The sequence below is a fragment of the Pteropus medius genome, unplaced genomic scaffold (assembly GCF_902729225.1).
Source record: "Pteropus medius unplaced genomic scaffold, Ma_sr-lr_union100, whole genome shotgun sequence".
Classification (NCBI taxonomy): Eukaryota; Metazoa; Chordata; class Mammalia; order Chiroptera; family Pteropodidae; genus Pteropus; species Pteropus medius.
This window is the reverse complement of record NW_024353409.1, coordinates 1-144179: the sequence shown is the minus strand read 5'-3', so window position 1 is coordinate 144179 and position 144179 is coordinate 1. Positions and strand designations below refer to the sequence as shown.

The following is a 144179-nucleotide window of genomic DNA, read 5'->3' as shown; positions in this document are numbered from 1 at the left end:
ACTCCGGGCACCTTGAAGAGGAGCCGGTTTCCTGTTTTGACCCTTCTATGGGACTATATAGGTGCCACTCTTCTCCTTGCGGAACTGTGAGCAACATGACCCTTCCTTCTGGCCTCCCCAATGTTACGGCTGCTTGGCCACTTGTGTCTAAAGTAATCTGAGCCTGTAGTTTTCCTAAAAGTTCTCATCCCATCAGTGCTATGGAGCAGTCGGGCAGATATAGGAATTTGTGGATGACTTCTCATCCTTCTAGGTTGCACTGGCGGGGCTGCAGGAACGGGTGACGAACTCATCGCTCGGTTGCTCCCATAATGGTAGCTTGTCTTTGAGTAAGGGGGCCCACTGGCTGAGTTACAACTGAGTGTTCAGCTCTGGCGTCAAGCATAAAGTCAATTGGTTGGCCCCACAACTATCATTTGGACCATAGGCTCCAGGGGGCCGAGCAGAATGGAGCCCGGTCTGGCCAGTCATCTCTGAACTCTCCCAGGGCAACAAGGCCAACAAAGTCATCTCTAGGAGAACCTGGTGATGGGTGAGTCAGCTGATAGCGGCCTTGTATGACTTGGCCATGTCTTTTGGGGGCCAGGAGCCACTGATGGCCCACCTGGTCATTGGGGACACTCATTTTTCCAGTGACCCCCACTGGTGGCAGTTTTCATGTTGGTCTCTCCCCAGTCTCATCTTCAGGGCAGGGGGTCTCTCCAGATGACCTCCCCACAGGTTTTGTCCCCGACCTCGTAGGGAACTTCTTCTAGGGGGCCCGGACTGCTCCACCAGCATGGCAGCAAGTGGATCAACTTTCTTCTTCATCTTTTGGTCAGCCTCTTGGTGGGCCTCTTGGTCACAATTGACAAAGACCTTGGTCGCAACTTCAAGGAGTTGGCTGATGTTCATGCCAGGGAAGCCTTCCAGTTTTTGCAGTTTGCACCAAATATCTCCTTGGGCCTGCCCAATAAAAGCCACATTGACCATCTTCTGGTTTTCAGATGCTTCTGGGTCAAAGATGGAAATGCCTCATAAAGCCTATCACAGAACTGGCTTGGACTCCCTTCTGGTCCTTGGAGGACCTCTGAAGTCTTGCTCATATTCACGGCCTTCTCATCACCCTCCTTCAGACCACCTAGGAGAGCCTCCTGGCATCATGCTAACATTTGAAGTCCCCTGTCCTCATTGGGGTCCCATTGAGGGTCTTCTTCAGGAAACTGATTCTGGGCATAGGTTTGCACGTTCAAGGTTCCTTCCAGGGCATGTTCCTCTAGCCACTTCAAGGCAGCCTAGGTGACACACTGGCACTCTTCAGTGTTGAAGTGGGTCAGGAGGAGTTGTTGACAATCAGCCCAAGTGGGTTTGTGAGTCTGGATAATCGATTGGAGGAGGTATAAAGGTATGCCGGCCTCCCTGAATCTGACCATCCTGATTGTAATAGATGGAGACCTCAGGTTTCCCGCAAGGGCAACTGAAGCGCTTACTCCCTGACTGGAGCCACCTTGGGCCAGGTTTCGGCGGAGCCATAGGGAGTCAAGACAGGAGGTGGTGGCAAATCAGTGGAGGCTGGCATGGACGGGGTCCCAAGAGAAGTTGAATGGTCTGGGGTGGATGGCTCAGAAGGAGAAGTCAGATGTTTGGGGGCCTTTGTAAGGGGTGGATAAATGTGTACATAAGGCATTGTAACCCCTTCCTCATCTTCTAGATCTGCAGACAACACAGGCTTCCTTTCCTTCAATTGACCTTGGGAGGGCACCAAGGCTTGGGCTAGGAGGACCCTACAGTTCTCCTTTAGTCAGACTCTCAACCAAGGGGGTTGGGTGCAAATTATTGCCTCCCAAGAACTGATATAAGGGAATTGGTCCAGGTGGCCAAGTTGACCGGTAATGATTTGAGAGACCTTTGCAATGACTTCCCTGTCGAGAGACTCCTCTGCTGGCCACCCAATACCAAAAGAGGGCCAGTTGATCTCATAAAAAGTGCGGAGTTTCTGTGAGGTGAGTTTAGCTCCATAATCTCCTAAATAACCCTTTTTGAAATTCTTAAGCATACAACCTAAAGGTATCTGTTTACTCTGTTTTCCACCGATCCTTTCACCCATGGTCGGTGTTGCACATGCACTCAGAGATTTGCTTCGCCAGTCTCCGGCCGCTCCCCTCATAGGGATCTTCTAGGCACCTCTTACCAATTGGGTCAGTATAAACCCCCAACTTGGATCACTGGAGTAAACTCCTCATGGAGGTCCAGCAACACAACCCTAAGCCATATGAGATTCACCATGAAACCACAGATAGGGGCTCAACTCTTGCTTTGTAGCAAGATCACATATCAATCACACAAAAACACACATTAAATACACTCCATCCTCCACTCTATGTACCTGAGAGGTCACGGTTTCCCTAACAAATGCAGAGTAGCTGGGTGACCCCAGGAGTTGATCAGACTCCCCTTCTGTCCTGTAGTGGACAGGCTGTTCCTGGGACCTGGGTCTTTACCACTCAGTCAGGTGGTGCTCTTGGGTTGGTTCCTGAGCCTCTCTGGGTTCTGTTGTGCTCTTGGAGCCACCTTTCCGATCCACTGGAAGAGTCATCCTCCCCAACAGACAATAGGTCCACTGGTGCACCAGGAGAAGTTTACTTCTCCCAGCGTCCCATAGGCCAGACCCTGAAGACAGGGAGGTGAAAAACTGCCATCTCTGAATCCCAGACAAGCCCTCAGAAATGTTAAGAAATTCTCAGAGAGACAGGACACCGAGGCTACAAGCAGAAAGCATCATTTATTGATGCCAGCACTGGCTCAGCAGATTCTTATCCAAAGGTTGTGCCCCGATTGTTACATGGTGGGCAGTTTTATACCATCTTGTACTTCCGCATTCCTACACAGCTATAGATATTCCATATAAGGAAGGAGAACATAAGAAGAACATTGATTGGCTGCCAAACTATAAGGAAACCTGCTTAATCATTTAAGCAGGTTTTCAGACTGCTGCATCAGCCAGAGTACTTGGGGGACAGGGGGCAGGGATGCAGTCAGGAACTAACTCATTCGAGCAGGAAATGATACAGCAGAGTCAGGCTGCCACAATAGTATTTGTGGTGGATAGTTTTTGCTTTCAGCTCTTTGAATTTTGTATTTGACACTCTTCTTCCTATAAGGCTTCCACTGAAAAACCCACTGATACTCTTAAAGGAGCTCTTTTGTACATAACAAGTAGCTTAAAAAATTTTTTTGTTACTTTCATGATTCACTTTTGTCTGTGATTCTTGACAGTTTGATCATAATGTGTCTGTGGTTTTATATCCATCCTACTTAAAGTTCAGTGAGCTGTTTGAATTCATATTCTGTTTCTTTATTCAAATGGGAGAATTTTAAGCCTTATGGGGTCTATGCATATTGGTCCACTTGTTGGTGTCCCATCAGTCCCTTATGCTGTTTTCTCTTTTCCACATTTTTTTTTGCTTCCCTAAATTGATAATTTAAAATGAACTGTGTTTGAGTTGTCTGAATCTTTTCTCTGCTTCACCAAGTCTATTATTGAAAATTCTAGTGTATTTTTATATTCAGGCATTATATTCTTCAGTTCCCAATTTCTGTTTTGGTTCTTTTTTATACTTTGTATCTTTGCATTTTTATTCTGGCCATGCATAGTTAGTTGTCCTGATCTTATTTAGTTGTTTTCTCTTTTCTATTGAGCATCTTTAAGGTGGTTATTTTGAATTCTTTGTCAGATAACTAATAGTTCTCCATTAAATTGGCAACAATTTCTTCAGGTTTATTTTGTTCCTCTGATTAAACCAAGCTTTTCTATTTCATTGTGTGCCTTGCAATTTATTGCTGAGGTTTGGAATAAGAACCAGTCACCATCCCAGGCTTTGTACACTTGCTTTGTACAGGAGAACAGAAATAACAGGCAGCTGTGCAAGAAGTTTTAAGGCCTGTCAGACTGAATCTGGGGATGTGTGCTCGTGTGTGTGTGTGTGTGTGTGTGTGTGTGTGTGTGTGTGTGTGTGTGTGTGTGTGTGTGTGTAAATTCCCATTAAAACGTTTTTGTTTCTTTTTGGGGCCCATCATATTTTTCTTTACCTCATGTCTGTCTTCAGTACTGCAGTCACCCTGGTGGTTAAACAGTCACCTTTTTTCTTAGCAGCCACCACAATGCATTCACACTGTAATGCTTATCTCTTAGTACTCTGGGTCATGCAAAAAAGAAACAAGCCCCTCAGGCAGCTGCATAAAACCCTAATCATTGAATCCACAGTTTACTCAGCTATTTCTCTTCTGAGAAAAAACTGGGAATTTGGGCTTTCTTACATTATTTCCATCGTGTGGCAGGAAGGGTGAGCAGCTATTGTCCACAAATGTATTTGGTGGGAAACTAACAGCACAAGTGCTCTGCTGAGAGATTAGCAAGAGTGACATCTGGTCACATGAGGGCAGAATGTGCTGGTGTCTTGTGGGCATGCATGAATGGGGAGAAAGGAGACGTGGGAGAGGTGTCCCACAAAGTCCTCAGGCCATGCTGTACTGGGGTGAGATGTCAAGGCACTAGATGAGAAAAGTGCTCAAAATGATAGGTGGCACTGTGTAGTGTCAAAAGTTAAACTGATGCATATTCAATTTTTCCTGAGTTAATTTGAGCTGCCTGTTCAAATCAGGCAGCACCAAACTAAAGGTGGTTAGGAGGCTCCACCTGCAGCAGCTAGGGGGAGGATTTTTTTTTAAATTTTTATTGGGGTAACATTAGTTAATACAATTATATAATTTTCAGGTGTACATTATTGTTTGACATCCGTACATTCTATTGTGTATTTACCACCCAAAGTCCAGTTTCCTTCAGTTGCCATATATTTGATCCACTTCACCCTCCACCTACCCTCTATATTTGATCCCCTTTAACTGTCTACCTACTCCCTCTTCCCCCATCCCCTACCCTCTGGTAACTACTAGTCTATAGTCCATGTCCATGAGTCTCTGTTTGTCCTGTTCCTTTGTTGCTTTTAGGTTTATAACCAACATATAAATGATATCATGTGATTTTCAACTTTTTCTGTTTGGCTTATTTAGCTTAGCATGATTATCTCGAGGTCCATTCATGTTGTCATAAATGGCAGTATTTCATCTCATAGCTGAGCAATATTCCTTTGTATGTATGTACCACAGATTCTTTAGCCAATTATCTATCGTAGGACACTTTGTTTGCTTCCATGTTCTGGCCACTGTGAATAATGCTGCTATGAATATCGGTGTGCAAATATCTTTTCAGATATGGGTTTTCAAGTCTTTGGGGTAAATATCTAGTAGAAGGATTGCTAGATCATATGGTAGATCAAATCTTACTTTTTTGAGGAACATCCATACTGTTTTCCATAGTAATTGTACCAATTTGCAGTGCCACCAGCAGTATATGCGGATTCCTTTTTTTCCGCATCCTCTCCAATGCTTGTTTTTACTTGTCCTGTTGATTATATCTATACTAAAAGATGTGAGATGGTATCTTATTGTGGTTTTGATTTGCATTTCCCTAATAGCTAGCGATGCCAAGCATCTGTTCAAATATTTGTTGGCTATTTGTATGTCCTCTAGGGAGAAGTGTCTGTTCAGGTCCTCTGCCCATTGTTTGATTGGATCGTTTGCTTTTTTGTTGTTATTGAGTCATATGAGTTCTTTATATATTTTGGATATTAAGAACTTATCAGAGGTGTTCCTTGCAAATATATTTTCCCATTCGGATGGTTGTCTCCTTACCTTGATGAAGATTTCTTTTGCTGAGCAGAAGCTTTTTTAGTTTGATGTAGTCCCATTCATTTAATTTTGCTTTTACTTCTCTTGCTTTTGAGGTCAAATTCATAAAATCCTCTTTAAGTCCAAGGTCCTTGAATTTAGTTCCTATGTTTTCTTCTATGAATTTTATAGTTTCAGATCTTATATTCAGGTTCTTAATCCATTTTGAGTTAATTTTGGTGTGTGGTGATAGACAACAGTCTAGTTTCATTCTTTTGCAGGTGGCTTTCCAGTTTTCCCAGCACCATTTATTGAAGAGGCTTTCCTTTCTCCACTGTATATTTTTGGCTTTTTTGTCAAAAATTATTTGCCCATATAAATATTAGTGTACTTCTGGACTCTCGAATCTGTTCCACTGGTTTGTGTGTCTGTTTTCATGCCAATACCATGCCGTTTTTATCACTGTCGCTTTGTACTATAATTTGAAATGAGGCAGAATGATGCCTCTGGCCTTGTTCTTTCTCAGGATGGTATTGGCATTTTGGGGTCTTTTGTGCTTCCATAAAAATCTGATGATTTTTTGTTCTATTTCTTTAAAAAATGCTGGTGCGATTTTGATGGAGATTGCATTAAATCTGTATAATGCTTTAGGTAACATGATCATTTTAACTATGTTAATTCTTCTAATCCAAGAACACGGAATGTCTTTCCATTTCTTTGTATCTTCTTTGATGTCTTTTCATAGGGTCTTATAGTTTTCATTATATAAGTCCTTCATATGTTTCATTAGATTTATTCCTAGGTATTTTATTCTTCTTGTTGCAATTGCAAAAGGAATCAGTTTTTCCACTTCTTTTTCTGACACTTCATTATTAGAGTATAGGAATGCTATGGAATTTTGAACATTGATTTTGTATCCAGAAACTACTGTATTTGCTTATTGTTTCTAGTAGCGTTCTTGTGGAGTCTTTAGGGTTTTCTATATAGAGAATCATGTCATCCGCAAATAGTGAAGTTTGACTTCTCTGTTTCCTATTTGGATGCCTTTTATGTCTTTCTCTTGTCTGACTGCACTTGCTATGACCTGCTGTGTTATATTGAATAACAGTCGCAATAGTGGACAGCTTCGACTTGTTCCTGATCTTAGAGGGTTGGGTGAGCCTTTATTATGTTAAGGTACTTTACCTCTATACTGATTTTGTGAAGTGTTTTCATCATAAATGGATGCTCTATCTTGTTGAAGGCTTTTTCTGCATCTGTTGATATGATCATATGATTCTTATTTTTTAATTTGTTTATGTAGTGTATCACATTAATTGATTTGTGTATGTGGAACCATCCTTGTCCCCCTGGGATGAAGCCCACTTGATTGTGGTGTATAATCTTTTTAATATATTGCTGTATTCCATTCACTGGTATCTTAATTAGGATTTTTGTATCTGTGTTCATGAGAGATATTAGTCTGTAGTTTTCTTTTTCTGTGATATTTTTACCAGGTTTTGGTATTAGAGTAATATTGGCCTGATAAAGTGAGTTGGGTAGTGTTGCCTCCTCTTTGAATTTTTGGAAGAGTTTGAAGAGAATAGGTATTAAATCTTTGAATGTTTGGTAGAATTCATTGATGAAGCCATCTGGTCCTGGACTTTTACTTTTGGGTAGGTTTTTGGTTATTGTTTCAATTTCCATACTGCTGATCGGTCTATTTAGATGTCCCAGTTCTTGATTCAGTCTAGGAAGGTTGTATTTTTCTAAGTACTGGCCCATTTCTTCTAGGTTATTAAATTTGGTGTTATATACTTTTTCATAGTAATCTTGTATGATCCTTTGTATTTCTGCAGTGTCTGTTGTAATTTCCCCTTTCATCCCTGATTTTATTTGTATCCTTTCTCTTTTTTCTTTAGTGAGTCTAGCCAGGGAATTGTCAATTTTATTAAGCTTCTCAGAGAACTAACTATTTGTTGCATTTTATCTATCTTTTTTTTTTGTTTTCCATTTCATTTATTTCTGCTCTAATTTTGATTATTTCTTTCCTTCTTCTGACTTTAGGCTTCATTTGTTCTTCTTTTGTAGTTTTTTAAGATGAAGCGTTAAGTTGTTTATTTGGGCTCGTTCTTGTTTTTGTAGATAGACCTGTAAGGATATGAACTTTCCTCTTATTACCACTTTTGCCATGTTCTAAATGTTTTGACATGTTGTACTATTCTTATCATTTGTTTCTATGTATCTCTTGAACTCTCTTTTTATTTCTTCTCTGATCCAATTATTCTTCAGTAATATGTTGTTTAATCTCCATGTATTTGTGGTTGTTCCCACATTCTTCTTACAGTTGATCTCTAGTTTCAAAGCATTATGATCAGAAAATATGGTTGATATGCTTTCTACCCTCTTATATTTGTTAAGGCTATCTCTGTGAACCAGTATGTGGTCAATCCTTAAGAATGTTCCATGTACAGTAGAGAAGAATGTATAAGCAGCTGTTTTGGGATGAAAGGTTCTGTAAATGTCAATTATGTCCAGTTGGTCTAATGAGTCATTTAAGAATGTTATTTCCTTATAGATTTTCTGTATGGATGATCTGTCCATATCCGACAGTGGGGTATTTAGGCCCCCTACTGTGATTGTGTTTTGGTCTGTTTCTTCCTTTAGACTTGATAGTAATTGCTTTATATATTTTGGGGCTTCCTGATTGGAAGCATATCTTAATAAGTCTTATGTCTTCTTGGTGCATGATTCCCTTTATCATTATGAAGTTTCCCTGAGTATCTTTCTTTACCTTTTTGATTCTGAAGTCTATTTCATCCAATATTAGTACTGCTACTCCCACGTTTCTCTGAATACCATTTGCTTGAAATATCACTTTCCGCCCTTTCACTTTGAGTCTATATTTGTCTTTGAAACTGAGATGTATCTCCTGGAGGCAGCATATGGTTGGGTTCTGTTTTTTGATCCAATCTGCAACTCTGTACCTTTTTATTGGTGAGTTGAGTCCATTTACATTTAGGGTGATTATTGAAAAATGAGGTCTTCTTATAGCCATTTTATCTTTTGCTTTCTGGTAGCTCAGTGTTTCCACTACTTCCTTGTCCTTGTGTTTCTGTTTTCTTTATTTTGGTTGGGTTTTATGGGTTTTCCCTCTGGTCTTTCTTGTTTTATATTATATACTTCGGTTCTAAATCTTTGGCCTGTGGTACCATTACGAATATGAAATGGATAGTTGTATGTATACAGTCGTCCTTTTTCTTCTGCATGTACCTTATCTCCATTCCCCTTTGTGAATTTGGATCTTCGAATCTTCCCCTTTTCAGTCATTGTCCTTATGTATGCTGAACGTTCATTACTACCTGGTTATAACAATTCTCTTATTATTATTTATGCTTATACTGCCTTGTTCTTAGTAAGGATTGCACTCTTCTGTTTCTATATGCCTGATGGTCACTTTTCTCCTAATTATGTAATTTTTTTGTCATTTTGTTTTAGGTAAGCTAACCCCTTTCAGTATTTCCTGTAGTGTAGGCCTCATCATGGAGAATTCCCTCAATTTTTGTATATATGGAAAGTCTTAATTTCTCCTTCATATCTAAAGAAGAGCTTAGCTGGATATATTATTCTAGGCTGGTAGTTCCTTTCACTTAATAGTTTAAATATTTGATTCCATTCCTTTTTGGCTTGTAAGGCTTCCACTGAGAAGTCCGAGGATAATCTAATGGGCTTTCCTCTATAAGTTACCAATTTCTTCTCTCTGGTTGCCCTGAGAATTCTGTCTTTATCATTAATTTTTTATAATTTTAATACAATGTGTCTTGGTGAAGATTTATTTGGGTTGAGATAAATGGGTGCTCTGTTGATTTTTAAATTCCAAGCTCCAGCTCATTCTTAGATTTGGGAAATTCTCCTCAAGTATTTGTCTGAAAATGCTTTGTAGTCCCTTGTTATTTTTCCTTGCCTTTGATAATGACCATTATCCTTGTTTCCTCTCCTGGTGATATCAGCTAGTTCTTGAATTTCTCTTTTATGATTTTTCAATTTTTGATTTCTCTCGTCTTCCTTCTGATATATTTCTAGATTTCTGTCTTCTATATCACTGATCCTTTCTTCCATTTGGTCCACTCTATTTCCCAAGCTTGCTATTTCATTTTTCAACTCTTGCAGTGTGTTCTTTATCTCCAGAAGGTCTATTTGGTTCTTTCTGAGGATTTCCATCTCCTTGCTAAAGAACTCATTCTGCTCATCTAGTTGTTTTGTCAGTTTCTGAAATTGTTGATATGATTCGTTTTGGATATCACTGAGTTTTTCAGAAAGTACCATCCTGAATTCTCTGTCATTTAAGTCACATATTTCTATGTCTGTAAGCTTCTTTTCTGGAGATTTTTCTCTTTTTTTTTTTCTGAGATGCTTTGTTGCTCATGGTGTTTAATGGACTATTTCTCTGCCTGGGCATTAATGAAAGCATATTCTGACTTTTTTTTCCTTCTTTTTCCAGAAACAAGATTATATCATGGTTCCTAGCCTATTGCAAAGAAAGTGTTTGTCTTTTGGTTTCCAGTAGGTGGCGTCTAAGCCTCTTGGATCTCTGCTTTATATAAAGTCTTCATAATGTCTTTTTCTCTTCTTCTAGATGTTTAATCATGCTCGTTACCCTCAGTCTCAGTTCCTGTCAGTGTTAGTGACAGTTTTGGTAGCGTTTGCTCGGATTCCCCTGGGGGTCCTCGGGGTTCCGTCTCGGAGGGTATGGGGGGAGGGTCCCTCTGTGTTGGGCGATGGGGGCTGTGGCTCAGCCCAAACTGAATTTTCTTTCTGGCGTCACCTCGGGGCACTTGCACTTCACTACAGGGACACAACCCTCTACCCCGAGTTTTTCTTTCCTTCCTTTCCTTTCCTTCCTTTCCTTCCTCTCTCTTCCTCTCTCTTTCTCTCTTTCTTTATCTCTCTCTCTCTCTCTCTTTCTTTCTTCCTTTTTCAATGACAGCATCTGACATTTATTGAACACTCACTATGAGCCAGGCGCCTCGCTAAACATTTTTCATGCATCTCTACCCTGAGTTTCTGAAATGAACATCCCACAAGCTATTACCTTTAAAGTCACAACCCTTACTATCGCGTGGTCAGTAAATCTTGGGGAAATTTGGTACCGCACATTAAAAATGATTCGCTCAAAGACATTTCCAGGATCTCTACTTTACTTCAAGACTGTTTTAATATTCACTGGCTCTTAACTTCTCCACTACAACCATTAATGAAATATAATCACATGAGTGCTTATGTTATAATAAGTTTTCCATTACAATGGCTGTTATTACTATTTATTGTTGCCACAGAATCGCTGTCTTATTCAAAACTCTATGTGCAATGAAACTGACAGTAATTTTTCTCAAGATTCCTGGCAGGATAAGTACATAAGTGACTGAACACAGTGAAAGGCAGGCATTCATATTTTTCAAACAAGATGAGGGAATTCTTTACTTCTTCCAGTGCGCAGAGAGGAGAACCTGGAGACATGATGGTCACGACTCAAGAGAACAAAGGGGCTGGCAGTTGGGAAACATGCGTTGATTAAAGCAGAGGTGTTCATCAGCCACCAAGTGGTCTCTGAAGAACAGGGAATAAAATGATACAAATGTGCTCACCAGGCAACGATGCTCTGGGTAGCTCTGATCTCAGGGGAAGGTCTGGAGGATACTTTGGTCCCATGAATGTGTTGGACCCGCTGCTTATGCCTGTACAGTATGGAAACCATGGTTCTGCTGGCCCAGGTCATGAGTCTCAAACACAAATCATCATGGGAGGATATCAATATTGTATATAGTAAGCCTGTGTCTTTGTCACGAAGTTTAGAAGTATAGTATCCAAAGTACATAGTTTTTGTGATGATTTGGTTGTTCCATTTGCCAGTTATATGCCCAGGAACCATACTATATAGCATTATGTTTAAAATCCAGCGGAGGATATGTGAGGGCCAATGTGCTTGGGAGCTCTCACTTTGACCTCTGCCCACCCGGAGTTCCAGGGACTGATGGCGATGGGCTGGAAGACACTCAGGAAGCAGGTGGTACCCATGGATACACCCCTGGCCACTCTGTGAACACAGAAAACAAGTTTGCATCCAAAATCATTGAGAAAATGTTTCAACCCAAATGCTGCCATTGTCTCTGGGGCTCCTCTTGAGAGAATAACCAAGGAGTTGGTTAAAGTCAGGTGCCTGAGAATCAAATCTGTTGACTTTGACCTGCATCCACTGAAGTAAAGGGATGTATAATGATACAAGATTGAGAAACTCCCTAGGATTCCAGTGAGCATCTGAACTAGAAAGATCATTGCAAATTTCAAATCCAGTGAGGCCATTCCGTTATTTTCCAGGGCTCAGCATCCACATTCACAAAAGGAGATTTCTTCATGAAAACGTGATTGTGGCCTAATTGTTCATGGACAATAAATTCAAAATTCTCACTTACCATTACCTTTACCTGAGATTTTCATTCAACTTTGCATGTATTCTTTTGTGAAAGATTTCCCAAGTTGAACGTGTTTCTTTATATAGTGCTTATTTAGTCATTGTTATTAATGCTCTGTCTATTGTAAATTCTTTAGTATTTACAAGAGTATGAGTTAGGACCTGATAGTATTCTCCCTTTACAGACGAGGAGAATTTAACTAAAATGAGATCATATGACTCAGTGAAACATAGGAATACCCAGAATTTGAACCTAGGTAGCCTGGTGGCAATAACATTGGTGTTTACCATTGTGCTATACGCTCCTAGCTACCTGGTTGTATCTTCCGATAATCCAGGTATTTGTACACATTGTCATATTTTAAATTCAATTTATGTTTATTGTTCCAATTTATCATTTTTCTTAAAGTATTTATTCTCTTGACCAATATCACTTGTGAATGAAGAAAAAAGCATCTTAATAAAATATAGATGCACCCAGTATGCTCATAAACATTGGATTTACTGACATAGATCAATGTTCGTATGGCAACAGAAATGTCCATATGACTTTTTGCCAGTGATACTGACAACAGAAATTATGAAATAATATTTCACTTTGCCCTAAACTATGGGATTTGTAATTTAAATAAGAGATAGAACATTAAGGGTAGGATCTAAATTATTTCTCATTGGAGAGCATGCAATTATCTGTTTATTATTTTAAAAAATAATTGAAACTATGTACAAAACTATGTACAAAACAAGTACGCAAAGTGAAATTTCAAGGCATAAAATCTTGGGCATCGAATAAGCTGAGACAGGAGAAACACAAGGATGAGCCTGAAAACGCTGTTAGAATTCTGGAAAACAGGCAAAATATCAAAAGATACATTTGAACCTGGAAAACCCTGAGGCTCTTAATTGCTCTGCTATCCGAATCCCAGGCAACGTCACATGTGATGGTACCTTTTTCTAAAATGTCTTCCTTTCCTAACTTCACAAGGACAGCTATCCCACTGTGAGCAACAGATTGCAAATACTTTTAGCAGAGACATAATTACCATCTCTATGAGACATATCGAGTCTAAATAAGAGAACAACAAATATAATTCAGCAAATGTCACCCATTCACATTATTTACGTTGAGATATGGACATTGCAATTAGCTCCATCAGACTTATCGTCACAGGCACAGAACTCTAAGATGATAACCATACTAATTATGTAAACTTCTCTGTGATTTTGTGAAGCACATTGACTAGAACATTAATTTCTGAGGTACAGATTTACTGGTTATGAAAATCAGAGTCTCTTACCACTTGGGACAGCCTCCAACCAGCTCTATTAGGAGGGAATATTAAAGAACATTAGGAGTGGCTAAAGGTGGGTGCAGGGTCTCAGACTTCTGGTCTCTCTCCATAAACTCAGCCCATGTCTCAGGAATTACGACTTCTTCCTGTGGAGCCCTGACACTCAACCAACACTTACTCCCAGGAGAATGCCTTTGTCAGGCATGAGGGCCAACTCACACACAGGTCCTGATACTCCTCATTTCCTCACAGATGGTGTCATTCAGACTGACACAGATTATACCCACCCCAGTCTTTCCTGCTGCCAGGTCAGGGTCTCGGTGTGATAGTAATGACACCCCCTGCTTGTGTACGAGTACAGCAGCCAGAGCCGAGATATGGCTCGAGATTCTGTGACCTCACCTCCTCACAGAAATGCAATTATCATTTCACCTATTGAGAGAATACTAAAAGTCATTAGGATCAAATATGCGGAGACAGAAAGAAATCTATTAGAGGTAAAAACACAATGTAAATACATACATACATACATACATATATATATATATATATGCAATATATATATATATGCAATATATATATATATATATATATATATATATATATATATATATATATATAGTTCTGTTAACACCTGAATACTGGATTTCGTTAACCAAATAAATAGATGAATAGATGAATAGATGAATGAAGAAAAGAGAGAAAAGGGAGAAGGAAAAGGGGAGAAGGAGAGGAAGAGAGGGAAGAAGTGGGGAGGGGAGGATGGAGAGAGAGGAAGGAAGAAGGAAGGAAAGGGAGAAAGAAGTGTGGAAAGGGAAGAGGAGAGAAACAGAGGCAAGAACCTTAGTAGAACAGAGAGAAGAAAGAAGAAAAGGGAAGAAGAGGAAGAGAAGAGGAAGAGAAGAGGAAGAGAAGAGGAAGAGAAGAGGAAGAGAAGAGAAGAGAAAAAGAAAAGAAAGAAAGGTCATTAGGAGCAGTTAGTGATGGGGTCAGAGTCTCAGACTTCTGGTCTCTCTCCATAAACTCAGCCCACGTCTCAGGAATTATGGCTTCCCCCAGGTCCATGCATGTCCCTGAGACTCCGCACAGCTCAGAGCTCCTCAAGCCACAGCTCCCAGCCTCAGTCCGCCTGGGCCCAGGACTTCCTATAACCCATACTTGCTTCACCTACAGCTCTGGGCTGGCACAGCTTATCCCTGCAACTCCCTGCAGCCTACTCTAACTACACCTTCCAGCCAGCCCGCCAAGCTGGCCCCGATGTAGATTGCCCTTGGGACTCCCCAAGGCTTGCACCCACTCTAGCTACAGTACCTCCCCAGTGTGTCTTGCCCCTGGGACTTCCCATGGCCTGAACTTGCTCGAACTACAGTCCCAGCAAGCCTGACAGACACCTGGCACACAAAGTCTACAAAGGGGAAGTCTATAAATGGAAGCTCCCATGCAAGGCCATTCCTTATAGGCGTGGGGTTGCTATTTTGAATAATTCATGAAAACAAATACAGAGAGACAGCAAGACCTGTGGTGGCTCTTATGCGCAGATCCCACACTCAGACGTGCTGGTGTACAGTTTAGGTGATTTTGTTGAGTTTTAGATGTTCAGCTTCTTGTTGTTTCAAGGGGAGAGATCTGGGGACGTCTCTCACTCCGCCAGGTTTCTGATGTCACTCCATACTATTTTTTTTTAATTAAGTTTATTGGGGTAACATTGGTTAATACAATTATGTAATTTTCAGGTGTACATTATAATTTGACATCTATATATTCTATTGTGTGATTACCACCCAGAGTCCAATTTTCTTTAGTTACCATATATTTGCTCCCCTTTACCCACTTCACCCTCCCCCTACTCCATACTACTTTTATAACTACTTAAAAACAGAGGGAAAAAGACACTCACTATTAACTAACGAAAGATATAAGTGATGTTAAGACACGAACCAAATGCGGGAAAAATTATACAAACTAGCACATAATTTTAATGACAATAGATATTTGGCTGGTTCATATTTGAATTAAACCCATCATTTTCTTAAGTGTAGTGGGTTGAAATCTGTCATTCACCTTCATAATATATACAAAACAAAAATGTAGTTAACTAAATTTGACGAGACTACAAAACAACAACAACAACAACAATTTGTTATGGAATTGGAAAGTGAGGTTTTTGCCTGTCTGGTATAGGGAAACGTAAGCGCAGCACGGGTCTGGGCCATTTGCAGCTGCTAGAAAGGAACAAATGCAGCACGGGTCTGGGCCCACTACTGCCACCAGCAGGCACAGGGGTTTACCTGTGGCTCCAACAACAGTGATGCAGGCAGGAGTCCTGGGCCCCCACTGCCACAGGGGGAACGACAGCACAGGTCTGGACCCATCGCTGCCCCAAATGTGCACAGGGATTACCTGCTGCTCCAAAGGAGAAAGACAGACAGAGACAGAGATATAGCAAAGAAGACTAGTTTTGCAGGGCAAAACTACCTTGGAGTCCCGCACTGTAGGGAACGCAGGCCACGGGATCCAGGGCAATCGGGGCTCACTGGCCCAGTGCTCAGTTCTAAGCGATTAAGGGCCATCTCTGAGATTGCTCCAGCATCCTGGAGCCAATCAAGAAATGAGGACAAGACAGACAGGATGAGTTAGGGGAGTTCAGCGGAGCTGTTACCGTGACCTCCAGTTTCTCCCCATTAGAGTTCCCGCTGGAGAGGGGAGGGAAGCAGGTAAAGGCTGAAGGGCTATGAGGAAGGAACAGTAGATTCCCATGGGGGCTTACCTGTCCTGTTATGGCTGAAAGATGCTATGCAGTCTTTTAATTTGGAGTTTGGATGGGGTCTCTCAGCAGGTCTTCTCTGCAATTTTAATGGTGACACCAAGTCAAGGAAGTTAGAGGAAGAAAAATAGGAAAAGTAGACAAGATCGGGGGGCTCATGCTCGGTTAGAGAACAAACTCTTTGAATTCTGTTGATTATTTTGTTGTACAGAGCTTTTAAATCTGATGTAGTTGCATCAGTTTTTGTTGCTGTTGTTGTTTCTTTGTTTGTGCTTTGGATGTGATGTCCAAATAATTTATTGCCAAGACCAGTGTTGGAGTTTCTTCCTTCTCTTCTAGGATTTTTTATGGTATGAGGTATTTTGTTCAAGTCTTTGATTCATTTGAGTTAAGCTTTTGAGAGTTGTATAAGATAAGGGTTTAATCTCTTTTTTCTTCACATGTTTTTCAGGTTTCCCAACACAAATTATTAAAGAGACTATCCTTTCCCCATGGTTGTTCTTGCCTCCCTACGGTCAAATATTAGTTGACTGTATATGTGGGCAATTAATTCTGAATTCTCTATTCTGTTCCATTTGTGTGTCTAGTTCGATGCCAGAACCATACTGTTTTGATTACTGTAGCTTTGTAGTAGAGTTTGAAATCAGGAAGTATTATGCCCCCAGCGTTGTTCTTTTTCAATATTGCATTGGCTATTTAGGTCTCTTATGGTCTCATACAAATTTTAGGACGTTTTCTTCTATTTCTGTGGAGACTACCATTGGATTTTTGATAAGCATTAAATTGAATCTATAGATGGCATTGGGTAGTAAGGACATGTAAACAATATTATTTTTCCAATCTGTGAATATAAGACGTCTTTCCATTTGTTTATGTCCTTTTCTTTTATCAAAGGATTGTATTATATACAGATTTTTCACCTCTTTGGTTAAATTTATTCCTATTTTATTGTTTTTGATGCTATTGTGAATGGGATAATTTTCTTTATTTTATTTTCAGATGTTTTGTTATGAGTCTATAAGACCAGTGTTGGATTTCTGTATGTTTATTTTATACCTCGACTTTATCTAATTTGTTGATTAGTTACAGCAGCTTTTTGGTTGAGTCCTTCAGATTTTCTATATTAAAAGTTATATTGCCTGTACATGATTGTTTTCCCTTTTCTGATTTGGGTAACTGTTAATTCTTTTTCTTGCCTCATTGCTTTAGCAAGTTATCTGATGATGGGGCAAAATGTCATGGCCACCATAACAAGAAGGTATCTTAAGATGAACAAATGAAGCAGGCAGCTTGATAGAATATAACAGAATTTATTATGGGGTAATTTGCTTATGAAAAAATTTTGTTGAAGCAGAACAACTCAAATATCCTGTGCAGATTATTCTTCATGAAAGATTCCAGTTACTGTACTGTTTTTATAATATAACAGGTACTAATGATTGACAAGACAAAGGAACAAAGAATGCAGTAGCACCAGGGATCATACATCCTAGTGGTTGGTACTGTCACATCTTGATATTCACTTTGGCCATCATCCTGGCCATTACTAACAAAAACATTGAGGTTATACTTAAGGAACAGAGATCATAGTAACTAGAAGGCTTTGCTGTACTAAGGGCAGTGAGGTGGGTCAAAGGTCGCAGAATTAAAGGACGCAAAGATGGAGATGATTTTGTTCACACTGAAGCCTGTACATTTCACCTCCAACATCTTGGTGGCCTACATGATCTTATCTGCCTATTGTCTATGGAGTCCCTGGGGCTAAATATCAGAAGGTGGCCTGTGTCAAAACAGCAATACCAGCAGCAACTAGAACAGAGGAAGCGACCAGCTGTAAGATAATGCCAACATGGCTGAGCCCCATTTCCCAGGAGGAGAAGCAAACCGACACCTAAATGAATCAGCAAAAGAATCCGACCACCTTTACCTGTAGTGTTTTCCATATAGGGTAGGAGATCAGCAATGTGAGAGTCATAAGAAGCAGTATAAGTGCCACATTCTTGTTTAGTGAGGGCACAGGTCCCGCCTTATACTGTAATAAGAATATTTGAAGCCATCTTATTTTGAGAAACCCCTTTTCCCACTGAAGCACTTTCTTGGTTCAGCAGAATAAATGCTCTGTCTGGAATCACTGAAGGCAGTTGCTGTGAACTTAGCCACAGCTTGGATTTCTAGCCTGGCACTGACCGGGCCCACTTGAGTGGGAAGATGGGACCAGGCCAATCCCACCAGATGGACTGTGAGTCTATCTGGACTTTGGAGCAGGTAAGTTGTGAGAGCTTCCTGGTAAGGTCTCATGAATTTCCCTTGCCAGGTAGGGAAGCCCAGTGCACAGCGGCCAATCCATCCACAAAGGAGACATGGCCAGATACCTTCTTTAGGGGCCAGCAAGGCGCCAATCCTTAAACATTTGTTCTCTGCCTGTCCAATCAGTGTCTGCGGGCTTCTGATTTATTTGACACGTAGTGGAGGGAGCTACGTCGTGTGTCTGTGCCCATGTTTGGTGTAGCCCGTCCACTCTGTAAATCAAAGCAAACACGGCCAGTCTCGGGCAGTCAGTACTCACCCATCCTAAGCCACCCCAAATGTGACAAGCAGTGGGCATCACAGAAGATGCCCTGTGATGTCATAGACATAGTTTTCGGTCAGTTCAAAATTGAAGGAGGAACCATTAGCTCTGGTCCGGGGGGTCAAATGTCCACAGTTCTCATGGGAAGATGGTTCCATCTACTGTTTCCCATCAGAGACACTGAAGGGCAGCCGTGACCAAGGCACTTCTTCCTTGTGGGGCCTGGGCCGCGAATGGAGACCCAACAGGCAGACTCATTCTGTGATTCTGCCTAAGTGGCAACCCGGAGAGGAAGGCGACCCGACACGGGTACGGGTTCTCAGAAGAAGTTACCTATGATGAGGGACACTGATGTTCAGTGCTCATTTGTTGGGGGACATTCTCCTGGAGTCACCACAAAGGCATGTGATTCATGCTTATTATTCAAACAATAGGCACCCCATGGATCTGGAAGGAAGTACATATCAGGCACGTGGCCATGAGGTGGGGGTGTATGTGCAGGGATGACATGCAATTTAAGAAGGGGACAACAAGGTCCTGGCCATTACAAAGCCTGCCTGCTTCCCTGCCTGACACCGCTAGGTTTCTATTATGTATTTAGTAGCCTGCCTGTCTCCCTGCCTCCCCACATATAGGTTATTTCTGAGTGGTTAGTACCCTGCCTGATGTCCCGGCACCAAGTGATTAACTGTTCAACCACCAGGGACTGAAGTAAGACATGAGGTAAAGGAAAATATAGGCTCCAAAAAAGAAACAAAAATGTTTTAATCTGGGAATTTACAAACACACACACACACACACACACACACACACACACTACACATCTCCAGAACTGGTCTGACAGGCCTTAGAACTTCCTGCATATCTGCTTGTTATTTCTGTTCTCCTGTACAAGGCAAGTGCACAAACCCTGGGATGGTAATTGTTTCTTATTCCAAACCTCAACAACAAATCGCAAGGCATACAATGAAATAAAAACTTGGTCCAATCAGAGGAACAAAATAAACCTGAAGAAACTGGCCCTAAATGAATGGAGATCTATTAGTTACCTGACAAATAATTCAAAATAACCATCTTAAAGATACTGAATAGAAAAAAAACAACTAAATAAGATCAAGACAACTATGCATGACCAGAATGAAAACACAAAGAGACAGAAAGTATAAAAAAGAACAAAATGGAAACTGAAGAATACAACGCCTGAATATAAAAATACACTAGAATCTTCAACAATACACCTAGTGAAGCAGAAGAAAGATTCAGACAACTCAAACACAGTTCATTTTAAAATATCAATTTAGAGAAGCAAAAAAATGTAAAGGGAAACAGCATAAGGGACTCATGGGACACCAATAAGTAGACCAACATACATATTAAATAGACCCCAAAGGAGAGGACTAATATGAAATAATATTGAATGTCAACAGTAATTGAAAAATAAAAATGCAAACAAAATTAGAAATAGAAAGTCATAGAATAGTAGATGTCAATATGCCAATTTCAACTAGATAAAAATAGAATAACAGGATCAGTAAAGAGAGGCTTCAACAACACTATACACTAATAGATATAACAGACATATACACTTACTGAACTAAAATGTACAGTCTTCTCAATCGCACATGAAACATTCACCATTAGAGACAACCTGTTAGTCCACAAAATAAGTCTTAACAAATTTAATAAGATAGAAATCATCCAGGTGTCATTTCTGTCCATATGGGAATAAAACCAAGAATCAATAGCAGATAGAAATTTCATAATTCCGTAAATATTTGGCTATTGAAAAACACAGTGTTGAATAACTAGTGGGTTAAAAAGGAATCAAAAGGAAATCAGAAAATACCTTGAGACAAATGAAATGAAACAGAATGTACCAACATTTCTAGGATTGGGAGAAAGTAGCACTAAGAGATAATTTTATAGAAATAAGCACATCAAAAATAAGAGATTTAAAATGACCAACATAACGTTACACCTTGAGAAAAAAGTAAAAGAAGAACAATCTAAGCCCAAAGAGATTGGAGTAAGAAAATTTAAAGGTTGAGCAGAAATAAACAAAATAAAGAATGGCAAAAATAGAATATTATCAATGAAAGGAAGGTTCATGTCTTTAAAAATGATCACCAGAATTGACACTTATCTAATTAAGAATTATAGAGAAGAAAATGAAAATCAGAAGTGAAAGCAGAGATATTATAAATAATTCCATAGAAAAATTATAAGAACAATTGTATGAACAATTATATGATAACAAATTGTAAACCTAGGAAAAATGCATTAATTTCAATAAATATATAACCTACTTAGACTTTACGAAAGAAATTTTTAAAAAAGTAGGTGACCTACAACTAGTAAGTAGATCATAATTGTAATAATTATTTAAAAACTCCCAACAAAGTATGCCCTGGACCAGATGAATTCACTGGATAATTCTAGCAACATTTGAAGAACATTGATACTAATTTTCTATGCAAATTTCTAAAGATTAAAGAGTTAAGAAATTATCAAAGCAATTTCTTTGAGGCCAGCATCATCCAATATCAAAACCAAACTAAGGCGCCACAAATAAAACTACAAACAAAAATCTGTGAGGAATACTGATATATGAGTTATCAATTAAACACAGCAACCTAGATTCAAAAGCACATTAAAAGAATTATAGACCAAGAACAAGTGGAATTCAAGGGTGTTTCAACATACGGAAATTAAAAAATGTAAGAGCACATTAACAGAATGAAGGTCATACAATACAATCATTATCAAATGCTGCAAAAACAAACAAACAAACAAAAAAACTAATGATAGTCAACACTCTTTCATGATAAAAACACCAAACTGAGAATCAAAGAAACTACTTGAATGTAATAAACATCATATATGAAAAGGACAGAGCTAACATCATGACCCATAGTGGAAGACTGAACTCTTTCCTCTATAATCAGGAAAAAGGCAAGAATGCCCACTCTTACCACTTTGATTTGACATTGTACTGGATGTCCTAGCAAGACTAATTAGGCAGGGAAAAAAAATACAAGGCATCTAAATCGAAAAGGAAGAAGTAAAATGAGTTCTGGTAATAAATTTAACCAGGGAGGTGAAAGGCCTCAATTCTGAAATCTATAAGAATAATGATGAAAGAAAATGAAGACGATACAGATAAATGGAAGGATATAGCATGTTCAGAGATGGGAAGATTTAATATTATTAAAATATTTAAACTACCCAAAGCAATTTAAAGTTCAATGTAATCCCCATTTTTCACAGAACAAGAGTTTACAATCCTAAAATTTGTATGGAAATACATTTAAAAAAAAAAAAAACAAATCGCCAAAGTTCTCTTGAGAAAGAAGTACAAAGTTGGAGGTGTCATGAGCTCTGACTTCAAACTATACTCTAAAGCTATAGTAAACAAAACAGTAGGGTCTGAAACAAACAAACAAAAAACATATACACCAATGGAGCAGAATAGACAGCCCAGAAATGAATCCACACTTATATGGTAAATAAATCTATGACAAAAGAGGCAAGACAATATAGTGTTCAAGGAGAGAAAAGACAGTATCTTAAATAAATGATATTGAATAAACTGTATGGATACATGCAAAAAAAAAATGAGGCTGGACCACTTTCTAACACCATATATAAAAATAAACTCAAAACAGATTAAAGACTCTAAGACCCCAAAATATAAAAACTCCTAGAAAAAACATAGGCAGTAAACTCTTTGACATGAATCTTAGCAATTATTTTTTTGGTATGACTCCTAAGGCAAGTACGACAAGAGTGAAAAACAAATGGGACCATCTCAAACTACAGCTTTTGCACACCAAAGGAAACCATCAACAACATAAAAAGACAACCTACTGAATGAGAGAAGATATCCCCAAATAATATATCCCGTAGGAGGTTAATACCCAAGTTATAGAAACAATGCATGCAATTCCACATCAAAAACACAAAAAATCGACTAAAAAATGGGTGGGTGACCTGAATAGATATCTCTGAAGCAGATTTTGGGATGATCAACAAACAAAGAGATGCTCAACATCATTCATCATCAGGGAAATGCAAATCAATACCACAATGAAATGTCACCTCACACCTGTCAGTATGGCTATTAACAAAAAGGCAACCAATAACAGGCATTGGTGAGGGTGCAGAGAAATGGGAACTCCCTCACATTGTTGGTGGGATTATAAAATAGGGTAGTCAAAAACAGGATGAAGTTTCCTCAAAAAATTACAAACAGAACTACCATATATCCCTGCAATTCCACTTTTGGGCACATCTAAAAAGTATGAAAACACTCATTAAAAACGATCTAGGCACTCCTACATCCACTGAAGCATTATTTACAATGGATAAGACATAGAGGCAATCTAGGTGTCCATCAATAGATCAATGGATTAAAAAATACGTGATAAATGTATAAAATGGAATAATATTCAGCCAGGAGAAAAAAGGAAATACTACCACTGGCAACAACATGCATGGACCTGGAGGGTTTTATGCTGAGTGAAATAAGATAGACAAAGATAGACAAATTTCATATGATTTCACTTATACGTAGAATCTAAAGAACAAAAACAAACAAATCAGAAAAATACTCATAGATAAAAAGAATGATTGTTACCAGAGTAGAGGGAATGGGGGAAAGAAGAAAAGGGTGACAGGGATTGAGAGGTATGAATGTCTAGTTAGAAAATGAATAAGAAACAGGGATGTAAGGTACAGCATGGGGAATATAGTCAATGATGTCGTGATAGCTTTGTAAGGTGACAGATGGTTACTCAGCTCAGTACAGTGATCATTTTGGAAGACCTATAAATGAAGAATAACAATGTTGTCGACCTGAAATTAATATAATATTGCATGCCAATGATATGTTGATAAGAGGAAATAAACGGTTCATCCCATATTTGATGAAAAAGAAAAGTTTGATAAATATTTCTATTGTTTCCATTTTTTGCTGTAATCATGTATTACTTTTATAATGCAAATTAACACCAAAATTATTTTTGGAAAAAAATCTTTATGATGGTGCTGCACAATTAGAAGTGAATTAAAAGATGTCAGTATGTCAACGTTAGTTGACATACAACGTTGTCAATAAAAAGTCATCCTCAGACCTGCTTCCCTGAAATCTTTGTTCTCTGGTCCATGTGTCTTTCCAGTAGTTTTTAAAGCACATCCAAGAAATGTTTGTATCCCCTATTCAAGAAAAGAAACATAATGAGATATCACCTCACACTATTAAGGATGAACACTGTCAAAGAAAGAAAAAATATAAAGTGTTGGCGGAAATATCGAGAAATTGGATATTTATGTACGGTTGAATGAAATACAAATTGGTACAAAGAGTATGGCATTTCTCAAAAAACTAAAACATAGTTATGCTATGATGCAGTCATCCCACTTCTGAGTTTATATCCAAGAGACTTCAAAGGAGGGTCTACAAGAGACATTTACACAACCATGTACATTGTAATATTTAAATAGCCTGTAAAAGGTGGAAGCTACCCAAATGTCCATGGACAGATGAATGAAAAAAATGTAGCATATACCTACAACAAAATATTTTTCAGCTTTGAAATAGAAACAGATTCTCTCACACAGACGTATCCTCAGGACATTCGTAAAGTATAGCACATAAGTCAATAAGAGACATAGACTGTATGATTACATTTCGGTGAGTCCTCTCATATAGTGAACCTCATAGGGGAAAAAAAAAGGTAGTAGCCAGGGGCTGGGGTTAAAGGGAAAGGAGGAAGTGAGTGTTTAATGGATATTGAGATGGTTTTGCAAGATGTGAATTTCCCGAGATAAGCTGCACAACATGAACATATTTTAAATGACTGTATAGTTTCAGATGGCTGAGATGGTAGATTTTAGACATGTGTTTTTCATGATTAAAAATTTAAAAATTATATGTAAAATGAGTTATAAAACTTTTCAGAAATTATCTTCAATGAAAAAAATGTTTCACAAAGAAAATATAAAATCATCAATAGATGTGAAATTAATACTATTTTTTAATACATTCCCAAATTGGGTTTCTTATTTAATTAATTAATTTATTTTTAGGGTGACATTGGTTAATGAAATCTGGCAAGTTTCAGTTGTACACTTTAATAGTAAGGCATATATATATATATATATTCACATTGTGTGTTCACCTCCCATAGTTAAGATTTCTTTCTGTCAACACATATTTGACCCCTTTTACCCTATCTACTTCCTACCACCCCCTCCCCTCTGGTAACCACTAGTCTATTTTCCACATCCATGAGTCTCAGTTTGTCCTGTTCATTTGTTGCTTTTATTTTATATCCCACATATAAGTGATATAAGGTTTATAGCCCACATATAAGTGATATCATGTGATTTTCAAATCTGTCTGGCTTATTTCACTTAGCATGATTATCTCAAGGTCCATTCATGTTGTTGCAAATGGCAGTATTTCATCTCTTCTTTGGCTGAGTTATATTCCACTGTATATACAGTACCACAGCTTCTTTAGCCAATCATCTATCATAGGACACTTTGGTTGCTTCCATGTCCTGGCCACTGTGAATAATGCTGCTGCTATGAACCGGTGTGCAAATATCTTTTCGGATGAGTTTTCGAGTCTTTCGGGTAAATGCCCAGTAGAGGGATTGCTGGATCATATGGTAGATCAATGCTTAGTTTTTTGAGGAACCTCCATACTGTTTTCCATAGTGGCTGTACCAATTTGCAGTCCTACCAGCAGTGTATGAGGGTTCCTTTTTATCTGCATTCTCTCCAACATTTGTAATTACTTGTCCTGTTGATTACAGCTATTCTAACAGGTGTGAGATGATATCTCATTGTGGTTTTGATTTGCATTTCCCTAATAGCTAGTGATGTTTTAGCATCTTTTCATATGTTCGTTGGCCATTTGTATGTCTTCTTCGGAGAAGTGTTGGATCAGGTCCTCTGCCCAGTTTTTGATTGGATCGTTTTTGTTGTTGTTGTTGTTATTGAGTTGTATGAGTTCTTTGTATATTTTGGATATTAGGCCCTTATCAAAGGCAATGCTTGCAAATAAACTTTCCCATTCAGATGGTTGTCTCTTTACCATGTTGACGGCTGTTTTTGCTGTGCAGAAGCTTTTTAGTTTGATGTAGTCCCATTCTTTTCTTTTATTATATTTGATTTTTTTATTATTATTTTTTTCATTCATTTATTTTTGCTTTTACCTCCCTTGCCTTTGAGGTCAAATTCATAAAATACTTTTTAAAAGTCAAAAGTCCATGAGTTTAGTTCCAATGTGTTTTTCTATGAGCATTATTATTTCAGGTCCTTATATTCAGGCCCTTAATCCATTTTGAGTTAATTTTGGTGTGTGGTGATAGACAACATTCTAGTGTCATTCTTTTGCAGGTGGCTTTCCAGCTTTCCCAGCACCATTTATTGAGGTTTTCCTTTCTCCACTGTATGTTTTTGGCATTTTGTCGAAAACAATTTGCCCATGTAAGTATGGGTTTATTTCTGGACTCTTGATTCTGTTCCACTGGTCCATGTGTCTATTTTTCTGCCAATATCATGCCGTTTTGATTACTGTCGCTTTGTAGTACAATTTGAAGTCAGGCAGAGTGATGCCTCCAGACTTGTTCTTCTTTCTCGGGATGGCTTTGGCAATTCGGGGTCTTTTGTGCTTCCATACAAATCTGATGATTTTTTGTTCTATTCCTTTAAAAAATGCCTATCGGATTTTGATGGAGATTGCATTAAATCTGTATAATGCTTTAGGTAATAAGGTCATTTTAACTATTCCAAGAACACGGAATAGCTTTTCATTTCTTTGCATCTTCTTCGATTTCATTTCATAGAGTCTTATAGTTTTCATATATAGGTCCTTCGCATGTTTCGTTAGGTTTATTCCTAGGTATTTTATTCTTTTTGTTGCAATTGCAAAAGGAATTATTTTTTCCACTTCCTTTTCTGACATGTTATTAGAGTATAGGAACACTATGAATTTTTGAACATTGATTTTGTATCCAGAAACGATATTGTATTTGCTTATTGTTTCTAGTAGTGTTCTTGTGGAGTCTTCAGGGTTTTCTATATAGAGAATCTTGTCATCTGCAAATAGTGAGAGTTTGACTTCTCCATTTTCTATTTGGATGGCTTTTATATCTTCCTCTTGCCTGATTACACTCGCTAGGACCTCCAACGTTATATTGAATAACAGTGACGATAGTGGACAGTCTTGCCTTGTTCCTGATCTTAGAGGGAAGGTTTTTAGTTTTTCACCATTAAGCATAATATTGGCTGAGTGTTTGTCATATATGACCTTTATTATGATAAAGTATTTTCCTTCTATACCACCTTTGTGAAGTGTTTTGATCATAAATGGATGCTGTATCTTATCGAAGGCTTTTTCTGCATGTATTGATATGATCATATGATTCTTATTTCTAAATTTATGTGATGTATCACATTAATTGATATGTATATGTTGAATCACCCCTGTGCCCCTAGGATGAAGCCCACTTGTTCGTGATGTCTAATCATTTTAATATGTTACTGTATTTCGTTTGCTATTATCTTATTTAGGATCTTTGCATCTGTGTTCATGAGAGATATTGGTCAGTAGTTTTCTTTTTCTGTGTTATCTTTACCAGGTTTTGGTGTTAGGGTTATACTGACCTCATAAAATGAGTTAGGAAGTATTGCCTCTTGTTCAATTTTTTGGAAGAGTTTGAGGAGAATAGGTATTAAATCTTCCTTGAATGTTTGGTAGAATTCACTGGTGAAGCCATCTGGTCCTGGAAATTAGTTTTTTGCAGGGTTTTGATGATTGTTTCAATCTCCATACTGCTGATCGGTGTATTTAGATTTTCCAGTTCTTCTTGATTCAGTCTAGGAAGGTTGTATCTTTCTAAGTACTGGTCCATTTCTTCTAGGTTATTAAATTTGGTGTTATATACTTTTTCATAGTAATCTTGTATGATCCTTTGTATTTCTGCGGTGTCTGTTGTAATTTCCCCTTTCATCCCTGATTTTATTTGTATCCTTTCTCTTTTTTCTTTAGTTGAGACTAGCCAGGGGTTTGTCGATTTTATTAACCTTTTCAAAGAACCAGCTCTTCGTTGCATTTATTTTTTCTATTTGTTGTTGTTGTTGTTGTTGTTTTGTTTTCAATTTCATTTACTTCGGCTCTAATTTTGATTATTTCTTTCCGTCTGCCGACCTTAGGCTTCATTTGTTTTTCCTTGTCTAGTTTTTTAAGATGAAGCATTAGGTTATTTGGGCTCATTCTTGTTTTTGGAGGTAGGCCTGTAGTGATATGAACTTTCCTCTTATGACCACTTTTGCTGTGTCCCAAAAGTTTTGATATGTTTTACTATCATTATCATTCATTTCTATGTATCTCTTGATCTCGCTTTTTATTTTTTCTTTGACCCAGGTTTTCTATAGCAGCATGTTTTTTAATCTACATGTGTTTTAATCTACATATGTTTGTGGATCTTCCTGCTCTTTTTACAGTTGGTTTTTAGCTTCAAAGCATTATGGTCTGAGAATATGGTTGGTATGATTTCATTCCTCTTATATTTGTTGAGGCTATCTTTGTGTCCCAGTATGTGGCCAATCCTTGAGAATGTTCCATGTGCACTAGAGAAGAACATATAAGCAGCTATTTGGGGATGAAAGGCTCTGTAAATGTCAGTTATACCCAGTTGGTCTCATGTGTCATTTACGGATATTATTTCCTTGTTGATTATCTGTTTGGATGATCTGTCCATAGCCGACAGTGGGGTATTTAGGTTCCCTACTGTGATAGTGTTTTGGTCTGTTTCTTCCTTTAGATCTGTTAGTAATTGCTTTATATATTTCGGGGCTCCCTGATTGGGAGCATAGATATTAATAAGTGTTATGTCTTCTTGGTGCATGATTCCCTTTATCATTATGAAGTGTCCCTCAGTATCTTTCTTTATTTTGAAGTCTTTTTCATCCGATATATATTATTAGTTTTTTTAATTGAAGAAATGATTTAAATTTTTCCCTTGTCTGCCTCCCCTTTCCTCCCGCCCCCTCCCTTCTGGTAACCACTAGTGCATTGTCTAAGTTTATCTGATATTAGTACTGCTACTCCTGCTTTTCTCTGAATGCCATTTGCTTGAAATATCATTTTCCACCCTTTTACTTTGACTCTATATTTGTCTTTGGAGCTGAGATGTGTCTCCTGAAGGCAGCATATGGTTGGGTTTTGTTTTTTGATTCATTCTGCAACTCTGTGCCTTTTTATTGGTGAGTTCAGTCCATTTACATTTGGGGTGATAATTGAAATATGAGGTTTTCCTATAGCCATTTTATCTTTTGCTTTCTGGTAGCTTGGTGTTTCCATTGCTTTCTTGTCCTTGTGTCTGTTTTTGTTTGTTTGTTTGTTTTTAATTTTGGTTGGGTTTTGTTGGTTTTCCCTCTGGTCCTTCTTGTTCTATGTTATATACTTTGGTTCTGAGTCTTTGGTATGTGGTTACCAGTATGAATTGTAAAGGTTTTATATATATATATATATATATATATAGTCGTCCATTTCCTTCTGTGTGTGCCTTATCTCCATTCCCCTTTGTGAATTTGGATCTTTGAATCCTTCCATTTTCTGTCATTGTTGTCTCAATTTGTCCCCATGTATGCTGAACGTTCATTACTAGCTTGCTATAGTAAATCTCTTCTTATTATTTAAGCTTATAATGCCCTGTTTTTAATAAGAGTTGCACTCTTCTGCTTCTATCTGCCTGCCAGTCACCTCACTCCTACTTAGGTATTGTTTTGTCATTTCATTTTAGCTGTGCTGACCTCTTTCAGTATTTCCTGTAATGCAGTCCTTGTAGTTGAGAATTCCCTCAACTTTTGTATGTCTGGAAAGGTCTTTATTTCTCCTTCACATCTAAAGGAGAGCTTTGCTGGATACATTATTCTTGGCTGGTAGTTTCTTTCATTTCATAGTCTGAATATTTGGTTCTACTCTTTTCTGGCTTGTAAGGTTTGCGCTGAGTAGTGCGACGATAATCAAATGGGTTTTCCTCTATAGTTTACCATCTTCTTTTCCCTTGCTGCCCTGAGAATTCTTTTTGTTGTCGATTTTTGATAATTTTAATATAATGTGTCTTGATGAAGGCCTTTTGGGGTTGAGATAATTGGGTGTACTGTTGACTTCTTGAATTCCAAGCTCCAGCTCATTCCTTAGATTTGGGAAATTCTCGTCAACTCTTTGTCTGAAAATGCTTTCTAATCCCTGCTCCTTTTCCTCCCCTTCAAGAATGCCCATTATTCTTATGTTTTCTTTCCTGATGGTATCAGCTAGTTCTTGTATATCTCTTTCATTATTTTTCATTCTTCAGTTTCTCTCTTCTTCCCTCAGATTTATTTCTAGATTTCTGTCTTCAATATTAATGATCCTTTCCTCCATTTGGTTGACTCTATTTCCCAAGCTTGCTATTCATTTTTCAAATCTTGCAGTGTGTTCTTCATCTTCAGAAGTAGTCCCTATCAGTTGTAGCGACAGTTCTTTTTGAGGCTTTCAACCGCCTTGCTAAAGAACTCATTCCGCTCATCTAGCTGTTGTTTTTTTTTTTCCATTTATGAAATTGTTTATATGAATTGTTTTGGATCTCATTGAGTTTTTTCAGAGGTACCATCCAGAAAATATGTCATCTAAGTAGCATATTTCTATGTCTAAACTTATTTTCTGAAGATTTTTCTATTTCTTTTGTAGATGCCTTGTCATCTTGGTTGTTCATGGTGTTTAATGGACTATTTTTTCATCTAGGCATTAATGGAAGTTTTTTCTGCTTTTTTCCCCCAGAAGGATTTATTATATAAAGATTTCTTTTTAGCTTGTTGCAAAGAAGGCGTTTTCTTTTGGTTTGCAGTAGGTGGCATCTAACCCTCCTGGATTCTTGCTTTATATATATTCTTAATAATGCCTTTTTGTTCCTTATAGATATTCAATCACGCTCACTACCCTCAGTCTCAGTCCCTATCAGTTGTAGCGACAGTTGGGTAGCGTTAGCTCAGATTCCCCTGGTGCTCCGTAGTGTTCGGTCTTGGAGGATATGGGAGGAGAGGCCCGCTAGGTTAAAGGATGGGACTGTGATTCAGCCTCGCATTTTGCAACCACAGCTAGCAATAATCAACTGCTGTTTCTCTGCCGTCCCTGCTCTCTGCTGTCCTCACTTCTGTTTTTTGCCCTGCTGCCTGGGCACTGCCGTCTGCATGGAGCTCACAGCTCTCCCATGCAGAGCTCTTCAGAAAATGCACCCCACCCTCTCCTCTCCCCCTCCTCCTGCAGGGAGCTCTGGCTTGGAGAGGCAGCTCCTTTGTTTTTCCCAGTCTAGCCCCCGGAATGCCAGGGTTCTGACCTGTGGTAGCTCTTATGTGCAGATGCCACGCTCACACATGCTGGTGTGCAGTTTACGTGTTTTTTGTTGAGTTTTAGATATTCAGCTTATTGTTGTTTCAAGGGGAGAGATCTGGGGACGACTCTCCGCCATATTTCTGACGTCACTCCATACTATTTTTATAACTACTTAAGTACACAGGGAAAAAAGACACAATTAACTAATGAAAGAAATAAATGACATAAGTCATGAACCAAGTGGGGGGGAAATTATACAAACTAGCACATAATTTTAATGACAATAGACATTTGGCTGGTTCATATTTGAATAAATGACATAAGTCATGAACCAAGTGGGGGGGAAATTATACAAACTAGCACATAATTTTAATGACAATAGACATTTGGCTGGTTCATATTTGAATTAATCCCATCATTTTCTTAAGAGTAATGGGTTGAAATCTGTCATTCGCCTTCATAACATATACAAAACAAAAATGTAGTTAACTAAATTTGACGAGACTACTACAAAATAGGAAACAATTTGTTATAGAATTTGAAAGTGAGAATAACAGAACATTTATTTCCAGAATTCTCAATACTACAAAGGCATACAACTGAAAAAGTATCCTACATACCTCAATTTTCAATCGTGAGTGTGCCCATATGGAGAGCAAGCCTTTGAATCATTGACATGTGTTGTACAGGAGGAACACTTCACAGAAAAATACATTAGAACTATTCACAAGTAGTTCTAATAAAACACTTTAATAACTATTTAAATGACAATAGAGAACTTTATTATCAACTTATTTCTGCTATTACGCAGAATGTATAGGCTGTAATCCATCCTATAGAGAAAATAACCCTTCATTTCTAAATAAAGGAACAAAAAGAAAGTTGTAAACTATCAGAGAATCACTAACCTATAAAAATAAACATTTGAGACTAAAGTATACCATGATTAAGAGACATGCTGAGGAAAGAAGATGAAAAACCTAATTACTCTTTGCCTGAAGTAAACTTCAATTGAGGGGAAAACATTTTCCAAAACACCAGGTGCCTAATAATTCTATAACTCACACCTTCCTTAAAAAGTACATCTGAGCATATTGTACCAGCACTTCAGAATCTAACAGTACAAATCTGACAGAGAGAAAGTGAGACACAGAGTATATGTGTGAGACACGGTGAGAGAAAAAGAATGACAGAGGGGAGAGGGGAGAGAAGAGAGGGGCGAGGGGCGAGAGGGAGAGGGGCGAGAGGGGCGAGAGGGGCGAGGGAGAGTCAAATTCAGAGTCAGTGATAGAGTCTGAGGTGGAGATATAGCTCTACGCAAGAAATGTACACACAGAGGACAGTCCCAAGAACTTTTGAAATGAAAATATAGAGGACAGTCCCAAGAACTTTGGACTGCACAAGACAGAACTATAAAATGACAGCTATTAAGAAATCAAGTAACAATGGAGACTGTCCTGTACAGTGGGCAATGTCCTAAGCTTCCCTATGGCGTTAACTTAAGATTTCTAGGAAGTAAATAGCTACATTAACCCATTCTAACATTGAGGAATTAAGGCATAGTCATTTGAAATTCCTAATGTTATTTCATACAAAATGAAAGGACATGTCAAACTCAAACGGTGTAAAGGTACAAAAGAGAAGAGTATTAAGGGAGTTAAGAATATAAGGAATATCGTGTTGAGGGGAAAATGGAGTGGTGGAGGTCAAGGGAATAAAGGGAGTAACGGAAATTGGCAGTAACTGGTAAAGGAGTGTACAAGGCAAGGTGGGTAAAAGACACAGAAACCCTAATGCCTGTGAAGGTTTAGAGAACACAGAGACAGAAGGGGGATACTTGGTTGTGAATGAAGTCCTGGAGGTGTTTAGTGTTCTAAATAGAAATAAAGGGTGGAGACAAAGTGGTGGGTGGTGGGGGGAACAAAAAGAGTTGGAAACGATAGTGGCATCAATGAAATAACAGGCCCACAAAGAGTCAGGGACTATAGTAAAGGCTTCCGGGTTATGGGAAAGCTGTAGACACCTGACATTACGATGTAATGCGTGCATTTGCACATGAAGGACACAGGAAATGGGCTGAGTCACTGGAATGGCTTGGGAAAGGATAGAGGTTAAGGACAAGAAAAGTATGGATAATGGAGGCAATGGAAGGTAAGGTGGGTGGGGCTAAGGGCTCAGGAGTGGGAGAGGGATAGGAGTTTCATAAAGATAAAGATCTCAAGTTCACAGGATGAAAGGAGAGCAATATAGAAGTCTAGGGTAAGTCTTTGAAAGTTAGATTGAGGCCTAGTGGATGGCCAGAGGTCACTGGGAAAGGAAGATTGAGGTCACAATCGGGGATAGAGATAAAGGGAGAAAGAAATGAAAGCGGGCAAATGAAGGTTGCAGGAGGAAAACTGATGGTCACTAAATTATTTTCCCATTCATTAGTTCTGATTTGCATTTGATTCACAGTTTGCAAAAAGTTTTGAATGTCAGCCCATGAGGCAATACTCGTACTTACAAATAATACCTCTGGCAGGCCCTTTATTTGAACATACAGCAGAGGAACACAGGTAAATTTTCAGTAAACAATGAGGTACAAATTTAGTCTCTTCTTTGGGAATACCAGTTCCAAGGTGTGACCATGGAGAGTCAGGTGGAAACCATGAGAAGAAAATAAATCCTGGCGACAGCCCCAATGGTCCTGGAAGTGAGTTTTTACATACAGGCTGCGGATTAGATCTCATGTCTGCTTAAACAGTGTTTTTGACCTTGTGAGACCCTAAAAAGAGATCCCGCCAAGCCTTCTAGACTTCTAACTTCTGAACTGTAGAATGCCGGATCGAGCTGTAAAATGTTATATTATGGCAGTAAGAGAAAACTAGTCTAAAGAGAAATAAAACATGAAAGTAGAGAATATTTAAACAAGAAAGTAAAAGTTTCCATTTATTATCCCACAAACAATAATTTTATCTCCAGAAATAACTCCTTTCAATCGGTTTGAGGTGCATCCTCTTTATGCAATTTCGGAGTGTATCTGAGACTGAAATTGAAAATTTATGCTATCTAATCACATACATACACACATGTAAAAACCAGAATATATCACTTCAAAATATGCTTCTTTGAAGTAAAGGTTATTTTGAGCTGAAGGCAAAGAGAGTAAGAGAAACTGACCGCCTTTTTCTGCCTAAAGGCGGATAGTAAATTTTCGTTTTCCTGGAGACAGAATCTTATCTTCCAAGTGACAGCACCAGAGGAATGGCAAACACAATCTGTTATACTAACCCTGACCTCAAGTTGACCCATCTACCCCAACCCCATGCCCCCTCATCTCGCCAATCCTTCCCAAATTTACCATTCATCTAAATGGTGGAAAAGTTCCCTGTCTGGTCACCTTTTGGGTCTTCATCCTCTAGTCAAGACTACTATGCATATATAAAAATTTTATTAGCTTTCTATTCTTTCCTCCTGTTAATCTGTCTTATGTCAGTTTAGTTCTTAGGCCCAGCCCGAGACCCAGAGAGAGTGAAGGATGATTTTCCTTACCCCACATGAACATTATACTGTTCTGTACTTGGCTCAATATTCACACAAATATCATATCAGGCTTACTATCAATCAAAATGCTGTTTTAAATCAAGGATAATAAAAGCCATGTTTTCGTACCACTAGAAATAGATCTACTGCATTTGCTAAAACACAAATTGGATGGTAATTGTGAATAAAACACCTTATAGAATCATCATCTGCTTATACACTTAGAGTTGAAGGTGTCTGTCTTCCACTATCACAAACATCACGGAATGTGGGTTATTTATTTGTGCACAGGTAAATTACTGGAGTACTTCTAGGGTATGAGATTGTGCCCCATCATGATTGTACATTCCCACCGTGAGTGGACAGTTGCAAAACGGTCCTTGCGAATAACCATAAAGCCTAAAATTCTACCAACTGTGTTCCCGCACATTCCACCTTTCTTTCTTGGAGTATTTTTGTCATCTTGGTCCTTTGTGTCTTCGCAGGCACAGGGTGGCCTAAGGACAGAGAGAGACTTTGCTCCTCCCCTTGCTCCATCTCACGCATTCCCACAAGACACCAGCACATTCTTCCCTACGTGACCAGAGTTTTTCCTTGGTCATCACTCACCACCGGGCCTGTGCTATTAAGTTTCCTCACCAAATGCTACACCTGCACACCGAGGACTTCTGGCTCACATGCCCCTCCCAGGCCAAAACCCGCACTCTCGTGTTCCCCACTTCCCTAGGCCCTGTCTTTAGACCACCAGCATTAGATCCCATCTCAGGCAGGCACATATGCCCGAGACCAAAATTCAGGGAACTGGGCCCAATAATTGCGGCACAGATCAGACCTCCCTCCAACCCACATGGTTTCTCCCAGGGTTTTTTATGCTGTCTCCCATTTCTGCCTTTTCCTTTGCCCGGCCCTTCACCCATGCACACACCGGGAACGCCCACCAACGACCTAAATGGAATCCCTCCAACAATGCCCATGATTCTAGAGCGGACTGAGGATCACGGGCTGGCCACCCAGAATCACTGTGTGTAATACAGACACAGGAGGTACCCATCAGTCCCATCGTTAGACTCATGACTCTTGTGGGGTTTCTACAATTTTCAATCCGGGACTTTGTTCAGTAGAGAAGAGAGGCCATTATAGAAAGTTACAGAAAATAACTTCCCTGACGGCCTCTTCCGAATACTTAGGAAGCATTTTCAATTTCCAGATGCTTAAATCTACTTCCAGTACTACTGAATCAAAAATCAGAGGTTGAGAAATGATTTTAAAATGAGGCAACAATAGTTCAGCATTCTAGAAATTTTCACCAATCTAGACTGAAGGATGCGGATCCCCTCAAGGAAGGGAAAATGAAACACCCTGCATTCTTCTTCTTTACACCAACAAATCCCTAATTATTCCTTTGAATTTTATGTATCATCTGTGCTGAGTTTTATGATAGAAGTTGAAGATATCCGAACATATATTAATTCTATGATTGGTGTTTTCTTTGATGAAAATACAAGAGCTGTCCGGTCATGACTGTGGAATACAATGGAAATTTACAGGCCCCAGGTCTGACTGAGAACCTCACTAGCAAAAGCAATCATCTCCATGAAGAAAGGTGAGAACCTCCATTTTCCAAAGCAAACTACAAGCGAAGAGAAACTAAAAAGAGAAGGAGACATCAGATGGAATGGGATGGCTTATTCAACGCTCTTGATAAACAACTACAAGACCCTTACGAATCGTTAACAGGGAAAATATTCACTTCATAGAGGAGGAAAGGGGCAGACAGCCCCTGAACCAAAGGAAGGAAGTTCACATCAGCTGTGGTGGGACAAACTGATTATCAGCTGCAAAAAACCAGAAAAGTAAATAATATGAATAGAATTATGAAATTTTAAAAAGTTTCATACAAATTTTGAGCTCCAGACAGCTCCCACACACTAGGTTCTATTTATTTTAAATTGGCTTTTCCTGAGGCAGTCGAGAGCAAGTTGACATTTCATTCATTCTCTCTCTCTCTCTCTCTCTCTCTCTCTCAGATTGTGGAGTTATTCTGGGCTATATACTGACTGCTATTTGTGCATTTTCCTAATCCTGGTCTACACAGACACGTGTCCCACCTGGATGGGAGCTAAAAATGAAATGTTCTCCTTCATCTCTGACACCACAGAACCTGACCCCACCCGCAGTGGGAACCTTGGTACCAACATATTTCCACGTGGATCTGCCACAAAGGAAAAATTATGGATAGTGCAGGTCATTAGTTTGTGGTGGAATCCTTCAGCCAGATAAAAAGCCAGGAAGGACAGTGTGGAAACAGGCTCTGGGGGACGGAAGCAACACCCTAAGGAGCTGACCTGGACTTTCATTAGAAGGGACACAAAGTAGTTGAAAACAAATTTAACAGGACCACCAGATGTAGAGATGTCAAGGTTTGCAGCTTCAAAATACATGGCATTTCAGTAAGAAAAGCGGACACATCCACACATCTGTGATACCATGTTTATCTGAGAAGCAGTTATTTCATCCTCATCACCTCCTGCTCTGGATCGTTTGCTCTGGCGACACTATGTGAGGAGTCACGGCTGTATCATGAAAATGTGTCTTCAAAAGTGTCAGCACAGCCCCTTCGTCTGCTTTCCCCACACTCACAGGCAAAAGGACGTGGAAATGCTGAAGAGGCCACCCTCCCCTGTCCTTTGTCCCAGGAGAGTCAGGAATAGTGAGCTCCTACCTGGGGACCAAACTGTGCGGTCCTCCCTTCCTGCCTTCAGTCAGATGCCCCCTGACTCTATGACAGCACAGGCAGTGCTGCTGCTTGCTGCTTGCTGCTCTACTACTCCTTCCAAGAGCAGGTGCAGCCAGTTGTGACCTCCTCCTGGCCAGGGGCTGCTCGCAGCCCTCACTCATCTACTCAGAGCCCTCGTGCCCAATGCTGGCCCCGGGAGGGTGCAGGTGGTGGTCGTTCTGCAAACTCGCCACGTGATCTTTACTGTAAACCCGCGCTGACGAGCGCGCACAGACGCTTTGCGTCTCACTTTTTAATGTGCGTGTGAGCCAGCGGCTGTTCCCGGCTTCACTAAAAGGCACTGCGATTTTCCTGGTTTGCAGGGGGGCAGGGAGAGGCCTCTTTAACTGGCTCCCTGTCACTGCTGACGTTACCCCAGACCCATTTTTTAGGAGCGGCACATTAGTGGAAGCAGACGCAGCACACCTGAGCCCCTCATACCAACCATCATCTCAACGCATCAACTTCTGTTGAGTTCCCAGCGAAGAGTTTACTGTCTTCTGTTAGCTCCCAGTAAAGACCACAGCCATCGTCCTGGAGGATCACAGGCTGTGCTGACACTTCCGAGTTTACAGAAAACTCATACAGGCGGTAAGGGCTGAGCAAGTCTGTTCGGAAAACAACGTGTACACGTTCATTAATGCAGGTCTGTTGAGCATCTACTGTGTGCTCGCAAGTGAGTTATGGTCACGGGATTGGGAATCTGCCCACACTAAGTTAATTCTCTCGACGCCCAGGGGTGGCACTAGGTGTCCCATAATAACCGTGATCGCGTACATCCTGGGCCTTGTCTTTCTCTTTTCTTTGGTTCCCATCACTGATATTTAAGTGTCTGTGTATTACAGGAGCGAAATACGGACGGAGGGATGCAGAGAGGAGGGTGGATTTAAGTTCAGAATGTTTCACTGTTGTTTATATTTACTTGTTTTGTGATACGATAAAACGTTTAAGTTTCTAAGTCAATGCCAAATACGTTTCCTAATTGCATGTACCTTTCACACTCCCATGGTGGCTCATTTTAACTCCCCCACAGCCTCACTAAAATTTGTTATTACAAGTTTTATTTTTTAATTTTACCAGTCTAGAAACTAGGAAGTGGCATTTCACTGTCGTTTCCCTGCTGTCCTGGAAGAATGGACAAACGCATATATGAATATATGTAGAAAAAAATATAAACATTAGTTAGCCAAATCCCTGCCTGCCATCCTGTCAGTTCTCTGGGAATATTTTCCTTCTGAGCTAGAGTCTCCTGCTTGGAAATATGAGACATGGGCTACATGGATCATATCCACTTAAATCCAATATTCCCATTCGTCATTGGTTTCTAGTGAGAAATAGTTAATGTTTTTCTTTCACTAAAAGCTTTCCAGTGAACAAATATATCAACATTTGAAAGCGCAGTTATCATGAACAAATCTCTGATATAAAGGCCATATATGTACTGGATGATTTCTTTATTATTCTCAAATCTATGAGGCAGGAACTATTAAAGAAGAGAATTTAGGTATGGGTGGGGAAATATGTCATTTGACTAAATTCATACCGTAGGTACAGGCAGGATGTGATTTTAACCTTGCTGGGCTGATAACAAATCAAATACATTTCACGACTACTATACACAAATCTAGTTAGCTGTGTCCCCCCTAAGAGTCTAGATATATATTTAGCTGTTGTATAACTTGCCGATATATTTCAAGCTGGTGATAATTTTTTATAATTTTAGGTATAGTGAGTTTCTATTTTGTGTAAAAAGTTATTTCTTAGGCCAATATCAATTATGCAGAAAATTTAAGCGGTCTTAAACAAAAATGTCGATGCTCTGAGTGTCAATACTACTGAATCCAGCCAGATGACCAAGTTGCATTTAATAAACACAAGAATGGCTCAAGATTAGGATGGCAACAGGAAGACTCATTTGCTTTTGTGTCAGGAACAAAATTTAGTATCACTTGTCACAAAATTTAAACATTAGTGTGCTATAAACTATGACATCAATCACTAATATGTGATTAAAATTATGTAGAGGAAAATATTGCTAATTTCAGATCACATACGCCTTAATACGTGCATAAATTAAAATCATTAGCAAGGAAGTTAGATGGCTTATATTGTAAGATTGTTATGCAAAATGGAAATCAGAATGTGTGGGATCTTGTGCATTTTATTAAATTGGAATAATATATTTAAATAAATAAATGCCAAGGCAGCGATATCATGAAGTAGTTTAGCTAAAGTCTCAAAAATGGTCCTATATAATCTCGTGTTAACCATCATGTCCCAGTAGGGACAACAAACAAATACAAAAGAAATTATGAAGAAAAAGTATTGCTAATGAAGTGATTCAAGTGCACTACCAAATGGCATTTTGTTACCTACAACCTTGAATAAGGTGGGATAAGTTAACGGCAGAACACGTCATTCAGTACACATCAGTGTGAACAAATTCAACTTTAGTTTTATTAATAAAATATGTTAAATTCACAAATAGTCTATGTGAAGCATGACAAAAACAATGTATGAGCTTTTGCAATTCACAAATTACAAGCGGCCAAGAAGCATTCAGGTTCTTCTGGTACAATAATCTGAGCATGGTGTTTTCAATGATTTTCAAGACTGAGGCTCGCTGTTTAGTAAACAAGGATGTACAATAATTTTGTGCACTTAAAATGACTTGTCTATACCTTCTCAGGTATCTCTAAAGACTTCTTTAATTCAACCACGTCATATAATATTCACAACTCCAACCATAGCTACTACGAAAAAACATCAGAATTTTCATGAACCGCCACCTCATTGTCTTACAGAGCAAGTGGTAAAACTACTTAAAATTCAGAATGCTCCTCTATCTTATATTAATGCAAAAACTGATAACCTGAATACCTATGTCATAGTGACGTCTATCAACATTCGAAGTCAAGCACACACTCCACCTGCACTTTGATTTTCTTCATACATCATACACTGCAACATGCTCGCTCTTCAAGGGAAAAGTAGACTGTAGTGAATTCCACGTAACATACAAGAGCTCTCAGCTCCTAAGATACCAACAATCAACCCCACGATTCACATGCACATTGTGATAAAAACATAGCATGAAGGGATTTGATAGTGGAATCGCACATTTCCTTTTCAATAAACCTCAAGTACTGTCAATATAGATAAAGACACATCATAATTATAGCCGTCCAAACATCCATCCCCCTGATATTTTGAAGCATGTTCACAAGTACATTTTCTAAGTTTTTTAACTGGTCTGTGTGTATTCTCTACAAATATTCTGGTTTAGAGTGTTATCTGAAGTGTTCTTGCCTTACTTTCTAATGTCATTCTGTAATATTTCAGATGGCATTGTTGATTAAATACTTCCCCACATTTTTTAAAACATCTTTAAAGTCACTTGGTAGCATGAATTCTGTAGGGTTTTCTTAAGTGTATAGTTTGGGCAAAGGTCTTTCAAGCATTAGGAAGAGAATTTCTCCCCAGTAAGCACTGTGATGTGGACTGAGGCTGTATAGGCCCAGATACGGGGTTTCTCACATTCTTCACAGACGTTTTCCTCCACTATCTCGTGGTCAGTAAGAGCTGAACACCAGTCAAGGTTTTGGCACATTCTCTGCATTTGTAAGGTTTCTTTTCGGTATGAATTTTCTCATGTTGAATAAGATGTGAACATCGGGTTAAGTCTTTGAGCCACATTCTTTATACTTGTAAGGCTTTGCTCCTGTATAGTGAGACAAGAACTTCAGAAAAAGGCTTTACCACAGTCTCCACAATTGTACCACCACTGCTCTGTAGTGTGTATTCTCTCGTGTTGAGTAAGATGTGAACACCAGTTGAAGGCTTTGCCATTTTTCACATTCGTAAGGCTTCTGTCCAGTCAGATTACCTAATATGAAGTGAAAGAAGCCAATCCGAAAAGGGTACATACTGTATGACTCCAACTATGACATTCTAAAAAAGGCAAAATAATGGAGATGGTAAAAAGGTCACTGGTTCCTAGGGTTTACAAGAGGAATGAATAAGCAGAGCACGGAATATTCAGGGGGTGTGAAACTAATCTCTATACTATAATGGTGGATCACCATAAATTTGTCCACACCCATGTAATGAAACCAACTTGAACCTTTAAAGTGAGCTATAGTCTTTGGGGATGATGGTGTGTCAATGGAGCTTCATCTACGTAAGAAAGATACCACTCTGGTGGGGGACATTTAGAAGGAGGTAATGCATGAGGGGGCAGAAGTCACAAGGGAACTCGAACTTCAGTTCTGCTGTGAACCTCAAACTGCTCTTAAAGACAAAGTCGTGCTAGACTTCTGCTTCTAACTATCTGTTCTCGGGTCCATGTCTGTCCACCGGTTCTTTATTCTCATCCCAAAATATAAATGTATCTGCTACGTAAAAAAAAGCCCACACATAAGACAGCACCTCACACCAAAGACGAAGACCACTATCAAGAAAACAAAACACTAACTGTTGAACCAATGTTGAGAAATTAAACGCTAATGTACAGTCAGATGAAATGTAAATTGGGGCAAACTGTTTGAACAGTATGGTGTTTCTCAAAAATCAAAACTAGAATAAACCTAAGGTGCAGCCAACCCACTTTTGGGTAAGATAGTTTGATTACAGCCTCATAAATGTTATGGGCAGAGCGTGGAGAGAATAACCCAGGGGCACATTGTGAGTATATAACTGCTAACCATATTCTTTGAACCCATCATGTAAGAAAATCGTCATAGATTCCTTTGACCTTGGGAGCCCAATGGTGCATTGCCTGTTTTTCTTATGAAGTATGCGACAAAGGTGGGATGAAACTGTGTTGGTACAAGAAACATGACTCATTCAGGGTTATGAAAGGTAATTAAATTTTATTCCTTAAAACGTGAGCCCTACGACATATTCCCAATGAACCTGGCAAAACTTAATACCAGCACTTCGGTGAGAACCATACACACGCACATACTATTCTGCTTCTTTTGAATAAGCTTTCCTCTCAGGTATCTGCTCTCTCGATAATTCCCAAGAATAAGACAAATTTTTCACGAATCTCTGATATACAACAATTATTGCCATTCGATGGAGAAAGTCACCACTTTTTCTGCATGATTTCTACCACTAATCACTCCCTTGTCACTTCGCAGTCTCCCCCATGAAAAGACCAGGCCATTTATAACTGGACCTGCTGTTTCATAGTGGGTGAGGCCTGTTCAGAGACCTGCGCCCTGAGCCCAGTAAGTATAAAGACTTAGAAGAGTGTGGCTTTATTCTCTGCCTTCTCTGATGGTAATTCACACAATAATGAATTTGATATTCAGTGTGTTTCACCAGGCAACATGGTAAGAATGAATCATGCCCCTTGAAGGAGGCCTTTTCATCGTATGGACTGCTTCCCACAGACTAGCACAAAAGGCCTGGAAGGAAGGCACAAGTTCAGCAGACTTTGAACTTCAGGTTAAAACTCATAATCATGTAGTCTTCCAAGAAAATAAAACTAAATATTAGAAACACTGAAGATAGTGGGCTGTTTGTACATGTTCCTGTGATGTTCAGAGTTTTAACATAGTACATTTGTAACATTTCTGCAGTATGTAACGTTTTCATTTCAGAGAACTGTGGACTTAGCTATTTCTAGTATGAATTATTGACTGAGGAGCTGGTTGTGAGAACTGGCTGAAAAAATTACTACATTCATTACAAATGCACAAATTCTGGGTGAATCCTGAGGACACACTGTTGCTTAGTATTTCCATGTTCATTATATTACTATAGTTTCTGCCTTCCATTAATTCTGTCATTACCCAAAACATGTATATATTTGATGAAAAGCCTATGACATTCACATTTCTAAGGTTACTCTCCAAAATATTATCTCCTGACGTCCCAGTTTTCTCTTTTGTAAAAGCAATAACACGTACATTACCTACGCGTGTTTTCCCAAATTCTGCTGTCTGAAGAACTGAAAGGCATGGATAAAGGTTCTGACACATATTTATGTAATTTCTCTTCACTGTTGAATCTGGTCTTCCAAAATACGTGAACTCCAATGGCTTTACCACACTCGTTGCAACTGTAAGGAATCATTCCACTGTTCCCAACTGTTGATCTCTGGATAAACTCTTGGCCACACAGTAATCTGAGTGGTATCTCTCCAGAACGTGTACTCTTACAGCTAGCAAAGAGTGGGTCCTAATTTAAAATTCTGCCACATTCACAGCATTTGCAAATATGAACTATTTACTGAATCCTAAGTTGAAGAAGGCAATACCTAAAAGCCCTGCCACATCCACTACATTTCCAAGGCTTCTCACCAGTATGGAGTATCTGATGCTAAGCTTCCTGGAACTCACACTCGTGGCTTTCCCACACTCAATATATTTTAAGGTTTCTCTGCAGTATGGATTCTCTGATGTTTAGTTAGGCTTGAATGCGCACTAAACTCTTTACCACACTCATTACATTTGTAAGGTTTCTCTCCAGAATGAGTTAACTGATGGTAAACTAGGCTTCCCCGCAAACTATAGGCTTTGCCACACTCACTACATTGGTAAGCTTTCTCTTCACAATGAGTTAACCGATGGTAAGCTAGGCTTGCACACAACTATAGGCTTTGCCACACTCACTACATTGGTAAGGTTTCTCACCTGAATGAGTTAACTGATGGTAAGCTAGGCTTGCACACAAACTATAGGCTTTGTCGCACTCAATACATTTGTAAGGTTTCTCTCCAGTGTGCAACTTCTGATGTGTAGTTAGGCTTGAATGAACAGTAAAGTCTTTCCCACACTCACTGCATTTGTATGGTTTCTCTCCAGTATGGATTCTCTGATGACTAGTTAGCCTTGCACACATAATAAAGGCTTTCCCACACTCATTAAATTTGTAAGGTTTCTCTGCAGTATGCATTCTCTGTTTAAATACAAGGTGTGATCTCTTATGAAAAACTTTGCCACATTAGATTAAAAAGGTTTCTGTCCAGTATAGATTTTCAGATGTATAGTTAGGTTTGAATGCACACTAAAGGCTTTGCCACACTCATTACATCTGTAAGGTTTCTCTCCAGTATGGATTCTCTGATGAGCGGTTAGGCTTGAATGCACACTAACCTCTTTACCACACTCATTACATATGTAAGGTTTCTCTCCAGTATGGATTCTCTGATGTGTAGTTAGGCTTGAGTGGACAGTAAAGTCTTTGCCACACTTATTACATTTGTAAGGTTTCTTTAAAGTATGCAATCTCTGATGTACACTTAGGTTTGAATGCACTCTACAGGCTTTCTCGCACTCATTACATTTGTAAGGTTTCCTTCCAATATGTACCGACTGTTGGTAACTGAGGATTGAAGGCTTTTCCACACTCATTACATTTGTAAGGTTTCTCTCCGGTATGGATTCTCTGATGTATAGTTAAGCTTGAAAGCACACTATAGTATTTGCCACACTCAGTACATTTGTAATGTTTCTCTCCACTATGAATTCTCTGATGTCATCAACCTTGCACGTACCCTAAAGGCTTTGCCACACTCAGTACATTTGTAAGAATTTTTCATGCACGCTTTCAGATCTGTCAGTATTGAAGGAAGCATAGAGTCATTCCTATATACAGTAGGAACAGTGGATTGAACCCTAGGAAAAGCTCTTTCAAGTGGAGAAACAAAGGAAGTATAGTCAATAGGCTTCTCAGGTGGATTACATTCATCAATGTTCCCTTCAGTTTGAAACGTCGTCATATCAGCCTGATGTGACTGAAACCTCTGTCCAAGCCCGTTTTTAATAGGCTCCTTTCCAGCACGCTCACTACCAAGTTCACCTTTTCTATCAGTGAGATGTTTTCTAGGACTTATAGACATTCCTTTGTGATTGCTTTCATCATTTCTCTGCTGACAAGCAAAATCATGCATATCTTCCTGGATTTCCCTGAAGTAAAAATCTTTGATTACATGGCTTTCACATCTTCCAAATATCACTGTTTGGTATTCTCCTCCTGTACTACTGGGTTTTGTTGGTTTCAATTTCTTGATCACATATGAAGGACAGAGATCTAAAGAAATTAAAAACACATATTTACCCTACTAATTAATTCATCTCTAAGTAAATGTTTCTTGTTGATATCTAATATTACACCACATTATACTCAACACAGTTATGTAACTCACTGAACATGATACACAATCTTCTAAAATAACAAAGAAATAGGTTTCTTTACAACAAAATAGTTGTCACATGCAAATCAAATGAATTTAAGAGTAGGCTAGTTTCAATAACCCTATGATAAAAATACTCATTGTGAAAATTTATATTAGCTTTCAAGGAAAAGGTATTTCCCATCATGATTTCAAAATACATATCAGCTGTTAGTAACAATACCGCAATCACATAACTGAGGAAAAACATACGTAATACATATTTTTACATACATATTCAACATAAATGCTAAAGATAATACATTGTAATTGTGAATCATCCAAAATCACATTACCTAAAGAATAATCTAAATATAGAGCCATCTGAAATTATACAACAAATATACCATTGAGAAAATTAAAGCGTCAATAATTCATGTCCAAAAAAAAAGTTCTTAGAAAAATAAAATGAAAAATAAAAATTAAAAAATAACAAACTTTCCTAAATATCTGTCATAAAACTATCTGTACCCACAAATACTGGCATTTGAGAACATTGACAAGTCGTGCATGTTATCTATGTTGCATAATGAATGTGAAAAACCATCATTTGTATGTCACAATAAAAATTAATTTAAAAAAAAGAGTTCTAGGAACCCATGAGAACACTAACAGTAAATAATAGGTAACCATATTACAGAAATTGAACTCTCTCGAACTCTAAACATGCTCCCTTCAGAATGAAAAAAAGAACTTCTGTTTTAGAAAGAGCACACAGTATGAGAATTGGAAAGTAAGTGGGCATCACTGACTTCGAAATATCACGTCAGGAAAAGACACAACATTATAAAGAATATTAAAAGGAGACAAAACTCACTGTTGAGATTTTTATGACTGCTCTATAACAGCTGATTCATAGAGCGATTCCCTGTGTATACAGGCCCGTTTGCTCGTCCAGTATATTGGACCACAATATATGAAATAGAATCTGTGCCTTGGCAATTAAGGTGAAGGTAGACATTTCCAAATAAAAACATAGAATATGATGCAGGCAAGAGACTGTCTCATAAGAAAGATGCCAGAAACTTTTGAGTCTTCAGCACAAAACATGCAATATCCTTAGCCATCTAACAGCACTAATGTGTTTTAAAAAGACTTGTGGGAAATTACCAATACACATTCAAGTAACAGCAGTAGACTCAGAGGGTTTAGGGACATAACCCTAGTTTCCATAGAAAATGACAAAAACAAAATTGGAACCTGGACCTACAGACTCAGATGACATGTTCAGATCCACGACTGCCCACCTAGGCAGTACAGATCCCAAAGGCTTAGAGCAGGAACTTAGAGAAAAACACTTATTAGTACCAGGAAGATAGAAAGATACTTCCAGGGACATACGAAAGCTAAGCTGTGTCACTACGACAACATTACACAGCCATTGATCTTGGAAATGGTTTCTGGGTGACTCTTGAAGAGTTAAAATATCTGAACACACCTCTAACTTGTGAAAAGATTAAATGACTAAACAAAACCATTCAAGAAAGAATAAAACAACCACTACAAAATTCTAACGTTTAAAAAACAGTAATGCCAATCTTTCTCAAATACCTCCCAAAAAACTAAAGACAAGGAAACCCTTCTAAATATCCAGGAGGACAAAACTGCCCTAATAGCAAAGTGAATAATAATGAAAAGATTATTGATGAAAGCACAAACCAAGTTAAGTAACACACTGAAAGGATCATCCACCATAACTAACGGGGTTATGTCCTTGGAATGCAAGGTAGTTTCCACACAGAAAAATCATTCAATGTAACATAGCACAGTAAAAAGATGAATGAAAAAAGACACTTGAACACCTCAACCGATGCAGCAAAAGCATTTGAGAAAAGTTAGCTTTTCATGATTAAAAAAAACCCTTCAATGAACTAAAAAGAAAAATCAAGTCCCTCAATGTAAAAGAGGACCTATATGACAAGCGCACAGCTAACAACATACTGGTGAAAGACTAAAAGCCTTTACTCTAACATCAGGAACAAGTCAGTGATACCTACTCCCGATATATCTATAAAGTATGGTATTGGGAGATCAGGGAAAAAAATGGCACAGATGATAGAGATTTTATTCATGTCCTTTGTGACCACATTGAAGTTGTGACACAGAACAAAAAGCAGACAGACTCACCTAGGGTCTAGATAAACAAGGCCTATGACTAAGGAGAGAATTACAAAATCACTCTGCACCAGTAGAAGGTATAAGGAGGGAGCTGCCGGGTTCTGAGCGGCTGAATGGGACAGAGGTTGTGGAGGCGGCAGCTGGCAGCTGCAAACACCTATTAAAAGGGCCATGTCCCCAAGCTGACTTTCACGGTGACGGATCTGCTTGATTTGAGCACCAGTGCCGGGTAGGCTATGTGGGGGGCACCAGGGACTTACAGGGAGACACTGAATTCTCGCAGTGAGGGCCAGAGAAAAAGAGATCTCCCTGGCAGAAGTGCTGGCAGTATCCATTGTTCCTCTGTTGACCTTCACATTCGTAAGGTTTCTCTCCAGTGTGGAATATCTCATGTCTAGTAAGATATGAACATCAAATAAAGGCTTTACCACGTTCCTTACATCTGTAACATTTCTGTCAAGTAAGAATTTCTCATGTCTACTAAGATATGAATATCGAGTAAAGGCATTACCACTCACTCCAGTGTGAATTTTCTCACGTCTATTTAGACTGGATAATTGACTAAAGACTTTTCTACACCGATTACATTTGTAAGGTTTCTCCTCGGTATGAACATTCTCATGTTCACTTAGGTTTAAAGACTGGTTCAAAGACCTGTCAAGTTAAGTACAGTTGTTTGTCTTCTCTACAATATGACTTTTCTGCTGTATAGTGAGATTTGAGCTTTGACCAAAGACTCCCCCACATTTATAATGGTTCTCTGGAAACTGAATTTTCTGATGTTTCTTAAGATTTCACCCTTGGTTAAAGTTTTCCTAAGAATCAATGAATTGATAACTTCCCTCTCCATTACACGTAGTCTGGTAATCACCGAAGACAGAAAAGACATTAGTGAGGGCACTAATTTCATTGAACATGTAAAGTTGTTCCCAATTATTCCATGATACCTATTAAATCATGATGATTGTATAAATAGACTCCCACAATCACAAAATTTATAGACCTTGGGACAAGAAGGGATTATTTCTTTATGGAAGCGTAATATATCCCTGGTTAAGGGATCGTCAAATTGATCACATTTAGGATTTCTATCTTCACTTGTAAAGCTCTGATGTTTAGAAATGCCTGACTATAAGTTTAATCCTATCGTACATTTGAAATAATTCAAATGGATATTCACACTATAGAGTAGGTAACTTCACAGCTATTCCATATTTCCTATCAGAGAATTTCATTAACCAACATCAGCATAAATAAATAAATAAATAAATAAATAAATAAATAAATAAATAAATAAATAAAAATAAACAAATAGATGAAGCTCCCTTGATCAAAAGAAAAAAGTTGGCTGAATGAATTTAAAAAATAATATCCAACTACCTTTTGTCTACAAAAGACTCACTTTAGAAGCGAGGACACATATAGGATGTAACTAAAAACATGGGGAAATGTATTACATGAAATAATCAATGAAAAGTATGGGTGGCCATACTAATATCGGACAAACGCACAGTGTCAAAAAGTATCACTCCGAAAAGAAGGGCATTACATAATTATAAAAGAGTGAATTGAACGGGAAGCTATAAAAATTATATTACAAATATGTAAAACTCAGTGCAGCCACAAACAGTAGGAAGGTTCCTCAAGAATTACAAACAGAACTACCATACGAACGAGTAATTCCACTCCTGGGTGCTTAGCCAAAGAATACCAAAACACTCATTTGAAAAGCTATATGCACCCCTACATCCACTTCAACGTTTCTTACAATACACGAGATATGGAAGCAACCTAAATGTCCACTGATAGATTGATGGACAAAGAATATGTGATACATGTACACAACGGAATATCATTCAGCCAAAAGAAAGAAGGAAATCCTGCCAATAGCAACGACATGGATGGTTCTAGAGGATACTATGCTAAGTGAAATGAGTCAGACAGAGAAAGACAAATTTCATACGATTTCATTTATATGTGGAATGTAAAAAATAATAACGAACAACCAAATCAGAAAAAGATTCGCAGGTAGAGAATTTACAGACAAGAGAGAGCCGTGGGGAAAAGAGAAAGAGGTGAAGTGGATAAGCGCTATAAAGGTCTCGTTATAAAATGACTAAGGAATGGGGATGTAATGTACAGCAAAGGAAATACAGTCGGCGATATTGTAATGCCTTTGTAAGGTCACAGATGGTCACTAGGCTTACTGTGGTGATCACTTCACAAGATTTACAAATGAAGAATCACTGTTATCCACCTAAAACTAATATTGCATTTCAATTATACTTTGATAATCAAAATAAATAAGTTCAATGACTGCATCTTTGACCACAAAAAATTGTGATATATCTTTCTTCTGTTCAATTTGTACAATACTTCTCTTATACTTTCATAAGCAAAAAAAAGAAAGAAAGAAAGAAAATCAAACTAAATAACTATTTTATATTGGTGGCATATAATTAGGATTACGTTAAAAACTGTCAGTATAGTTGACATAAAATACTGTCAAAAAATGTATACCCCAACTTCAAGTGTTGAATCAATGTGGAGAAATTAAACCTTTATGTACAGTTGGATGAAACAGAAAATGGCGCAAACTGTATGAAAAACAGTATGGTGTTTCTCAAACAATTTAAAATAAAATTATCCATTGAAGTGATATCCCACTTTTTGGGTATCTATCCAAAAGACTTCAAAAGACGGACTGCAAGAGACATTTACTCACCCACGTATATTGTAGCATTATTCACAAAAGTCTGTAAGAGGTGGAAGCAACCCAAACGTCCATGGATAGATGAATGGGTACAGAAAATGTAACATGTACATACACCAGAATATTACTCAGCCTTGACATAGAAATAGAACTCCTCTGATACAATGAAGAAAAACCTTGAGAACATTTGTTAAATGAAGGAAACGACTCACAAAAAGACATACTAAAATTCCATTCCTGTGAATCATCTAATGTAATCTGCCTCATAGACATTAAAAAAGTGAAATGGTAGTACCCAGGGGCTTGGGGCAAAGGGAAATGAGAAAGTGGTTGTTTAATGGTTTTCAGACAGTTTGGCAAGATGTGTATTTCCAGAGATCAGTTGCACAACAATTTGGACATACTTAACACGACTGAATTCCACAGTTACAGATGATTGAGATGTTACATTTTTAGTCATAACTTTTTCCAAACTTGAAAAGCAAAAATGATATCTAACAGATAATTATAAAAAATTTCATTACCTTCCATTCAAAAAAGTGTTTCTCTCAAAAAGAGAAAATCATCAGTCAATGCATATGAAATGATGACTATTTCCACACTATTTAACTACACAGGATAAAAACAAACAAACAAACAAACAAAAACCCCAAAAACCTGACCATTAACTGAAATGAAAAATAAGCAAGATAAGTCACGAACGAAGTCAGGAGAAAATTATACTACGTGCCGAGAATCACTGATCTATAAAATCGGCATTTGAGATGAACATACACCGTGATTCAGAGACATGCTGAGCAAGGCACATGAAAACCCTAACGATTACTGTTGGCCTCAAGAAAACTGAAATTGAGGAAGCAAACATTTTCCTAAATATGGGAGCCTAAAAGCAATGTAACCCACTTCTTCCAAAAGGAGTACGTTCGAGCACGCTATATCAGCACTTCTGAATCAAAATTCACAAACTGACCCAGCTCTAATGAGAAAGTGAAAACATACGAGACACAGCCCCAGCCAGCTTGGACTGAACAAGACACAATAATAAAATGATAGTTATTAAGAAATCAGGTAACATGAAGACTCTCCTCTTCGGTGGGCAACGTGCTAAACTGCCCTGTGCTATTAATTTATTGACAAGCTCTGTGAGGGAAACAGACACATAAACCTACTCTAACATGGAAAAAATGGAAGAACACAGACTTGAAATTTCTAACGTTCCTTCAGACACAGCAAAAGAACATTTTGAAGTGAAACAGAATGAGTCTTCTCGTTTTAGGGTGGTGCGATAAAACTGCTGACTCTGAACTTTGTAGGGTCGTGTTTGAAGCCTCCTTAAGATCAGAACTTATAAAGCAGAAAACATAAGCCATCTCTCCTCAGTGCCCCTGGGATTTCTGCACCAAATCCCAGGACCTCCACCACTTCCTTCACAAAGTCCTCGCGTGGGACAAGAATGGAAATTTAAAAATGGCTTCTTGTAGAATTCCTCATAAGGTGCAGACATTCCCAGGCTCCCAAGGTAATGGAAGGACAGGCAGACCCTGCCGGGCCCCACAGGCCAAGGGGAGGACGTTGGCCCTCACTGCAAATGTGACAGAGATCACGGAGCAGGTGGAGAGTCCCTAGAGGATGTAGGAGCATGGGACGTCTTGGAGAGACCTGTCCCTCTGTGACAGTGACAGAAAGAAACCTGGGCTTCTCATTTCCTTTCCAGTGAAGCAGAGATTTCCAAACCACATCTGAAAGTCTGGCTTCCTCCGTGACCTTCGGCTCTCTCACCGGTGTCATCTGCTTCCTTCATTCCCACCTACCTCGGTGAATGGACATTGATTGCCTTTCTTCTCTTCATATCCCAGGCCTCCTCCATGTGCTCCAAAATGGTGACCAGGTCTGGCTTAGAGACAGCAAGGCCTGTCTATTAGAAGAAGGAACATGAGTTTTGATGGAGATTCTCCAGTTTCCAATCCAGTAAGTGCTCAGGTACAAAGAGAGGACATTGTAGAATGTTAGAATATTCTAGACAATGATTCCCTAAATACTGTTTTCTCACAGCACCTTTACTCTACTAGACAACACGTAAAGTGTTCAGATCCAGCACGTAAAGTGTTCAGTACCTCTTCCAGGTACATCATGAAGACTTCTATTCTACACCGGCAACCCCCAGTTTGACCTTTGAGAGCAGCGATCTGAAACTCTACCACACAAAGCAGAAGCTCCGAGAAACCACATACCAATGAAAGAAACAAAACCCTGCAGGTGGGGTAGGCATTCTGGAGGGAAGTCGTCCTCACCGAGGGAGACCAGGTTCCTGTAGGTCTCCAGCATCACGTCCCCATACAGTTTCCGCTGAGCCGGATCCAGGCATTCCCACTCCTCCGGAGAGACATCCATGGCCACATCCCTGGATGTCAAATCGTCTCCGAAACAAAATACACATTTACCAAGTGGCCACGGGCAGAGTTCCTAAAGTGACTGAATATAAAAATAGAGTTAAGGAAACTAGTTGTGACCTAGGAGAGTATCCAAAAATAAACAGTAAAATCATTGACAGAAATATTGTCTAGTGTATTTTCTAACTCTGGGAAAAGAGGATGACATACGATCCACTAAACCACTGAGGAGACTTTACTTTTCTGGAAGGTACATTTTAAAATTAAGGAATCGACACAGACACATGGCTTTTTGAGTATGGTACGTGTATCATACAGGATACACTGTGCACGTTTCTTAGATGGAAAAGTCATGATGACTTAGAATTGTAAAGGACTTCTCAAATTTTAACATGGACAACAATGAAGATCAAAAAATGGAGATTCCAACTGAGGAGTTCTGGGGTGGGGCCTCTGTTTCCACATTTTTAAGAACCTCACTTTTACCTAGTGACACTAATGTCTTGAAAATTAACTGTATTCTAGATATAATTCTAACCTTTTTTATATGTTAATTATAATGCATATAAGTAATACGAGGAAAATATTATTCTTCTTTTATGAGAATATTTTCTGAAAGATCCAGTAAATGTTAGAGCCAAAGTTTTTCTTCAAACTCTATCTACAATTTTTGAAAAAGGACACGGACCAGCACGCACAGACAACCCTCATGAACGTTCACAGCAGTTTCTATAACTGAGAAGAACACAGCTTAAGCAAGTAAGGACAGCTCAAACAACGTTAACATTTTATGCACACAGGCCGACAGACATATGGGAGCTATGAACACATTAAAAGTGACAGAGAATAGAATTTTTCACATCAATAATATCAAGATTATTTTGAAATTCTGTGAATCTCATAAATCTATTTGTAGCTGAGTCTTTGTATTTTATAAACACTATAGGGAGAGGAACACACAATAATATAAGTTAGAGCTACTGCTGCTTAGTCTTTCATTTCTTTGAAAACTTTTGCATATCATTTGTGCTAAGATGTCCATTAAAATTTTAACACACTCGAACATACATTAATATGATTTCTTGTAAACTCTCTTGAAAATACAAAAAGTGGTGATGTAAAGTGTGTCAGTAACATGAGTGTGCCATATAATGAAAATTTGGAGTAACAAGGCTCAAATTTTGGATTTTGATTAGAGCCTCTACTTCAAAACCCAATCTCTCGCTTTCTTTTCGCGCGATAAGCGGAGGGAAAAAGGCACATGAGACACCATCGGCCATGCACACCATGCAGACCATGCGGCCTATGCGGCCTGGGAGGCAGCACCTGTGTGGCCCATCCCCAGGCTTCTCGAGGAGCAACGGAGCCTATGAGTTGAAGATGAATAAAGGTCGTCACGATGAATGTTTTCCAAACACTTATCATAGAGAATGACTGAAGCCACTAGTAGAACAACTGCACCTAATGAGCACATAGGTAGCTGCGGATGAAGGTTCAAGTCCTCAGTTGTGGTGTTTAAAACGTCTTCATTGCTTCAGTGGTGTGGCATGCAACATTTAAAAAAATAATAACTCAATAGAATATATAGATGTCAAATTATAATGTACACCTGATAAATAATAATAATAACAATAATAATAATAATTGCTCAAAAAGACATGAATTTAAGGAAATGATGAATATAAATTTATTTAACATTAACCACCTCACAATAAATTATGTAAATAAAGGGGAAAATAGTAATTTTATAGTGAGGAGAGCTCATCAAACAAGTAAAAATTAGGTGAAATGGAACAAATGGATCAGGTGACCAAGAAACAGGGAAAGACACATTATCACTGCTGTGATATTACTGGCAAAAATAAATAAATGAGGAAATTATAATCTAAATCTGAACATAAAACATTAGTTTTATGCAAATTTTAACTCACATAAAGCTCCTGTGTTCTGTAACTCTGACAGTGCACTTAAAAGGTAAGTCTTTTCTAACACTCTTGTGAGCAGGTCTATTCTAATTATTCTTTTTCAGAACACTCTGAGCTATTCCGACCACTCTGGTCAAACGTGCACTTTCTCAATCCCGTTCTAACAGCACAGATGTTGCCGCCATAGGAACCTACAAGCTACACTCCTGTTTTTCATAACACCCGAGCATCTGACTCGCCCCACAGGGATCGTGGACATCGACGCCTTCCCATGTTTGTGTCCGTCTGTCACAAAGGGGATGTTTTCAATAGTTGAGGGTCATTAATTCCCGGTGACAATTCTTCATGCCCTTAGGAGCCCAGATGGAGAGATTGCAGAAAAGGCTCTTGGACAAAGGACGGAAGTATTCTAAAGAGCTGAGCTTGACTCTCATAGAACAAAAGGAAAAAAATAAGTAGTTGAAAACACACTTGAGAGGCAGGAATGTCAGTAGTAGGCAATCAAAGGTCGTAGGTTCTAAATCCACCAATTTTAGGAGGAAAAGCACGCACGGTCCTGGGACAGAACGTTTACCTGAGAAGTAGCCATTTTGTCCTCATCCTCTTGCTCTGGGTCGTTAGCTTGGGCGATGTTGTGTGAGGAATCACGGCTGCATCTTGAGAGTGAGCCTTCAAAGGTGTCAACAGAGCCCCGTCATCTGCTTCCCCCACACTCACAGGCAGAAGCGCTGGGAAATGATAAAAAGGCCATGTTCTTATGTCCATTGTTACAAGAGAGTCAGGGACAGTGACCTCCTACGAGAAGACCAAACTGTGAGTTTCTTCTTTCCTGTTTTCCCGTGCTCTGCCTTCCCACAAACGTCCACAAATCCCCACAGCCCTGAGAATGAGGGCCGCTCTCCTGCACACCCCCCAACCAACCCAACAGAGCCCCCCTGTTACCTGCCCTTGACCAAAGCCTGCTCTTATCTCTCACAAATGTGTCCAGGAGCCCTCCTGCCAATCCTGGCCTCACCTTAGAACCACCTGGAACATCTCATTAACACAATGATGATGCTCCACCCAGAGCAGCGGTCCAATCTGTGGGGTGTTGGGTGCAGGTGATGTCATATCTTAAAAGTCACCCGATCTAGCAGAACCGGGATGGGAAGCATTGTTTGAATGAGCAAGTAGGTCCCTGGGGATCCAGGCCACTCTTTTTTTTTTTTTTAATTAAATTTATTGGAGTAACATTGGTTAGCACAATTATATAGTTTTAAAGTGCACATTGTAATTTGACAAATGTATATTCTATTGTGTCTTTACCACCTAAAGTCCAGTTTCCTTCAGTTGCCATATATTTGATCCCCTTTACCCACTTCACTGCCCCTACACCCTATATTTGACTCCCTTTACCCCATGGGCCGCTCCCTTCTTCTCCATCCCCTATCCTCTGGTAACCACTAGTCTATAGTCCATGTCCCTGAGTCTCTGTTTGTTTGTTCTATTCATTTGTTGCTTTGAGGTTTATATAAGTAATTTCTACTTTTTCTGTCTGACTTATTTCACTTAGCATGATTATCTCAAGGTCCATCCATGTTGTCACAAATGGCAGTATTTCATCTCTTCTTATGGCTAATATTCCATTGTATATATGTACCACAGCTTCTGTAGCCAATCATCTATCGTAAGACGCTTTGGTTGCTTCCATGTCCTGGCCACTGTGAATAATGTTGCTATGAACATTGGTGTGCAAATATCTTTTTTGGATATGGGTTTTCAAGTCTTTGGGGTAAATACTCAGTAGAGAAATTGCTGGATCATATGGTAGATCAATTCTTAGTTTTTTGAGGAATCTCCATACTGTTTTCCATAGTGACTGTACCAATTTGCAGTGCCACCAGCAATGTATGAGGGTTCTTTTTCTCCGCATCCTCTCCAATGCTTATTACTTGTCCTGATGATTATAGCTATTCTAACAGGTATGAGATGGTATCTCACTGTGGTTTTGATTTGCTTTTCCCTAATAGCTAGCGATGTTGAGCATCTTTTCAATATTTTTTCTATGTCTTCTAGAGAGAAGAGTCTGTTCAGGTCCCCTGCCCATTTTTGATTAGATCATTTGCTTTTTTTTTTTTTGTCATTGAGTTGTATGGGTTCTTTGTATATTTTGGATATTAGGCCCTTATCGGAGGCATTGCTTGCAAATATATTTTCCCATTCAGATGGTTGTCTCTTTACCTTGTTGACAATTTTTTTTGCTGAGCAGAAATTTTTTAGTTTGATGTAGTCCCATTCATTTATTTTTGCTTTAAGTTCCCTTGCCTTTGAGGTCAAATTCATAAATTCCTCTTTAAGTCCAAGGTCCTTGAGTTTAGTTCCTATGGTTTCTTCTATGCATTTTATTGTTTCAGGTCTTATATTCAGGTTCTTAATCCATTTTGAGTTAATTTTGGTATGTAGTGGTAGACAAGAGTCTGAATTTTAAAGACGCTGTGGACTTTGTCATCTCTGATGACATTGCTCATGCTCTAGCTCATCTAGACACTGAGTATCACTTAATGTGTAGAACATCTAACCCTTCTGTGTAGACCCCTCGGTGTTGAATTTTAATTGTAATTTCAAGTATTGTTTGCAAAAATGAGAGGCCCTCTCTGATTTATGTACTCTCATAACCTTTTACAGGAAAGTAATATAAACCAACATTATGGACACATAACTTGCTGAAAAATATCTGACATGAATCTCTCAGAACTCTCCACTTGAATTGATTTTACATCTCTCTGCCCTTCTCATTCTGTGTGTAGATAAGAACTATTACCATTTCTCCTTGCTGAAACATATTTTATTTCAGGGATGGTTGACACTCGGCAATGTGTTCATAGAATTCTCTCTGAAGGAGCGGAAATGCCTGTCCCCAGCTCAGTGGGCCTTGTACATGGAGGTGAGGTTGGAGAGCTACTAGAACCTGCTCTTCCTGGGTGAGGATGACTTCCTTCCAGGGTCAGGATCTGCCCTGCGTGTCTCTTCCTTTCCCCTTAGGTGCTTCATGGGAGCCCCTGCCTGCATGACTGAGATCAAAGCTTCATTTACTGAAGCATGAAAAGGCTTCATAAGTTGGCACCAGGACTTTAGCCTCCTCCTTTCTTCAGATGATCTGCCCACTTTGTGACACATCAGGAGTCATTCTGGGGCTTAGTTTGTGTAAAGCCCTGTGGCAAACTTAAAATATCTCATTCTTTGTTTTCTGTCTTCACGTATTGATTCAGTAGTTGTTTGAAGAGAGTTTTCAGTATCTGCATATGACACTGACACCTATGCCCAGAAGGAGGCGAGGAGTCTATACATTTGTGAACTGTTTTTAAGTTGTCTGTACTATTCTCATTCCTCAGATTAATGGAGATTGTAGATTTTGGCAGAAGTACAGGTCTTCATGCTCCTTTCTTCTTATGTGCAGGAATTTCTGCTCCTGATCTGTATGTTGTCTCCATTTTGAAGCAAAGGAAAGCACCCTGGACTCTGGAGAGCGAGTTGAACATAGCACAAAAGTCAAATTGGTGGGAAGATATCTAATGTGTGAACACAGGTGAAAGCTTGGAAAGGGAGAGAGAAGTCCTCAGCCTTCATAGTGTTCGCAAACCCACCCAAGTGAGAAAATTCTGTGGGCAAACAAGTTTATTTCTGAGGAAACCTCAAAGGTAGTTTTTCTTCTTTCCAACTTATCCTTCTGTCCTTCAAGGTGTAAAATGTATTTTTTCACCCTCATCGAGGCTGCATTTTTAACAGAAACAAAGGTCAGGTCTTTATCGTGATTACAACACTGTTCTGTGGCCCCTGTGACATCTTTGGTTTCTTGAGTTCAGGAATGTGGGGCGGGCTGTATCACATGGTGTCTGTTCCCCTGGTTTCTCCTTCTGAACTGGATTCCATCAGATGCTCAGTTCTCAGTCCGTACAGAGCAAGCTGAGGCCTGCTTCCTGAACCTGTACCAGTCCTGGTCCCATCTTTGTTTCCTATGGTTGGAAGATCTGATCAGAAGACGGGATGCACTGTCTGTCTGTACGTTCCATTCTGTACTCTAGGCAGGGCTCTCTGGTGCTCTGTCATCTGTTCTGGTCCCTGAAACATCTCTTCTGCTTTTTCTTCACACTTCAGAAATGTGGGTCACAGGGAGGTGGGTAGGATCTTCTGTACCTGTTATTAGGAAATCTCTAGAGACAGTGGACAGAGAGAGCGTCTCTTTAGCCCCCAGTCCTACACGGAGAGTGCACTTCAATCTCTCAGGATCATAGTGTGGTGTCTGTGGCAGTGCACACGTTCCCCCTACAATCCTGCTGTGTCTGACCCCATTTCCTCGCTCATGGAAAATTTTTGACAAAGAATATTTGGCTCATGTTGCAATATTATCCCGCTATGTACAGAAGCAGTACTTGGAGCTGCCCAGTAGAGCACTGTTACTGTAGATTTGAGGTTCTGTGGTAAGGGATACGAGACTCAGGCAGTTGGAAGAAAATGTGAAGAGCCATAGGCAACTGCAACATAGCTCTTTATTCCAGCAAGGGTACAGCCAGCCTCACAGGATGGCGGTGTCTTTATATACACAGGTTAAACAATGGTGGCCCATGGTTACATAAAGGGGGAAGTACTGAGTCTCTTCCACCCAGAAGTTGCTGAGGGTGTTGAGAAGGAGCCTGACTACAGCCATCTTTCTTTCTCTGCATACCCTACTCCTTCAGGATTCCTGCCTTTCAACTATGTAGGCTTGACAAGTGGTCACTGCAAGAGGGCAGAGCTCTGTACCCATATGTCAGAACAACATTACCGGGAACAACAACATGCCACTAGGAGGTAGGTGCCACCTCCTAGGAGAGCTAAGACCTAGTGCCAAGTACGTTTGGCCTGTCCACCACTCCTGCAGAGGATCCCCAGTGAGCCGCTGGACTTCCTGTATTTCTTAGCGAGACCTGCCAAGGCTTATGAGATGTTGTACCAGTGGTCTGGGATATAAATACAACATTTAGTGTGGAGAACAGCACAAGTGCCTTCTTTGGCCACAGTTAATATATCCAAAGGCATACAATTTTGCCGTACTACTTTTCTAATTTGATCTACTTTATGAGTTACCAGACTAAGGGCTTTATGAGTATAATTCAAGGCTTGAGCAGTATGTTCTGCCAAAGCTGTCACTTGAGTTTCAACTACCACATCAGCTACCGCATGCAGAAAGATGGCAAAGGGTAATATCACCATGGTCCATTTAGTGCAGACAGGTTAAGAATAATACACTTCCCAATTTATGGGGTGCCGTGGGAGCATTTTCCACCATGGTTGCTAGCAAATATGGGTGCCCCCAAGTACAACGGCCTGTCCAATCCAAGGGAATATAGGGCCATCCATGGACCCTACACACTCATAGGCTTCCTGGGGGCAAAATCATAGTTGGGTGGGTGCTGGCATAATTTTATTCTGCCCACCAATACATAGTGGATGAGATAGTTATGTTTTGGCATAGGGCACGTGGCACCCACCCTAACAGTCGGGACCCCATGTTTCTTTCAACACAATGAGGCACATCCTCAATCTCTTCCACCCCTTCACTAGTCAGTCATGACCATCCACCATGTACTGAGTACCCCAATAAAGGTTTATGCAGCTCGTGCCGAGTCCTTCTTTGTTTATTCACTTGAGTATGGATGATGGTCCAGTTGGGTGCCTTGGGTCCCCAGCAAGTCAACTGATCCTATGTTGTGACAGGTGCATATATAGGCTAGGGCAATCCTGCAGAAGCACTGACAGGAAACTCGGTGCAGAACCAACAATGTGGGATATTTGCGATCATGGCATAGGTACGTGAGAATTCAGCCATAGTATTCACGTAAAGCGGCCTAAAGTTGGAAAGAGAGGGAGGACAATGGTACCAACACAGGTAAGTCTTTTCAATCAGGCAAGATGCATGCTAGCGTCTTATCTCATGATTAGATTGTTGCTGCTGAGGGGGAATGGCCTAGCTGTCAGAACCATACTCATTCCCCTTGTGGCATTGATCCTACCGTATCCACATGACACAATATGGGAGAACTCATGATAGGCCACAGTGACAACACAGATGTTCCTCTTAGGATGGTACTTTCTTTATCTATGTCTTCTGTGAGATATTTTAGTTACTTGTGGTGGCCAGTCGGCCATTACCCAAGGAATGACCTGTAAGTTTACCTCTAGCCCCTTGCCCCATGGGGCCACCCACTGGCAATGTGGGGCCTTTATTTATCATGGCCATGTCCATTGCACTGTTTTCCTCTTTTCAGACAAGTAGAGGCAGGTAGGAGTATGTTACCATTGAGTCCATGACTAGGTTTCAACAGTTTCAGTGTTGAAACTCAGTGCTAAATGCAACCAAGGTTCAGGAACCTGGCTTATCTGTCACATTCTTGGTTATTGTCTAGTTGAGTAAGACGAAAGTTATCCCTGATGCTATAATTGATCAGATATAAGCGTACCCATGACCTACCACAGTTTGTGCCCCACCTAGCACAGCCAGCACGGCCGTTGTATGGCCTGATCAAGAAGGGAGCTATTTGAGACTGGGATGAAACAGTAGAGAAGGTGTTTATTACCACCAAGCAGGCAGTACAACAAGACCAAGCCCTACAAGTCAGAGATCCAGGTAAACCCTTTAGATGAATTAGATGTGCATGTCACAGCAGAAGGATATGGCTGGGGCCTATGACAATGTTCAGAAGGAACTAGGACCCTGGTGGATTTTTGGTCTCATCTATGGAAAGGTGCAGAGAGCTGGTACTCCCTAATAGAGAAGGAATTAGCAGCTGTATATGCAGCCTTACTGGCCACTGAGGCTGTGACTGGCATGAGCAATGTGCAGGGCGCACCACTTACCCTATACAGGGTTGTTATGCACTTGGATACAGGCCCCCAAAACTGGGCTGGCCCCAATGCTTACTCTGATGAAATGGGATGCCTGTCTGGAACAATGGAGTACCACAGCTGCTAGCCCTCTGGCCATGGAATTACAGATGGTTTTAGGCCCAGCTGAGTTTACCACTGACAATAATACTAGATGCTGCAGTTCCTACAGATCTAGAAGTGTCCTCCTACAAAGGGAAGGCACCCATACCTGCTGATGCATGGTACACAGGTGGGTCCAGTAGGGGGCAGGGAGCCAAGTGGGTAGATATAGGGGTACAACCAGCTACTGACCATATTTAGTATGATACAGGTATGGACCAAAGCAGCCAGTGGGAAGAACTGCAGGCTATATAGATGGTTATAGCCCATGAAGATGGTCCGTTAACTATTTGTACGGACAGCTGGGGGGTGTTAAAAGGCCTGACGTTATGGTTGCTTATGTGGAAATGGCAAAACTGGCTAGTAAGCCATATGCTCTTATGGGACAAGCCATATGTCAAGACCTTTTGGGGATAGGGTAAGAATAAGATGTAACTTATTACATCTTACGAATCAAGTCCCCTTGGTAACTCCAGGAAATGATGAGACAGATGCCCTCTCACATGTGCGATGGCTACAAAAAGCTCCTGCTACTGATGTGGCACACTGGCTCCACAGACGATTGTAGCACGTGGGTGCCAAAACTATGTGGACAATAAAGTAACAATGGAACCTTCCCTTGAAGTGGGAAGATGTCACAGATGCCTATGCCAAGTGTCCAGTATACCAACAGGACATGCTGCATCCTTGCCTCACAGGAGCATGCGCAAGTAACAAGGGAAAGCTCTAAAAGCTCAAGGAGCATCTCATGCCCTTATAGCAGGGGACACGGCTACTAGGTTATTGTTTGCATGGCCTGTGTGGCCGTAGACCAAAAACATACTATCCAAGCTCTCAAACGCTTATGTGCTTTTTACGGTGAGCTGTTAGTGGTGGAAAGTGACCAAGAGACTCATTTTACTGGACATGAGGTCTAAGCATGGGCCAACTGAATGGACATTCAGTGGAATTGAGCAGTACAATGGGCTGTTGAAACAGCATCTATGGGTAACCGTCAATCCCCGGGACTGTGAGGTTGGCCTGTGGGGTGTGTTGCGGGGCCTAAATGAGTGACCTCGAGCTGGAGGTCCCTCTCCAGGAGGGCTGCTATTACATAGGTCCGTGGCCTCAATTCAATTACAGGTAACTACCTGAGCCACATGTTTTCAGGTGCTGCAACAGCGTCGGTGCCACTTGTTCTGGATGTGTAAGGGAAGCAGAGGTTAACATGATATCAACATGATGAAACAATTCCACCATTGCTGGTTGGATACAGGTTACCAAATCCTGGGCTACCAACCCACAGCAAATTGTTGGGCTGCGTAAGTAGCCTTGGGGTAATACCACAAAAGTCCATGGTCTTCCTTCCCATGCGAAGGCAAATTGGTCTTGACTTTTGGGAGCTAAATCTATGGAGAACAAAGCATAGACAAATCCAGAACATAGTGGTATGTTCCCAGTCTTGTAGTCATTTGATCCATTAGACCATGGGTGGATGGTACTGCTGCATGCAGTGGGGCATTCACTTTTTTCAACTCCCAATAGTCCACGGTCATTCCGCATGAGCCAACAGGCTTCTTCACTGGCCACGCAAAGGCATTATGACTATGAGTGGGGATTACAATCTGAGCTTTCTCCAATTCCTGAATCATAGGTCCAGTTTCATCATGTCCACCAGGGCAAGTGATATTGCTTAACATTGACAGTGCACCTTGTTTCTGGCACTTTCTATGGTGGGTGATGAGTATGTCCCCGTACTAGTCTTTACCACCCCAACTCACAAATGGAATTCACCAGCACAGGTCTACAGGTTGAGCCTTTGCAACACATTCACCCCTAGGATATATTCTGGCACCAGAGAAACATAAACTTTATATAGATGTGGGGGTAAATGTCTTTTACCTAGAGGCAGTGTCACAGCTTTGGTCTTAGTAGTCTTACCCCCATAGCCATCTGTACAGGTGGCTGGTCCTGGGAATCTGTCTGGATTTCCATAGATGAGACTATAGTCAGCCCCGGTATCTGCCAGTGCTAGGACTCTCTGCACATTGTGTGGAAACCAGTGCATTGCCAATTCCACAGGTGGCCACCAGTCCCTGCCTATCCCCTCCAAACGGGCACCTCAGCCTTCTCCATAATATAGGGTTAACAGAGAGTCCTGGGGTTTCATAAAATCCTTCAAGGCTATAAGCCTAGCTCTTTCGGCGGGAGGTTTCTGTCCACGCCTGAATTGCTGTTCAGGTTTCGATTGCCTCCACAATTCTAATAATACTCCATTAGGCTGGTGAGCTATCTTGTCTTGATCAACTCCTGCAGCTAGCAAATAAGTCCACATTTGCGTTCTGGTAACCTGAACAGGACCCTGCATAAGGCCTTTTTTTTTCTTGGCCCTCTGGGGTCTGGGCATGGACACTTCTGCTGCCTACTTCACGGCATCTCCTGTCTACATTCCCCAGAGCAGCCACTTCATGTAGTCACTTCATGTGTACGCTTCCCCACATATGTGAAGTGTAGTCACTTCATGTGTACGCTTCCCCACATATGTTGCCCCAGGATAGCAACCACCCAGCTAAAAGCAGTAGAGGGAGTGGTCCCTAACCATAGGTCCTGCATGTCGTAAACCATTCATCATCCCGTCCCCCGTATATTCAACTTAAACTAAGCTTGTCGCGTGCCCAGTTCATGAATAATCTGCACTAATTCAGGATATATTTGCCATTTACTCACATGCTCTGGGAGTTCTCCAGCTTCATTCCAAACTGTCCTCACAGCGGCAGTAAGCCATTCCATCAGTGTATGCTTCCCTTTACCTCGAGCCAAGCAGCAACTGTACTGCAGGCACTGCCATAATGATGGCTGTACACTTATGGATGCCTATTTCTCCATCTCATCAGGGGAACATGAGATACTGTCTGCCCCCTCATCCCAAAGGCACAGCATCCAGTCTGGTAAAGGTTTATCGGGTCACTGCTGACATTGTTTCCCCAAGTCCTGCAATTTGGTGAGTGTATACGGAGTATACATGGTGAACTCAGTCACCATGGAGCCGCCAGCTTGCACTCCACCAGGAGTTGCAAAGGGAAGACCCAGTGTGGGGGCGGGGGGGGCGTGCTAGAGGGAGGGAGGTGGTCCCTGGAAGCATATTCATACTTTACCTTTTGGTGGATGATGGACCATATTTGTGGGTGGACTTCTTCCGGGACATCTTCCCCTACTTCTGAGGGTGACTCCGAGGGTGAACTTTGGAGCTCAGCTACCAGTTGTTATACCCTTGTTTCCAAGACATCTATCTGCCTTTTGCTGAAGCTTCTATACTTGCATGGCCACTGCCAGAGCTTCATCCATATTCTGCTTCAAAGCCGTTAAAAGCACACAGCCCACTTGGCTGAGCTTCTTCCGGCAGCTGCTCTTCCAAAGAGCAGAGCACCTTATCAATGATTACTGGGGACCCATCAACTGCCTCCCATGGCTCAGGTGGAGTCCAAGTCATCAATACCACCACCGCAAGATACCACATGCTCTGTGAAGGCCACATGTCCCTCCCGTCCTCTGGTGGGGCAGACAGCTCCCTTACCTAGGAATCCTGCAGTGGCTACACCAAGTGTGTTACTGCAAATTCACTGTTCTGGTTTAAGGGGCACAGGACTTGGGCAGTTGGAAGAAAATTCGGGGACCTATAGGCAGCTGCAACATAACTCTTTATTCCAGCAAGGGCGGCAGTGTCTTTATATATACAGGTTAAACAATAGTGGCACACTGCCAGAAGCCTGCACATGTGTACTGGGTACATGGTTACATAAGGGGGAGAAATGCTGAGTCACTTCCATCTAGAAGCAGCTGAGGGTATCGGGAGGGAGCCTGACTACAGACATCTTTCTTTCTCCTCACAAGCTGTTAGCATGTCCCAGGACACTATACTAGAAAGATTTCCAACATCCGGAATGATAAGGGTTTTTAATTTTTTTCCAGTTTCTGGAGTGTCAGTAAGCATCTCTGGAACACTGTGATCATGTGGATCACACGCACACACATACTCAACAGGGTAGAATTTCTCCTGGGAGAGCATTGTCCAAGTTCACAGCCTCGTGCCCCTGAGGCTACTGACTTTACTATCATTCATGCCTGGTTCTCATCCCTTGTGTGTTTTGTTGTGCACACTGCCTCAGCAGGTACAATTTTGAACCTTCTTATTGAGAGAGCTTATGAAATTGAATGGTACCTCGGTGAAGTCAGTCATTTGTTTGCCAGTGCCTCTTTCATCGTGTAGATTCTCACGTATCATAATTGAACTTGAATATTATTTATTTAGTCGTCAGTTTCATGTTTGATGACTCTAGGGTTTTATATTTGCTATGTATGGGAGGGTGGAATTGGGGGACGGACACTGATATATATGACGGTATTTCCTTCTTTAGTGTGGTGGGTACGGCTCACCAGCCCTTTTCCATAAATCCTAAACTTGTTTTAGAGTATTTTGAAAGGATGTTCTTAATTATTTTTCTCTACTTCTTTTCACCTGACTTAGTACCTCATATTAAGTTACTCTTTTTCTAATTAAATTCAGTATAAGTTTTAAATTGGGAATTTTTGGTGCCTTGATACTATGCATATTATTTTATGTCACATTTTTAATCTCAGGCATAACGTTGAATTTGTCACAGTTGTAGAAGAGTCATTCGTTTTCTGTTGAATGCTTTCAGTTCTCTAGAATTTGTTGATTTTTTTCTTTGTAAGTTTCACTGCACTTTTATGTCTTGGTGTAAGTTCTTTTCTAACAATACTTGCCTTCTCTGGAACCGTCGTGTCCATATTGGTATACTGTATTAATCCTTAAATATTCCACTGTATTTTACAGAAAAGTTACCTGAATTTTTTCATTTTCGAAACTTCTTTCCCACTATCCTTTATAGCACCTGTAATTTTGACAAAATTTCTAAAGTTTTGGAAATTTTATTTTTAAGCGAACACATGAAGCCAGTTTTGTTCATCTTTCTTCCCATCTAAATCCATGTAAAGTGCACCTGGGCTCAACTGCCCCTCAGGAAAGATTCGCCCTCATGACCCCATTACCTCCCACGGGCTCACCATTGTGATTTGGTGGATGTCAGCATTGAAACCTTAAGGGACACCCATGTTTAGTCTGTAGGGGATGGTAATTCAGTGTTTGCTTTTCAGGGACCTGTCTTATTGGATTCAGTGGCAGCTAAAGCATTTTACCTTCCCAGCAGCAGTGCATAAGAATTCTCATTTTTTCACATCCTCTCTGACTCGTATTATTTTCAGGTTTTTTTTTTTTAATAGTAGCCTTCTTAATGGGGGTGTGGTTATACTGTGGGTGAGATGTGCATTTCCTGATGATTAATTATACTGACCATCTCTTCATGTGTTTGTACATCATCTCTACAGAAATGTCTGCTCACATCCTTCTCCCACTTTTAATTGATATGTGTTGTTGATGTTGAGTGTAGAAGTTATTGATACTGTGATTTGTGATTATAAATCTATATGCGGTCTTTGTTCCCATTTCTGCCGCGGGCTCCAAAGGTTTGGAATTCCCTGAGCGATAAGAGCAATGGTGGGAATCTCCTGTTACAACACATGGTGTCTTGTCCTCAGTTCCTGCATTCTCTTCAGGATGAAATGGGGAGTCTTATTCATAACCAGCCCCTTTCAGTCACATCTCTGTATCTGAGATGAAGTTGGAAATCTCCAAAGATGGGAAGGCTGGTTGTCAGGGGAGCCAACCAACTATGGAATTAGAGGCTTGGAACTATAGTTTCACCCGCTGACATCTTGAGAGGGGAGGAAAGCTAGAGATTGAGTTTCATCACCAACTGCCAGTGATTTAATCAGTCACTCCAATGTAATGAGACCTCCCTAAAACCCCAAAGGAGAGTGTTCTAGGTTAGTAAACCTGTGGTGACTGGAGAGAGTGGAATGTTGTCAGGGGCATGGGAGCTTCTGGCCCTTCTCCCATAGGTTTCTCAATGTATGCCTTCGTCTAAATGCTCTTGCCTTTATTCTTTGTCAATAAATCAGCGATGTAATGTAGTAAGTAAAACTTTCTCTGATATATATGATTTCCAAGTATTTCCTCCTATTCCATGGATTGGCTTTTTACTCGATTGACTGTGTCTTTGATGCACAGTAGTTTCTAATTTTGACATAGTTCAATTTATCTTTGTTTACTTTGGCTGCTTGCCTGTGCTTTTGGTGTCATATCATTAATCATTGTTGAATCCAATGTGTTATCCTCCTATATTTTCTTCTAGGAGTTTTATAGCTTTCAGACTTATGTTTTGTTGTCCATTTCATTATTAATTTTTCCATGTGGTGTAAAAAATTGTTCCAAATTCATTCTTTTTCATACTTACACCTTGTTTTTTTCAATACCTTTGGTTGAATAGCTTGTTGTTGTTTTTTTAAATGAGTGATCTTGACAATCCTTTGGAATAAACCTCAGTTTATTTTTGACTCCTCTATTCTGCTGCTCTTTCTTTTATCCAGTACAACATATTTTGATTAGGTTTGTTTGTAATTTTGAAATACAGAACTGTGAGACTTTGATTTTTATTTCTTAGGTTTGCTTCTTCAATTAGAGAGTTTTGAGATTCCATTTGAAACTTAGGATAAACTTCTGTATTTCTTCAAAAAACGCTGTTATAAATTTCCTAATTATTACATTATATCTGTTGATGGCTTTGGCTAGTATTGACACCTTGACAGTATTCCAGTCCATAAACGTGGAATGTCTTTGCATTTATTGTGTCTCGTGTACATTTTTCCAGTATTGTTTTTCATTGAGTGCACAAATCTTCCCCTCCTTTCATAAGGTTACACCTAAGGATTTTTTTTTAAGGTTACATCTAAGGATTTTGTTTTATTTTATTACATTATTGATACTTTATTTTATTTCATTGTTATTTTATTTTATTATTTGGTATTGTAATAGAATTGTTTAGAGGATTGTTCTTTGTTAACGTATAAAACTCAAATTGATTTTTGCATTTTTATTTCATATCTTTCAAATTTATTTACTTTTCTTGCCTACTTGTTCTGGTGAGAACTTCCAGTACCATTTTTTTATAGAAATATTGGGAGTAGGCATCCCTTTCTTGTTCCCAATGTTAGAGTAAAGGCTTTTACTCTTTCACCAATGTGATGTTAGCTGTGAGTTTGTGTTGTAGGTCCTCTTTTACATTGAGGGACTTGGTTTTTCTTCCAGTTCATTGGTTTTTGTTTTTGTTTTTGTTTTTAATCGTAAAAGGCTAACTTTTGTTCAATGCTTTGCTGTGTCAGATGAGGTTGTCATGTGTCTTCTTTCATTCATTCTTTTACTGGGTGGTATTACATTGAATGATTTTCCTGTGTGGAAACTACCTTACATGCCAAGGACATATCCCTCTTAGTTATGGTGGATAATCCTTTCAGTGTGTTACTTGGCTTATGCTTTCATTGATCATTTGTCCATCGATATTCATGGGTGATATTGGTCTGTAGTATTCCTGTATTGTCTTTGTCTCACTTTGCTATTAGGGCAATTCAGGCCTCCTGGGATGAGTTTGGAAAGGTTCCCCACTCTTCAGTGTTTTGGGAAGTGTTTGAGAAAGATTGATGTAGTTTTTTTCAATGTTAGATAGAATTTCGTAATGACATTTTTGGTTATTTCTTTCTTGAATGGTTTTTGGTTAGTCATTTAATCTCCTTACAAGTTATAGGTATGTTCAGAGTTTCTACTTCTTCAAGAGTTACCCTTGGTAGGTGATGACCCAGAAACTATTTTCAGGACTGATGGCTGTGTAGCACTATCATAGTAACACAGCTTAGCTGTTGTATGTCCCTGGAAGTATTTCTTTCCAAGCTCCTAGTACGTATAAGTATTTCTTTCTAAACTCCTGGTATAAGCCTTTTTGATCTGCAGTGCCTGGGTGTGCAGTTATAGTTCAGAACATGTCATCTGAGTCTGTAGGTCCAGGTTCCAATTTTGTTTTTGTCACTTTCCATGTACATGAGGGTTATGTCTATAAACCTTGAGAATCTACTGCCATTATATGAATGTATATTGATAATTTCTCTCAAGGCTTTTTAAAACACATTAGTGCTATTATGTGACTTAAAATATTGCATGTTTCAGACTGAAGACTCAAAAATTATTTTTGTTTAATAAGACATATCAACTTTCTGGCATCTTTTTCATGAGATATTCTTTTGCTTGCATCATATTCTATGTTTTTATTTTGTCACATCTTCCCTCATAATCAATTTTCAAGGCACAGACTCTTTTATATATATTGTGGGCCAATGTACTAGATGAGTAAACGGCCCTGCATACATAGAGATCCGTTCTATGGATCAGCTGTTATAGAGCAAACATAAAATCTCAAGTGAGTTTTGATTCCTTCTAATATTTTTTATGATGTTGTGTCTTTTCCTGACGTGATATTTGGAAGTCAGTGATGCCCACATAGTTTCCAGTTCTTATATTGTATGTTCTTTCTAGAATGGAAATTCTTTCTTTATTTTAAGTGGAGGAATGTTTAGAGTTCAAGAGAGTTCACTTTCTGTAGTATGGTTACCTGTTACTTACTGTCGGTTTCTTCATGGGTTTTTAGAATCCTTTTTTTCATTAACTTTTGTTGTGACATACAGATGATGGTCTTTCACATTTATTATGCAACATAACTAATATGTACCACTTGTTGATGTTCTCAAATGCCACTTCTTTGTGGGTACAGATAGTTTTATGACATATTTAGAAAAATATTTTGTTTTTTAAACATATTTTATTGACACTTTAATTTTCTCAATAGTATATTTGTCATATAATTTTAGACTGCTCTATATTTATATTCTTTAAGTAGTGTTCTTTTGGATTGTTTACTATTATAATATATTATATATACTTTAGCATTTATGTTCTATATGTGTGTAAAAATACATATCGTATATTTTTCTGTAGTTATTAGATCACAGTATAGTTGCTAACGAATGGTATATATTTTGGAATCATGGTGGAGAAATGCCCTTTCCTCAAAAGCTAACAGAAGTTTTCACAATGTGAGTGTTGTTATCATAAGGTGTTTGAAACTAGGTTACTTTTAAGTTCATTTGATTTGCATGTGACAACTATTTTGTTGGTAAAGAATCTTGTTTCTTTATTATTTTAGAAGTTTGAGGGTCATGCTTGGGAAGGTTCAAAACTGTGTTCAGTATAACTTTGCTTGTAGTGTAATATTAAATTTCAACATGAAACATTTACTTAGAAATGAATGATAGGGTAAATTTCTTGTAGATATCTATCTTCCATATGTGATCAAGAAATTAAAAATAAAAAACCCCAGTAATACAGGAGGAGCATTCCAAACAGTGGTGTTTGGAAGATGTGAAAGCCATGTAATCAAAGATTACATGGAAATCCAGGAAGACATGTATAATTTTGCTCGTCATCAGAGACATGATGAAAAGAATCACAAAGGAATTCCTATGACTCATAAAAATCATCTCACTGATAGAAGAGGTGAACTTGGTAGCCAGCATGCCAGAAAGGAGCCTATTGAAAACAGGCTTGGACTGAGGTTTCGGTTACATGGGGCTGATATGAAGATATTTCAGACTGAAGAGAACATTGATGAATGTAATCTAGCCAAGAAGTCTTTTAACAGTAACTCCTCTATTTCTCCACTTCCAAGAGTTTTCCTAGTGTCCAATCTACTATTTGTACTATTTATAGGAATGATTCTAAGCATCTTTCAATACCAACAAAAGACCTGAAAGCATACAGGAGCAATTCTTACAAATGTACTGAGTGTGGAAAAGCCTTTAAGGTACGTGCGAGGCTGATTAGTCATCAGAGAATTCATAGTGGAGAGAAACCTTACAAATGTACTGAGTGTGGCAAATACTTTAGAGCGCATTCAAGTTTAACAGTGCATCAGAGAATCCATACTGGAGAGAAACCTTATAAAATGTAGTGTGTGGCAAAACTTCCAGTTTGCGTGCAAACCTAACTAGTCATCAGAGAATCTATACTAGAGAGAAACCTTACAAATGTAGTTAGTGTGGCAAAGCCTTTAGTGTGCTTTTAAGCCTTAGTTACCATCAGTACATACTGGAAAGAGACTATATAAATGTAAAGAGTGTGGCAAAGGGTTTATTTTGCGTGCAAGCCTTAGTTACCATTTGTTAATTCATAGTGGAGAGAAATCTACAATTGAAGTGAGTGTGGCAAAGCTTTTCGTTTGTGTGCAAACCTAACTTGCCATCAATTCATACTGAAGAGAAACCTTACAAGTGTAATGAGTATGGCAAGGTTTTTCTTAAGAAATCACATCTTGTGATTCATAAGAGAAATTTTAAAATGTATTGAGGTTGGCAAAGCCTCTAGCCTGAGTTTAAGTCTACCTCCAGCAGACATCCCATACTGGTGGGAGGCCTTAGAAATGTAGTGGCAGGGTTTTTAGGTATTGCCTTAAACTCAGGATTCACCAAATAGTTCATACTTCCACATGCTGTGAATATGGCAAAATTTTAAATTAGAGCTCATTCTTTACTAGCTATAAGAATATACATTCTGGAGAGATACCACTCAGATTATTGTATGGCAAAGTGTTTATCTAAAGATCAAGGGTTGGGAAATATTGGAGTGATTCCACACAATTGCAGTGAGTGTGGCAAAGCTATTAGAGCTCAAGTATTATCCAAAAACAGAGACTGCACAGTGAAGAGCAATTATGTAAATATGTGTCAGAACCTCTATCCAGATGTCAATCACTGGACATCAGATTTTACACCTTTGAGAAACCATGCAAAAGTAATATGTGTGTAAGTGCTTTCACTCAAAGATCAAAACTGGAATATCAGAAGATATATATTGGAGAGTAACCTTACAAATGTAATGAATATCATAAGGTTTTTCATCAAATGTCTGTTTTTTTGAGTAATGACAGAATTAACGGAGGACAGAAACTATATTGGTATACTGAACATGGAAATAGTAAGCAACAGTGTGTCCGCATGATTCACCCAAGAATTCACACAAATGTACTGAATGTAGTAAATTTTTTGACCAGTTCCACAGTCAAGAAACTATACTAGGAATAACTAAGTCTCCAGTTCTCTGAAATTAAGACATTACATAGCGCAGAAATATTACGAATTAAGCTATGTTAAAGTTGGGGACCTGTTAAATATCACAGGAACAAGGATGTATATAAACAGCCCGTTATCTTTAGTGTTTATAATATTTAGTTGCATTTTCTTGAAAAGAGTGCATGACTGAGTCTTAACCTGATGTCCAAAGTCTGTTGAACTTATTCCTTCCTTCCAGGCCTTTCGTGCTGATCTCTGGGAAGCAATCCACATGATGAAAGGGCCACTTCACTGGGCATGGTTCATTTATACCCGTGACCCTGGAAAAAACAAGGGCACTGAATATCAGACTCATTGTTGAATGAATTAGCATCAGGGAAGGCAGAGAATAATATAAAACTATGTTCTAAGCCATCATACTTATTAGGCTCAGTGTGTCAATCATAGGAAAAAAGTTTCCACCAATTGACCATGAGACAGAGCAGGTCCAGATGTGAAAGGCCTGGGGTTGTCATGAGAGCAGAGTGATAGGTGACAAGGGGGCGATTAGTGGTAGAAATAACACAGGAGAAATGGTGGTGAATTTCTCCATCGAATGGCAATAACTTTTGTACATCAAAGATTAATAGAAAATGTGTCTTATTCTTGGAAATTGTAGAAAGAGTGGGTACTTGAGAGGGGAGCTTAATCATGAGAACCACATTGAAGTGCTGGGATTACCTTTACTAGTTTCATTTGGAATACACCTTACGTCTCATGTTTTAATGAATAAAATTTAATCATTTTTTTTTCCCATTACCCTGAGTGAATTATATTTTTTGGACCAACACAGATTTATTTCACCTCTATCAGGTAATCCATAACAAACCACGCACCATCGGGGTCTCAAGGTCAAAGGAATCTATAAGAAATTTCTTCCATGAAGGGATCAAAGAACGTACGATTTAGTGCTTATACACACACCATATTACCCTGAGTTATTTTCTCCACACTCTGCAATATGCCATTTATGAGGTTATATCAAAATACCTTAGCAGTACAATTCCAGATTCTGACGTCTGAAACCTGCCCGCCTTTCATGAATATACACCAGTGTTATATTTATGTCCTACTTGTATCCATATACAAGTCATGTAACGCTCCTTGATGCTCATGAAGTGAAAATAGAAATATAATTAGAACATGATAAAATTAGGACATCATAGAAAATTTCAGGAAGTAAGGTAAACCTCTTTCAAATTTGGAGCACTCAGTGAAAGAATTTAGGTAAAAGATATACAATGGGAACTTTTTTTGTTTGGGAAACTAGAAATTTCATATATTCACTTCCAAAACATTTATGTTTTTAATTTGTACTTTTAGCCATTTGTTGGAACTGGTTGGAATTCTGTCCAAAATTTGGTTTGCATATCGAAGATTATGATGTTATACACTAAAGTGTTAATAGACTTTGTTTCTGAAAGTTCTATCATGGGTTCTTTGATGACAGGCAAACAGAGTTAAAACTGTACTTCAATTCAGTTTGAGATTAAACGCTACAAAGATAAACCATGAACCACAACCATGAAGATCACAATGCAGTATTTTAGCAGCACCCGGATCAGTGTGATGTCACGCCCTCTCGTTTATCTCCACACGCTCAGCCCACTTGTCAGGAATCATTCTTCTTACCCCGTTCTTTATTATTGGACTAGTTTCTACCTCCAGAAATCTGTCTTATGAGGTGAGCAATTACCCCAACTCTTCATCCACCTCTATCCCTTATAGACTCTGTCTCTCCGACTGAAGCAGTTAAAGATTTGTGTGTCCTTCCTGCTGCCAGGATTGTAGGCTCCACCCCAGTTTCGACAATAAATATGTCTTCAGATATGTGCAGATGTTTTCTCAGAGGGGGTTGGTCACACCTAGATCTCACCTTTATCCATGTAGAGTTCAGGAAAGCAACAGATGACAGGCGCGTTGTTTTCAACTCTGTATGACACAATATTACAATAAAGTCTTGACATCAGAATAAAGGAACTCATTTGCAGGCAGGATTGAAAGGGTCTAACTGCATCTCTGACAGGTGAAATTTACCATTAAGAAATATCTTGAGTGTCACGGACATTGAAAGCATGACAATGTCTAAGGGCAGGACATGGCCTAATGTCCTTTGATGTAAGCTGCCACTTGATTAAAATGACTTTCATGACATTGCTTCCTCTGCACAAAATGGTTGAGTGAACAGAAACTACAAGCGTGGCTCTCCTAGGAAGGCCTGAGAAGCACACAAATGCTAGAATAAATATAAAGCTCTAGGCATGTGTTAAATTTGTGGCTACAACTTATGGAGCATGGAGCTGTTTGGCATCACAAAGTGCTATGTTTTTGCTGTTCAGGAAATGCAAATCAAAATCACAATGGGATACCACCTCACTCCTGTTAGAATGGCTGTCATCAACAGGTCAAGTAATAAGTGTTGGAGAGGTTCTGGGAAAAAGGAATCCTCGTATACTGCTTGTGGGAACGTAAGTTGGTACAGCTGCTATGGAAAATAGTATGGAGGTTCCTCAAAAAATTAAGAATTGAATTACCTTATGTCTCAGCAATCCCTTTTCTGGGTATTTTCCCCCCAAAACTTGAATACTATATCTGCAAAGACATATGCTGCCCAATGTTCATAGCATTATTCGTGGTGCCAAAGACGTGGAATCAACTGAAGTGTCCTTAAAGAGATGATTAGATAAAGGAGAGATGGTGCATATATACAATGGAATATTAGTCATAAGAAAAGGTGAAATACTGCCATTTGTGACAACATGGGTGGATCTTGAGATGATCGTGCTAAATGAAATGTCAGAAAAAAGTTGAGAGCCATATATTTTCATGTATATGTGGGATATAAAAATGAATGCACAAACCAACGTGACAGACTTATGTATTCAGACAGTGGATTATTGGTTACCAGAAGAAAGAGGAGGAGGAAAGAGGCAGAGAGAAATAAAGGGGATCTAATATATGGTGACAGAAGGAAATGGAGCTTTGGGTGATAGGCATACAATGCAATATACATATGACATAATACTGAATTGTACACTTGAAACCCATATGATTTTGTCAGCCAATGTCACCTCAGTTTTTAAAAGTGCTGTTTTTATATACTGTTATACTGTTGAGAGTTTTACAAACCTGTCCTATAAAAACACTGTGACCTGATAGAGTTACAATAATTTTTAGAACTATAACTATGAGAAGGAAGTCACTAGGAAATGCTGCTTATTTCATAAGGAAGGCATCATTTCCAATACTCTATTAGATGTCACTAGGTGACATCAGGAACAAGACATACAAGGGCTGGATAATGACTTCAAGAAAGGTTCAACAACCTTCTTTCACCCCACAGAATAGGACCCGACTCCATTTCGCCCAGCAAAACTGCACATTTGCTGTGGACCAAAGGCTATGGGGTACTGCCTTTCTTTTTCTTTTATGAACGGGGTGTTTATTGGGGTGTTACTTCTGTGTTCCACAGATTCTTGTGATTTAAGTCATGTGGAGGCAAGACTTTTTAACTTTTCTTTTGGGAGAGAAGTAAATATATTTCATGTGAACAAAGGAGCTATACATTGTTACTGATGGAATCTGCACTTTCATATATTATAGTGTTATTTTCAAGTATCGTTTTCCTGTGAGAGTACCCATTTCTGCCCTTGACACTAAGATTGACTTCTTGACTTAGGCAACCATTCCTCCCTTTGAGAAGATTGTTCTTCAAGCCACCTTTACGGCAAGTTTGGCTTGGGAGTTTTTGTGACTTCCTTGGCCAGTTTTTTGTGAGTAGAGATAGCATATTTCCATTTTGAATGGAAGAATTATTAAACATCTTTGTTTGCTTCTAACCTTGTCTTATCTCTGCTACAGACCTGGACAGACTGAAATCTTACCCTGAATACCAGAATTAAATTATGGAGCCAAGCAAAAGGTGAATATTGATAGAATATGAGGAAGAAATAAAAGTGTGTTGTTGTATGCCAAAGAGAAAACAGAAATATGTTTTCACAGTTAAACCTTTGGAAAGCTGACTTATATGCTGTCAATGACATTTTTTTATTTCCTTACCTACCTGAACCTTCCAAAGTCAAGGTTACAGATGAGAGTGCTTCATCTCGAGTAATTGTACCACCTTTGAAATCTTGATTTTAAGCACTTCCTTCTTATATTATTATTCTCATTTATGCAATGTTATACGCTTTGTTTTCATTCGAGAATCAAATTTTAAAAATTCATTTAGAAATATATTGCCTTTTATTGTTTAACTGCCCTTAATTTACTGTGTTCTCTGTTCCATCATTTTCAACTGGTTTATCATCATCCAATGTTTGTTAGTGACCTCAAGCACCTTGCCCTCATTCACCAAGTTACCTTCACCTAAGGAAGCCTCAGAACCAATAAACTGTTTTTAACTGATTCCCTTTACAGGCAGGAAGTTCACAATGGTGTCTGGAAAACAAAGGCAAACAACAACAAAAATAATAGTAGAGGACCCTTAAGCTTATAACATTTTGGTTAAACAGCTATCTGTTTTTGAAGAGAAGAGTGCTATTTTTAATTTCTGCTTAGGTGGCAAATTGTTAATGTCGTTATGTTCTGTTTTTATTTTCACTGAATTCAGATTATATTCTAATTTCCATCTTAATTTTTTCATTGACCTAGGTAGGGTTAACGACACGTACGTTATTATTTTGGGGGATTTCCAAGAGCATTTTTTATTATAGCTTTCTATCTGAATTCCATTGTGGTCATAGACATGTTTTTGGTGACTGAATTCTTTTCAGATTTATCAAGACTTGTTTGATGGCCCAGAATATGGTTTATCTTGGTATGGTAATACATGCATTTTTAAAGATTGTGTATAATTCTCTTGGTAGCTGATGTGTTCTTATGAAGGAAAACCTCAGTTTTCCTCCTGTGTAGGAAACATTTCAGCTCTTCCCTACTGTGTGTTTCTTTCCTTTGTGTGTTCCCTTTCCAATCACATTACTCCCATACTCACCCAGATCACTACACTTCTGACACTTCACCTAATGTGTTAAGGGCTTCCCCCACACCAAGTAGTTCTCTGGGTGTCATACAATTTAATGCAATTCTGAAACTACTGCCCCAGAGATGGCATTGATTCCACAGGTTAAGTGCTTAGTTTCACAGGACATCCCACCATACACACATACTTCAGATCCCAGTCAGAGTCCAAGGTTGTCACTGTGCTTCTGACCACCGCTAAATATTGGATGTGTAAACAACCTACTTTTTGGGTTCAATTCATTTGCTAGGTCAGCTCACAGATCTCCAGTTTATTAAAGGTTATGACAATACAGGTGAACAATCAGATGATGACATACATGGGGCCAGATCTGGGAGGGTCCCAAACACAGGAGCCTCGGTCCTGGTGGATTGGAGTGTGTCACACACCTGGTATGGATATGTTCACCAACCTGGAAGTCTTTGAGCACCCTATTATTGGAATCTTATGGAGGTGTCCTCATGCAGGCATGATCGATAAGTAACTTCATTTCCGGCCCTTTTCCCCTGTCTGTAGTGTGGGGTTGGCCTTAATATTCCATGCTTCTAATCATGGAGTCATCTTTCTGGTCTCGAGTTTCCCTCCTGGAGCCACCAGAGTCACCTCAGTAAAATAAACGATGCTCCTAGTGCCCTCAGCACTGAGGAAATTACAAGGGTTCTCAGAGTTTTCTGCCAGTTTCAAGGGCAGAGACCAATATATGTATGTTGTATTATCTCATAGTTCAATAAATGTTATTTGGGTCAATTTCATTGATTGATAGTATTGTTAGAAACTTCTAGTTACTAATTTCCTTTAAATTGTTCTACTATTGGGTGAGGGTATCTCTGAACATAAATTTGAACTGTTTTTTCCTCATTGCAGCCCTGTCAGATTTTTAAATTAGGGATTTTGAAGTACTGCTGCTAAGGACATAGTTTATGATTGACATGTCCTTGTGATGAGTGTATTTCCTCACGACTATGAAATAGATTTCATTATTCCTAGTCATGGTATTCCCTAATCTATTTGATCTTGATATAGCACCTCTGTTTTGAATAGTGTACCTATAGTTTATTTCCACACCTTTATTTTGTGTTTTTCTTTTTATTTTATTTTTTTTGTTGTTGTTGTTGTTTTGGGATTTTTTGATAGTACCTTTAAATTTTAAATATATCATTTAATTATATTCTCTTGTGAGTGTTCATAGGCTAGTATTTTTAACCTTTTAACTATGATGAGGACTTGGAATGCTTTACCCCGTCTGCCTTCACTAGGAAACATGTGACTGCATTTAAAATTTTTATTTCCCCTTTGTCTTTTTTTTATAATACATTTAATTCTATTTTTTAATTTAAATTTATTTATTTTTATGGTGACATTGGTTAATGAAATCTGATGTTTCAGTTGTACATTTTAACAGTAAGGCATATTTACATTGTGTGTTCACTTCCCATAGTTAGCATTTAATTCTATTTTTAAAAATTCCCATCCCCCAACTTCTCACCTTTGGCAACCATCGGCAGGTTATTCAGATCTTTGAGTCTGATTATGTTTTGTTTACTTTTCTTGACTTGTCGACCCCTTCTTATTAAATAAAGCCCCTTTTTTGTCTGACTAGTGACATCCTTGGATATCTCATACTGAGAACATTCTCTTTACAGTAATAATCTTTTGTATAGAGTCCTTACCAAAGTCCAGATTTTTAAAAATTTTATAGTGGTAAATACTATGTGTTTCATTTTTTTCTCAAAAATGAATATTCTTAGTTTCTGTGATATAAAGTTTAATTCACCAGGTGAAACCAGTTCCTGTGTTTTCAATTTTTTGTAGTCTTCAATATTTCTGACATCTTTAATATAATAATTTGCATCTGTTATATAATACTACAGGGAGACATGTTATAAATTTTCCAGTATTGAGGAAATACTTTTTCTCCTTGTGAATATGTTCATTTTATTCTGTCATCAAATTCCCCATAAAGAAAATGAATTTTGGATTTTCATCTATAATTGGCTTTTCCCAGGCTAGTCTGAGTTTAACTAAAAAAAAAAAAAAAAAGTTTCACAGGCCATGTATTTGTTTTCTTGTACACATGGGAGTCCATGTTGAAATCTTTTTCATGCCAACATGGCTGTTTGGCAATATTACATAATATGATATCTCCATATCTACCTTCCAAAGATCCCTAAATCTATACTCAACATTGTAGTTTTAAAGCAACATGTTCAGGAAAACAAATGCATGGACTGATTTGCTAAAAGGATTGGATTAAGCTTTCAGTGGCATCAGGGTGAATCGTGGTGATTAAAGGTGAGGATGAATATTACGCACAATGCAAGAAATTGATCAATATCATTCTTTAGTTTTTACAACTGGAAAGAATCCATCTTAATATTAAAATCAGCATTTGCAATCAAGATGGGAAAGTTTTTATTGATCCTCATTGATAAGCAAATATCACAGTTGTACATATAAGAGAAAATCTTTACAACTGTAATGAAATCGGAAGGTTTTCAGGCAAAATGAGTCTTCTCTAATCATCAGAAATTCATACTACGGGAGACCTTAAAGTGTCTCCCAAAGAATTGGGTTCCATATTCAACCAAGAGTCAAATATCACTAAATCTCAGTAAGTACACATCGAAGAGCAATCTTAAAGTTAAATGTAATGTGTGTGGCAACGTTCTTATGGAAGTCAATCCCTGGGGCATTAGGATCATATTAATTTTGGAAGGGAATCTTTGCAAATTGAATGAGTAATGTTCAAACCTCAGGAAGTATTAGGTAAATCAAAGGTAAGTAGAGCAAGGCACAGGAGAACCCAGGCCTGGCTAGGATTCAGGTCCCACCTTTGCCACAAACCCTCAGCCCAGTCCGCACCTAAGGCCCACGTTTCCCACAGCGCCCACATGGAGTTTCTTGCAGGCCCAGAAGCGCTAATGCAGAGGTCAGGTCTTGTTGGCCTGGTGATTTTCACTTCTGGTTGAAGCCTGAGCCTCTTGGTCCACAGCCAGACATATGGGAAGCCTGGGGGTCACTGCCCATGCTGAAGTCCCCCATACCCACTGTTAGGTAGTTAAACATGAGCAACAGTGTTGTAGAAATGTTGCAAAATCAGAGGGCGAGAAACCAAGCGCCACTTGGAGAGTTGAACTCAGGTTTATTACACCGGAGGTCCCAGAAGAGCTAGCGCTCTGAAGATCTGGGCCACAAACTCAGATGCAACTTTGCTTTTGTAGAGGTTGTCCGTGCAGTTACATTCAACTAGTTGGCATGGGTCAATTGGTTAATTTGTCATCAGGCAGTTACAAAGAGTTACAAAGTGCGAGAGTTGCTACGGGTTACAGGCAGTTAGAGTTACAAAGCTGCAGGATTTTCAGACAGAAACTCAAGCAATACATCTGTTATCTAGAAAGAACAAGCAAAAGGGAGGATGAGTCTTTAGTTAATTTCAAGGTCGCCCTGCCCTTTGGCCTATGGCAAGCATATCTACAGAAGCAGAACAAAGAACTGATTATAAGGTTAGCCATTTGAGTGAAAAATTCCTCTTCAGCAGAAGCCAAGGCTCAGCTCTTTAACCATAGAAACTTCCATTGAAGATCTTCCTTAAGCACCTCCCAGAAATAGCTCTCTTTTAGGGTTATAACTTAGCCCAAATTCTAGAACACAAAGGCCATAAAAGCTGCTGGCCTAAACCAGCCACAGACTTATGCTCAGAAAGTACTGCCCCTAACTTCAGCCTATTTATGTCATCATTATAATCTCATGACTTTGCCCAGAAGTTCATGAATCTAATTGGACTGAATTCTGGGTAAGCACACACACAGAGTTACATAGCAGCCAACTGTCAGTCAAGGTGACCTCACACAGGAATCATCTAGGCCCTTCCATCACAGCTCAAATACAAACAGACCTTCCCATTTCTGCATTGTTACAGCATTCCTGGCTGGAAACTTGCCCCCTCCCTTTGGGGTGGACTATCTTATCTCCTTATCTCCTAAATTCCACAGGGCTACAGCCTTCCTTAGCAGCTGTCTCCTTCTAAAATGTACTTTCAATAAATCTTACTTTTTCTCAGTCTCAGGGACCTGTAATTCTTCACTGCAATTGTGGGGAAGAACCGCGGGGTCAACAACACACAATGCCACCATACTCCACTATTCACCTCCTCTTCCTCTTCCTCCCCCAGGCCGCTGGGGCGACGCTGGATTTCACCTCACCCCAGCGGTGAACCGGCGCTTCCTACAGCAATGAGTCTGGCGTCCAGGGGAGACGTCCGGGTCCCTGACACCTCGCTGCGGGATGGAGGGTCCGCCGTCCTTTTGTGTAAAGCCCGAGGCGGTTCCGCTTGTGGTCTGTCTGCCTTGGGTCGTTTTCCCGCTTAAAACCCATTCACGGGGCAGCCCGTCCTCTCTGCGCAGTGTACAGTCTTGGGAGATGGTCTTGGGAGCTGGATTCGGACCCTCGGCGCCCCTCCCCCAGCCTCGCCACTCTCGGCGGAGGGAGTTCGGCTTCCCCCCTGGCCTGGGGTTCTGCAGACCGTCCCCTCCTATTTAATGAGGCTGGAATCCCAGGAAGAGCACAGTTCAGGGGGTGGGATGTAGGAGGGAATAACGCGGGGTGTCACCGGAAAACACGCGCGAGTAGAGTCTTTGTGGAAGCGGTGACTGCGACTGCGGAGGCCAGGAGAGCGGCAGGACGAGAGTGCGAAGGTCTCATGAGAGAGAGACAGAATGTGAGGATTAGAAACGGGAAAGGGCACAGCGGTCAAGAAGGTGTCCTTAAAGAGACGACAAAATAGAGGAAGATGGAGGGACTTGTAAGGGACGGTGGGACAGAGTGTAACTCCGGGAGTAGGCAGAGGAAAAAGAAAATGGAGAATATAGAAAGAAGGGAGGAACTCCAGAGAGCTGAAGGGGAGCCGGGAGGGAAGGGCCTGGTGTGCAGAAGTGGGGGCGAGAAAGGGTGCAGCCATGCGGACGGAAAGAGCGTGGGGAGGAGAGCTGGGGGACCGGGTGCGGGAACAGCGAGTTGGTTACGGCAGAGGGAGAAGCTGCCCTGAGAGCTCAGCCAGCTGGGGCGCCAGTGAATTGGGGACCAAGGCGGTGACAGGAATCAGAGGGGACACAAGGATGGGGAGAAAGAGGCAGAAATACCTGGCGAATGGGGTGCAATTAGAAAGATTAGGGAGAAAGAGCCACTGAGGGTGAAAAAGGTTTCAAGAGTTTGGTGTAGCAGGTGCAGGGAAACGAGTAGAGAAAAGGGGAGAAAGCAGGGCGGAGAGTCGGGAAACGCAGGAAAAGATAACGGTGGAGAGAAACGGAGGACAGACACACAGATGCACAGACAGAAATCCATAAAGGAGGAGGAAGGGGAGCCCCTACTTGGGTGAGCAGTGAGCTGATGGGACATCGATGACTGAGCTGTGACGTATTGACTTGGGGTTTTGTAATCGATTTAACTGGACATTGCTGAACTGTTTCAGTGACACAGATGTGAATGAGAATCACAAAACTCCAGTTTCTAAGGCTTGTTCGGTTTATCATTATTTGCATTGCCCGATGGCTTCCATGTGCCACCCTTAGGCAGCCAGAGTGGAGGAACCCGTCTCATTCAGTCATGGGTCCCTTCTCATTTCCTGGTTTGGCCGGAGGGCAGTGACCTGGAACAAGAAAGGACTGAGTCTGTCACCACCTGATGCTTTTTCGAGGAATATAAAAGCATCGCATCTTCTTTTTTTTCTCAAATGAATTTACTTCCCCCACCCCACCACATCTAGTACATTTAATCTTTGTTTTGTTTTGTTTAAAGAAACATATTGAGAAAATCTTTGTTGTATTTCTGCTTTTTTGTGGTCATTAACTTGTGAAATAGGCTGTGGTGACCTCTCTTAACCAGCTCTTAGTATTCTTTTCTAAATATAATGTAGTCTTGATAGTCTAATATGTGATTTGTCAAATTAGTGAGCTAGAGCTACAAAGTAGCTGTTCACCTCAGTCCCTTTTGTCCGTTCTCTGAAAATGTTAAAGGAGGGACTGGATCGACTTGAAATTAGGCTCCCACAGAGCCCATACATTTATAGTGAAGTAATTTGATAAACATATTTCCACAGCTCAACCTTTTACAGAGTTTTTAGCATCAAAATCTGTCTTTCTTATTTTAAAGTTTTTAACTAATTCAACATGTTTTCCTGGAAAGGACGAAGGAAGTCTACCCAGGGAGTCTACCATTCTGGAAGTTCCTACCCCACCTCTCACACCAACAGAGGTCTCAAGTGTGCCGAGTCTGCTGTCTGTAGCCCAGTGTGGGAAACAATGTCAGTACCCCCGGGGAGGACTTAAAGCTGCCATTTCATGGGCTCCCTGCAGAACTGCAGAACCATGTCTTAAGAGTGGCCCGGATCCCCCAGGGACCTACTTGCTCATTCAAACTAAATGCTTCCCATCCCGGTTCTGCTAGATTGGGTGACTTTTAAGATATGACATCACCTGCACCCAACACCCCACAGATTGGACCGCTGCTCTGGGTGGAGCATCATCATTGTGTTAATGAGATGTTCCAGGTGGTTCTAAGGTGAGGCCAGGATTGGCAGGAGGGCTCCTGGACACATTTGTGAGAGATAAGAGCAGGCTTTGGTCAAGGGCAGGTAACAGGGGGGCTCTGTTGGGTTGGTTGGGGGGTGTGCAGGAGAGCGGCCCTCATTCTCAGGGCTGTGGGGATTTGTGGACGTTTGTGGGAAGGCAGAGCACGGGAAAACAGGAAAGAAGAAACTCACAGTTTGGTCTTCTCGTAGGAGGTCACTGTCCCTGACTCTCTTGTAACAATGGACATAAGAACATGGCCTTTTTATCATTTCCCAGCGCTTCTGCCTGTGAGTGTGGGGGAAGCAGATGACGGGGCTCTGTTGACACCTTTGAAGGCTCACTCTCAAGATGCAGCCGTGATTCCTCACACAACATCGCCCAAGCTAACGACCCAGAGCAAGAGGATGAGGACAAAATGGCTACTTCTCAGGTAAACGTTCTGTCCCAGGACCGTGCGTGCTTTTCCTCCTAAAATTGGTGGATTTAGAACCTACGACCTTTGATTGCCTACTACTGACATTCCTGCCTCTCAAGTGTGTTTTCAACTACTTATTTTTTTCCTTTTGTTCTATGAGAGTCAAGCTCAGCTCTTTAGAATACTTCCGTCCTTTGTCCAAGAGCCTTTTCTGCAATCTCTCCATCTGGGCTCCTAAGGGCATGAAGAATTGTCGCCGGGAATTAATGACCCTCAACTATTGAAAACATCCCCTTTGTGACAGACGGACACAAACATGGGAAGGCGTCGATGTCCACGATCCCTGTGGGGCGAGTCAGATGCTCGGGTGTTATGAAAAACAGGAGTGTAGCTTGTAGGTTCCTATGGCGGCAACATCTGTGCTGTTAGAACGGGATTGAGAAAGTGCACGTTTGACCAGAGTGGTCGGAATAGCTCAGAGTGTTCTGAAAAAGAATAATTAGAATAGACCTGCTCACAAGAGTGTTAGAAAAGACTTACCTTTTAAGTGCACTGTCAGAGTTACAGAACACAGGAGCTTTATGTGAGTTAAAATTTGCATAAAACTAATGTTTTATGTTCAGATTTAGATTATAATTTCCTCATTTATTTATTTTTGCCAGTAATATCACAGCAGTGATAATGTGTCTTTCCCTGTTTCTTGGTCACCTGATCCATTTGTTCCATTTCACCTAATTTTTACTTGTTTGATGAGCTCTCCTCACTATAAAATTACTATTTTCCCCTTTATTTACATAATTTATTGTGAGGTGGTTAATGTTAAATAAATTTATATTCATCATTTCCTTAAATTCATGTCTTTTTGAGCAATTATTATTATTATTGTTATTATTATTATTTATCAGGTGTACATTATAATTTGACATCTATATATTCTATTGAGTTATTATTTTTTTAAATGTTGCATGCCACACCACTGAAGCAATGAAGACGTTTTAAACACCACAACTGAGGACTTGAACCTTCATCCGCAGCTACCTATGTGCTCATTAGGTGCAGTTGTTCTACTAGTGGCTTCAGTCATTCTCTATGATAAGTGTTTGGAAAACATTCATCGTGACGACCTTTATTCATCTTCAACTCATAGGCTCCGTTGCTCCTCGAGAAGCCTGGGGATGGGCCACACAGGTGCTGCCTCCCAGGCCGCATAGGCCGCATGGTCTGCATGGTGTGCATGGCCGATGGTGTCTCATGTGCCTTTTTCCCTCCGCTTATCGCGCGAAAAGAAAGCGAGAGATTGGGTTTTGAAGTAGAGGCTCTAATCAAAATCCAAAATTTGAGCCTTGTTACTCCAAATTTTCATTATATGGCACACTCATGTTACTGACACACTTTACATCACCACTTTTTGTATTTTCAAGAGAGTTTACAAGAAATCATATTAATGTATGTTCGAGTGTGTTAAAATTTTAATGGACATCTTAGCACAAATGATATGCAAAAGTTTTCAAAGAAATGAAAGACTAAGCAGCAGTAGCTCTAACTTATATTATTGTGTGTTCCTCTCCCTATAGTGTTTATAAAATACAAAGACTCAGCTACAAATAGATTTATGAGATTCACAGAATTTCAAAATAATCTTGATATTATTGATGTGAAAAATTCTATTCTCTGTCACTTTTAATGTGTTCATAGCTCCCATATGTCTGTCGGCCTGTGTGCATAAAATGTTAACGTTGTTTGAGCTGTCCTTACTTGCTTAAGCTGTGTTCTTCTCAGTTATAGAAACTGCTGTGAACGTTCATGAGGGTTGTCTGTGCGTGCTGGTCCGTGTCCTTTTTCAAAAATTGTAGATAGAGTTTGAAGAAAAACTTTGGCTCTAACATTTACTGGATCTTTCAGAAAATATTCTCATAAAAGAAGAATAATATTTTCCTCGTATTACTTATATGCATTATAATTAACATATAAAAAAGGTTAGAATTATATCTAGAATACAGTTAATTTTCAAGACATTAGTGTCACTAGGTAAAAGTGAGGTTCTTAAAAATGTGGAAACAGAGGCCCCACCCCAGAACTCCTCAGTTGGAATCTCCATTTTTTGATCTTCATTGTTGTCCATGTTAAAATTTGAGAAGTCCTTTACAATTCTAAGTCATCATGACTTTTCCATCTAAGAAACGTGCACAGTGTATCCTGTATGATACACGTACCATACTCAAAAAGCCATGTGTCTGTGTCGATTCCTTAATTTTAAAATGTACCTTCCAGAAAAGTAAAGTCTCCTCAGTGGTTTAGTGGATCGTATGTCATCCTCTTTTCCCAGAGTTAGAAAATACACTAGACAATATTTCTGTCAATGATTTTACTGTTTATTTTTGGATACTCTCCTAGGTCACAACTAGTTTCCTTAACTCTATTTTTATATTCAGTCACTTTAGGAACTCTGCCCGTGGCCACTTGGTAAATGTGTATTTTGTTTCGGAGACGATTTGACATCCAGGGATGTGGCCATGGATGTCTCTCCGGAGGAGTGGGAATGCCTGGATCCGGCTCAGCGGAAACTGTATGGGGACGTGATGCTGGAGACCTACAGGAACCTGGTCTCCCTCGGTGAGGACGACTTCCCTCCAGAATGCCTACCCCACCTGCAGGGTTTTGTTTCTTTCATTGGTATGTGGTTTCTCGGAGCTTCTGCTTTGTGTGGTAGAGTTTCAGATCGCTGCTCTCAAAGGTCAAACTGGGGGTTGCCGGTGTAGAATAGAAGTCTTCATGATGTACCTGGAAGAGGTACTGAACACTTTACGTGCTGGATCTGAACACTTTACGTGTTGTCTAGTAGAGTAAAGGTGCTGTGAGAAAACAGTATTTAGGGAATCATTGTCTAGAATATTCTAACATTCTACAATGTCCTCTCTTTGTACCTGAGCACTTACTGGATTGGAAACTGGAGAATCTCCATCAAAACTCATGTTCCTTCTTCTAATAGACAGGCCTTGCTGTCTCTAAGCCAGACCTGGTCACCATTTTGGAGCACATGGAGGAGGCCTGGGATATGAAGAGAAGAAAGGCAATCAATGTCCATTCACCGAGGTAGGTGGGAATGAAGGAAGCAGATGACACCGGTGAGAGAGCCGAAGGTCACGGAGGAAGCCAGACTTTCAGATGTGGTTTGGAAATCTCTGCTTCACTGGAAAGGAAATGAGAAGCCCAGGTTTCTTTCTGTCACTGTCACAGAGGGACAGGTCTCTCCAAGACGTCCCATGCTCCTACATCCTCTAGGGACTCTCCACCTGCTCCGTGATCTCTGTCACATTTGCAGTGAGGGCCAACGTCCTCCCCTTGGCCTGTGGGGCCCGGCAGGGTCTGCCTGTCCTTCCATTACCTTGGGAGCCTGGGAATGTCTGCACCTTATGAGGAATTCTACAAGAAGCCATTTTTAAATTTCCATTCTTGTCCCACGCGAGGACTTTGTGAAGGAAGTGGTGGAGGTCCTGGGATTTGGTGCAGAAATCCCAGGGGCACTGAGGAGAGATGGCTTATGTTTTCTGCTTTATAAGTTCTGATCTTAAGGAGGCTTCAAACACGACCCTACAAAGTTCAGAGTCAGCAGTTTTATCGCACCACCCTAAAACGAGAAGACTCATTCTGTTTCACTTCAAAATGTTCTTTTGCTGTGTCTGAAGGAACGTTAGAAATTTCAAGTCTGTGTTCTTCCATTTTTTCCATGTTAGAGTAGGTTTATGTGTCTGTTTCCCTCACAGAGCTTGTCAATAAATTAATAGCACAGGGCAGTTTAGCACGTTGCCCACCGAAGAGGAGAGTCTTCATGTTACCTGATTTCTTAATAACTATCATTTTATTATTGTGTCTTGTTCAGTCCAAGCTGGCTGGGGCTGTGTCTCGTATGTTTTCACTTTCTCATTAGAGCTGGGTCAGTTTGTGAATTTTGATTCAGAAGTGCTGATATAGCGTGCTCGAACGTACTCCTTTTGGAAGAAGTGGGTTACATTGCTTTTAGGCTCCCATATTTAGGAAAATGTTTGCTTCCTCAATTTCAGTTTTCTTGAGGCCAACAGTAATCGTTAGGGTTTTCATGTGCCTTGCTCAGCATGTCTCTGAATCACGGTGTATGTTCATCTCAAATGCCGATTTTATAGATCAGTGATTCTCGGCACGTAGTATAATTTTCTCCTGACTTCGTTCGTGACTTATCTTGCTTATTTTTCATTTCAGTTAATGGTCAGGTTTTTGGGGTTTTTGTTTGTTTGTTTGTTTGTTTTTATCCTGTGTAGTTAAATAGTGTGGAAATAGTCATCATTTCATATGCATTGACTGATGATTTTCTCTTTTTGAGAGAAACACTTTTTTGAATGGAAGGTAATGAAATTTTTTATAATTATCTGTTAGATATCATTTTTGCTTTTCAAGTTTGGAAAAAGTTATGACTAAAAATGTAACATCTCAATCATCTGTAACTGTGGAATTCAGTCGTGTTAAGTATGTCCAAATTGTTGTGCAACTGATCTCTGGAAATACACATCTTGCCAAACTGTCTGAAAACCATTAAACACTTTCTCATTTCCCTTTGCCCCAAGCCCCTGGGTACTACCATTTCACTTTTTTAATGTCTATGAGGCAGATTACATTAGATGATTCACAGGAATGGAATTTTAGTATGTCTTTTTGCGAGTCGTTTCCTTCATTTAACAAATGTTCTCAAGGTTTTTCTTCATTGTATCAGAGGAGTTCTATTTCTATGTCAAGGCTGAGTAATATTCTGGTGTATGTACATGTTACATTTTCTGTACCCATTCATCTATCCATGGACGTTTGGGTTGCTTCCACCTCTTACAGACTTTTGTGAATAATGCTACAATATACGTGGGTGAGTAAATGTCTCTTGCAGTCCGTCTTTTGAAGTCTTTTGGATAGATACCCAAAAAGTGGGATATCACTTCAATGGATAATTTTATTTTAAATTGTTTGAGAAACACCATACTGTTTTTCATACAGTTTGCGCCATTTTCTGTTTCATCCAACTGTACATAAAGGTTTAATTTCTCCACATTGATTCAACACTTGAAGTTGGGGTATACATTTTTTGACAGTATTTTATGTCAACTATACTGACAGTTTTTAACGTAATCCTAATTATATGCCACCAATATAAAATAGTTATTTAGTTTGATTTTCTTTCTTTCTTTCTTTTTTTTGCTTATGAAAGTATAAGAGAAGTATTGTACAAATTGAACAGAAGAAAGATATATCACAATTTTTTGTGGTCAAAGATGCAGTCATTGAACTTATTTATTTTGATTATCAAAGTATAATTGAAATGCAATATTAGTTTTAGGTGGATAACAGTGATTCTTCATTTGTAAATCTTGTGAAGTGATCACCACAGTAAGCCTAGTGACCATCTGTGACCTTACAAAGGCATTACAATATCGCCGACTGTATTTCCTTTGCTGTACATTACATCCCCATTCCTTAGTCATTTTATAACGAGACCTTTATAGCGCTTATCCACTTCACCTCTTTCTCTTTTCCCCACGGCTCTCTCTTGTCTGTAAATTCTCTACCTGTGAATCTTTTTCTGATTTGTTTGTTCGTTATTATTTTTTACATTCCACATATAAATGAAATCGTATGAAATTTGTCTTTCTCTGTCTGACTCATTTCACTTAGCATAGTATCCTCTAGAACCATCTATGTTGTTGCCATTGGCAGGATTTCCTTCTTTCTTTTGGCTGAATGATATTCCGTTGTGTACATGTATCACACATTCTTTGTCCATCAATCTATCAGTGGACATTTAGGTTGCTTCCATATCTCGTGTATTGTAAAAAACGTTGAAGTGGATGTAGGGGTGCATATAGCTTTTCAAATGAGTGTTTTGGTATTCTTTGGCTAAGCACCCAGGAGTGGAATTACTCGTTCGTATGGTAGTTCTGTCTGTAATTCTTGAGGAACCTTCCTACTGTTTGTGGCTGCACTGAGTTTTACATATTTGTAATATAATTTTTATAGCTTCCTGTTCAATTCACTCTTTTATAATTATGTAATGCCCTTCTTTTCGGAGTGATACTTTTTGACACTGTGCGTTTGTCCGATATTAGTATGGCCACCCATACTTTTCATTGATTATTTCATGTAATACATTTCCCCATGTTTTTAGTTACATCCTATATGTGTCCTCGCTTCTAAAGTGAGTCTTTTGTAGACAGAAAGTAGTTGGATATTATTTTTTAAATTCATTCAGCCAACTTTTTTCTTTTGATCAAGGGAGCTTCATCTATTTGCTTATTTTTATTTATTTATTTATTTATTTATTTATTTATTTATTTATTTATGCTGATGTTGGTTAATGAAATTCTCTGAGAGGAAATATGGAATAGCTGTGAAGTTACCTACTCTATGGTGTGACTATCCATTTGAATTATTTCAAATGTACGATAGGATTAAACTTATAGTCAGGCATTTCTGAACATCAGAGCTTTACAAGTGAAGATAGAAATCCTAAATGTGATCAATTTGACAATCCCTTAACCAGGGATATATTACGTTTCCATAAAGAAATAATCCCTTCCTGTCCCAAGGTCTATAAATTTTGTGATTGTGGGAGTCTATTTATACAATCATCATGATTTAATAGGTATCATGGAATAATTGGGAACAACTTTACATGTTCAATGAAATTAGTGCCCTCACTAATGTCTTTTCTGTCTTCGGTGATTACCAGACTACGTGTAATGGAGAGGGAAGTTATCAATTCATTGATTCTTAGGAAAACTTTAACCAAGGGTGAAATCTTAAGAAACATCAGAAAATTCAGTTTCCAGAGAACCATTATAAATGTGGGGGAGTCTTTGGTCAAAACTCAAATCTTACTATACATCAAAAAAGTCATATTGTAGAGAAGACAAACAACTGTACTTAACTTGACAGGTCTTTGAACCAGTCTTTAAACCTAAGTGAACATGAGAATGTTCATACCGAGGAGAAACCTTACAAATGTAATCGGTGTAGAAAAGTCTTTAGTCGATTATCCAGTCTAAATAGACGTGAGAAAATTCACACTGGAGTGAGTGGTAATGCCTTTACTCGATATTCATATCTTAGTAGACATGAGAAATTCTTACTCGACAGAAATGTTACAGATGTAAGGAACGTGGTAAAGCCTTTATTTGATGTTCATATCTTGCTAGACATGAGATATTCCACACTGGAGAGAAACCTTACAAATGTGAAGAATGTGGCAAAGTCTTTAATCAGCATTCAGGTCTTACTGAACATTATAGAATTCATACTGGACAAAAGTCTTACAAATGTAAAGAATGTGTCCAAGCCTTTACTCAGCGTTTATATCTTACTGAACATGAGATCATTCATACTAGAGAGAAATACACATGTAGAGAATGTGATAAAGTCTTTAACCAGTCCTTAATGCTTACTCAACATCAGACTATTCATACTGGGGACAAACCTTACAAACGTAAAGTATGTGGCAAAGCCTTTTATCGGCATTCATATCTTACTAAACTTGAGTTAATTCATACAGAAGAGAAACCTTATAAATGTAAAGAATGTGGCCAAGCCTCTAATCAGCACTCAAAAATTTCTCAACATGTGAGAATTCATACTGGAGAGAAGTCTTACAAATGTGAGGAATGTGGCAAAGTCTTTCATCGGCGTTCACATCTTACTCAATATGAGGCAATTCATACTGCAGAGAAGCCTTACAGTTGTAGAGGATGTGGCAATGTCTCTATTCACCATTCACAGCTTACTTGACGCACGAGAATTCACACTAGGGAGAAACCTTAAGACTGTGAAGAAAGCGAGAAACCCTGTATCTGGACCTACAGCCTCACTCCATATCAGAAAATGCTTACTGGGGAGAAATTCTACACTTTTAATATGGGATGAAAGACCTTTGTCACAACTATACACTTTGGGAAGCCCCACAGAATTCAGGCTGAAAAGTAACTTTAAAGATGTAAAAAAAATGTGGGGAAGTATTTAATGGAAAATCCAATCTGAAATATCAGAGAAGTGACATTAGAAAGTAGTAAGTCAAGAACACTTTTGAGATATCACTCTAAATCACAACACTTGTAAAGAATAAGTAAAAGTTTAAAAACAATGTACTTGTTAACATGCTTAAGAGTATCAAAGGGATGGATGTTTGGACAGGCATAATTACTTACAACATGTCTATATAATGACTTGAGATGTTTTGAAAAGGAAATATGTGATTCGACTATCAAATCACTTGATGCTATGTTTTACTTCTAGTGTGTTATCGAATCGTGGGGTTGACATTTGCTGCCTCAGGATTTAAGAGTTCTTGCATATTAGGTAGGATTCACTCTGATCTACTTTTCCCTTCAAGATTGAGGGCACTGTGATGTACAATGTATGGAGAAAATTGAAATGAAGAAGCTATTTGTGCTTGATTTAGAACGTTGATGTGAGTCACCATGAAGTAGGTGTTCAGGGCATTGTTCTTTGCATTAATGTAAGACAGAGGAACTTTGAGAATTTTAACTAGTTTTACCAATTGTGTTCTAAGGAAAATATGGTGGCAGTTCATCAAAATCTCCACGTGTTTTTATGGCAGCCATACTTGGAGTCATTAATATTATGTGATGTGGTTGGAATAAAGAAGTCTTCAGAGATATCTGAGAAAGTATGGACAAGTCATATCTAAGTGCATAAAACTATTGTACCTCCGTGTTTACTAAACAATGAGCCTCAGTTTTGAAAACTATAGAAAGCACCGCTCTCAGATTCTTTTATCAGAAGAGACTGAATGTTTTCTTGAATGCTTGTAATTTGTATTTTGAAATGCTTATGCATTGGTTTTGTCATGCTTCATTTAGACTATGTGTGGACTTAATATAGTTTTGTTAATAAAGCTGAGTCAATTTGAATCTGTTCACACTGATGTGTAGTGAATGAAGTGTTATTCTGCTGTTAATTTATCCCACCTTATGCAAAGTTGTAGATAACAATATACTCTTTGGTAATACACTAGAATCAGCAAATTACCAGCCTTTTCTTTATAATTTATATATTATACATTTTTCTTTTTGTTGTACCTAATGGGACATTCCGATGGTTAACATGAGATGATATAGGAGTCTTTTCAAGAGTTCAGCTAAACTACTTCATGATATTGCTGCCTTGGCATTTATTTATTTAAAATGTATTAATTCCATATTAATAAAATGCACAAGATTTCTCACATTAGATTCTATTTTTCATAACAATATTAAAATATAAGAGAAATCTAACTTTCTTGCTAATAGTTTCACTTTATGCATGTATTAGTACACTGATGAGTATGTGATTTGAAATTGGTAATAAGTTTTCACCTCTACACAATTTTATTACATATTAATGATTCATATCCTCTAGTTTATAGCACACTATAATATTATTCAGTAATTCCTGTGATAAGCAATATTCCATTTTGTTCCTTGTACAAAAGCAAATGAGTCTTTCTGTTCCCATCCTAATCTTGAGCCATTGGTGTGTGTGTGTGTGTGTGTGTGTGTGTGTGTGTGTGTGTGTGTGTGTGTGTGTGTGTTTAAAGCCTACAGCATCCAGTATTCCTAGGTGGTCTCTCACTCAAGTACTAACCAGGCCCACTTCTGAGATCAGTCGACATCAGACAAAATCGGGCATGGCCATTGTAGTGTTTATTAAATGCAACTTGGTCATCTGGCTGGATTCAGTAGTATTGCACTCAGAGCATGTACATTTTGCTAAGACCTCTATTGGCCTAAGAGTGCAATCTTTACACATAACAGAAGCTTGTTATAACTCAAATTATAAAATAAATTACCACCAGCTTGAAATATATTGACAAGTTATACAAACAGCTGAATATATATATATCTAGACTCTTGGAGGACACAGCTAACTAGATTTGTCTGTGTATCATAGTCACGAAATGTGCATGTTTTGTTACCAGCCCAGCAAGGTTTGAGTCCCATCCTACCTATACCTAGGCAATAAATTTAGCCAAATCACATATCCCCCCACCCATGCCTAAATTCTCTTCTTTAATAGTTCCTGCCTCATAGATTTGGGAAAAATAAAGAAATTACCCAGTACATTCTACCCAGTACATATGTGGCCTTTATAGCTGTGATTTGTTCAGCTTTCGAAAGATGATGATACATTTATTTCTTGGAATGCTAACATGAAATAACTATTTCTCACTGGAAACCAATGGCAAATGAGAATATTGGATTTAAGTGGCTATAATACATGGAGGCCATGCCTCATTTCTGTGCAGGAAACTCCAGCTCAGAAGGCAAATATTCCCAGAGAACTGACAGCACGGCAGGCAGGGATTTGGTGGTAGGAATGATACAGACTAGATCGGAGTCCTGGGGAATCTGTGCTTTACCATGATCTCTTTGTTTATTGCACTGGATGCAGGCTGTGGTCCACCGATCTGATTTTTGTGCATCTTTTTGTAACCAACACCTTGGTCATGCTGTCTAGGAATCCCCAGGACGTTGCCAGCTTTGAGGTGGAAACATTTTCTCAATGATAGTGGATGCAAACTTACGTACTGTGCTCACAGAGTGGGCAGGGGTGTGTCCATGGGCACCTCCTGCCTCTCGAGCTTTCAAGCCATCACAATCAGCCCCATGGACTCTAGATGAGCAGAGCTAAATGAGAGCTCACAAGCACATTGGGTTCTCTATTTTCCTCTGCTGGATTCTACACATGCTGATAAATATCATTTCTTCTATGTAGGTGAGTGCTAATTGGAGCACCAAATACAAAGAAAAAAGATTTGGGATTGTGTCATTCTGTAATTCCTGCTTTGCATTCCTGCAGATCCAGTAGTTTCTCAAGTCACAAAAAAGTAAACATGTATACATTATGAACTGATTACAATATAATTAATTAGTATACCATTAACACACATAGTTACCTTTTGTGTGTGTGGTCAGAGCATCTAAGGTATGCGTTCTCAGCAAATGTCAAGTATAATATTTACTAAAATGAACTAGAATCACTGCGCTCTAGCTCCGGAATTTATTCATCCTGTGTAACAAAATCTTGTTTCCTTTGACCCACATCCCCCATTTCCCCCATAGCCAGCTGCTCGGAGTAATAATTCTACTTAGCTTTTCTGAATTTGACTTTATGAGATTCCAAATTCAAGTGAGATCATTCATATTTGCCTTTCCGTGTTGGCTTATTCCACTTAGCATAATACCCTCCAGATTCATCCATAGTGTCCCAAATGGAAGGACGGTCTTTTTTTAAGGCTAATATTTATACTTTAAAAAATTTCATGTATGCATTTATCCATTCTTCCTGGACAGTAGGGAAACAACATCCTAGTTTCTAGAATGGTTAAATAAAAAAAAAATTGTAACACCAAATGTTAGTGAGGATGTGGAGGAATTAAAATGATCCCCCATTGCTGATGGGAGTGTGAAAGGTACACGCAATTAGGAAACATATTCAGCATTGACTTATAAACTTAAATATTTATACTATTACAAAACAACAATGCAAACTCTCTGAACATAAATCCACCTTCCTTTCTATATCCCTCCATGCTTATTTCACTCCTATTATATACAGACACTGTTACATATCAGTGATGAGGAACAGAAGGAGAGAGAAAGGGCCCGGGATCTACACGCTCATGGTTTTTACGGGACACCTAGTGCCACCCCTGGGTATCATGAGGATTAACTCATAATGTGGGGACATCCCCAAACTAGTGACCATAATCCTCATGAGAGAACACAGTAGATGCTCAATAGACCTGCATAAACAAACATGTACACGTTGTTTTCCAAGCAGATTTGCTCAGCCGTTACTGCCTTTACGAGTTTTCTGTAAACTTGAAAGTGTCAGCACAGCCTGTGATCCTTCAGGACTGTGGCTGTAGTCTTTGCTGAGAGCTAATGGTAAACAGTAAACTCTTCACTGGGAACTCAGCAGAAAAACACAGAGACAGTATACACAAAAGCTGGGGCCAGGTGAGACACTGCACTCTGCTCAGATATAGTGACCCCAAGGCAAGCTCAGCACGTTTATTATATACTTTTGAAGGTCAAGGAGGGAAGGGGAGTCTTATTCTTAGGACTTGAAACTTGATGACAACAATAAAATAGTTTATTCACATCCTTGTCTTAAGACCTGTCTGTACCCGGTTATCTATTCTAAACTATAAGCAGCTGTCTGTTCACTGTTTTGCTTCTCTGTCCTTGGCAGATTATAACGCAGTCAAGCATGGCTTTGCTCAGATCTGGCTCTCTACAGAATCATAATGCATGAACTCTTGTACTTCGATTTTTAACTACCATATAATATTTGTGATTTTATTGCTGATGAGTGATTCTGTTTGGCACTACTTGGAATAATGCATATGTCTGAATTCTAGAAAGTGTTTTGATGTGACGTGTAGAAATTTATTTTTGATATATACCTAGCAATGGTATTGTTGTGTCACAGCTTAACAGGCAGAACGCGGAGATGTTGTGGGTTTGGTTCCAGACCAAGCAGTGAAGCAAATATCGTAATAAAGCGAGTCACATTAATTTTCTGGTTTCCCAGTGCAAATGAAAGTTATGTTTATAATATACTATAGCCTGTTAAGTGTGCAATAGCAGTTTGTCTAAAATTACTATGTACATACCTTTGTTAAAAAACACTTTACTGCTAAAAAATGCTAACCATCCTCTTTCAGGGAGTTGTAATCTTTTTGCTGGTGGAGGGGGCTCCTGACTTGATGTTGATGGCTGCTGACTGGTTAGTGCGGTGGATGCAGAATGTTGGGATTGCTGTGGCAGTTTCTTAAAATAAGACAAAATGAAGTTGGCCACATTGCTAGATTCTTTTTTTCATGACCAATTTCTCTGGTGCAGATGATGCTATTTAACAGCATTTTACCCACAGTACAACTTCCGAGATTGGAGTCAATCCTCTGAAACTCTGCCGCTGCTTTATCAACTAAGTTTATGTAATAGTCTAAAACCTCTGTTGTTGTTTTGACAGTCTTCACAGCATCTTCACCAGGAGCAGATTTCATCTAAAGAAACCACTTTCTTTGCTCATCCATTAGACAAGGGCACCAACGAACTTGCATGAGCCACAGTTGCCACAAACCTTCATTTGTAAAATAAACACAATATTGGCCAGGTGCAGTAAAGCAAAATGCAATAAGATGAGGTATGCCTGTATATCTGTTCAGCTTTAGGAGAGTTGCCAAACAGTTTCCTAGAGTGCGTGCGTGAATTTTATATGCAGCAGCAGTTGATGAGGTTCTTAGTTTATTCAAATCCTTGTCAACACTTGAAATTTTCTGTCGTTTTCATTTTAGCATTCTGGTTATTGTACAATAGCACCAGGTAGTGACTACTTGCATTTTGTTGATGAACAAGAAATTTGAATGAACATCTTTTCCATCTTATGCCATTGAGTAAACGCTTTTCAGAAGTTTTTCTTTTTTTTACCCTTTTTTTCAGTTATGTTGCCAATATCTCTCTTATTGATTTATAGAAGATATCTATGTATATTGAGTATTATTCTCAGTGAGTGTTCTATGATTCTATGTGTTTATCTAACTACCTATCTATGTAGGTGACTTTTGATGAGGAAAATCTCTTAATTTTAATATAATCCATTTTGTCATTTTTTTTCCGTTGTAGTTCAGATGTTTTGTTCTTTTAAAGAAATCTTTTCTTATTCTCAGATGACTAAGATAGTGTCCTCACCTCCATTGGTTCACTCTTGCTAGGAACACTCAGCCTACCTGTCAGATGTGTTAGAATAAGGATTATCCATGGTTTGACAGTTCTCTCAGGGTTTATTTTCAAAGTTTTTCCAGGAAGAAAATGAGAATATTTTTATCACATCTGTGGTCAAAAATCAAGTGGAGACAGTCTAAACACAACAATGAAAATGAAATAATTCTGATGAGGAAAGACTGAAGACATTGAGTGATACTATTGTGGGATTCTCTAACGGAGAGATGGGACACCGAGGCTATAAATAGGAAGCAGCAGTTATTGATGCCGGCACCAGCTCAGCGGATTTTTATCCAAAGCCTGAGCGCCAGTTGTAACATAGCAGGCCGTTTTATACAGTCTTGTACTTCCGTATTCCTACACAGCTATAGATATTCCACATATGTAAGGAGAACATGAGGAGAACATTGATTGGCTGCCAAACTATAAGGAAATTGGCTTAATCATTTAAGCAGGTTTGCGGACTGCCACATCTGCCAGAGAGTCTTGGGGGTGGGGTCAGTCAGGAACTAACTCATTTGAGTAGGAAATGATCAGGGAGTGTCAGCCTGCCATATTTTCCCCCTTCGATGCTCAGACCCAGGACTGGATCAAAGAGCATCATCTCCTTCTTCTAATTTTTGGTTTAGAGGCTGGTACCCCCAGAGCATGAGGACTTTTGCTGCAGTTTTTCTTTCTACTATAGCCTCTATGAGGGAGGTAGTTGACTCGATAATAGAGATAATAGGCAGGGGAGGAAAAGGCAGGTCCTGAAGAGGAGGAGGAGTACTATCCCAACTAAGGTCTTAAAGCCACCAGCATTGGTGAACCAGCCTCCAAAGAGGTTGCTAGGGTCCCATCCTGACAAGATGTTGTCCTCGGGCTTCTGCTGCGCATAGATTGGTCAGCTTCCGGTGTGACCAAAGCAGGGCCGACGTCTTACCCCTGGTCTGTCGGCGCAATCAGTGTTTTCTTCCGGAGGGTTGGCTTGAGGAGTCTCGAACACATTCCCACTCTACAGCTGCTGGTTTAAGTCTGCCATGATGTATCCAGGACGTTATTTCAGCAACCTTAACTACAGTGGGAGTAGACAAAATGACTGTAAAGGGGCCTCTCCACAGGGGTTTTAGGGCCTGAATGTTCTACTCCTATACCCAGATAGAGTCTCCTGGCTTAAAGGAGTGAACTTGAGTGGTTAAACTGACAGGGAGCCTTTCCCTAACCCATTGGTTGAGAGTCTGGAAGGTGGCCCTAGGGCCTGAAGCTGTCGTCTCAGAGTCGGTTTACCAATTTCCTTGAGGTCTCCTTGTAGTCCTTTGATGAGTAGTGGTGGCCATCCATGTAGGATCTTGTAGGGGGAGAACCCAGGCTTCTTGGTTGGGACCGACCTGATTCTTAATAATGCTGTGGGACGACTTCGTCCCAATGTAGATGTGTCTCCTGACATAGTTTTCCCAACTGTGTCTTAAGGGTCCTGTTCATGGGTTCCACCTGTTGTGGTCGATAGGCGGTAAGCAATTTCCATTTAATATTTAAATTCTTGGTCAGGTCTACGGCCATGCCACCCTGAGCAAGCCCGATCCCGTCTGATCTTGAAAGCTAAGTAGGATTGGGCCTGATTAGTACTTGGATGGGAGACCACCTAGGAAGACTGGGTGCTATAGGCTAAAATAATAATAATAATAACTAAATAAATAAATATTAAAATAAATAATACAATTAATTAATTAATTTTTTAAAGTAAGTAATTAAGTAATTTTTTGATTACTAAATTTTTGGCTAGTAGCTACACTATTTCTGCTACAAAGGCTGGCCCGTTATCTGAGCCGATGGTAATTGGTAGGCCGAATCAGGGAAAAATTTCTCAGAGGAACAGTATGGCTATTTCTCGGGCCTTTTCAGTCCAGGTGATACAAGCCTCTACCCAACTAGAATAGGTGCATACAAAGGCCAAGAGATACTTGAGGCCCCGTGATCAAGGCATTTCAGCGAACTCTACTTCGAGTTCCTCTAAGGGGGTGCCACCGACACTTTGGATCCCCAGTGGGGCACACAGCCTTGATGGAGTTGTTGTAAGCATGGACTTCACACCGTTCACATAGCGCTTGGGAGATGCTAGAGAGCCAGGGGACATAGGAGTTCTGGTCTGGAGTGGTTTCTAGGGCAGTGTGACCAAGGTGAGTCCTTTGGTGAAACTGCTTGATACAAGCTGGGGCTAGGGTCCGAGGGACCGCAATTCGCCCATCCTTGAACTTCTACCACCCACAGGGTAGGAGGCTCCCCTCTTCAGGCTTAAACAAGGTTTCTTCTTAAGGTGAGTACTTTGGGTCCCATTTAGCTAAGGGATAAAGAAACAGGAAGCTGTAGTGCTGGCCGTCTCCTCGGCTGCTGCCAGTTTGACAACATGGTCTGCCCTTCGGTTGTCCCATGCTGTTATGGTTTCCCTTTTTTGATGTCCTTTGCAGTACATGACTGCTGCTTTCTTGGGGGCCCACATATCATCTAAGAGTTCCAGAATTTCTTTTCCCTATTTTATGTATTTTCCTCCTGAATTAAATAGACCTTTCTCTTTGTACGGGGCTCCATGAACATGGAGGGTGGTGAAGGCATACTTAGAGTCAGTGCGTATGTTAACACACACTCTTGCTGCCAGATGAAGGACACGGGTCAAGGCGATGAGTTCTGCCACCTGTGCTGAGGTTCCCCTAGGCAGAGGTTACCTAGTTGACTGCTCATAAATCTTGGACCAGCCAGTACTCATTGGTCCCTGCCTTCTGAACCAGCAGGAGAGGCATGTTCTAGGATGATTGGCCAGGACTGAGAATTCCATACTTTAGAATTCTCTCTAAATGTTTTTGGATCTCCACTTGTGCCTTATGGGGGATGAGATACTGTTTCTGGCAGGCTGGCTCAGCTCCTGGTTTTAACTCTACCACCACTAGAGGAATGTGTTGGGGGAGTCCTGGAGGGTTGTCATCAGCCCACACTCCAGGCACCTTGAAGGAGAACTCGGGTTCCTGGTGGGACTCTCTTAATAGACTAGAGGCTCCATTTTGCTAGGCCCCCAGGAGCCTATGGTCCAAATGATAGTCGGAGGCCGGTTGACACCGGAGCTGAACACTCAGTTGTAACTCAGCCTGTGGGATCCCTTTCTCAAAGACAAACTACCATTATGGGAGCAAATGGAGGATGACTTCCTCGCCCCTTCCTGCAACCCTGCCTGTGCAACCTAGGACAAAGAGAAGTCGTTCATGAATTTCTATATTGCCTGACTGCCCTGTGGCACTGATGGGATAAGACCTTTTAGGAACACACCAGGCTCAGATTATCTTTGACTCACGTGCTCAAGCAGCCCTAAACTCGGGGGGGTGGGGGCAGAAGCAATGATTATGTCATTCACGGTTCCCCAAGGAGAAGAGTGGTGCTGATAACACAAGCTTCTTTTCCCTCAACTGACCTCTGGAGGGTGCCAAGGCTTGGGCTAGGAGGACCCTACAGTTCTCCTTTAGGCAGACTCTCAACCAAGGGGGTCGTGTGTGACCTATTACCTCCAAGATTTAAGAATAAAGGAATTGGTCTGTGTGGCCAGGTTGACTGACCAGTAATGACTTGAGACACCGTTGCAATGACTTCCCTATCTAGAGACCCCTCTGCTGGCCACCCGATACCAAAAGAGATCCAGCTGATCTCACAAAAGTTGCGGAGTTTCCTTGGTGTGAGTTTAACTCCATAATCTCCTGAATAACCCTTTTTAAAATTCTTAAGCATACAATCTAAAGGTGTCTGTTTACTCTGTTGTTTACCCATCCTTCCAGCCATGGTCAGTGTTGCACAAGCACTCAGATTCGCTTTGCTTGTCTCCGGCTACACCCCTCGTGGGGATCTTTCAGGCATCTCTTAGCAATTGGTGAGTCAGTATAAACCCCCGACTTGGATCACTGGCGTAAACTCCTCACAGAGATCCAGTGACACCACTGTAAACCATATGAGGTTCACCACAGAACCGTAGATAGGGGCTCAACTCTCGCTTCATAGTCAGGCCACATCTCAGTCACATGCAGTCACACACTAAACACACTCCACCCTCTGCCCTATGTACCTGAGAGGTCACAGTTTCCTCTAACAAATGTGAAGTACTCGGGTGACCTTGGGAGTCAATCAGACTCCCCTTCTGTCCTGTAGTGGACAGGCTGTTCCTGGGACCTTGGTCCTTACCACTCAGTTGGGTGGTTCACCTGGGCTGGTTCCTGTGCCTCTCCGGGTTCTGTTGAGCTCTCAGAGCCACCGCCCCGAACCACTGGAGGAGTCATCCTCCCCCACAGACAATAAGTCTTCTGGTGAGCCAGATGAAATCCATTTCTCCCAGAGTCCCGGGGGCCAGACCCTGAAGACAAGGGAGGCGAAAAACCACCATCTCTGGGTCCTGGACGAGCCCCTAGAAATGTTGCAGGATTCTTGAACAGAGAGATGGGACACTGAGGCTATAAGCAGGAAGCAGTGTTTATTGATGCCAGGATGGCTCAGCAGATTCTTATCCAAAACCTGAGCCCCAATTGTAACATAGCAGGCAGTTTTATACAATATTCTACTTCCATATTCCTCTACAGCTATAGATATTCCATATAAGGAAAGCAAACATAAGGAGAACATTGATTGGCTCCCAAACTATAAGGAAACCTGCTTAATCATTTAAGCAGATTTTTGGACTGCCGCATCAGCCTGAGAGTCCTGGGAGCTGGGGTGGAGAGGCGGCTGTCAGGAAGTAACTCGTTCGAGTGGGAAACGATCACGCAGGGTCAGCCCGCCACAATAGCATAATACATATGTTCGGTAGTTCATAAAGTAGTTTATGACCCAAGATGGAAAGAAAGTAGATTATGACCAATAAAAGAAATAAAGCAGGTGATAATAAAACATTTAGAGATAATCAGAGAGTTATTTAAAAGGCAATGTATGCATGGTAGTGGTTCCACAGAAAATAACATGGGAAAGACGTATACTTCCACAAGACATGGTAGCATAGCAGGTTTTTTCCCCATTGACTTACTGATATTTTCTCATCTTTTAAAAGTAAATGATGAAGGTAAATATTAAAAGTTAAGCATGACTATGTGTCAAATATTCTGAGAACATTTATTCTTTTTCACATTTCTTTCAAATGGAGTGTTCTGTACTCCATACATCTTTGCTGTTGAAGAACTTAGTAATAAATAAATATTTTCTCTTGATATCTGTGCTCCGAATTTTTCCATTGAAGCAATATTTAGAAGTGTTTGTTATAAAGGGTAAAGTGAATTTTCCTTTGTGAGCTTTGCTTTTATTCTATGCCTATTCCAGTCTGACATTATTTTCATATTTGCATTAAAGTTTTTATATTAGGTCATAAATAAAGGTAGTAAGTAAAAACAGATTTGAAATTTAGACCAATAAAAATACAACAAAGAGCAAAGCCGCCTTATGTGTTCCTTCGGCAGACCCTTAAGCACAGTTTCTGGTGTGGCCTTACAGAACTCTATGGGTACAGCAATGTATCTACCTGTGCACTGGTGCGGGGGGGCGGAGGGAGGTGGGACACATAGTGTAGAAGTGGCAGAAACTGTGAAGACAGGTGGTCCAAGTTGGAATCCTCATGCAGCCACTGCTTGCATGACATGAGGTAAGTGATTATGCTCTGTGTCTCACTTTCCTCATGTGAAAAATGGATATTATATCAAGAGTCCCTACTATAGCATTATTACAAGAACTGGGTTAACATTAGTCAAGCATCTAGTACAATGCTTGGAACATGGCGGGCATCATGCATATGCTTTTTAGATTTTTTAAATACCCTTTGTGGTTTGTGCAATACATATACTATTTAATTACTTGCATTGTAGCATGGTAATTTGAAAATGTTTCCACATGAGGATTGACAGAGTTATCTCAGCTTTTTAGTATTGTTGCAATACTTGACTGTACTAAAGTTTCTTGAACTCGTTTCCGGCTTATTGGTCATTTGTATTTTTCATGATATTTGCACTTGTAAATCCACATAGAGTAGACATTAATCTACTGTGTCTTTACCTGTCAGTGTGAGTGTAGACAGAGATAGCCTAACGTGATAAATATACATTTGCACTGTAAATGAGGAGAAGAGTTAATTGGACAGTAAGTCCAGTATGACAACATGCATGTCCGTAATGATACGTTCCTATATGTTAATATGTAATGGCATGTTATATCCCAAAATGCATAAAAAGGAGGATATGCCTCAAAGACATGCAAATTGTTCCATCTGGAGATCAAAATAGTGTTGGGCAAGGGGTATCAGTGGTGACTTTTATTTTAGTACTTAAATATTTTATAATAAAACATGAATGTGATTGTTTTCAATGGCAAATATTACAACATAGCCATGAAACTATTACTAATGGTTACCTCTTGGGATGGCTTCTTACAAGGGAGAAGAAAAAAGGATTACTTCAAATATAATGCGTTTACTATGTTTTATTTTCTTACTATACAACAGGTGCTGTATTTTAGAAATACCACAATAAATAAAAGGATTTTCATCCTATCGGATTTTGGGTGTAAAATTCTTTAAGACATAAGCAAAGCTTGGTATGAAGGCAGCCACAGACATTTATTTTCATTACTAAGTATTGGGGATGAATAAACATCTCCTGCTGGACCCCCTAGGGTAACTCTGTAACTGGCATCACAGAAAAGCCTGAGAACTGTTCCTCCTAAATCTTACCTGCACTCTTATATTGTACATTTAGTTCAAGGGGCTTTCAGGGGTATTTTGTACACATAAGATTCCTGTCTCCTGAAATAAAACTTCTTAAAAACCAAGAGTAAATTGTGAGTCAACTGCAATAAGGAAATCGAGTAAAGGAATGAATTATTGACTTTCACTGTGACTTGTTCATCCCTCCATCTCCATCCCGCTCATCTTCCTTCTCCATTTTCCTGCCACCTCAGACCTCCACCTATCACTCAGGAGAACGTGCTCTGTCCCACACCCTTCATCTACTGGATCACCTTCCATGTCCTGGACTTCTACCTGCCCCTTTATCTCTACACAATCATCTAAGACATCCACATTGCCACATCACCCCCAGTCTATCCATTTGGACTTTCATCCCACTAAGAAGTCTATCTCAGCATTCCAAGAGTGTCAGGTTCAAATTCTACCCTTCCTTCAGCCCTGTGCCAGCCTTCCTCCTCGCCCTATAATTGATCCTGCATGTCAGTGACCCCAGTGCAATTATTGCATTCTTTCTGTTGCCAGCCCTCCTGTGGTGAGCATGCCCCATCTACCCCCTTTTTTCATGATCGTGCCCCATTACTCCTTGAGTCACTAATTGTAGTTCTTTTTCCTGGGTCCTTTAGCTCACTGCTGCCCACCGATACCTCTGCCCCTTCAACCCCTCCCTTGTCCCATGCCCATTTGTCCACCTGTGTCCATTTCCCCTGCAAGCTCCATTTCTTCTTTGCACCCTCTCCCCCCACTCCCAATCCCACACACACCTTGTTTTCGGCAACCACACCACACCTCATCCACAGGCCACCTTTGCCCTGTATCCCCTTCTTACTGTGCAGACCCACCTGCCTGAACTCTCCAACTTTCCCACCTTGCACCTCATTCAAGGGGCAAAGCTGATAGCAGATTTACAATCAGGAATATTGAACATTTTCCTTGCAAGATATTTCCGTGGGCAACCCAGGTAGGAGTCACTCCAGATCTCTGGTGTTTTGGTGAAGAACACTGAACAGGTCTACAGGTGCAAACTAATAGATAAGTCCGTTGTTTCTACTTTATACGGTCCTTGAAAATCTGATGAAGCAATCATGAAACCATTCAGGAACATTTGGTCTATAGTAAGTGGTTTAGTGGTTGAATTCAGGATTGTGGGGTCAGGAGAAGGAAGGGGCGATTCACAGAGGACTTAGGCTTTATTGGGGTCAGTTTACTTTCTCTGTTGTGTGAGTATTGATGCCCCCCATTATGTCATCTATGTACGAAAGAGTTTTCATTAATATTTTTAACCCTTTAAAGAACAAAATAGCTTCTAATATAATTTTTCCAGAAAATTTTAAGGTTTTACATTAAATTACTTGTTACTTTATGTTATGAAACAGACACGAAAGTGTCTTAAATAGATTAAAATTATATGAACTCTGGCAATTAGTTCCTGTTGAGCAGGTTTTGAAAAGACGGAGTATGTGTGTGAGGGACATTAACCTACTCTCTTAGCAAATTCAAACACACAACATGGTCTCATTATCTAATGCTATACGTTAGATCCCCAGAACTTACTCCTCTTGCATACCTGAAACTTGAAACGTTTTGACCAATGTCTTTCCATTTTCCCCACTCTCAAACCCTGGAAACCACCATTTTCTTCTTCGCTGTTATGAGTTTGACATTTTAAATTCTAGATATAATTGAAATCATGAAATTGTTGTGGCGCGAATGATTCTGAGACCCACGGAGCCAATTGAGATTAATTATGAACCTTTATTAGCTGGCTGGCGACTGACTCTCTACCACACAGGGTTAGAGGAGATCAGCCCCGAGCTTCCAGAGGAGGCAGCTTACAAAGCCTCCTACATCCTTGAATAAGCAGATTACAAGAAGCAGAAGTTAGCCATTAACGTTCTGTACAAAGATAAATGTATCTGGGGAACTCTCGGATCAAACAGGGCCTAGTAGACAGTTTTATTATTTTCACCTTGGAATGTTGCACTTCTCCTGGGGCTGGCACCTGGAGATATAGCCTCCCTGTGACTGAGTTACTGCTTGCACCTGGAGATACTGCCTCCCTGAAACTGGAGAATTTCCACTTTTACAGAAATCACTCTCTTGGTATGTCTATCTTATTTCCACTTAGATAATGTCCTCAAGATTCATCCATATTATGGCTTATGAAATTCTTTTAAGGGATAATATTATTCGAATCCATTCCCTCCAACCCTTCCCCTCTCCCTCTCCCCATCCGCCTCGCTAGTTATATATATGTATATCGCATTGATACAGGACAGGGAAAATTTCCCGTAGTAGGGGGGAGACCAAAGCCTGCACCAAGAGAAGAACAGAGTCCTTTGGCGAAGAGTGTGGAAAGAATTCAACACACATGCCAAAGTTAGAGTCAAAAGGAACATTTATTAGAAAACAGATAACACTCCACAGACCGAATGTGGTCTCCTCTCAGAGGCAGAAAGTAAGAGGGACAGTGCAAGAGACAGAGAGAGATAAAGTAAAGGGACCAAGAGGGCCTCAGAGGGACAGAGACAATAGAGACGAGAACAGTGAGACAGAGAAAAGGCACTGAGAGGGATCTTGAGTGTTCAGAGAATTCAGTTTATAAGTCATTCTTTAGTTCCTATTTCCTTTGATATGGACATACAGTGAGGAAGGGGAAGAGTATGTAGCCTGAAAAGGTAAGACTATGTAGAGTGAAAGGCCTGCTGGCAGTTCCCAGCCTTTAATTCATAGGTTCCCCATCATGGTTTTAGCCATAGGTAATGACTCTTGGTTCCTGTTTCCCCTTCTTGGGTTGGAGAATGGGTTGTTAGTAATCCAGTAAGAATCTTGCTTTGTTTCCGATTGTGGCTTGATTAACATTTTAATTCTCTTGCCTCCTCCCTACATTAACATTATTCAAAATGTATTTGTTCTAATCACCAGGGAAACTATAGTGACATCATACTTTTATTTTCTAGAATGGCTCAATTTAAAAATGTGGTAACACCAAACATCAGTGAGAATGTGGAGGAATTAGAATTTTCACATATCGCAGACAAGGGAAGTACAACGTACATTCACTTTGGAAAACAGATGGGCAGTCACTTATAATTTTAAACACTTGCATAAAACACTTTTATGTAAGAAGTTAATTAGACACAACAATGAAAAATCTCTCTGGACAACTACTCTACACATCCTCTCTGTATGCCTCCTATCCATTTATATTTAGCTTCTATTCTATACTGGCATTTTTCAAAAAAATAATCAATGATTGGGGAAGAAAAGAAGTGCTGCTGGAAACAGGTCTGAGAGAGCAAGGTCAGCACCACGAGGAAAGTCTTAAAGATTCCATTTCATGGGCCCCCTGCAGACCGGCAGAGCCATACAGTCTTAGTGGTCCCTGATCCCCAAGAGATCTGCATGCTCATTCAAGCTAAATAGTTCCCCTCTGGATTCCTACTAGATCATATGAGGAGTTTTAAGACCTTACATCACCTGCTCCCAACACCCTACAGATTGGACAACTTGTCTGAGTGCAACACCAATGTTGCGATAATGAAGTTCCAGGTGATTCTAACGTGAGGCCAGGATTAGCAGGAGGGCTCTTAGGCACATTTGTGAAAGATGAGAACAGGCTTTGGTCAAGGGCAGGTAACAAGATCCTGAGGGCTATGGGGGGACATGAGAGCAGCCCTCATTCTCATTGCTGTGGGAATCTGTGGATGTCTTTGGGAAGGGAGAGCACGGGTAGTCAGGAAAGGAAAAGCTCACAGTTTGGTCTTCACATATAGGAGCTCATTGTCCCTGACAATTGCTCCTGTGACAATGGACAGGGGAGGATAGACTTTTTGGCATTTTGAGGTTCTGCTCGTGAATGTAGTGAAAGCAGACGAAGGGGGTGTGCTGATGCCCTTAAAGGCACATTCTCAAGATGCCGCTGTGATTCCTCACATAACACCCCGCGAGCAAAGACTTAGAGTGGTATGAGAACGAAGACAAAATGGCAGCTTTTCAGGTAAAGGTTCTGTCCCGGGTCAGAGGCTCTTTCTGCTTTTTCCTTACACCTGTGGATTTACAGCCTGTGACCTTTGATTTCCTACTACCGAGATTCCTGTCTAGCGAGGTTGTTTTTACCTACTTGTTTTCTTTTCTTTTTATGAGAGTCAAGGTCAGCTCTTTAGAATACTTCTGTGCTTTGTCCAGAGCCTTCTCTGCTATCTGTCCATCCAGGCTCCCTGAAGGCGTAAAGAATTCTGAGATTTAATGACCCTCGCCTATTGAAAATATCCTCTTTCTGACAGACCAATGCTGGAAGGCATTGACTTCCACGGTTCCTATGGGGCCGGGTCAGATGCTCAGGTGTTGCCTATAAGTGTAGGTTTTAGGTTCCCATGGCTGCAACGTCGGCGCTGTAGAATGGTATTAAGAAAGTGCACGTTTGATCAGAATAGCATTAGTGGTCAGAATAGCTCAGAATGTTCTGTAAGAATAATTAAAAGGCACCCGCTTACTAGATTGGTAAGAAAGACTTACTATTGAAATGCCCTACTAGAGTTACAGGACACATTGTGTCAATTAAAATTTCCATAAAACTAATGTTGTTTTATGATCAGATTTAGAATATGATTTTATTTATTTATTTTTGCAGTAATATCACAGCAGTGATGATGTGTCCTTCCATGTGCCATGGTCTCCTCATTCATTTGTTCCATTTCACCTGATTTTCACTTGGTTAATGTGCTCTCTTTACTCTAAATATTTTTCCTGTTATTGTTAATACAGGTCTTGGAGAGATTTCTTGAGAGAAGTGCAAAAATCATCACATTTCATTTGGAAACTCTTCTTAGTTTCTCTTTCCTTTGGAAAATGAAGGCCCTTACCTTTCTTAACTACAGATAATTGGCTTTTATGTTTTCAAACAAAACAGACTATTGCTTGTCAATTAAAAGTTCAAATATGTATTTTTACGTAATTTACTGAGTTGATTAATGTTAAATAAATTTATTTTCATCATTTGCTTCAGTTCATTTCTTCTTGACCAATTCTTCATTTTTTCCTTCCAAAATGTTGCATGCCACACCTCTGAGGCAATGAAAGATTTGTAAACACCACAGCTAAAGACTGAAACTTCCCCTGCAGCTACCTATGTGCTCGTCGAGAGCAGTTGTTCTCCTAGTGATTTCAGTCATTCTGTATTATAAGTGTTTGGAAAACACTCAACATGACGACCTTCATTCATCTTTAACTCATAGGTTCCCTCGCACCTAGAGGAGGCCATCAACAGGCACACAGGTGCCGCCAGGCCTCACAATCCACATGGCACACATGGCTGATGGTGTCTCGTGTACCTTACTCCCTCTGCTGCCAGCAAAAAGAAAGCAAGATAATTGGCTTTTGAAGTGAAGGCTTTAATCAATCAGGCTTTGTCCCAGTAAACTTCCATTATCTTCCATTCTCATGTTACAGATATACTTCATCACTTTTTGTATATTCAAGAAAGTTTATAAGAATCATAGTAATAATGTATGTTCAAATATGTTCAATTTCTATTGGATCTCTCAACACAGATGATATACAATTTTTTTTTTTTAAAGAAATGAAAGACCAAGCAACAATAGCTCTAACTGATGTTATTGTGTGTGTGCCTCTCCTTATTGTGCTGATAAAATACAAAGAGTATCATCCACAATTAGACTTAGGAGATTCACAGAATCGCAAAATAATGTGGATTTCATGGATTTGATCATTCTATTTTGTATCACTTTTCATGTGTACTTAGTTTTGATATGTCTGTGCACATAAAATGTTCACATTGTTGGAGATGGTCTTCCTTCTTACTTGCTTAAGTTGTTTCTATTCTTTTCAGTTACAGAAACTGCTATGAATGTTCATGAGGGTTGTCTCTGCGTAGTGGTCCGTGTTCTATCTGAAAAATTCTAGATAAAATTTGACGTAAAACCTTGGCTCTACCATTTACTGGATGTTTCACAAAATGTTCTCATAAAAGAGAAAGAACAATACTGTCTCATATTACTTATATGCATTATGAATTAATAAATAAAAATATTAGAATATCAAGCATATAGTTAAATTTCAAGACATCAGCATCACTAATTAAAAGTGAGCTTGTAAAAAATATGGAGACAGAGGCCTGACCCCAGAAGTCCTCCCTCAATCTCAATCTCCATTTTTTTAATCTTCATTGTCATCTATGTTAAAATTTGAGAAGTATTTTACACTTCTAAGTTGTCCTTACTTTTTCAGTTGAGAAATGTACACAAAGTAGCTTGTAAGATATACATACGACACTAAAAATTCCATAACCCGAGTTGACACTACGAATTTAAATTTATTTTTTGGAAATGTAAAATATCTCTCTCTAGTGGCTTTGTGGGTCATATATCGTATCTTTTCTCGCAGTTTGAGAACGTTACTGTCAATGATCTTACTATTTAAGTTTGGATACTCTCCTAGATCAAAATTAGTTCTGTTAACTCCATTTTTATATTGGGTCGCATTATGACCTCTACCTGTGACCACTGGCAAATGCCTTTTGTTTCGGAGACGGTTAACATTCAGGGATATGGCCATATATTTCTCTTAGGAGGAATGGGAATGCCTGGACCCAGCTCAGCGGAAACTGTATATGGACATGATGCTAGAGACCTCCAGGAACTAGGTCAGGATGACTTTCTTTCAAAATTCCTACCCCAGCCACAGAGTTTTGTTCCCTTTATCAGTATACTGTCTCCTGGGAACTCCTGTTTTGTATAGTAGAGTTTCAGATCTTTGCTTTCGAGGACCAAATTGGAGATTTGCTGGAGTAGAAAGAAAGGCTTTGTGATATACCAGGATCTGAAAACTTTACGTGTTGTCTAGTAAAGGTCATGTCTGAAAACAGTATTTTGGGGAAACATTTTGTAGAATATTCTAACACTCTGCAGGGTCCTCTCTTTTCATCTGAGCTCATGCTGGATTGGAATCGAAGAATTGCCATCAAACTCTTGTTCCTTTTTCTAATAAACAATTCTTGCTGTCTATAAGCCATACCCAGTCACCACTGAGGAGCAAATAAAGGAGGCCTAACATGTGAAGAGAAAAAGGTCAATGTCCTTCCACCCAAGTAGGTAGGAATGAAGGATACAGATGACATTGGAGAGTGGGCTAAAGGTCATGGAGGAAGCCAGACCTTAAAATATCGATTGGGAAGCTCTGCTTTTGTGGAACGGGTCTCAGAAGTCCAGGTTACTCCCTTGCTCTTACAGCCTCTAGGGATTCCCCACCTTTTCCGTGATGTCCGTCACATTCTCAGCAAGGGCCAACATCCTCCCTCTTGGCCTGTGGGGTCGGCAGGATCTGCCTGCTCTTCCATTGCTTTGGGGGGCCTGGAAGAGTGTGCACATACGTGCTGAGAAATTCTACGATAAGTTATATTTAAATTCTGTTCTTGCCTCATGTGAGGACTGTGTGAAAAAAAGTAGTGGAGGTCCTCAAATTTGGTGAAGAAATCCCAGAAGCACTGGGAATAGATGGCATATGTTTTCTGCTTTACAATTTCTAATTCTAAGGAGGCTTCAAATATGACTCTATAAAGTTCAGATTCAGTAATTTCGTCACAGCATAAGGTATCTCGATAAAATGAGAAAACCATTATCTGTTTCACTGCAAAATGTCCTTTTGCTTTGTATGAATGAACATGAGGCTTTTCAAGTGTGTGTTTCCAATTCCTTTATGTTAGAATAGGTTAAAGTATCTATGTTCTAACTCCCCTCTGTAATTAATTTATTGACGAATTAAAATTCATCAATAAATTTGTCAATAAATTAATTACAGAGGGGAACTTAGAACATTGTCCTCCGAAGAGGAAAGTCTTCACTGTTACCTGATTTCTTAATAACTACCATTTTATTATGCAATCTTGTTCAGTTCCAAGCTGCCCGGGCCACATGAAGAAGCCTATGCTCCTGAATCAAAATAGCTTCAGTCACTCTCCAAGAACAGGGATTCCTGAGACTGATTATCAGAAGCTTCCGAGAGACTCAAAAGAGAAAATGCAGAGATACACAAATGTAGTCAGTGATTTTTACAGAGGTTTTTGTAGTTCTGCAACAGGACGTCTTTGTTCAAGGCTCTCTGAGATAGGTCCAGCCAGGCATTGTACTTCCTCCTGAGGGAAAGTGTTTGCCACAACTGTGAATGTCAATTGTACCTGAAAGGAAAACACAGTTCACCTAGTGGACAGGGAGAGTGTTCTCATTTTAACACAAACAGAGAAGCAGAGATAGGCAAAAATTAACTTGGTCAGCAAGTGCTCTGACTGATCTGTGATAGATAATTTGGATATCCCTCCATTTGTTTTAAATTGAAATTTAAATATCTAAGGTTGGCCATGTTTAAGTACAATTCAGTGGCAATTCAGTGTATTCTATTCATAATGTTATGCAAACATCACATTCGGTTCTAATGTATTTTTATCAGCCACTAAGGAAGCCCTTTAGCCCCAAATCAGTCGCTTCCATTTCCCCTTCCTCCACTTTCTGGACACAACTAACACACTTTCTGTCTCGATGGTTTTACCTATTCTGGACACTACATGTACGTGCAATCACAGTTAATGTTGATTCTTGGCTTCTGCGATTAATAAGGACTAAGAAAGAAATGCTGTTTTGTCATTATGAACTTGCCTATTCTAAGCAGGGAGATATCTGTATTTTACATTCTAGTTCATAATCCATCCCCACACAACTGCCGTTCTTGTTTAATTAAACTGCTTATATTAGTTCCAATTGCAGAAATATTCCTGGCTCCCACCCTTGGCCACATCCACCCACCGAGATCCCAGTTCCCGCTGGGTGGCGTCAGCCTCGCCAGCAGGACCCACATGCAACCAGCCTGCAAAAATAAGTTTTTAATTAAATCGTTTTCACCTCGAGGAAACATCGTAGTTTCCAGCACAAGTGGCTCGCATGACTCAAATATTCTTTCTTAAAACTGTTAGACATAGTAACTTAAAATGCGCAGGCAGCTCCGCTAGGGGTTAGAAATCCATAAAAGAAATCTTGGGAGCGAAGATCTAGAACGCTGAAACCACGCCCGCGCCACTCCAATACACGGTTTACTTTTCGAATATTCGCAGTCACTGCGCTTGCCTGGCCTCTCACGCGGCCGGCTGCCCGCTGTTCGAATTCCGCCCCTTCCACGACTCTACCAACGCCTGATTTATTTTTTTCCTCTCAGTCACAATGCAGGTGAGGTCTATCCCTGACCCCGCCCCTTCCCTATGTAGCTCGGCTCGGGTCCTCCCTCTAAGACTGTTTCCCCGCCCCCTTCGGAGTAAGCGCCCAAGACGGCCCTCCCTTTAGGTCCCGCCCCCGGGTTCTTGCCCCGCCCCACGGCCCTTTCCTCGTTCTTCCCATGGGTCACTGCGCCGTCCTGTCCTCTCTCCAGGCAGCGACCCCAGGATGCCGGCCATTTCTATCCTGGCTCTTTCTTGCAAATAAGGGAGCTGAGATCCGGGAGCGGAGGATACATTGCGCAGCGTGAGTTTCCGTCTTTCTAGACTAAACCTGCGTTTCATAATCCCCCTTCTTCATATAGGTGTTTGTGGTCGCCATGGACCTTACTGCCCCCGCTGCCGGCCCTTCTCTCTTTAAGTTCCTGTGTCGCCGTAAGGGTCCCTACACTTCCCTTGGTGTGTGAAATGGCTCCGGGATTGCTCCCTGCCCTCTGCTTCTCCGTTATTGGTTCACGTACCCGCCTTTCGCCTGGATTTCCTTCATAAAACCCTTCCCTGACCTCTCCGTCCGTCAGGCGCCCTCGCCACATTCCGAGAGGTGGGTTCGCGGTCCAGCCTCGCCCTCACGGTCCCAGAAGTAGCGCCGGGCATCCCAGCGCTAGATCCTAGAATTCTGGAGTCCTCACCCCTCTCCTGAATAGCCTCCCCGCCCTGTCCTCGTGTTCCCCTTAGGCCCGGTCCTTCTGCTTCTTAGGCCTCTCCTTCCTCTGACCCCGCGGTTGTGGGGGTGACCTGGACGTGCCCTGTACCCCTTACTGGTCGTCCGTTCCACATTCCACCCAACTAGGAAATGTGCTCGTCGGGGAGTCAGGCCTCTTATTCCATCCCACTCCTATGCGCGAGGGAGTCTGGAGAAACGGGGCCCCAGAGAAGGAAATAGAGAAAGTGATGGGAGCAGTGAGGAGAACAGATGCCAATGTAGAGAATGAGTGAGAGACTTGCAAGGAGGTAGATAGAGTTCAGAGAAAATTGGGATTTCCAGGGAGATGACTGTAAGCAAAAGAGGGGGCTGTGGAGGAACAAGGGGTGCTGTAGTGAACCAGAATTCCTAACTAGGTAGTCATGGTAGTTAGTCACACCCCAGGCTTGTGAATTTTTTAAGGTTTTCAAGTCAGTCTTGTTCTTTATGCTTATGCATCCAGGTTAACACACCTTCGATGTGCTAGAAATAATGCTTCTCCAGACATGACCACTCTCAGGAGGGCACATCATCATCTCCTTAGCTGTCCTATAACCTATCCCTGCCTTGCTTTCTCTCATCTTCAAGTAATCTACCTTATGTTCTTTTCTTAATTTCAGATGCATAAAAGAAACTACAAAACTGTCGTTCTAGGGAGCATTTGAGATCTCGCTCCCCAGTACATGTTCTTGAAACATCCTCAGGAGAGGGGAACAAAGCGAGCAGAATAACAAAAAAGAAAGAAAGATATATGGTGGTAGATATATAGAAGGAGAAGGAAATACATAGTGAATAAGGAGTGGGGGTCCACTTCAGGATATATATCCAATGGAAATCATATTTTGAAGAAATATCTGTGAATTATTCACAAGAGCAGGTATGCAGTCAACCTGAAAGTGTTGACAGATGAATGGAGAACATTAGTGTGATCCATATACTTACACATGCAATGAAATATTACTCAGCCGTAAAAATGAAGAAAGGAATGAACAACATGAATGAATAGAGACAGAGAAAGACAAGTATTGTATCAACTTGGCGTATGTGCTGTCTAGAAATCATACTCAGAACCAGAGAGAATGGTGGTTTACTGGGGCGGGCAATGGAGAAGATGAGGCGATGGTGGTTAGACAGTACAGACTTTGGTAAGATGTCACCATCTGCAGTACTGCATCATGAGTACACTTAATTACACTGTATTACATATTCAAAATTTGTTGAGAGATAAGTCCTAGAGTTCTCACTACTCGGACATAAAAAATGGTTATTATGAGTTGATCCATGTATTCAGTTGATTGTGATAATTATTTCATATATTTCACTGATCACATCGTATTCCTTGAATATCCATAGATTTTTTGTCCATTATGCCTCAATTAAGGTGGGAAAAAAGAAGCAGGTGGGAGATGTGCTAGTCTTACCTCTGAGCAGTGCTACATGGCGCTTCCCATTAGATTTGCTGGGGCATTTTGCAGTGACATCTTTTGTGCCCCCTGAGAAGAAGGTGTCAGTGAAACATTTGGGTTGGGCCCAGTCTCAGTAATATTTAAAGTGCTTCAGGTGAGACTAATCTTTATCTTTGAGCAGCAAGGCTCTGGGTCCTCATTACTGGGGGAGGAGGTGTGAGGTGAAGATGTGGGGGCTTTGCCCTGCACCAGGTTAAATCAGGGCCAGGTCTGTGACCTGAAGGGGAGTGTCAGGTCAGCCGAGGTTCTCACTGCTGCAGTGTATGTGAAGATGTTACCAGGAAGGCAGCCTCGCTTGTTGGTCTCTGAGAAGCAATTACTGACCCTAAATGCGTCTTGTGCCAGGGGCAGCAGACACCATGTTTTCCACATGCTGAGGTCTTCCTTGTGTGATCGGTGGTGGACAGGAAGGAGGTATGTTGGTAAAGGCATATTTCAACTTTCCAGATTGACTTGTAAAGACTTGTTTGTTGCCTGAGGAAGAAGCCCAGCGGTGGAGGAGGAGGAAAGACAAAGGGGTCAGCGATGGCTCTTTCTCAGGTAAGTTATATTCTCAGTTGATTGTTGTGTCTGTCCTTCCCAGGAATGCCCTTTGACTTGCTGATCTTCTCTGGCTCTGAATTGTCCTGCCTGACTTTTGTTTCTTGACACTCAACCTGGGTCTTCCTAGTCCCTCTCATCTCTTAGATTCCCTCTCACCGCGATCCAGTGACAAGGGACTTGTGAAGAGGCTCCACTGGGCATCGTCCTGGGCAGGGCTTCACCCTGTTGGATTCGAGACGGGATGTGGGCCCTGTTGCATCAGTGTGGTTGGGCAAAGGGGATTGTTCGGGGCCACATCAGTATGCACTGTCACCTTTCTGTCAACCAGGAAAAAAGATACTGCACATAGATACCTCAGATCTGGTCAAGGGAGCAGTAGGTGACTGCTTTTATGATGCATATGAAGCTAAAGGAATGAGCCACTGACTTTATAATCTTCGTGATTAGGAATGGAGTGGGAAGTTCGCAGAAAGACATCGGTGACAGTGGGTGTTTTATTCCATCATGCATTTTAAAATAGGAAATGAACTGTCATGTCTGACAGTTGGAGATTCTTTAGGTCATTATTGATTGTCACATGCACTTCTCGGAGGTTGCATTTTCAGCCTGCGGATTATATCCTTGGACATAAAAGGAGTTATTGTTTGATGCAGCTAAGGTTCCAGCATCATTCTTTTGCATGTAGATACTCGGTTTTCCTTGCACGGTTTATTGAACGGACTGACTTTTCTCTGTGGTGCAGTCTTGGCGTTCTTGTTGAAAATCACTTGGTGTATGTGCAGGGGTTTCTGTGGGGCATTCTCTTTTGTTCACGTATCTGGATTCATGCCAGTATTTCGCCGACCTGATTACACTTGCTTTGTAATATGTTTTTTAATCAAAAAAAGGGAAGCCTTTGTCTTTTATTTCTAGACTGTCTTGTTTCTTCTGGATCTTTTTTGTTTGTTTGATTCCATGTGAATTCCAGTGTGTTTTTTACTATTTCTGCCAAAATTAGTTTTTGGAATTTCGATAGGGATTCCATTGAAGCTGTAGAACACTTTGGGTAGCATGAGTATTTGAACAATATTGTCCTGAAATCCATGAGGAAGGGACGTCTTTCTATTTCTCTGTACCTCCTTTGATTTCTTTTAGCAATTTTTGTAGTTTTGAATATAAAAATCATTCAGTGTCTTGGCTGTTTTTCTTCCTATGTATGTCATCGTTTACGATGCACTATTAATTGGATTTTTAAAAAGTTTTTAGATTGTTCATTGCAACTTATCTAAAATAGTTTTTCACTTTTACATTTTTGTGTATATAATCTTTATGGTTTTCTACATGTCAGCTCATTTCATGTGGAAAAGAGAATTTCTTTTCAATTTGGATGTCTTTAACTTTTATTTTCTTGTCTAATTACTCTGACTAGGACGTCTAGTACTTGTTGAACTTATGCATCCTTATGCGTATGAACGAATATGCATCCTTGCCTTTTTCCAGCTAAAGCTTTTAGATGTTCACCATTGAGTATGACTGTAGCTGTGTTCTTTTCAAATATGGCTTATTATGTCGAGGTACTTTTTCCTATTAATGGTTTCTTAAAAGGTTATTGAATTTAATTAAATGGCTACTCTGGATTAATTGAGATTATATTTTTTCCTGTGTTCATTCCGTTAATGTGGGTGAATTGATTGATTTTTGTATGTTGAAACATTCTTGCCTGATAAGAATAAATTTCATTTGGTAATGGTGCATAATTGTTTTAATGTGCCGTTGAATTTGTTTTACTAGTATTTTGGTTTTGCGTCAATACTGATCAAGGATATTAGTCTGTGTTTTTTTTTTCTTTCACCTTTCTTCGATTTTCTTTTAGAATTATGCAGACTCTATAGCATGAGTTTGCAACTGTTTATTCTTGAATATTTTGGAAGATGTTTATGAGGATTATCGTTGTTTTTCTATCAGTGGTAGAATTTAGCGGTGAGGCCATCTGTTAGGAGTCGGTATTTTTTGTTGCATGTTTTTAATAGTGCTTGAATTTCTCTAGTTATCATTTGGTTCACATTTTTAATTTTTTCATGATTGGTTTTTGTGTGTTATTAGGAATTTACTCATTGTCTTCTAGGTTATGTAATCTTTTTGTATGATATTGTTAATATTACCCTCAAAATCATTTAAAAAATTTCTATGATATCAGTTTTAGTGGACCCTGTTTCTTTTCTGATTCGAATTATTTGAAGATTCTCTCTTTTCTTAGTGTACGTAGGGGTTTGTAAATTTGTTAATGTACTCAAAAAAAAGCAGCTCTTAGTTTGGTTCTGTTTGTATTGATTTTGTAGCCTTATTTACCTCTGTTCTCATCTTATTATTTCCTTCTACTAAAACAAGGTTTATTTATTTATTTTTTTTGAAGTAGGAGTTGATTTCTGATTTGAGATGGTTTCTTTTTTTATGTAAATACTTATCACTAGCACCTCTTAGTGCTGCTGTCACTGCATCCTGTAAACTTTAATCTGTTGTATTTTCATTGTTATTGTCATCCAGATTTTTAAAACATTCTCTTGTGACTTTGATCCGTTGGTTGTTAAAGAAGACTTGTTTATTTTCTCCTTTTTTGTGGGTTTTTCTTTTTTTCTTCTATTTGTTTCTAGTGTCATTTCCTTGTGGTTACAGAAGATATTTTTTAGGATCGCAATATTTCTTTTGTGGCTAACATGCTTTGTCAAAGAGAATGTTTTGTGTGTGCTTGAGAAAAATGTGTTTTCTGGTGGTGTTGTAGTGTGCTGTACATGTCTGTTAGACTCCATTGCTCTGTGGGGATATTACGTGTTCTGTTTCCTTATGTGTCTTGTGTTTGGTTGTTGTATCCATGACTAAAACTGAAATAGTGAGGTCTCATATGATTACCGTGCTGGTGTCTATTTCTACCTGCATTTCTGTCAACATTTACCTCATATACTTGGGAGCTCTCAGGTTACATGCACCTCTATATATAATTGTTAGAACCTTTCGGAGAATGGACCTTTTTATGTCATAATGTCCTTTGCCTGTTGTTAGTTTTTGTCTTATAACTTGTTTTGTCTCCATTCCATGAGCCTGGCTCTCTCTAGGCTGTAGTTTGCTTGGAATGTCTTGTTTCCCCTCCTTATTAGCCAATCTTTATCCTTCGATTTGTGAATTTTCACAGTTGCAGCTCTTTGACTCTCTGTCCCACTCAGTCAATTTTTTCCTCCTTTTCTTACCTGGTTTCTGCTGAGGTAGGAGCTCTGGCCAGCCACCTTTCTTTACTGTAATTTCAGTGAAAATGTATCCTGTTTTTCCAAATATCTGGCAAAATGTTCCTGGTTAATGACAGGTTTTTCTCCAATTTCATTTTTGTTCTGATTTCTAGTTATCTAAGAATTTTTTTTCAAGTGCCCGCAAATGTGAGAATTTTTGAAATCTTAATCTGTTAAATTGATGCATAACACTAATAATTCTTAAAATCTCAGATCCTTGTTTTATGAGTAGAATAAACCAATACACTATTTGGCTTTTGGGAAAGCCTACATGTCTAAATGTAAATGAATAAAATTGTATTCATATGTTTCAACAAGTACTTTTAGAACTTGTAGTTAAAATAGTCCATGTTTTCAGTTTGTATAATTTTTTTACTAGCGTTCTTTACAGTCTTCAAAAGTGAAAGTAAGTACCACAGATAAATTTTTATTGACCTAAGATGCTCAAATACACATGGATAAAAATGGCAATGTATGAAGTCGTCCAACAACATATTCCGAGACAAGTCTTTTCAGTCAGTTGATTTGTTTCAGTCAATTGGTTTGCATGTATGCATGGATGGTTTTTTATAAAGTTGTATGGTTTTTATAAACAATGCTGTTGCAGGAAAATCCCAAAACCAATCCGACTAAAAACCAAGCAGTAAATCGCAGTAAATCGGAGAGAAGGAGAATTCAGATTTATTACGCGTGGTCCCAGAGGAGCTCTAGTGCTCTGCACATCTGGGCAGTGCACTGAGTGGAAACATTCCTCATATAGGAAAACTTTACACAAGCTTATTGGACAGTTCGAACACAAACCGTTACAGACAGCAGGAGTTACTATGCAGATTTCAAGTAGTAACATAGCAGAAGGGTGGGAGTTGCTATGGGTAACCAGTAAACACTCATTGTTATAGAAAGGGAGAGCTGCTGTAGTGTAAACAGTTAAATTCACCAGTGGAGCAAAGTGCAAGGGAGCTCTTGCAGGAGCCCTTGCATACAGCAAGTTTATCAGCAGAAAGCAAGCATATTTACAAAAGAAAGCTATTTAGCTTTCAGTGAAAATTCATGAAATATCCTCTTCATTCCCCCCTTTTAATGCCCCTCTAAATTTTTTTATAGGGCATCACCCTTTTTGACTATCTTTTTGATCTCCCTGGACCCAGAACCGGTAATTCCATTGCATAAGGATCTTTGTTGCAGTCTTTCTCTCTACTGTGGCCTCTATGAAGGAGGTAATCGATCAGACAACAAGAGACAACAGGCAAGGCAGAAGTAGACAGGTACCGAGGAGGAGGAACACTATCCTAATTAAAGTCTTAAAGCCTCCAAAAGCAGAGAACCAACCTCCAAAGAGGTTATTGGGGTCCTATCCGTGCCATACATGTACAGGCACATGTGCTAGTTTTGTCATTCTTCTGACAAGGTCTTCAACTGTCTGGCTCTGGTCATCTATCTGTATGCAACAGTTGGTGAGATTGAATTTTCCACACATGCCTCCTGCTGCTGCTAATAGATAATCTAGTGCTAATCTGTTCTGATTGATGGTATTTCTCATCTGAGTTTGTTGATGTGTTAGGAGGGTCAGGGCTCTTCCTGTTTCGATAGTGATGATTTCTAAAACTGCTTGTAGTCATATAATTCGATTTAACACGCAAATGGAGGTACGATATCCCCAAAATCTACCCTAAGTGACAGGCCTTTAGTATTGGATTATTCACTCTGGAGGATTTACTCATTCTTCCAGTCTCCTATTTGAATTCTAGCAATTATTGTTTGCATAATTCTTTGGCAATTAATTACATCCAATCTGGTAGCATTTCTTCTAGCATTAACTTGTCTTATTACCTAAATCTTTATTTTGCCTTTTAATTTTTGGCATTACTTCTAGAGCACAAACTTCCTGGCTTAATTTATTTATTATTTTTGCATTCTTTATTTCTCTGAGCGTAATAATTATATTTGACCTTTGACACTTCTTCAGACTATCCCAATCTATTAGTTTCCCCTATTTGAAGTTCTCTTGTTATTTGTTGTAAGGGTTTTGGGACTGGGTGACTAATCTGTTCCCCTGTTTTCAGAGGTAAGAGGAAGGAGGAAGGTTTTTACACAGCTTCTTTCCTAATTATTGGGGAGGCTGTCCTAGGCCTCATTTCTACAAATCTAGTAAAGCTTATTTGGGGCCTATTCAGTTTTGGGCCCTGCCTGGGTTCTGCCAGATTCTATTCTGTTCTGGAAATCTGGCTAACAGGTTTCTTTTCGCCTTGTTTCTCTACTACACGCTTTACTTGGGGGTGGCCTTATAATATGGTTGGCCTAAACAACTTAAATTTTTGACTGACTTCATGAGGTTTCTTCTACCTCTGGCCAGGCAGTATTGTTCTACAATAGTTTGTTTCAAAATTTATTCACTATTATTAGAGGTACGTGGGGCCATTATATGTGGTATTGCCTGGGTGAGAACTAATTCAGTAACTTCCTATGGCTACCTACCCCTACTAGAGTTCTCCCACATACATAGCAGGAAGTGATATTCAGGGAGTGAGCTATTCCTTCAGTCATTCTGATAAGTTTTTGATTGTGACAGTGGGGGTTGGAGCTCAGTTACTTCCTTGTAGAAAGACTTATAAACCTGATAGGCTTGAGCTGGATAGTCTAGTACTTGACCCTTAATACGAATTTGAACATTTAGCCCCGTTTTGTCAGTACCAACTGTAAATACCTCTCTAGAGTTCTAACGGGGGTTCAAGGGGTTGATTATGATTAATTCTAACAGCTTGTGTATCTGGGTGCAGTAGTTTGATAGAGCTACCCCTTTTCTAAAATACACTTCATTCTCATAGGTGGTGTCCTCTTCCTATGTAGCCTATAGGACACGCGACTAATAAGCACAACTCGTTCTACATGAGGAACTGTGAGGACATACATACTTTTCTTCCATTCTGTAACTCTCTTCCTAAATCTAATTATTTATAGTTACCTATTTAGAGTTACCTCCTCTGGGAACTAGGGACAAGTTCCCTGTATGAAATCTAAAATTGCTGAATCTGCGCCTTTGACCCTTGTTATTCTGTTTTACTTCTGACTGTGACAGCTTTTTCCTTAAATTTATTTAAGACACATGCTTTCTCAAATTCTGCCAGGCTATAATCTGTATTTTCTCCCTTCTTCTCTTTTGCGTACACTTTTCCTGAGGGAGTTTCCTTATCTTACCTTATCTACAAGTTTTTCTGTACTTAGGTATCTGTTTGGATGCCACCTGCCACGTCCAGCAGTTGGAAAATCCTGCCATATCCAGCGCGGCTCTGGAATATATATGAAAAGTGTTGACATTCATAGTAGCTACGGAAAATTAAGGTTGTAGAAATTCTCTGACCTCCTTTGGTGACATAAATACATAGCTCACAGTCCTCTGCTCTAATTTCCTTCCCCAAAGTCCAATTATAAGGAGTCCTGTGATGAAATTCTTCAAGCTTCTGCCGTGAGCAGACTGGCCAGCTTCTGGATGGATGTGGCCAGAGCAGGGCCGACGATTTCAAGTGGATTTCTGCTGCTTCCAGAATGCGATTTAGAGTGGCTGATTAGAAAGAGGTTCTACAACCTATGTCTCCTGTTGTTCTGGAGACGCTGCTTCCTTCACCCAGGTGTGATGGATTCACAGGGTTACACCTGCAACTTTAATGGCAGTGTGAGTTGTTAATATAGCAATGCGTGGGCTTTTTCAGGCTGGTAGGAGTGGCTCTTTTTTTCAATTTTTAACCTATACTTTATCTCCTAGAAATAGGAGCGGACCCAGTTCCCTAAAGGGATGGGGGCTCTTTCTAAAGTTTAATTTATCTTTTCATTTGAGGAAGGGGTAGACCTTCCCTATAGCTTGAAGGTCTTGGAACATTTCTAGGTTAGCTCTTAATCTAGTTTCCTTCTAACTTCCTTATCTTTGAGGGGGGAGGGGGTAACCTGAAGGCCTTTTGGGATGTATGATAGATTACGGCAGGCCCCTTCTAAAATAGGATGACCTCAGTGTCTTTGCAGGCAGAACCCAAAACCCCTTTAACTAATTTTTCCCTTTTTAACTCTTCTTTATGAGCTATGAATCCCCACCTCTTATTACTAATATGGATGTTGTGGGACGGGAGGTCTCTTTTTATCTGCTTCCTGCTGAGAATGGATGTAGTCCCTGCCTGCTGGGAGTTTCATGGAGCTCTTTCCCTTTTCTGCCTTGATTAGGGTGGGGTCTTAGGTTTCCTAATAAAGCTAGCTGTAGTTGTTCCATGGGTCTGGCTCATGCATTTAACTTTCCCTGAACTCTGTGGTCTGTAGGTCATGTGAGGCTTCCATACTACCTCTAACAGTTGGAAGATTTCTTCTTTAATTTCTTTTTCTCCCTCGGTTAGTAATCTCCTTTCTTTTAAATGGTCCTTTATATATGCGAAGTAGCAAAGGTCTACCTTGAATCAGTGTAGATATTGGCCCGTTTCCCTTCAGCTTGTCGCAGTGCCTGGGTGAGTGGCCATAGTTCAGCCTGCTGTGCTGACCACCCCTGTGGTAGAGCCTCAGCTCTGATTACCTCATTGGCAGTTGTTATTTGTGTAGCTCACTTTTTGCTGTCCTTTATGGATGAAGCTGCTGCCATCTGTGAACAATATTAGTTCTGGGTCTTAAAGTGGAACCTCTGTCTGGTCTGGCCTGTTAGAGTAAACCTTGCTTGTGGCCTCCTTATGATCATGGTTGGGAGACCCCTTTTCAGTGGGCAGAAACGTAGCAGGTTTCACTGCTCGTACAGTTTCGAGATAGACTCGTGGGTTTTCACAAAGCAGTCCCTGATAATGAGTTATTCTGGCATCGATCAGCCATTTATGTTCTTGATTATTCATTAAGGCAGTTACAGCATGAGGAACCTTTACATTTACATTCTTTCGTAACATAAGCTTGTCCACTTGCCTGACTAAAATCACTGTGGCAGCTAGTGCTCAGAGGCACGGTGGCCATCCCGCAGCTACCGATCTAGCCATTTTGACAAATATGCAGTTGGGTGTTGCCATGGCCCAACTGGTTGTTGTGAGGACCCCCAGTGCAGTGTGATTTTTCTCATGTACAAAGAGACTAAAGTCCCGAGTCACATCTGGTAGTCTTAATGCTGGGGCACTGGTTAAGAGTTTCTTTATTTCTCTGAAAGCCTTTTCCTGTTTGGAGTCCCAAACCAGGGAGTCTTTACCAGAGAGCGGCTTGGCAATCTCGAAAGAACCTGGTATCCAGATTCTACAGTATCTGGTTGCCCCTAGAAACTCACGGACTCCTTTTTTGGTGTTTGGCCGAGGTAGTGAACAGATGGCCAGTTTCCTTTGATGTCCAAGTGCCCGACACCCCTCTGAAATGATGAATCCAAGGTACCTGACATCCTGCTTGCAGACTTGAGCCTTTTTCCATGATATCTGATATCCTGTGATGGAGAGTAAGGCTAGCAAAGCTCTACTACCTTTCCAACAGTCTTCTTGGGTGGGGCTGGCTAGTAAGTAATGTGCAGTTCAAGGCTTCTCTGAGGAAGGCAGCAAGATCTGCAGCCAGCGCTTCACCAAATAGGGTGGGGGAGTTCTTAAAGCCTTGTGGTAGTTGAGTCCAGGTTAATTGTGCTTTTCTCCAGAAGTGTGGGCCTTCCCACTCGAAGGCAAACAAAAGTTGGCTGACTGGTGATAACCGGAGGCTAAAGAAGGTGTCTTTAAGATCGAGGCATGTGAACCAGTTTGCTTGAGCAGGTAGAAGAGCGTATGGGCTTAGGACCACTGGATGGATAGTGACTACTGCATTGTTGACGGTGCGGAGGTCCTGGACGGAGCAGTAGTCATTTCCTCCGGGCTTTTTGACTGGCAGGAGTGGAGTGTTCCAAGGTGATTGGCACTCAACTAGAATTCCAGCCTTGCACAAGCATTGGATATGGTCCCGAATCCCCATGTGTGCTTTCCGTGATACTGGATATTGTCTTTGTGTGACAGGAATGGCCCCTGGCTTCAGATCTACCACACTGGGTGTGCAATTTTTGGCTAGGCCCGGCCCTCATTTTCTGCCCAGACAATAGAGAACTCTTTGAGTAGACTGGCTGGATTCACCTGTTCTTCGGGAGAAGAATGAAGATGCTATTTGTCCTCCCTTGGCACAATCACAGCCATCATTAAAGCAGACTGGCCCCTTAGTGTGAGACGGGTGGGCTTCCCTAAGGTAAAGGTGATTTGTGCCCCAGTGTTCCCCATAAAAGTCACTACTTGGTCCCTTATTTCTGTTGTGACTGTAGGATCCTGGGGGCCTAGGATCAGGGAGCCCAGTCGTTCTTAGTCTGATTGTTTTTCAGCCAGGCCAATAAGTTCTTGGACAGCTGGCTTAGGCTATTTTTTTCCTTTACAAGGTTGATCGAATTCTCTATTCCTTAAGGTGTTCTCTCGCAGTAGGGGCACTCATTATTCCAATGTCCAGCCACTTTGCAGTAGGCACACTGGTTGCGGCGTAGTGGAAGTCTCCTTTTGGCTTCTCTCTTCTGTGTTGGGGTAGCAGTCAGTTGTGCTAGACCTGGATTTCCCCACGCAGCTGCCAACAGGGATGCTTTCTGTTTCATCCATTTGTCAGCTACCTCCTGGGCTCCTGGTCACGATTCTCAAACACTTTGTTTGCAACTTCCAGTAGTTGGGTATTATTCATCTCAGCAAGGCCCTCTACTTTTTGAAACTTGCAGTGGATGTCAGCGAAGGATTGAGCTACAAATGCTGCATTGACCATGTACTGGTTCTCTCGTGTATCAGGGTTAAAAAGGTCAGAAGGAATATACACTCGGAATGCATTGCACAGTCTCTCATAAAGCTCCGTGGGCAATTCTTCTGGCCTTTGAAGTATCTCTGTCATTTTTGACATATTTGTTGACTTCCTAGTCCCATCTTTTACCTCTAATTTGGACTTTTCATAATGTTTTCCCTGTAATGGGAATCTCACAAGCTTTCTAACAAAAGGGACAGAAAGCATTCCAACCTGGCCATGTTTGTTCTGGGCACTCCACCACTGTTCTTCAGGTTTTTCTATTATCACTAGGATCTTACCCTTCTTAAAGGGCAGGTCTTCAGTATTATTCCTAGGAAAGTCATAGAGAGTCTGTACATATTCCAATGCCCTTAGATACCTGGGAGTGGGCTCTATCAGGGTCGTGGTGTTCAGGTAGAGTTTTATAAAACTCTAACAAGGCCAGCAAATGGTCATATTCTGGGTTTCTGATCTTAAAACAGTGTTTGGATAGTGAGTTGATGAGGTAGTGGGAAAAGTGCGCATTCTTGGACACGGACAGTACATAGTCCTTGGGGAAGGTGGAGGAGTCACGGACTAGAAACGTATCATGGAGCTGGCCCTGGAGTTGAGTCTGTGCTTCCTTGTGAAACATCAGCCCTACACACCAGGTGGAGTGATCTGAGGAGTCGAACGTAAACCTGATGGAGGGCATGGTGCCAACCCGGGGCTTTGGGGTGGTAGGGGCGGTGTAGGCACTGATGGTGGAGGCCTGTCCAGCAACTGATAGTAAAGTGGCCTCGCGGGTACTGATGGAGCTACTGGGGTGTACGACTGTTGGAAGATAGTTTCTTTCTCAAGGCCCCCTTGGTGGATTAATTTTGCTGACACCTTGTTTTTTTGCTTAGCCGATTGGGCCACAAATTCCTTATTCTGTCCCTGCCTATTTGCGCCGAACCAGACCCAAGAGAACACCATAATAGTGGTCTTCAGCCACGTGTCTATGTACGGAATTTGGTCTAGATATCCTGGGGTCCCTGCCTCTATCCAATACACTGCTCTCACTGTGGGGAGGCCTCTAGGGTCCTTTCCAAGGGCCAGCCTACCCCTAAAGCGGGCCATTCAAGTTCACAAAGAATACGAAGTTTTCCCAAGGTCAGCTTGACCCTATACTCCTCTGAGAAGCCTTCCTTAAAATTTTGCAACATATAGTTTAAGACAATTGACTTAGAAGAACCTCATCCCATATTTGCAGGAAGCTTTCCAGAAACCTGGTTAAAGCAATGTAAGACACCGAAATTAATTTTGACATAGTACAGAATCCTTATTCTTTAGTCAGAAAACCTCATAACATTAGCAGCACACCGATACTCTAAGAAACATGGGAACACAATTCCAGTCTTGCATCGGATTACTTTCGGCATTTAAATTTTCAACCTCGTTTTGCTTTGTTTCATAAGATTTCTCGTTATCTCTTCCCAAAACTTTCTTTTATACTCTTCCTCTTATAAAATTCCTCTCAGAGTTTCCCTTCACAAACCTACTTCCGCGAACCTTCTTTCGCTAATTCCTTCAGTTTGTCTCTTCACTCCTTCAGCAATAGCCAACTCTGAGGCAAACACCTTTCCTTCTTCCTTCAAGATAAGTCACCAGACCTTATACCTTTTTTTGCCAAAAACTCTTTCCTCTCGTTCCTTCTGGTTCCAGCCCTTCCTTTCCTTCAATTCTCTTCGCAAACCTACTTTAACACTTTCTTTATTCCTTCATACAGATCTGAGGTACTTCCTGCACCTCCCACGACAGACAACAATTACGCCACAAAAGGAGGAATGTGGAAGGGTCAGGAAATTGGAGGGGACACCACATGCTTCGTCCATCTCTGGCCGCTTCCCTTGTGGGAATTTAAGGCGCCTCTTAGCATTGGTGGGTCGGTATAAACCCCTAACCTGGACCACTGGAGTAGATGCCTCACGGAGGTCTAGTGGGGCCACCGTAAACCATATGAGGATCACCACAGAACCGCGGGCTCAACTCTCGCTTCATGGCAGGCCACATCTCAGTCAGTCAGCACTCACTGTCTTTCGTGCAACCTCCCACCATTCCTTAACAATGTGCGTTGGAGAGCAAGCAGCCGCTCCTCTTAATTTGCAGACGGCGCCTGGTTGCTCTCCGGAGGGTGATGGAACTCCCCCATTTTCTTAGTGTTGACCAAAGTCTTCTCACCCTGCGACAGTGACGCAAAGACAAACAAGACTGGGGTGCCTTCTCCGAAGGGGAGGCCATTCAGGTACTCACCTGGCCATGTTTCCTCACGGGGAACTTAAGTGACACTTAGCTGTAGTGGAATCAGCTTTGTGACTTACAATTGGGCGCTAGCCCGATGCCACCATAGATCATTTGCCGTTCACCACGGACCCGCAGAGTGAGCCCAAATGAATTCCGTGGCCTTTAGGGGACCTTAAGGGTGCCCAGCCGTGGAGCTACAAACTCGTACCTGACAGATCAGGCCGGTCAAGCTGCTCATTCACTTATACAATCATACATCAGGTTAAAACATTGCCCCTCCCCACCAGTATACGTGCAGGGTTTACCCTCAGCTAGTGGGTCCGTCCCTCAACCTGACGCCTCCCACACTGGGGAGACTCCTCCTAGTCTCTGCCTCCGTAGAGACTCCTGATGAACCTGGCAATTACACCACAGGTTCCCTGACCAATGTCTTCGCTCTGAAGACTTTCAGGAGGTGTTCCTTCTCCTCTTTCCTCAGACAGAGGGGCTGTTTTGGGGCTGTTCTGGGACCTGACTGACTTAGCTAGTTTGCTCCCTTTAATCCTACCTTGTGTACTTCCTCTTGCTCTAACCTGGCGCTGCCTCTTTGATCTTACCTTGGTACCTTTTCCTCCTGTAGCTGTTCCTGGTGAATTGGTCCTTCCCTCCTATGAGCGGACTTTAGTTGAGCAGCTCAGCCGTCCTGAGAGTCGGGGCGCTGATACGAAAGAGAACCCAAAATATTTAGGTGACACGTCTCCTCAGTTGTCTCAGTTCCCATCCGTCTCGGTCTGGCTGACCCGCCAGACCAGCAGCTCAAGGGGCCAGCGTGGTTGGAATCTCGCTGGGGCCTCTAAAAATGTTGTGGAAAATTCCCAAAACCAATCTAACGAAAAACCAAGCAGTAACTTGGAGAGAAGGAGAAATCGGATTTATTATGCGCGGTCCCAGAGGAGCTAGTGCTCTGAAGATCTAGTGTACTCGGTAGAAACATTCTTTGTATAGGAAAACTTTACACAAGCTGATTGGACAGATAGAACACAAACCGTTACATACAGCAGGAGTTACTATGCAGACTTCAAGTAGTTACATAGCAGAAGGGCTAGAGTTGCTATGGTAACCAGTAAACAAATTGTTGCAGAAAATGAGAGCTGCTGAAGTGCAAACAGTTAAATTCACCAATTGAGCAAAGTGCAAGGGCGCTCTTACAGAAGCCCTTGGATGCAGCAAGTTTATCGGCAGAAAGCAAGCATATTTACAGAAATAGAAAGCTGTTTAAATGAAAATTCCTGAAATTTCCTCAATACCATTTCTTAAGTTTTACATTTTTATAACAGTTATGATATCTAAAACATATTCCATGATCTAAATTTTCTTTTTCAACTTCATGTTAGTTTTCGCTAGAAGCAAAAATATCATGTTATGTGCGTGCGTGTGCACATGCAAACGTAATGACCTTAATATGTATCTCAGTGTTGTTAACCTTGAACTTGTTTCAAGTTTTCTCAAGAGAATGCTTTGATAGTGTACCTATAAAGTCTTGTCTGTTACGTAACTTTTGTTTTTTTAGGTTTGGTCTAAACCCCAGCACCTGAGTTCAGGTGTTTGCTTGATCAAATCTTAGAATTTGAGCTGAGTTGAAATTTTTGAATGTCTGTGACATTTTTTTCTCCTCTGTAAAATGGGAACAGATTTGTCTGTAGTGAGCTGTTATGTCGATAACAAGTTAAAATATGTAAAGCGTTTAGACTAATGCACATAGGACATATTCTAAAACATTTTGTCATGGCTATTTTCATCACAATTTAAGAGTCTGAATTTTTTAAAAGATGCTGTGGACTTTGTCATCTCTGACGACACTGCTCATGCTCTAGCTCATCTAGACACTGAGTGTCACTCAGTGTGTAGAACATCTAACCCTTCTGTGTAGACACTCAGTGTTGAATTTTAATTGTAATTTCAAGTATTATTTGCAAAAACGAGAGGCCTTCCCTGACTTCTGTACTATCATAACCTTTTACGGGAAAGTAATATAAACCAACGTTACACATAACTTGCTGAAAAATATCTGATGTGGATCTCTCAGAACTCTGCACTTGAATTGATTTTACATCTTTCTGCCCTTCTCTTTTGTGCGTAGATAAGAACTGTCACCATTTCCCCTTGCTGAAATGTATTTACTTTCAGGGACGGTTGACACTCGGCGATGTGTTCGTAGAATTCTCTCTGGAGGAGTGGAAATGCCTGTCACCAGCTCAGCGGGCCTTGTACAGGGAGGTGATGTTGGAGAGCTACCGGAATCTGCTCTTCCTGGGTGAGGATGACTTCCCTCCAAGGTCAGGATCTGTCCAGCATGTCTCATCCTTTTCCCTTGCGTGACAGAGATCGAAGCTCCATTTACTGAGACATGAAAGACTTGATAAGGTGGCATCAAGACTTTAGCCTCGCCCTTTCTTCAGATGATCTGCCCACTTTGTGACACATTAGAGGTTGTTCTGGGGCTTAGTTTGTGTAAAGCCCTGTGGCAAACTTAAAATATCTCATTCTTTGATTCCTATCCCCATGTATTGATTCAGTAGCTTTTGGAAGAGAGTTCCTATCTGCATATGACACTGGTCCCTATACACAGAAGAAGATGAAGAGTCGATGGATTGGGAATCTTGTTTTTGAATCATTTGTACTGCTTTCATTCCTCATTTAAACGGAGATTGTGGATTCTGGAAGAATACAGGTCTTGATGCTCCTTTCTTCTTACGTGCAGGAATTTCTGTGTCTGATCTGTATATTGTCTCCATTTTGGAGCAAGGGAAAGCACCCTGGACTCTGGAGAGCGAGTGGAAAATACCACAAGAGCCAAATCGGCGGGAACATATCGAAGGCGTGAACACAGGTAAGAGCTCAGAAGAGGGAGAGGAGTATGCAGTCTTCATAGTGTTTGCAGACCCGCCCAAGCGAGAAAGTTCTGTGGGCAAACAGAAGTTTATTTCTGGCGATCCCTCAAAGAAAATGTTTTCTTCTTTCCAGCTTCCCACTCTGTCCTTCAGGGTATGAAATGTATCCTTTCACCCTCAGTGGGGCTGCAGTTCCAACAGAGGAAGGCAGAGTCTTCATTGTACTCACAACACACTGATCTGTGACCCCTGTGATGTCTTTGGTTCCTTGAGTTCAGGAGTTTGGGGCGAGTTGTCACACAGTCTCTGTCCCCTGGTCTCACCTTCTGGACTGGGTTTCATCGGGTGCTCAGTTCTCAGTCTGTACAGAGCAGAGCTGAGGCCTTGCAGTCCTACCCCCTGGACCAGTTCCAGTCCCATCCCCGTTTCCTGTGGTTGGAAGGTCTGATCAGAAGAGGGGACGCACTGTCTGTTCGTTCCATTCTGTGCTCTAGACAGGGCTCGCTGGTGCTCTGTCACCTGTTCCGGACCCTCAGACACTCCTTCTGCTTTTTCTTTACACTTCACAGGTATGTGTCACAGGGAAGTGGGTAGGATCTTCTGTACCTGTTATTAGGAAATCACTAGAGACAGTGGACAAACAGAGCGTCTCTTCAGTTCCTAGTCCTACACTGGGAGCTCATTTCAATCTTTCAGGATCATAGCATGGTGTCTGTGGTGGCGCACGCGTTCCCCTCACAATCCAGCAGTGTCTTACCCCATTCCTCGTACTCCTCTCTCTGCACCTCACTGCCTCATCTGGGAATATAGACTCTTCCAGATTTCATATTTGTAGTTTGCATGATTTGCTTCTGAACCTTGCCCATGAACTATACATTGCTATGGTCTGATAGTTCACCATCCTTCGCTGGTATCCACCTATAGGGGATGGACAACTCCTGGTGGGCTTTCTTATGGAGTGAGTGTCTGCAGTCATGGAAAATGCTTGATGGAGATACATTGACTTATATGTTTCAGTATTATCCCGCTATGCACTGAAGCTGCACTAGGAGCTGCTCTGCTGCTCCGTAGAGCAGTCAGTATGTCCCAGGACACCAAGACAGCCTGACTGATACGTGTTTTCAATTTTCTTTGCAGTTTCCGGAATGTCAGTAAGCATCTCTCCGGAACACTGTGATCATGTTGATCACACACACACACACACGTACTAAACAGGGTAGAAGTTCTCCTGCGAGAACATTATCCAAGTTCACAGCCTCTTATCTTTGAGGCTACTGACTAAGCTATCGTTCATGCCACGGTTCTCATCCCCTGTGTGTCACTCTGCACGCTGCCTCAGCGGGTACAGTTTTGAAGCATCTTGTTTAGGGACCTTAGGAAGTTGAATGATGCTTCCGTGAAGTTACCATCATTTGTTTTCGTTTAAGCCACTGCTTCTTTCATGTTATAGATTCTTATTCATTGTAAATGAATTTGAGTTTTACTTAGTCATCAGTTTTATATGTTTGATGACTCTAGTGTTTTATATTTTCTGTGCGAGAGGGTGGCATTGGGCAACAGACATTGTTTGATATATATGACAGTATTTCGTGTGGTGCCTCAGCCCTTGTCCCTGATCCTAAACTTATTTTAGAATATTTTTAAAAGATGTTCTTAATTAATTTTTCCACTTCTTTTCACCTGACTTAGTACCTCATATTAAGTTACTCCTTTTTCAATTAGATTCAGTACACATTTTAAATTGGGAATTTCCAGTGCCTCAAGACTATGTAGATAATTTTTATGCCCCATTCTTAATCCCAGGCACATTAAATTTGTCATGGTTGTATGAGAGTTATTGGTGTTTCCATAGAATGTTTTCAATTTTCTATAATTTGTTGAGTGTATTGTAAGTATCACTGCATTTTTATGTCTTGATGCAACTATTCTTTTCTAATAATACTCACCCTGTCTTGAACCATCGTGTCTACGTTGGTATACTGTATTAATGCTTAAATATTCTATTGTATTTTTCAGGAAAGTTACCCCATTTTTTTCATTTTTGAAACTTCTTTCCCGTTGTTCTTTATAGAACCTGTAATTTCTGCAAAATTTCTAAAGTTCTGTAAATAACATTTTTAAGCAAACACATGAAGATGAATTTTTCCCATCTTTCTTTCCATTCGAATCCATGTTGAGTGCTTGGGCACTACTGCTCCTCAGGAGGGATCTGCCCTCGTGACCTGGTTGCCTCCCACAAGCTCACCGTTGTCATTTGGAGGATTTCAGCATTGGAACTCTAAGAGATACCACGTTCAGTCTATAGGGGATGATATTTCAGTGTTTGCTTTTCAAGGACCTGCCCTGCTGGGTTCAATAGCACCTAACGGGTTTTACCTTCCCAGCAGCAGTGCATAAGAATTCCCATTTTTTCACATCCTCTCTGACTCGTGTTATTTTTAGTTGTTCCGATAGTAGCCATCATAATGGGAGTCTGGCAATATCGTGGTTGAGATATGCATTTCCTCACGATTAGTTGTACTGACCATCTCTTCATGTTTTTGTACATGGTCTCTACAGAAATGTCTGCTCGCATCCTTCGCCCACTTTTAATCAAGGCGTGTGGGTTGATTGTTCACCTTGAGTGTAGAAGTTAATTGATACTGTGATTTATGATTATAAATATATATATATATATGGCCTTAGTCCCCAGGCCCCAAAAGTTTGGAATTCCATGCACAGTGAGAGCAATGGGGTCATCTCCTGTTACAACACGTGGTCTCTTGTCCTCATATCCTACAGTCTCTTCAGGGCCTTAGAGGTGAAATAGGGGTCTTATTCATAACCAGCCCCTTTCAGTCACATCTCTGTATCTGAGGTGACTTTGGAAATCCCCAACAACTGGAAGGCTGGTTGTCAGGGGAGCCAACCATGGAATTAAAGGGTCGGAACTATAGTTTCACCCTGTGACCTCTTAGGAGGGGAGAAAGGCTAGAGATTGAGTTTCATCACCAATGGCCAGTGATTTAATCAGTTATTCCTATGTAATGAGACCTCCCTAAAACCCAAAAGGAGAGTGTTCCAGGTTAGTGAATCTGTGGTGACTGGGGAGAGTGGAATGTTGCCAGAGGCGTGGGAGCTTCTGGCCCTTCTCCCATAAGTTTCTCAATGTATGTCTTCATCTGTCCGTTCTTGCCTTTATTCTTTCTCCACAAATCAGTGACATAGTAAGTAAACTGTTCTCTAATATATATGATTTCCAAGTATTTTCTCCTATTCCATGGATTGGCTTTTTACTCGATTGACTGTGTCTTTGATGCACAGTAGTTTCTAATTTGACATAGTTCAATTTATCTGTGTTTACTCTCGTTTTCCATGTGATGTAAGGAATTGTTCAAAATTCTTTTTTATATTTATATCCTGTTTTATCAACACCTTTTGTTGAATAGCCTTTTTTTTTTTTCCATTGAGTGATCTTGACAACCCTATGAAGTATCATTTGGTTTCATCTACCTCATCTTATTTCTGACTCCTCTCTCTGTTCTTTTCTGCTGTTCTCTGTCTTTATTCTAGTACAACATTATGATTAGTTTAGCTTTGTAACAGATTTTTAAATATGGAACCGTGAGCTTTATTTTCATTTCTTAAGTCTTTTTTCAATTAGAGAGTGTTGACATTCCATTTGAACCTTCAGATGGATTTCTGTATTTCTTCTAAACAAGCTGTTGTAAATTTCCTAAATATTACATTGAATCTGTTGATTACTTTGGCTACTATTGACACCTTAACAATATTGTCTTCCTGTCTATAAACTTGGAATATCTTTGTGCCTTTGTCTATGTCTTGTCTACATTTTTCCAGTATTGCTTTTCATTGACAGTACACAGATCTTTCCCTCCTTGTGTAAGGTTATACATAAGGGTTTAAATTTTTTATTCTATTTCATTTCATTTTTGTTACCTTATTTTATTGCTTATATTAATTTAACTTTATTTTGCTTATTGTATTATGATACGGTAATGTAATGGAATTGTCTAGAGGATTGTTCTTTGTCAGTGTATAAAACTCAAATTGAATTTTACGTTTTTTATTTCATCTTTCAACATTTATTTACTTTTCTTGCCTGCTTGTTCTGGTGAGAACTTCCAGTACCTTCCCACTTCCCCACCCCCGGCTTTGTTGAAATATAATAGACAATTAGGTGCTCATATTTACATTGTACAATTCAATGATATTTTGTTTTTACTTTTTATTTTTATTTTTTTGGTCAATTGTAGATGACAGGCAATAATATATCGGTTTTAGTTATACAGCATAGTGATTAGAGATCTATATAACTCACAAAGTGATCACCCCACCAAATCTAGTACACTTCTTCCTCATGACATATTTATTGAAACATTATTATTTTCCATATGTTACACTTTATATCTCCATGTCTATTTTGGAACTTTCCATTTGTACTTCTTACTCCCTTTGTCCTTTTTCGCCATCCCCCCAACCCTTTTCCTATCTAGTAGCCCTCAAAATATTCTCTGTACCTATGAGTTTATTTCTGTTTTTGTTGTTGATTTTGTAGTTTAGATTGCATATGTACGTGAAATCATGCGACATATATCCTTTATCTACCTTTTTTCATTCAGTACAGTGCCCTCTGGATCCATCTAGGCCATACCATTTTCCATCTCCTTCCTTTAAGTCTGTGTGTGTCTTTTAATCTGAAGTGAGTCTTTTGTAGGCAGCATATCTTCGACTGTGGTTTTCTTATCCATTCAGCTACCCTATCTATTGGTTGGAGCACTTAATTTTCCATTTGAGGTACTTGTTGATAGGAATGTAGTTATTATTCTTTATTCATGTTTTTGAAACATGTTTTTCTTCTTAAAGAAGTCCTTCCAACGTTTCCTGTAATACTGGCTCAATGTTGATAAATTCCTTTAGTTTATTTTTTCTGGAATGTTCTTTATCTGTCCTTCCACTCTAAATGCTAGCTTTTTTGGATAAAGTATTTTTGGTTGTAGATCCTGGGTTTTCATCGTGTAGAATATTTTGTGCCATGCCCTTCTGTCTTGCAAAGTTTCTTTAGAGAAATCAGCTGCCAGTCTTATGGGTGCTCCCTTATAGGTAACTAACTGCTTTTCTCTTGCGGTTTTTAAGATTCTCAGTATTTAACTTTTGGCATTTTCATTATAATGTGTCTTGGTGTGGGCCTCTTTGGGTTCCTCTTTTTTAGGACTCTCTGAGCTTCCTGGGGTTGTATGTCTATTTCCTTCACTAGATTAGGGAATTTTTCCATCATTATTTCCTTCAAATAGCTTTCAACTTCTTGTTCCCCTTCTTCTCCTTCAGGTAGCCCTACAACACAGATATTTTTACATTTAAGTGTGTCCCACAGGCTTCCTAAATTACTATAGTCTTGACTTCTTTTTTCTTGCCATTCTGATTGGGTATCCTTGGCTTCCCCATCCTCTATATCAGTGGTTCATTAATCTTTTCATCCACTCTGTTGATTCCTTCTAATATACTCTTCATCTCAGATAATGTATTCTTCATTTCTGACTGGTTCCCTTTTATATTAACTCTTTGTTAAAGTTCTCACTGAATTCACCTACACTTCCCCTAAGTTCATCGAGTATCTTTATAACCAGTGTATTGAACTCTGCATCTATTGGATTGCTTAACTCCATTATTCGTGGATCTCTGTTTTGTTCTCTCATATGGTTTCTGCTTCTTTGTCTTCCCATTTTGTCTGCCTTTCCGTGTCTGTTTCTTTGTACTAAGCAAAGCTCCTAATTCTCCCGGTATTATTAGTGTGGCTTTGTGTAGTAAGTGTCCAGTGGTATAGTCCTGAGAGGGATGTAGCTGCAGGCCAGGTTTAGCCCTAGCCTGTGTCCCTCCGGGGCCACCTATTAAGATTCAGCCAGCAATCCACAAATGATGTGATTATAATTACCTCAAGAGGTCACAACAGAAACCAAAGCTCACTGCTACCAGTGTGAGATTTGGCACTGCTCAATAAGGAGCATTAGACTGGCTGAGGACACAACTAGATGTGGCTTGGGAAGGGCCCTGAGTTGGGGGAAGCCGAGTTTCAGGGAATCCTCTGGGTTGAATGACCTCTCCAGTTTGATGACCTCTCTGGTGGCGCTGCCTCAGCACAGTGGGATGGGGGAGGGCTCAACAGAGGAACAATGGATACTGCCAGCACTTCTGCCAGGGAGAGCTCCTTTTCTCTGGCCCTCACTGCAAGAACTCAGTGTCTCCCTGTAAGTCCCTGGTGCCCCCCACATAGCCTACCCGGCGCTGGTGCTCAGACCAAGCAGATCCGTCACCGCGAAAGTCAGCTTGGGGACATGGCCCTTTTAATAGGTGTTTGCAGCTGCCAGCTGCCGCCTCCACAGCCTTTGTCCCATTCAGCCGCTCAGAACCCGGCAGCTCCCTCCTTAAACCTCCTACTGGTGCAGAGTGATTTTGTAATTCTCTCCTTAGTCATAAGCCTTGTTTATCTAGACCCTAGGTGAGTGCCTCCTTTTTGTTCTGTGTTTCTGTCACAACTTCAATGTGGTCACAAAGGACATGAATAAAATCTCTATCATCTGTGCCATTTTTTTCCCTGATCTCCCAATACCATACTTTATAGATATATCGGGAGTAGGTATCACTGACTTGTTCCTGATGTTAGAGTAAAGGCTTTTAGTCTTTCACCAGTATGTTGTTAGCTGTGCGCTTGTCATATAGGTCCTCTTTTACATTGAGGGACTTGATTTTTCTTTTTAGTTCATTGAAGGGTTTTTTTAAATCATGAAAAGCTAACTTTTCTCAAATGCTTTTGCTGCATCGGTTGAGGTGTTCAAGTGTCTTTTTTCATTCATCTTTTTACTGTGCTATGTTACATTGAATGATTTTTCTGTGTGGAAACTACCTTGCATTCCAAGGACATAACCCCGTTAGTTATGGTGGATGATCCTTTCAGTGTGTTACTTAACTTGGTTTGTGCTTTCATCAATAATCTTTTCATTATTATTCACTTTGCTATTAGGGCAGTTTTGTCCTCCTGGATATTTAGAAGGGTTTCCTTGTCTTTAGTTTTTTGGGAGGTATTTGAGAGAGATTGGCGTTACTGATTTTTAAAAGTTAGAATTTTGTAGTGGTTGTTTTTATTCTTTCTTGAATGGTTTTGTTTAGTCATTTAATCTTTTTACAAGTTAGAGGTGTGTTCAGATATTTTAACTCTTCAAGAGTCAGCCAAAAACCATTTCCAGGACCAATGGCTGTGTAACGTTGTCGTAGTGACACAGCTTAGCTTTCGTATGTCCCTGGAAGTATCTTTCTATCTTCCTGGTACTAATAAGTGTTTTTCTCTAAGTTCCTGCTCTAAGCCTTTGGGATCTGTACTGCCTAGGTGGGCAGTTGTGGATCTGAACATGTCATCTGAGTCTGTAGGTCCAGGTTCCAATTTTGTTTTTGTCATTTTCTATGGAAACTAGGGTTATGTCCCTAAACCCTCTGAGTCTACTGCTGTTATTTGAATATGTATTGGTAATTTCCCACAAGTCTTTTTAAAACACATTAGTACTGTTAGATGGCTAAGGATATTGCATGTTTTGTGCTGAAGACTCAAAAGTTTCTGGCATCTTTCTTATGAGATAGTCTCTTGCCTGCATCATATTCTATGTTTTTATTTGGAAATGTCTACCTTCACCTTAATTGCCAAGGCACAGATTCTATTTCATATATTGTGGTCCAATATACTGGACGAGCAAACGGGCCTGTATACACAGGGAATCGCTCTATGAATCAGCTGTTATAGAGCAGTCATAAAAATCTCAACAGTGAGTTTTGTCTCCTTTTAATATTCTTTATAATGTTGTGTCTTTTCCTGACTTGATATTTCGAAGTCAGTGATGCCCACTTACTTTCCAATTCTCATACTAAAACAGTGCTTTTTCTAAAACAGAAGTTCTTTTTTCATTCTGAAGGGAGCATGTTTAGAGTTCGAGAGAGTTCAATTTCTGTAATATGGTTACCTATTATTTACTGTTAGTGTTCTCATGGGTTCTTAGAATCCTTTTTTCTTTAATTAATTTTTATTGTGACATACAAATGATGGTTTTTCACATTCATTATGCAACATAGATAATATGCATGACTTCTCGATGTTCTCAAATGCCAGTATTTGTGGGTACAGATAGTTTTATGACAGATATTTAGGAAAGTTTGTTATTTTTTAATTTTTATTTTTCATTTTATTTTATTTTTCTAAGAACTTTTTTTTTTTTGGACATGAATTATTGACGCTTTAATTTTCTCAATAGTATATTTGTTGTATAATTTCAGATGGCTCTATATTTAGATTATTCTTTAGGTAATGTGATTTTGGATGATTCACAATTACAATGTATTATCTTTAGCATTTATGTTGAATATGTATGTAAAAATATGTATTACGTATGTTTTTCCTCAGTTATGTGATTGTGGTATTGTTACTAACAGCTGATATGTATTTTGGAATCATGACGGGAAATACCTTTTCCTTGAAAGCTAATATAAATTTTCACAATGAGTATTTTTATCATAGGGTTATTGAAACTAGCCTACTCTTAAATTCATTTGATTTGCATGTGACAACTATTTTGTTGTAAAGAAACCTATTTCTTTGTTATTTTAGAAGATTGTGTATCATGTTCAGTGAGTTACATAACTGTGTTGAGTATAATGTGGTGTAATATTAGATATCAACAAGAAACATTTACTTAGAGATGAATTAATTAGTAGGGTAAATATGTGTTTTTAATTTCTTTAGATCTCTGTCCTTCATATGTGATCAAGAAATTGAAACCAACAAAACCCAGTAGTAAAGGAGGAGAATACCAAACAGTGATATTTGGAAGATGTGAAAGCCATGTAATCAAAGATTTTTACTTCAGAGAAATCCAGGAAGATATGCATGATTTTGCTTGTCAGCAGAGAAATGATGAAAGCAATCACAAAGGAATGTCTATAAGTCCTAGAAAACATCTCACTGATAGAAAAGGTGAACTTGGTAGTGAGCGTGCTGGAAAGGAGCCTATTAAAAACGGGCTTGGACAGAGGTTTCAGTCACATCAGGCTGATATGACGACGTTTCAAACTGAAGGGAACATTGATGAATGTAATCCACCTGAGAAGTCTATCGACTATACTTCCTTTGTTTCTCCACTTGAAAGAGTTTTTCCTAGGGTTCAATCCACTGTTCCTACTGTATATAGGAATGATTCTATGCTTCCTTCAATACTGACAGATCTGAAAGCGTGCATGAAAAATTCTTACAAATGTACTGAGTGTGGCAAAGCCTTTAGGGTACGTGCAAGGTTGATGAATCATCAGAGAATTCATAGTGGAGAGAAACCTTACAAATGTACTCAGTGTGGCAAATACTATAGTGCACTTTCAAGCCTAACTATACATCAGAGAATGCATACCAGAGAGAAACCTTACAGATGTAATGAGTGTGGCAAAGCCTTTAAGATGCCTTCAATCCTCAGTTACCAACAGTCGGTACATATTGGAAAGAAACCTTACAAATGTAATGAGTGCGAGAAAGCCTGTAGAGTGCATTCAAACCTAAGTGTACATCAGAGATTGCATACTTTAAAGAAACCTTACAAATGTAATAAGTGTGGCAAAGACTTTACTGTCCACTCAAGCCTAACTACACATCAGAGAATCCATACTGGAGAGAAACCTTACAAATGTAATGAGTGTGGTAAAGCCTTTAGGGTGCGTTCAAGCCTCAAGTGTCATCAGGCAGTCCATACTGGAAGGAGACCTTACAAATGCAGTGAGTGTGGCAAAGCCTTCAGTTTGCGTGGAAGGCTAACTAGTCATCAGAGAATCCATACTGGAGAGAAACCATACAAATGTAATGAGTGTAGTAAAGACTTTAGTTCATATTCGAGCCTAACTATACATCAGAGAATCCATACCGGAGAGAAACCTTACAAATGTAATGAATGCGGGAAAGCCTTTATAGTGCATTCATACCTAAGAGTACATCAGAGATTGCATACTGGAGAAAAACCTTACAAATGTAATGAGTGTGGAAAAGCCTATCGTGTCTGGGGAAGCCTGACTTATCATAAGATAATTCATACTGGACAGAAACCTTACAAATGTAATGAGTGTGGCAAAGGATTTAGTGTGCATTCGAGCCTAAGTAAGCATCAGAGAATCCACACTGAGAGAAACCCCACAAATGTAATGAGTGTGTATAAAGGGTTTAGTTTGCATTCGAGCCTAAGTAAACATCAGAGAATCCATACTGGAGAGAAACCTTACAAATGTAACCAGTGTGGGAAAGCCTTTATTATGCGTGCTAGGCTAACTAGTCATCAGAGAATCCATACTGGAGAGAAACCATACAAATGTAATGAATGTGGTAAAGACTTTACTGTCCATTCAAGCCTAACTACACATCAGAAGTTGCACACTGGAGAGAAACCTTACCAATGCAGTGAGTGCGGCAAAGCCTATAGTTTGCGTGCAAGCCTAGCTTACCATCAGTTAACTCATTCTAGAGAGAAACCTTACCAATGTAGTGAGTGTGGCAAAGCCTATAGTTTGCGTGCAAGCCTAGCTTACCATCGGTTAACTCACTGTGGAGAGAAACCTTACAAATGTAATGAGTGTGGCAAAGGATTTAGTGTACATTCGAGCCTAAGTAAACATCAGAGAATCCACACTGGAGAGAACCCTACAAATGTAATGAGGTGGGTGTAAAGGGTTTAGTTTGCATTCGAGCCTAAGTAAACATCAGAGAATCCATACTGGAGAGAAACCTTACAAATGTAACGAGTGTGGGAAAGCCTTTATTATGCGTGCTAGGCTAACTAGTCATCAGAGAATTCATACTGGAGAGAAACCATACAAATGCAGTGAGTGTGGTAAAGACTTTACTGTTCATTCAAGCCTAACTACACATCTAAAGTTGCATACTGGAGAGAAACCTTACCAGTGTAGTGAGTGTGGCAAAGCCTATAGTTTGCGTGCAAGCCTAGCTTACCATCAGTTAACTCATTCTGGTGAGAAACCTTACCAATGTAGTGAGTGTGGCAAAGCCTATAGTTTGCGTGCAAGCCTAGCTTACCATCGGTTAACTCATTGTGGAGAGAAACCTTACCAATGTAGTGAGTGTGGCAAAGCATATAGTTTGCGAGGAAGCCTAGTTTACCATCGTTTAACTCATTGTGGAAAGAAACCTTACAAATGTAATGAGTGTGGTAAAGAGTTTAGTGCGCATTCAAGCCTAAGTAAACATCAGAGAATCCATACTGGAGAGAAACCTTACAAATGTAATGAGGTGGTAAAGGAGTTTAGAGTGCATTCAAGCCTAATCCACACATCAGAGAATTCATACCGAGAAACCTTACAAATGTAATGAGTGTGGTAAAGAGTTTAGTGTGCATTCAAGCCTCAACCACTCATCAGAGAATCCATACTGAGAGAAACCTACAGATGTAATGAGTGCGGCAAAGCCTTTAGTGTGCATTCAAACCTAACTATACATCTGAAAACCCATACTGCACAGAAACCTTTTTTAATCTAATGTTTCCTGCTGTTTTTCATAACAGATCACACCTTGTATTTAAACAGAGAATGCATACTGCAG

At 40.1% G+C, this 144179-nt stretch overlaps 4 protein-coding genes and 1 pseudogene across 4 annotated transcripts; 3 read left to right on the top strand and 2 right to left on the bottom strand.

Moving 5' to 3' along the window:
- Positions 1–11001: 11001 nt before the first annotated feature.
- Positions 11002–12360, bottom strand: LOC120592820 (vomeronasal type-1 receptor 3-like). The gene is given in 2 exon segments (XM_039850490.1): positions 11002–11655; positions 11658–12360. Coding segments are annotated over 2 exon segments (903 nt in total). The 5' UTR covers positions 12046–12360; the 3' UTR covers positions 11002–11140.
- Positions 12361–39898: 27538 nt separating this feature from the next.
- LOC120592818 (zinc finger protein 665-like) lies at positions 39899–52872 on the bottom strand. Its single transcript, XM_039850488.1, is given in 7 exon segments — positions 39899–44062; positions 44065–44409; positions 44484–44806; positions 44808–44879; positions 52293–52396; positions 52596–52675; positions 52773–52872. Coding segments are annotated over 7 exon segments (1242 nt in total). The 3' UTR covers positions 39899–43844.
- Positions 52873–82879: 30007 nt separating this feature from the next.
- Positions 82880–92702, top strand: LOC120592817 (zinc finger protein 420-like). The gene is given in 8 exon segments (XM_039850487.1): positions 82880–83011; positions 84105–84222; positions 84767–84920; positions 87409–87518; positions 87616–87695; positions 87895–87998; positions 91857–91992; positions 92058–92702. Coding segments are annotated over 8 exon segments (1479 nt in total).
- Positions 92703–100231: 7529 nt separating this feature from the next.
- On the top strand, positions 100232–100350 carry LOC120592822 (uncharacterized; annotated as a pseudogene).
- Positions 100351–117308: 16958 nt separating this feature from the next.
- Positions 117309–143357, top strand: LOC120592821 (zinc finger protein 665-like; the record flags this gene model as incomplete). The annotated part of the gene is made up of 5 exons (XM_039850491.1): positions 117309–117396; positions 129169–129320; positions 131850–131976; positions 132424–132552; positions 141336–143357. Coding segments are annotated over 5 exons (2451 nt in total), but the record flags the coding sequence as incomplete, so codon positions are not given.
- Positions 143358–144179: the final 822 nt, after the last annotated feature.